This window comes from Juglans microcarpa x Juglans regia, chromosome 3S (assembly GCF_004785595.1).
Source record: "Juglans microcarpa x Juglans regia isolate MS1-56 chromosome 3S, Jm3101_v1.0, whole genome shotgun sequence".
Classification (NCBI taxonomy): Eukaryota; Viridiplantae; Streptophyta; class Magnoliopsida; order Fagales; family Juglandaceae; genus Juglans; species Juglans microcarpa x Juglans regia.
The window spans coordinates 307128-446669 of record NC_054599.1 but is presented as its reverse complement, the minus strand read 5'-3'; the positions used below and the strand labels follow the sequence as shown (position 1 = coordinate 446669).

At 37.6% G+C, this 139542-nt stretch overlaps 8 protein-coding genes, 1 non-coding gene and 2 pseudogenes across 18 annotated transcripts; 6 read left to right on the top strand and 5 right to left on the bottom strand.

Annotated features, from left to right (window-relative positions):
- Nucleotides 1–5768: 5768 nt before the first annotated feature.
- On the bottom strand, nucleotides 5769–17387 carry LOC121257648 (deSI-like protein At4g17486). Its single transcript, XM_041158771.1, has 5 exons — nucleotides 17229–17387; nucleotides 16889–17110; nucleotides 15754–16015; nucleotides 7065–7132; nucleotides 5769–6360 (listed from the first exon to the last, which is right to left on the bottom strand). The coding sequence occupies exons 2-5, from the start codon at nucleotides 17021–17023 to the stop codon at nucleotides 6076–6078; spliced, it is 750 nt and encodes a 249-aa protein (XP_041014705.1). The 5' UTR covers nucleotides 17024–17110; nucleotides 17229–17387; the 3' UTR covers nucleotides 5769–6075.
- Nucleotides 17388–44325: 26938 nt separating this feature from the next.
- Nucleotides 44326–48456, top strand: LOC121257072 (probable RNA-binding protein 18). 9 transcript variants are annotated; one of them, XM_041157941.1, is made up of 6 exons: nucleotides 44326–44434; nucleotides 44589–44595; nucleotides 45932–46024; nucleotides 47512–47585; nucleotides 47711–47837; nucleotides 47968–48456. In XM_041157941.1, the coding sequence occupies exons 3-6, from the start codon at nucleotides 46022–46024 to the stop codon at nucleotides 48274–48276; spliced, it is 513 nt and encodes a 170-aa protein (XP_041013875.1). In that variant the 5' UTR covers nucleotides 44326–44434; nucleotides 44589–44595; nucleotides 45932–46021; the 3' UTR covers nucleotides 48277–48456. The 9 variants fall into 9 exon arrangements, with proteins under 9 accessions (XP_041013875.1, XP_041013881.1, XP_041013874.1 ...); XM_041157947.1 differs by lacking the exon at nucleotides 47512–47585 and having other exon boundaries at nucleotides 44332–44434; XM_041157940.1 differs by having other exon boundaries at nucleotides 44332–44603.
- Nucleotides 48457–48830: 374 nt separating this feature from the next.
- Nucleotides 48831–52008, top strand: LOC121257810 (uncharacterized membrane protein YjcL-like). Its single transcript, XM_041159056.1, is given in 7 exon segments — nucleotides 48831–49239; nucleotides 50372–50508; nucleotides 50688–50814; nucleotides 50816–50841; nucleotides 51138–51379; nucleotides 51494–51654; nucleotides 51656–52008. Coding segments are annotated over 7 exon segments (1137 nt in total). The 5' UTR covers nucleotides 48831–48955; the 3' UTR covers nucleotides 51816–52008.
- Nucleotides 52009–52014: 6 nt separating this feature from the next.
- LOC121257070 (coproporphyrinogen-III oxidase 1, chloroplastic) lies at nucleotides 52015–59097 on the bottom strand. Its single transcript, XM_041157938.1, has 8 exons — nucleotides 58315–59097; nucleotides 58151–58226; nucleotides 56905–56999; nucleotides 53825–53908; nucleotides 52930–53017; nucleotides 52702–52826; nucleotides 52516–52614; nucleotides 52015–52393 (listed from the first exon to the last, which is right to left on the bottom strand). The coding sequence occupies exons 1-8, from the start codon at nucleotides 58924–58926 to the stop codon at nucleotides 52325–52327; spliced, it is 1248 nt and encodes a 415-aa protein (XP_041013872.1). The 5' UTR covers nucleotides 58927–59097; the 3' UTR covers nucleotides 52015–52324.
- A 16437-nt stretch (nucleotides 59098–75534) lies between these two features.
- On the top strand, nucleotides 75535–75673 carry LOC121258932. Its single transcript, XR_005939483.1, has one exon. It is a non-coding gene; the product is annotated as a small nucleolar RNA Z247 (small nucleolar RNA).
- Nucleotides 75674–81361: 5688 nt separating this feature from the next.
- Nucleotides 81362–84467, top strand: LOC121258013 (annotated as a pseudogene).
- Nucleotides 84468–85515: 1048 nt separating this feature from the next.
- Nucleotides 85516–87898, bottom strand: LOC121258017 (60S ribosomal protein L36-3-like). The gene is made up of 4 exons (XM_041159335.1): nucleotides 87751–87898; nucleotides 86634–86738; nucleotides 86000–86199; nucleotides 85516–85808 (listed from the first exon to the last, which is right to left on the bottom strand). Exons 2-4 carry the CDS (start codon nucleotides 86733–86735, stop codon nucleotides 85778–85780), a joined length of 333 nt encoding a protein of 110 aa, XP_041015269.1. The 5' UTR covers nucleotides 86736–86738; nucleotides 87751–87898; the 3' UTR covers nucleotides 85516–85777.
- A 2015-nt stretch (nucleotides 87899–89913) lies between these two features.
- Nucleotides 89914–90434, top strand: LOC121258016 (annotated as a pseudogene).
- A 17773-nt stretch (nucleotides 90435–108207) lies between these two features.
- On the top strand, nucleotides 108208–113431 carry LOC121258012. 2 transcript variants are annotated; one of them, XM_041159332.1, is made up of 5 exons: nucleotides 108214–109870; nucleotides 111448–111506; nucleotides 111788–111916; nucleotides 112275–112410; nucleotides 112967–113431. In XM_041159332.1, exons 1-5 carry the CDS (start codon nucleotides 109166–109168, stop codon nucleotides 113231–113233), a joined length of 1296 nt encoding a protein of 431 aa, XP_041015266.1. In that variant the 5' UTR covers nucleotides 108214–109165; the 3' UTR covers nucleotides 113234–113431. The 2 variants fall into 2 exon arrangements, with proteins under 2 accessions (XP_041015267.1, XP_041015266.1); XM_041159333.1 differs by lacking the exon at nucleotides 111788–111916 and having other exon boundaries at nucleotides 108208–109870.
- Nucleotides 113432–127529: 14098 nt separating this feature from the next.
- On the bottom strand, nucleotides 127530–129929 carry LOC121258015. The gene is made up of 2 exons (XM_041159334.1): nucleotides 128797–129929; nucleotides 127530–127813 (listed from the first exon to the last, which is right to left on the bottom strand). Exons 1-2 carry the CDS (start codon nucleotides 129351–129353, stop codon nucleotides 127663–127665), a joined length of 708 nt encoding a protein of 235 aa, XP_041015268.1. The 5' UTR covers nucleotides 129354–129929; the 3' UTR covers nucleotides 127530–127662.
- On the bottom strand, nucleotides 129435–131184 carry LOC121257808 (endoplasmic reticulum chaperone BiP-like). The gene is made up of 2 exons (XM_041159053.1): nucleotides 130746–131184; nucleotides 129435–129856 (listed from the first exon to the last, which is right to left on the bottom strand). The coding sequence occupies exons 1-2, from the start codon at nucleotides 131182–131184 to the stop codon at nucleotides 129435–129437; spliced, it is 861 nt and encodes a 286-aa protein (XP_041014987.1).
- Between the last annotated feature and the right edge of the window lie 8358 nt (nucleotides 131185–139542).

Below are 139542 nucleotides of genomic sequence, written 5' to 3'. Positions count from 1 at the left end.
TAACATGTGCAACGGCTTATATTGGATTTGAATTCGGAATTTCTGACTGATTATGCTCATAAAAAGCTTGAGAAGGTTCTACTCAGATTGAGAGAGTAATGAATCTTATTGCTACTTTATTTGTGTTTTCCTCAGATGCATCGTTATGACATTCCCAATTGGTAGTATTGTTGATTGTTTCCCCACTTAACAAAGATTTGCAAATCATTACATTTATGGATCTTAATTACACAACATATGTTTTAATTATAATGGGCTCGATTGGTGGTAATATAGTGTGTGTTTTCTTTTCAAATCTCCTTTTCTGGGGACAAATTCTTGGAAAAATCTAATCAATATCAAACACCATCATCCCAAGATTGCATTAGGGGATCCAAATTCAACTTCATAATGACTTGAAAAATCATGTAAAACCAAACAATGATAGCTATTGCCTATGGTTTCTCCATTAAAGCCACTACTAAAAGAAACTGCCACCCCCAAACCCTATAAAAAGAACATATGAATATTCTCTTGGCATCTCTAAATGGAAGTGTTAACATCTCATTTGACAGATTTAAAATGCCATCATCAATTTCTTCTTATTCTCTTGTTAACCGTACTTTGAGGAACAACCATGTGCATATGTGGGGATGCAGCTTTACTTAGAACATCAAATACACCAAGAAATCCAAACGAGCATTCTTTGGGTGTCCAAATTACAATACCGAGGTAAAAACAATCTTTATTACTAAGTTTCATGTGTTTGTATAAAATTTAGAATTGAACATACCAGTTGTTTGTTTATAATCAGGGATTACCATCCTGCAAGTATTTCAAATTGGCAGATAGTAGTGAAGACAGAGATAAAGAAATTTTGAAGATAGAAACTAAATTGTTAATGAAAGAGGAACAACTTCGAATAAGGGAGGAAGATATTGTGAAGAGGGAGTTGAAAGTGGAAGTCGGCCAAATCGATATTCAACAACAATAAACAGACATCCGGCATGAACGCATAATACTTCGAATGTATTTGATGATTTCCATATTAATTTCATTGTACTTTATACGATCACAATGAAAACTCCAATTAATGGAAACTTTGCATAAATGTAGTTTGAAAACTTTGTTGTATATAATCTCGAGCAACACCTCCCTCACTTTGTTGTAAGAGATTTAGTCTATGTGTATCCTAGTTTCTTGTGTATATCCTTGTTTTCTAAACTTAATATTGCATTTAAATTTCAAATATGAATTTGCACGTGTTTTTTTAAATTTTTTGTTAAAAGAGAAGTGTCATTCTTCTTCCATATTTTCTCACCAATTGCTTCTCTTGATTTTTTCAAAAGATGTAGGAAGAAGAGATTAAACATTACATGGACATAAAGGTCGATATAATTCAAGTTGTCCCTCTTTGCTGACAGCTTCATTGTAATCAATCATAAGGGCCTAGAAGCACAGTATGTAAGTTCTTGGTATATTCACTTTGACTGGTGCCATGATAGATATGTTTTACCTGAAGAATGTATAATTGCTACTAATTGACTCAATTTTTCAAAATAAATACGAACAAATCTTACAACATGGTTTTAGAGAACTCCATGATTCCATCCAATAATATACATGTTTTTTTTTTACAAACTAATAAGTTAGGTTTTCTTCAAAATTCAAATGCAATACACACACATAAATCACTGTCACACACATAAAAGCAATTGATTTATTTTCCGACCACAAAACCAAACATCACATATAAATTAACAAACGAAGTCCAAACGAAGAATGAACTCCAAAAAACCAAGTAGCTTTTTTGGACCAGTTCCAATGGCCCGATATTTTGCAGCCATTTCATCTGCCTTGAGAAGATCTTCCCCACATTCTCAGTCACTGCCCTCTTTTCTTTTGTTGCCTTGTCTCTCATAGATACTTTGATTTTCATTTTCTCCACATATTCAGCCTTCTTCGTCTCCAACTTTTCCTACTCACAATAGAAATGTGTTATGTCATTACAACATGAAGCAAGTTCATAATCATTGTTCGTAATCAGTATTAGGAAATCAATTGCCACTACGAGCACAACCCAACGTGACATATTTTAGAGTCTCATCCTCGCCCCTCTTACTTCTTTGCGTCATTACCCAAAAATCACATTGTTTTGCATATCTCTTATAGTAAGAAACCAACTTTTCTTTAGATTTGAACAACATCCCCAATTTGGGCTCCTCAATACTATCACCCCCATCAGTGTACACTGTATATTGTGTCCCGGGTTCATATTCATCTTTTTCTGAAATAGTGTTACACACAGAGGGCATAGACAAAGTCTCGGCCTTCCTTGATTTAGGTGTGACCACCTGAATTTCTTCGACATGGCTTGAGCTTGTAGAGTTTACCTCAATCAAATGTGTAATTAAAGAGTAAAATGGGGCCACAAGATGTCCTTGTAGTTTAGAACAATAAAAATCCATGTTTAAATCAGTCAATTTTGAATCAGTCAATTTTGAACGGTAGGAAATAAGTTTCAGACTTAAAAGAACGAACTGATCACCTGACTAGTCATGAGAGATGGGTTCGCATCAGTACGAGAGATAAAAGTTGATAACCACGCATATGGCATTGGCGCATGGAAACCATGCATATAATTTGAGAAATTCGGATAAAATGATGTGGATATCACCTAACATATAAATAAATAATTATAGTAATTCGAAAGAACAAAAATAAGTTTAGAGATAATAGAATAGTTAAATGAACTACAATTAATATTGGCTATACCTGCATGGGTGGATTGGTTGATGGAATTGTGGTCGGAGGTGTTAAGAAATCCGGGTACAATGGTCTTGGTATCACCTAACATATAAATCAAGATAGTAGTGCCAAAGACCACAAATAAATATAGAACTAATAGAATAGTTACTAATTCACAACTAATCACAATACCTGAGTTGCTGGATTGATTGATGGATTTGTTGTACGAGTTGTTGAGAATTGTGGAAAAATTGGTCTTGGGTTAAATTGTAGAATCATGATAATAAACCAAAACTTAAGTAATAAATGTAGACAATAAATGAAACTATTAAACTGAACTTCAAATACACTACTTCTACCTGGGTTGATGGATTTGTTGATAGATCTCTAGTTGGAGGTATTAATGGATATACGTGCTCTTTTCCTTTCTCCATCTAGAGAATATTATCAATATTTTAGAACAACAAAAATCATCTTATGTTGTATTAGTTCAAGCAATTTAACCATAAATGTCAACATAGTCCGGATGAATTTTAGACCATACATGCATAATGACATGAAATTATCCAAAAGACTATGATCACATGTCAAATTGTTCGGTACCGCTTAGTAGTCTTAAGACTGGTACAGTTTCTGTTACTGTCTCCAAATCCAGTACAATTTATTGACTTAAGCTGGAAAAATGAAGCTGCAAAGCAAATTTTAAATTTATATTGACGTACCCTCAAGCAACATTATATTTTTTTTAATGACTCACTGGCTCAACTTAGTTTATGCATGTGAACAGACCATGCTCTACAAAATGAACCACAGAAATATAGCCAGACAATGTACCAGAGAATGATCACAACATAAATATTACATCCACAAATATATAGCCAGACAGTTTATACCATGTACAATTAACAGTTTCTGTGGTATCTGAAAATTTAGTTCTCAATATAAAGACTACATCCACAAAGAAAGAAAAATAAGATGGAAACAACATATATGCAAGTAGCATCCACATCATATACTTTCAATGGTTTTCGATCTGAAATTCTCTTGGTCAAACAAATCATATTCCTCAGTCATTGATAACCAAGTTGTTGGACAATACTCAACACTATTACCACAAAATGAGACAAGGGTACGTGATAACTCTAACTTTGGTTTCAGCAATATTTTTACCTTAAATTTGCTTATTATAATATCTTTTATTTTTTATTTTAAAAAAATGAGGCTATAGGGGAAGAATATGAGCACCTAATATATTTAGAAACCTTCTACATCCACCGAGACAAATGGGAAGGAAGAAGTTAGAATCAAATATACAGTTGTCCACTACAATAAAAGATGGATTGGAAATGGAGGACCTTTTGTCTTTCCATTAAATATGAAGGTGAGAGATTAACTTGACTTTGACATCCAACAAATTCAAGAGGAAACGAGAAAAGTGAGAGAGAAGCAGAAACCAAAAACTTTTTTTCTCCCTGTAATTTGAACATATACGTAATTATAGATGGACAATGACTTTCGTGTCGAATGCAGGTGGATGAATGATGAACGAGAGGCACGACGAGTTTCCCGTCGATTGTAGGGGATGGAGATTTGGGGGTAGGTTTTAGTTTCCGTCGAGGGCAGAAAATGGGAGAGATTTGGGAGTAGTCTTTTCAAGATGACGACTTTCCCGTCGACTGCAGGCGGAGGAATGAGAGGCATGACGACTTTCCCATCGATTGCAGGTGGAGGAATGAGAGGCATGACAACTTTTCCGTCGATTGCAAGGGGTGGAGAATTGGGGAGAGGTTTCCGTTTCCGTCAATGGTAGAAAATGAGAGATTTGGGAGGTACTCGTCCTTTTGTGTTTTTCAAAATTTGTTTTTTAAATAGCCGTTGAGACAGGTGTGCGCAAGAGTGGACAAAAAGGACTATCTATAGAAAAACCATAAATTTATAGTTGTTGTGAATGAAGCAATCTGGATTTCTCCTGCTATCTTGGTAACTGAGCCCATTTCACATGCCACATCACCACAAGAAATTTTTTTTTTTTTGGCCTTTTCTCGAGATAGATGCCATTAACACGATCAATTCTTTTATGTTCTATGTTGATTTATTGCAACTATTCTTCTCTTTGGGCGAATTCAAGCATGTAAATCAATATTCTCTAATCAACCATAAAAATAAACTGTTGTTTGATATATATTATCAACATTGACACTGGTCACCCCTATCGTTTTAAATTGCACCATTCATTCATGGTTGAAGTTAAAAAAATAAAAAAGTGGTGTGTGGGATGATGAAAAAGTTGTGTTTTAGTAATAAGTAGTGAAGATGTTAGATGCAATTGTAAGGCCTCCAAATTTTATGCAATCTTAAAAATAAATAAAAAAAAAAAAAAAAAAAGTAAGATTGACTATGTGAGCTCCAGGCTGCACGGCATTCTAGGATTGTAAATTTTTTTTTTTTTTTTTTTTCCAATTTCAACCATGAATGAATGGTGCAATTTAAAACCATAGGTGTGACCAGTGTCAATGTTGATAATATATACCAAACAGCGGTTTATTTTTATGGTTGATTAGAGAATATTGATGTACATGCTTGAATCGCTCACACAAGATAAGAAAAAAAAAAAAAAAAGAGAGGAATTTTCTTTTGGTGATGTGGCATGTGAAATGGGCTCCGTTACCAAGATAGCAAGAGAAATTCAGCATGCTTCATTCACAACAACTATAAATTTACGATGGCCCTCACTGTCATGGAGTGTGATATATAATCGAAGCGCAATCTTCATGTTCTATATATCTAGAACTAGATTGTGATTTGCAGTTTGCTTCGAGTTTTCCTGGTTTATGCCTAAACCTTAAATGGTCCGACAGGCTGCCCGAGGACAATGCCTCCAAGTTCACTTGCACACTAACGCATTCATTTTTTTTAATGTACTTATGCTGCTGTAAGCAAGAGTAAATGAAATATATTTCTTCTTACTGGCCTCAAACTGCTCATCGGACTCGCATTCCCACCATGGTTTTCATTCAGCTCCATGTACATCTTAGGCACCGTAAAGACATGATTCCATAATAGCCTATAGTTCCCAGAGGCTGCAAACCAAAAGTGCAAGTTTTCCAAATATTGAATCCAACACAATGTACATTGATGGGATGCACACGACACAAGTGAGAAGGGGTTGTTCTCGATCACTATAAGACGGATAATGTGTAAAATGTGCTTCAGTTCTTTGGGGGCATATATGATTGGAAGAATCTAATCGATCAACAAATGGTAATGTTACATTGTACAAAACGAATAACATGTCAACCGCCTTTGCATGGTTTCAATGGCACACAGGGAGATTTTGGAATATACCATTCACATATCATGCCATGGCTGTGAGTTGTGCCGTAGAGGTGGCCCAGCACCCTGTTGCTGTGGCTGCCGACCTCCATCCACATCCTGATTCTCAATTTCTGAGCTACTAGATGGTTTTGCACCAGTAGTAATGAGGTTTTTAAACCAAGTAGCTTGAAATCTCGGAGTGCCTCTGTTTGAATTCCCAATGGACTCGGAAGAACCTGTGGCGTTGTTAGCAACACCTGCCAGGAAACGGTATGCCACTTTGCTTGCTGACACTATCTCTGTCTTAGCTTGCCTGAACTGCAATAACCACCGCAATATTATCACTTTTATTTTTCCCCTTAAACAGAAATAATCATATCATTTACCCTAATCCACCACTTAATCTTGGCCAAAGCCCAGGTTTAATTGCATGAAAGACAGCCTAAAAAGAAGGCATGGGTTTCAACTAAAACAAAACTATAAAGTTCAATGTTTTCTTATAAAAAGCAATCCACATAACCTTGTCATACAGAAGTAGGACCATTACACCATATCGGGTAGTGCTTGGTAGGACATGCACCAAAAACCTAAGCTGCACTAAGAAGAAGTTCTAGGCAATTTCAAACCAAGTACATTCCCAATGAGAGATATCTGCTTAACATTTTCCATGACAATGTTACTGTGGGCATCTTGACATTTAAACGTCTAACCAGCCAATTTTTAAAGAACGGAAATTAAATTTTAGAACACCTCAGCGCAGTAAGAACCAACTAGAAAGCCGAGGAATATTTGAATGGAATCAAGTAATGTACTGAGGGCATGCATTGATGGATGCAGAGAAAGCTAAGCCAGATAACTCAGGCTGTCATGCATACAAATGGCTTATTAGCGTGAAAACATAATGTGATTATAAAGAACCAATAGCATTTTAAAAAAATATCTCATCAATCAGATAAAAGATTGCATGGGAAGTCATTACTCCAGCAGGCTTTTACAATCATACATTCAAAATAGCTTCTCACCCGTATAGCTGTATTTCCTGCAACTTCCATGGCAGTGTCACCAGCGTTGGCAAAACGATTAACCCAACCTGTTGGAAAAGCTATAAGGATATGCACTCCAGAGTAGATTTGCAGAAGTAATCAGTGCTTTGAAATACAAAAGCGCACAGAAAAAATCCACTATGGCCATAACCCTATATCCAACTAAGTTCTCTTTCAAAGATATTATTCACCTTCTCACCCTTCCTCCTCCCCCCCCCCCCCCCAAAAAAAAAAAAAAAAACCCTCATCCCTTCACACAGAGAGAGAGAGAGATTCTATAGAATTTTAGAATGCAAATTCGAGTAAATATTCCAATCTTTTATGGAAATTAAAGCAAAAAATACAAGGCACGACATGCTAATATATTCAAGTATATATTCTATAAATGGAAAGATATGGAGATTCTTCAATCTCATATTAAGCATGTTTATCATCATGCATTCCCGATAATCTTGAACCATAATTTAAAATAATCAAAATCATATAGTTTTATTGTTTGAATTAAGTTATATGATGGCTGCTTGGTTTTAGTATTGTTTACCTCATTAATGTCGATTTGTTATGGTAGGCAAGTACAAAAACTTGTCAAAATGAGCATAATACAAGAGAAATTATATTTGCAGTCCTAAGGTGTGCATTTAGATTAGAGTGATTATGGGTTTCCCAAAACATTTAGTCATAGAATCAAAAAGTGTTTGTTTTGTCAAAGGATGGAAGCTCCATGTTTATCACTGAGAGAAGCTGGAAGGTAGTGAAGGAGATGAGGCTGGGGATGACAACGGTGCAATGGTTCGCCAAAACACTGAGGGGCTGTCTGAACGGTGAAAAAAAGGATTATTTCACTGCAGCAAGGGAGGGGAACAGAAGCTTCATTGCGCAGAGGTGTTCAAATGCCCGCAATCGCTACATGGCTTTAGTGGAGTACGGTGGTGGTGGTGGTGGTGGTGGTGGCAGACGTAGCTTTATATTTATACCAAAAGAGAGGGAGGGTCAGGGATGGAGGAGGATGGTGGTTGTGGGAGTTTGCAAAAGAGGTGGGAAATAAGGGTCGTCATAGAGGTGGGGTATTTTTAAAGCCATTGGCGGCGGTGAATCAACGTCAAACTCGGTCATACAGGGAGGCCTTGGTGCAGACAGTGGCGTCGGTGCAATCCTATGAGCGGAACAAAGTGTGGAGAAATGGGTGCTATGGTAGCAAATAGAGGAGACACCATAAGACACAGCAACGACTATAGGACTGAAGAATTTCCTCATGTAGTTGGTACAAGTACTCAGTGGAAAGGAGGTGGTGGCAAGCACCATGTGCAGAGAATGGTGTGCATAGAACATTCTTGGACGTAAAATCTCATCTGATCACACTGCATGAGAAAATGGACTCCTTAATACGGTGCTCTAAGGAAAATTATGACATGGGCCTGGGCTTCGAGGCAAAGGGTCCTAATCAGTCAAGAGTTAATAAAATGGGCTTGGAGGAAAGTGGATCCTTAGGGCCGTTGAAAGCTGACGGGCAGTTGAAGGGTGGACAAAGAATGGGCCACTCATTTAGGCCTCGGCCCATGGGGCAAAACAGAGCAAAGAGAAGATCGAGACCCAGCCCGTGGGGAGAAGTAAAGGGGTTGGTGATGTAGGGCCTTCCACCGGCAGAAACCGATAGACTTGCGACGGGCTAACTCGACAAAGGCTCCGATGGTGCAGTCGAAGGTGGAGTTGATGGGAGCTGAACCAAAAATGGTTTCTGACATTCCCTCACCACGAAGTGTTGGATCTCCGGCACAGCATGGACAGACAACATCGCTGATGGGTTTTTAGGTAGATTATCATGAGTGTTGTGTACAAACAACGCCGATAGAGGGTTTTCAGGTGGCACCCTCGCCAGCGAAGGGTTTTCAGCAGGAGGAGGGGGCCCAAGTGCTGTGTACAGAGGCTAGGAGTGATGGGGGTGTCGATGTACGGCCCTCACAGATGCTAGTGCCTACGCAAGGCTTCTTTTAGGAGGATTGTAGGTCTCCCTTTATTGAGGAGCAGATGGGGATGTCGATGGAGTCATAGTGGGCAAGTAGGGACAAGATTGACATGGTAGGGAGCCCACACCCCTAAACTATTTGTTACCAGGTCAGGTTAGAGCTTCTAATTGGGTTTTACATAAGGTATCAAAAATCGAAGCTGGACGCAATCAGATTAAGAAATCAAGATAAACCAATAATAATAAAAAAAAAACAGCGAGAACTAAAGAGATTAACACGGTCTATCAACTACAAGGGCAACTCAAGCAGAGAAAGATCCAAAGGGAGGGGCTAGCACTCTCTTTATGAAGCCCAAGAATGTATCTTCGAATGTTCGAGGGCTTAATGAGGCTAATGAGCGACTTCGGATAAAAAAACTTGCTTTGTGGGTGGAAGGTGGACATTGTGTGCTAGCAGGAAACCAAATTGACAGTCATTTCAAGAAGTATTGTTTGAAGCTTATGGAGCTGTCCATATGTGCATTGGGCTTAACTTGCATCAGTGGGGGCTTCAGGAGGAGTATTAGTTATGTGAGACAGAAGGGTGGTAGAGAAAATGGAGGAGTACATCGGAGAGTACATAGTGACATGCTCCTTTAAGAGTGTAGAAGATAATTTCATGTGGGCCTTTGCTAGTATATATGGGCCAAACTTGGACTGAGATAGAAGATTGTTATGGGATGAATTAGCTAGAGTTCATAGCTGGTGGGACCTGCCATGGTGCATTGGTGGAGACTTCAATGTTATAAGAAAGTAGGTTGCAGCCAACAATGATGAAATTCTTGGAGTGTATTTTCGATCTGGGATTGGTGGATATTCCTCTTATGGGAGGAACATACAAGTGGTCTTACAACCAAATGTGGTCTCGATTGGACAGATCCTTAGGAATGCTTGGGAAATGAGATGATATGAGAATTTTGTGAATGGTAGTAAGATGGTTTGTGAATAGTAGTGAGATTGTTTGAGTTAAGTATTTATAGAGTTTTGGGAAATGAGAGAAAAAGTTGAATAAGAAATATTATAAAGTTAAAATATTGTTAAAATATAATATTTTAATATTACTTTTGTTTTGGGATTTGACAAAATTGAATTGTTTTTATTTTTTATTTGGAAGTTTAGGAAAGTTGTAATGATTGGTTTGAAAAGCTTGTAGCGATTAGTTTGAAAGTGTTTATATTTGAATGTTGTTTGGGAAATAAATGAGATGGGATGAAATGAAACATGTTTCCAAACATCACCTTAGTCTCCTCGGAGTGGGAAATGAACTATTTGAAACTATGTCAAAAGAGACTTCCTCGCTTCTATTATGATCATTTCTCTATCTTGCTAGATTGTGGTGGTATTTAAGGAGGGACTTGGTATTTTAAATTCGAAAATGTTACTAAAAACAAAAGGTTTTGTCGAGAGGGTCAAGTAATTGTGGTCCTCATATCAGATTCACGACGCCCCTAAAAGCTTTGAAAAAAAAATTAAAGCTTTGAATGCCCAATCCTTCGGTGATATAGGCGAACCTAAGAAGTCCGTGTTGGCAAAGCTAGAGTAGTTAGAGTGGGTGCAGGAGGGTTGGGTTCTTTCTATGGAAGAATTCTCTAGGAAGACTAAGTTAATTTCAGAATTAGTGAGGGTTACCTTATTGGAGGAGATCTCCTGGTGCCAAAAATCATGAACATTGTGGTTGAAAGAAGGAGATCAAAACACGAAGTTTTTCCCTAGAGTGGCCAATTCCCATTGGAGAACTAATACCATTGAGATGCTAAACATAGATGGTGCTGTTTGCACAGAGGCCCCTATGATTCAAGAACATATTGCTGGTTTCTTTGAGCATTTGCTTACAGAACAAGTGGGGTGGAGGCCGAAGCTTGATGGACTACCCTTTGAGTCCATCAAGCAGTAGCATGTTTCTTGGCTGGGGAGGCCCTTCGAGGAGACAGAGGTTCATGGTGTGGTGAGGAGGATGGTCAAAGACAAAGCACTTGGTCCAGACGGATTTTCTATGGGATTTTTTCAATCATGTTGGGATGTGGTGAAGGAAGACCTAATGAAGGTGTTTCAGGAACTTTTTTTGGTTGGAAAATTTGAGAAAAACCTCAACGCCACTTTTATTTTGCTTATTCCCAAGAAGATCAGGGCATTGGAGGTGGACTATCGGCCCATTAGTCTTGTAAATGGGGTGTGTAAGATTATTTACAAGGTACTTGTCAATCCCCTTGGGGAGGTTTTGGGGCGGATCATACAAAACCCCAAAACACATTTGTAAGGAGTAGACAAATTTTGGACTCAGTTCTCATTACCAATGAATGCCTAGATAGTAGATTAAAATCTGACAATTTGGATATCTTATGTAAGTTGGATATGTAAAAGGCCTACGATCAAGTAAATTGGGAGTTCTTACTTTACTTGCTTGAGAGATGTAACTTTGGAGAGAGATGGAGCTCATGGATCAGGTAGTGCATATCAATGGCGAAGTTCTCTGTTTTGGTGAATAGCAGTCTGGTGGGTTTCTTCAATAGCTCCCATGGTTTAAGATAGGGGGATCCTTTGTCCCCACTCCCGTTTGTCATTGTCATGGAGGCGCTAAGTAAAATGATCTCGGCCTTGGTTAACCGTGACTGGTTTTTCAGTCAGTGATACTCTTAGGTATCGTTTGGATAGTGAGTTGAAATGAGATGGGTTGAAATGAAAATTGAATAAAATTATGTTAGAATATTATTTTTTTTTAATATTATTATTGTTTTGAAAATTGAAAAAGTTGAATTGTTTATTATATTTTATGTGAAATTTTAGGAAAATTATAATGATGAGATAAGATGAAAAACTTTCACTATCCAAACGAGGCCTTAACATTTCTCACTTATTGTTTGCAGATAATACTCTAATATTTTGTGAGGCAGAACAAAGCCAGATTTAGGCACTGAGGGCACTTCTACTATGTTTTGAGGTTGTATCTGGCTTGAAATGAAAAGTGAACTTAGCCAAGTCAGAATTGGTTCCAGTTGGTAACACTTGCAACATCCGGCAACTGGCTAGCACTCTTGGATGTAAGGTTTCCTCTCTTCCCATGAATTATCTTGGTCTTCCTCTAGGGGCCGCCTCAAGGGCTATACCTATCTAGGATACAGTAATTGAGAAGATGGAACATAGATTGACAAGGTGGAAGAGATTGTACTTGTCGAAAGGTGGCAGGATCACCTTAATCAAGAGCACTCTGTCAAATTTATCAACTTACTTTTTATCGTTATTCCCAATTCCAATGAGTGTGGCGACCTATATTGAAAAATTTTATCGCGATTTCCTTTGGAGTAGTCTAGGGGATGAATTTCAATTCCACCTGATTAAGTGGAGATAAGGTATGCTCCCCAATTTCTTCTAGTGTGTTGGGTATTAGAAATATGAGGGTTTTCAATTGGGCCCTTCTTGGGAAATGGTCGTGGCGATACAATAAGGAACCGGAAGCTTTATGGAAGTCGGTGATTAATTGTAAGTATGGGGGTATGTGGGGGAGGTGGAGCACTAGGGAGGTACAAGGGGCTTCTGGAGTGGGAGTTTGGAAGCATATTAGACAAGGATGGGGGTTTTTGCTTGTCACACTAGACTTGTGCTAGGAGATGGTTCAAGAATAAAACTCTAGTACGGCTTATGGTGTGGAGATAACGCCCTCAAGGACTCATTTCCTTCTATCTTCAATATTGAAGGTGAGAAAGAAGCTTCAGTGGCAGAACTCATGGAGATATCTGGTGACTAGTCCAATGGAATGTGAGCTTTACTAGGGCAGCCCAAGATTGGGAAGTTGACAGCTTTGAAGATTTCTTTAGACTCTCATACTCCATAAAACCGAGCCCTCAAAGATTTGACACATGGTGGGTACCCGCAAGTAAAGGGATATTCTCGGTTTACTCTTTCTATAAGTCTCTCACACAATTGCCGAACGATCACTTTCCATGGAGAACGATATGGAGAAATAAAGCGCCTCCCAAAGTGGCTTTTTTGCTTGGACAACTTCTCTGGGTAAGATTTTGACGACGGATAACTGATGAAAATGCAAGATGATTATAGAAGACTGGTGTTGTATGTGCAAAAACAGTGGTGAGACTGTGGATCATCTTCTCCTGCATTGTGAGGTTGCTAGAGCATTATAGGAAGATGTATTCAAACAGTTAGAGCTAGCCTAGGTTATGCCTTCTATAGTGGTTGAGTTTTTGGCCAGTTGGAAAAATCTAGGCTATATTCCACAAATTACAGCTATGTGGAAGATGGATCCTATTTTTATTATGTGGAGCATATGGCAGGAACGTAATGACCGGATGTTTGAGGACAAGCAGCGCTCATTAGAGGAGCTTAGATTATTTTTTGTTAGAGCTTTGTTTTTATGGGCAAAAGCTGTTGATTTCAATGGCTTTGATTTTTATGATTTTCTTGTTTCCACTTCTTCCTAGATAAGTGTTACCTCTTGTATACCATTTTGTGTACTTGGGCTATGTCTATTCTTATTAATACAATCGTTTACTTATTAAAAAAAGGTGTGCAAGGCTGCAAGCCCCATGCACTCCTTTTGAAAAAATATAGGTAAATCTAGGACCTACAAGAAAAATATTTTTTTTAATGATGGACCCCACTTTTTTTCAAATGGAGTGTGCGGAGATTGCACACCCTATGACTGTATCTAGCATTACTTAGGGACTAAAAAACTTTCCATAAACAAAACTAAAGAAAAAGAAACCTCCAACAAGTGCCGGTCTGCTGCCCCTTATGAAATGCTATTAGGGTTTATCTAACTCTTTATAAACAAAATAAAGCAGCCATAAAAGTTCACCCTAAAGACTTTGCTAGTTTAATACTTCGCATTAAAACGGTTAATTTTTTAAGCTTATGGGTTGTAATGATTTGGTATGTTGGTTGAGTTTCTTATTTAAGATTGCTGAAGTGTTCAGTTTACAGGATGTTGAATCTTGGTGCTATAATATGAATATTATGTAACATTCTATCCTCCACCAGAAGAGGGTGTTACACACCATTGGGTAACTCTTTAGCCAATAAGATAGCAAAAATTACTCCAACAGGTGAGACCATGAGACTGCTTCCTTCTATAATCTGAAGCAGTTGCCAAAAATTTCTTCTAGACTTAATAAACTTGACAAATATGGTATGCCATAGCTTCGTTGGCCCAAGTAGCTTTCTATATTGTTTTATACTTTGTTTCAGTGTCATTTGCTTTGCTTTCTCTACTTTTATCTTGGAACGACTAGTTGTTATATAACCTTACAACAAGATCTTATTGCTAGTAAACACAATATTTCTTCGTAAAAAATAAGGATTTTAATAAAATTCTAAGGTACAGTCTATTTATGAACACAAAAAAAAAATGGAGATATAAAATCCTCCAACATAAAAGTCTTCAGACCACAGCAAAACATGGACACAGAACAACACAAACAATACCGCGTGAGAAAATGAATGGACTGAATGAAATTATTGCAAAGCATGGGAACTAAATAAATGTTTTGTGCTTAATTCAAGAAAGCCTCATTCTCGTTGCCGAGGCTGCCTACAAGAGTCCTGTTCAAGAAGCCCATCCTATGGGCCAATATAGATAACCAACTGGGCAATGACACTGCATAAAAATACGAAGAGAGATTCATGAATTTCCTTCTCAGGAACAGAGAACGACACCTAACTCTATTGAAATTACAATTTCTTCCCCATTTACAAATTATATATTCAATTTTGATCCAGGGCTGTTCTTCCAAATCTAGTTAATCTTGTACCATGAAACAGGAATTGCAGAAGGAAAATTTTACATGCCACACTATCATCGCATCTTATCCCATGATTATGAGGTGGCAAGGCCCTCCAACCTTTGAATATTTTTTTTCAATTATCCAATGGTGATGAAAAGTGTCACATTTACAAAGAGAGGAAAGTGGGATAATGGTGCAGTATATAGCATTACTCATTGCAAAAACCTATTTGGTAAGAGAAGTTTAAACAAAGTTATAATACTGTCAACCCTTACCCACTTTTCTTCCTCTGAGAATGCATCTATAGTAAGGTTGACTGTCTGATTTGATTAATTTTGTTTTCTTGTAAACCAAGAACTCGTGGATGGGTATTCTAGGAATAAAAATTATTTTGTGTATTTCCGTAACATATCTATCAACAGTAGTATATGCGGGGTAGAAATAGATAATCTCCATTCCTTAAACCATGGAGGCGTTTTTGGGGACCAATTTGATGTGATAAACAAAGAGTTCTCAAGAAGGGTATCACATTTACAGCCTCAACACCAAATATGCCCATGTCAAGAAGAATTTCTCATTCACAATGGTCAAAAGATATGCAATCTACATCCCTCCTCCTCCGTATGCTAACTAAGACCCAGCAAAGAGTTAAACAAGGAGCATATCAATATATTAAGTCACCAGATGAAAGTAGGTCATCAAAACACACTTTCTTCATCTTCTCTTTTATTGACAGATTTGATTCCACCATAACCTGGCTATTCAGCATTTGCATTCTAAAGGAGTAAGAAAATTGCTTCAAATATGTCAAAGGAGCAGTAGATACAAGTCCAACAAACTACTAATAACCAAAACCTAAAGTATCACAGCATAAACATTCAAGCTCAAGAACAGCTAGTATATACATCATGAACCTAGATTACATTTTTACCTGGAAGTTTTGGCACTCCAAGTCTCTCGCAGAACTCATCACAGAAGTGATTACAGTTTTTTGACAACAAGTCATATGAACTCCCAGGCCACTCTCTACTAAGTTCCCTTAAGATCTGATTTACCTTGAAGATTGAAAAGCTTGTTTGTCCAAGAACAATGCATTCACGATAAGTGTACATTGGATTCTTCCCAGAAGGGCAACTGAAAACACCAGTTCCTTGTTCGCAGAAACCAAATGACCATTCGTCCTCTCCATAAACCTGTTATATACATATAGCATAAAAAATCCAATTACCTCTACAAGCGCTCTAGTGATCATAACTAATAAACACAACCCAAAGCTTAATATGGTAAAAATACATAGGGGATAACATATACCCAATGAAAGCATGTTCCAATAATTCTAAAAAGGGAAAGGAATAAAAAAGCGTAAGGTGAAACATTTTCACAAGAGAAAAAGAGTGTCGATGCCAATGAAATGTGGAAATACAACATCTCGGAGATATTAACATAGCATAACCTGATGTAGGCCATATGTAAGGGCCTTCAAAGATACCTTCACAATCAAATAAAGGCGTACAACTGCATTTCTTTACTCAAATGCAAGTTTTTTTTTTTTTTTTGGGTTCATCAGTGAGACTATTTTGAAGCAAGTATTTCGACCGAAAAGCACTGGAGGATTTTTGAGAACGTGTTTATGGGTTTGAGTAGCTCGAGGTTATTTTGCGTAGCCACTGGCCTCGTCTCTCTACCTTTCTTTCTATGATTTAAAAATTGGCTCCTCATTTGGGTGGTATACCCCCACCCCACAAAAAAATTTCATCAATAGGGTTGTAAAACCCAAATCTTATGGCTTAGATCGCTGCTAAATCAATCAATCTACATAGATCTTACGACGCTATAGGCACATAAAGAGATAAATGGAATTATGGGTTTTAGCAAATGCCAACAAAATAAAATATGCTCCAGCAATATTTCCCCCAAAAGTAAAATTTTCAAGAACCCAAATGAAACCCCAAGAGCTTAATCTGTCGTCACGGCACTAAATGACATACCAACCGACAAATGCATGCATACATATATATGGAGAGAGAGAGCGAGAGAGAGAGAGAGAGAGAGAGAGAGAGAGAGACCTGGACAGCGCTGTGGAAAATACCACCGAGGCCAATACCGTCTTTGAAGATCTTGTTGATGTGAAGAATGGTGTTATTGGTCTTGTCCGATCCACTATTAGTGACGTCGTATATGTGCACTATCACCTCCGTCATCTCTTTCTTCTTCTTCTTCTTCTTCTTCTTCACGAAGACCCCGTCCTCTATCTGTCTCTATCTCTCGCTAAACACAGTTGAGATTGCCTGGCTAAAGAAAGAGGGAATTCATTTTCAAGAATGGGAAAGCGCCTATTTCCTGTCTCGCCTCCGTAAAAAGTTGCAATCTTTTAAATGAAAAAAAGAAAAAGGCAATATTGTGGACCTCCTCCTCAACTTTTCCTCCTCGCCTCTCTATGTCTGCTGCTAGCCTGCTATTCCCTTTTTCCTGAGATGCCTCCTCCCCTTGGATTTCTTTTCTTTCTAATACATAGCACAAAAGGAAGAAACTTGAGAGAGAGAGAGAGAGTTTACCTATTATTAGATTTTTAAACTTAAATGAATTCAAGAATTTTTTTTTTTTTTTTTTCATTTGGAATTATAAAACAATGAAATATCATTAATAATTACATAAAGAACGGCTCACGTAAAAACCACCGATTTTAAATTCAAAAGAAAAATTTTATTTATTATTTTATTATTTTTATTTTTTGTGTATGATTTAGAAATGAAGAGTAGAATAATTCAATTTAAAATATTTAAAAAATAAATATATTATGTAAACCCAAAATTGCATATAATTAACAAAAAAAAAAATAGAAAAGCAAGGCGAAAAACAGAAGCAAACCCCGCTCTTGCTTGGGAGTTGATTGAGTGGATAAGAGGTGGCCCTACATAGTCTTGCAATCCATCATGGAGGGGGTGACAGACGCAACATTATAGCCCATGAATAAATTTTTGCAACCTCTTCATACTCTATACTCTATATTTTTTTTTAATTTTTTTTTTCTTTTATCAAATATTTATTATATAAATAATGAATAAAAAATTTGAAATAATTTTAAAAAAATAAACTAAAAAAAAATTAAAAATTTAAAAATTTAAAAAAATATGGAATGTGAAGTGTGAAGTGTGGAGTGTGGTAGAAGTTATGTAGCAAAACTCATAACCCATAACTACAATTTGAGAGAAATAAATGAATGAATGTTGTTTTAGAAAAATAAAAAATGTATAATAATACACCTATGGAGATTAAAAAATAAAAAAGAAATAAAATGGGCAATTGTGAAGCCTTGTAGTTGTAGGTTGACATGATATCCAACATAAATAAATTAATAGAACTATTTGAAAGTTTTTACACCGCACATCATCATGTGACATAATTTAATTTGTAAGATTTAAATTTTAAAATTTATCTTTCAAATCAAATTATAACATATATTTTAAATAAAATCTCAAAAAGAAAGAAAGAGTTGGATGAAAAATAAGCTATTGTAGTTGATAGGATCTCATATGTAGTAGAATAATATACAAGGCTGCTACGCATAGGATAGATCAAAAAGAAAGAGCTGCTAAAATTGTTTGTCACATGAGACTTTCCTCACTCAATTATATTAAGATAAGAATATTAAGATGAGAGTCAGGACGAGTCCTAAGGGAAGCAGTTATACTATGATCTCCTACATTCCACTAGTTAGTAGTAAGTATAGTTACTCTAGCTAGATCTAATTCCTTCTTGTGTTTGTCCTTACTCTCTTTTTTCTTACTAACTAGTTGAACTTCGATTTCCACAAGATCCTTCCACTCTCTCTCTAGAGTCTATTCACACAGCCTAATGATAACCCACTCCTCAATGGAGTTCCTGTTCACCCCAAAAAAATTAACCAAACTCCAAATCTCACAACACAAACGAATTTGGATTCTCTGATCTCGCAAACTAAAGCATTCTCTTGGAAAGACCTCAAGCTTGAACTTGAAGTGAAAGAAGCAAAAAGAAAACATCGAAGCTTGCATTAGTAGGGCGTCTAGTTGCTGCATGCCCATTGAATAGTCATCCATGCAAACATCAAAGCCACATGGGATTTGATACAGAAATTCCTAATTGAAAACCTGGAAGCTAACTTATTTCTATTTACCTTACAATCCTCACAAGACAAGCAACGAATCATCAACTGAGCCCCATGAAATTTCAAATGACACTTGCTAATTCTCAAGTCATGGTCACCCAGCTCCACTCTATTGAACCATCAAACTTTCTACAGCTCCACTCTATTGAACCATCAAACTTTCTACATACAGACTCATGGCCTCCCACTGGACCACATAACACAAGAAAATGTTATACATACTGGGATGGTCTTGGATAACCTAATTGAGGTTGAAAAAGACTCTAAATTCAGAATTACATGTAGGAAATTCATCAGGATCAAAGTGGAAATTGATATCACTTTTCCATTGCAACAAGGTTTCACTCTTCCTAGAGACTACAACATTGATACGTGGGCGGCATTCAAATATGAAAGATTGTCGCTTGTGATAGATTGGGTCACTTTCAAATATTCTACACATCCCTCAAACCAATCCTGACTGATCTACCATATGGACCATGGATACGAGCTAAAAATCCCAACGTGAATCACTCTTAAGCAATCCTACCCATAACCCCTTAATCCCAAGCCAAGAAATAGAACTACACCCATCCCCCACCATCTCTTGGCCCCCACAAATATCATAGATCAAACCTGATCCAAAGGGGAAAGGGATACATGTAGAAGGAATAATTGAAACCCAAAGGGAGAGCAATGCAACCTCAATGCAATTGGAAAGCCCACACCTCAGTAGGCTATCAACACATTTTTTGGCAATCTGAGGCAAATATCTACAGTGGCATAGCTTCAATCATCTTGACATTAACCTGACGGTTCCAACCACACCCAAAACGAACAGAGAATAAATAAATTATTTCACTATTAATGCAATCCCATCATCATCATCATCAACTAAGACAAGATTGCAACTCCCATCATTAGGGGAAATTATACCCACAATGGAGACAACTCACGGCTATAGGCTTTAATAAAAGCAGAGCGTCTAGAGGGATCCCACCCTTCAATAGCAGAGAGTCAGAAGAAGAAAGCCCTTTACTACTCTTAGTGGAGACAACTCCAGTCAGCAATGCAAGGCTTCAATGCACAGCAGATCAAACATAAGGCCTACCAATACTTGGCCCTTTAGAGTAAGTCCATCTACCCCCTCTCTCATTTTATATTGCAATGCTCATTTAGGAATGATCAAGTCCAGTTAGCCTCAAGTACTAAATCAAGTAGCCCAAAAATCACAAGTATGCTGATCAATATAACACCCACTATTGAGCTCCCCACCAGTGCAGATAGCCCAACAGGAGTGACAGAACCCCCCCCCCCTCCCCCTCCCCCCAAAAAAAAAAAAAAACTCTTGACAAAGTCAAAAACAACCATTGAAGAAAAAATCACACAAAAATAAACCTTTGTGTGGAGAAAAACCAGAGCCTCCCAAACTCAACCCCGACAACTCAAATATGGCCATTATGGTTTTGGAATTGAAAATTGACTCTGTGGGGAAAATAAAGAAATACAGAGAACAATCAAGGGCCACCTCAGATCCCACTCACCCTTGTTTAGAAAACCCAAAAAAGCTGAAGAGGCAAGCTAAAAAATGTCTCCCCCAATTATATGAAGACATTGGTTTGGAATTGTAAGGGACTAACCCGACCCAAAACAATAAGATCTCTAGGGGCCAAAATTAGGAAATATAATCTGGACATTATATTTATGTTGAAAACCATGGTGCCTGCAGAACATACCTTAGCTATTATAAATAGTATTAACTTCCACCATTTTGTAATTTTTCGACCTCAGGAAACAAAGGAGGCCTTCTGCTTGATTAGTGACTGGGTATAGATATTGAATTGGTCAATATAAATATGAATGTTATCTCTATTTTAATCTACTCTGATCCTCCATATCACCCATGGCTAATTACTTATGTTTATGCCCCGACACAATGGAACTTCAAAGCAAATTTTTGGAAATACAGAGATTCTATAATCAAGCCTTTTCTAGAAACATGGTGTTGCATTGGCGATTTCAATGACTTACTAAACAAATCAAAAAGATTTGGAGGGCGTCCTCTAGAAACCACCTTGAAAGGAGGATTGAAAGATTTAATGGAAAGACAAGGATTAATTGGCATTGGATACATAGGCTCATCCTTTATGAGACAGATAATAGATAAGGTAGAGCACTCATCCGAGAGAGACTTAATCGATGTATTGTAAATCAACAATGGAGGCTGCTTTTCCCTGACGCCACTCTCCAACATCTTCTTACCTCCTCGGCTTCGGATCGTTATCATCTACTATTGAACACAATAGCTCAACAAAGTCAGCCTTATTCTTTTAAATTTGAAAATTTCTAGATCCATGAACCTCTCAATCAAATGATAATCCAAGAAGCGTGGAACAAACAATTCAGAGGAACCCCAATTTACATTCTATGCAAAAAAAAAAAAAAAATCAAGGCCACCAAATATGCTATTAAACATTGGAACAAAGTCCATTTTAAAAAAAAAATCCAGGTTAACATTCAAAAAAAGAGAAAGTGAAATCATTGAAATACAATTTCTCACCACGTCTCTACAAAATTAGATAAGGGAACAACAACTTCAACACTACCTCCAGAAGGAACTGAAAATTGAAGAAGTCTTATGGCGTCAAAAATCCCAAATCTCATGGTTGACAACCACGAATCTCAACACTAGATTCTATCTTTATCAACAACTATCAAATGACGAAGGAATGCAATCGACTCCATTAAATCAGGCCCAGGTAATTGGTCGATGGACCAATCTTTAATTAAGTCTACTTTTAATGATTAATTCCAGACTATTTATGCCACCTCAAATCCAAATGCTCCAAAACTTCTTGAAAATCTTTTTGAAAGACAAATCTCAGATCAAGATAATGAATTTCTTAGTGCTCTACCCAATGAAGAAGAAATTTTTGCAACACTAAAAACAATCTCAAACCAAAAAGCCCAAGTCCAGACAGAATGACTGCTCTTTTTTACAGACACTATTGGCATATTATTAAGAGTGAAGTCATTAAAGCAGTGCAAAATTTCTTTCAAAGCGGTAAACTACTAAAACAAATGAACCACACAAATATTGTACTCATTCCAAAAATTCCCAACCCTAGTCAACCCCAGCATTATTGCCCAATTAGCATGACAAATGTCATCTACAAAATCATCACTAAAATCCTAACAAATCATCTCAAATTCACCCTTCCCCACATCATCTCCCCACTTCAAACGACTTTTGTTACTAGTAGAAACATGAAAGAAAACACGATGATTGCCCACGATATCGCAATAAAGTTTGATATAGAAAAGACTTTTAATTATATAGAAAGGAAATTCTTGTTCAAAATGATGGAAGTTCTAGGGTACAACACCATTTGGATAAACCTTACAAGAGAATATATAACAACATCTTTCTCCATCATCATTAATGGAACCCCAAGAGGTTCCTTTAAAACTCAAAATGGACTCAGACAAGGCGACCACATCTCGCCTTTCATATTCACCTTACGCACGAACGTGTTATCTAGGTTAGAATAGCCAAATTAGAAGCTCAATAAAAGTTTGAGGGTATTCAATTAAGCAGAAATAGTCCTCCAATCTCTCATCTATTATTTGCAAATGACCTCATAGCTTTTGGGACAGCAAATGAACAAAGTGTCAAAGTCATAGTTGAGAATCTTGGGAAATACATGGAATGGTTGGGACCGAAAATCAATCTCAATAAATCTTCTATTTTCATCACGAGGAACACCAATTCCACGACCAAAGCATCGATTATTCAAATACTATCATACAAGCCACCCACGTCCATAATGAAGTATTTCGGTCTTCCAACCTATTTCACAAGAGTAAAAAAGGAGAGCTTTCAAGATTTAATAGAAAAAATCAACAATAAATTAGAAGGTTGGAAATTGATATTACTTTTACAAGCAGGAAAAACAATGCTAATCATAATGGTTGCAAGCATGATTCCAACATATCAAATGCAAACTTTCATGCTACCTAAATTAGTGTGCAAGTTGCTGAATACTAGTTTCAAAAATTTCTGGTAGGGTTTCTCTAAAGAAAAAAAAAAATCAAATTATGTCTTTGAAATCATCGAAATCTATATGTTAGCCAAAAAAATCAGGTGGATTGGGTCTCAGATTAATGGAGAACATGAATTTAGCACTACTAGCAAAAACTAGATGGAAATTGAGTCAAGCAAGCAATGGGCTATGGCATGAGATTCTATAAAAAAAAAAAACCTTAACTCAATAGACTTCTTGAGTGCAACTCCAAAATCATCGGACTCATGGCTATGGAAGGTAATCCCAAAGGTGAGGGAATTGATTTCAAAAGACAAATACTATCAAATTTTCAATGGATTAACAGTAAATGCTTGGATAGAACCTTGGATCCCAACTATGGAAACTTTCAAGCCAAAGCCTATTCAACACATGAATGAGGTACACAGTCTTTTAAAAGTTTCTGACATCTTTACAAATAATCTTCGTTCCTGGAACGTAGATAAAATGCTAAAACTATATGACAAGATAGCATTGCACAAATTCAAGATATTTATCTTCTCAAAATAGCCAAAGAAATGACTTGGTGATTTGGCACCCAAATCAGAATGGAAAATTTACAGTCAAAACCGCTTACCTCATAGCGGCTAATGATTCAGGTATCACCTTTCTCCAAAATTTCTCAATTTCCAACTTCAAAAAATTCTGGAAGTTGAAAATCCATGATCGACACAAGTTGTTACTCTAGAAAATAATATGGGATATTCTTCCTACCAAGGCAAGGTTGAGCAATTTCATCACAAATTTGCAACATGAAAATTGTCCTATGTGGAACGAGGAAGAAGAAACATTGCTTCATCTATTCGTTCAATGTCCGGTTGTGCGCATAATATGGCAACAAAATAGCTGACCATTGAACATTGCTTTACTGTCAATCAATTCAATGATTGATTGGATACAACTGGAAATCAATCCAATTCTTGTACTAGGTCTAACAGCATCAGAGTTACATCCATTTTAAAGCTTTACAATGGTAGCAATGGACTTTATATGAAGACAAAAATTAAATTGTTCACAATCACTCAATCTTGTCACTGAGGAAGGCAACAATCCAATTAGAAAGAAGTACCAAGATTATAAACAAGCATGGAAACAAAATGCAAAAACTCATCAAAATCTAAGCTGGGCCTCCCCATCGTCAAATCAATGGAGTTTCTCACTTAACACAGCAGTAAGAAACTATTTCTCCACCTCTTCAATAGCTCTTTTGGCAACATAAATGGCAAGTCAACTTCAAAAAAGGTCATCAGTTCTGGAAGGTGACGCCCAAATTGGTATAGATGCTATAACAAATGAAACTCCTCACCTTTGTGGCAAATAACTCCAATCATAGACGACATTTATCAAAATCTTCATCCTCAAGAAAATTGGAGGGTAACCAAAATATACCGGTCACAAAACTGGTGTAACGTTCGTCCTTGTGGTGAGACTTTTTAGAAAATGATTTTAGAAAGGACGACGAGAATTACAGTTCGATTTAAAACTTTTTACTTTCATACCCAGGGCGCAAGACTTTACGTTATAAAATAAAACGTGCTTTGAGTATAAAAGAGGTTTACAGAGAAAAATATCAAATTTAAAATAAAAATGACTCATACATTTAAAACTCTCATGCCTAGACTTTCGTGCTCTTCCCCCTAGGCTGTGTTTGTCCTGACGCGTTCTACTCATTTAGTTCTTAACGGGGGCAAGGCATATATAAAAACTAAAATGAATCGAATACTTCCTAAACATTACTTCATACCGTAAAGATATATCAACATAGGATTTCAATCATGCATTCATCACTAATACGTGCATACATATAAGACAATAAGCATACATTTATTTTGAAAATGTCACTAGGTAGAGATTTTATTAAAAAGAACGGTTTTCTTTTCATAAAACATTTCTCCCGCCAGTGCCTTCATTTCTTAAAGAGTCCGAAGACTTGTGCATTCTCTTATCACTTTCCATCGATCGTTACACACTATTACACCCCGTGTGCTGGGGTTAGCAGATCTTCATTTGGACTCTGATTCCGCCCGTGGCCGCAGGTTGGGAATCCATCAATCTGGGGGCAGTACTGGATGCACTACTTACCCGATATTGCAATATGCCCATTCATTGGTACCCTCATGCATTTATTCGTTCATCATGGCCGTTACGTATTTTCATACATCATAGCATTCATTCATTCAATCATTTTTTACATTACTTCATTACTCAATTCATTCATGGAAAAGCATCATTAAAAAGCATAAGCATAAACTTAAACATCACATCATCAAGGCATCATTGGAACCATTAGTCCATGACATCCATAAAACATCAGTTCATATGGACATTTTAAAACATTTTCTTCGCATCACTTAAAGTATCAGTACATAAAAGCATGAGGCATAAGCCTCACGTTTTCATTTTAAAAAGGCTACATCCAATATCTACTATGTATAGTCATCCATCACATGCGTACAATTACATACTTGGGTTGCATAAAAATGGGCTGCCAAGAATGGTCATTACGTACATATACTTGAAGAGTTATACTTAACATGCTTTCAGAAAACGTAATTCATTTTGTAATGCATCATAAAGGAAAAAAATTTCTTTTCATTTCGTTCGCATCTTTAGAAAACTTTAGAAGCGTATGAACATAATACTTACTTGGTCTCCATGCTATTCTCATACCATGTAGCCCATTCACGTGTGTGTCAAATGGCAACCAACCTACATGCATACACATAACTTTATCGTCATTCTTTATCTAGTACGTAAGCAATTAAACTAAAAATAGAACTACACTTCACTTGGGACACTCTCCTTCTATCCCTAGACTCTTAGATGTCCCTTACTATGCTAAAACCTTCGAGGATCCTCTTACGGTCACTACCTCTTCCAAACTCAACGTCCTACTTTGAGTATTTATCCACTAGAGTGAACCCTATAATTCACCTTAGGGTTAAGACACTAAGACATTCATCTTATTCTTCTTATTAACATCATCCCGATGCATGACTCAGACTGACTAAGTCACACATCCCAATTTTAGACAATACACACGTCACTTCCTACACTTGAGCCTATGCTTCCTCATCATCATCATCATCATCCTTACATGACTCTAAGCCAACTCTGAGACTCAAACATCGTGCACCTATGCTTAGGATAGATTACCCATTACATATAGTAAATTCGTGCAGCACATGTGTCTAACCAGATTACATTTATACCCTACTTCCTTTTAACACCTAAGAGCAACATATAATCCACTAATGCCTGCTTCTGTAAACAAGCTCCATATTCCGATACCAACTTTCTCTTAAATTCAAATAGCATGACTCTTCAGGCTACTCGCCCAACTACATAGCTCATCCCAACACTTAACACGACAAGACTCAATTCACAATTACACCTTACGTCACGTCACGTAGTTCGAGACTACTCCCAAGCTATACTGTCATGTCACCTAGCATCCCGAAACGTCACTTCTACGCCAACTCCTTACTCATCACAAGTACGGTTCCTCACGTACTCTTGCCACATCGTGACATCCCGTCACATTCCCGCTATGTCACTCTTACACCATTCCGTCACTTCCCACATACAACAGCCATAACACTGCTACACGGTGACACCCGTCACTAGGATTACTCGTCACATCATAGCTATTCTAGGACACTGTTTCATAGTTCCTAACACTTCACACGTATACCCAGACATAACACGGCTACTTAGTAACACTAGTCACTAGGACTACCGATCACATCACAACTACTTTGAGACACTGTTTCACAATTCTCGACACTACTCATCACGCCCTACGCTCCTCAACTACACAACCATCCATATCTTCACAACACGCCACACAGTGCATCACTACACCACATGGAGTACACTCCACGTGTACTCCTTTCATATTACACTACGCCACATCACCACTATGGCACATATGCCATACGGTGCATCACTTCACCACATGAAGTATACTCCACATGTACTCCATTCACAACACACTACGTCACACGGCGCATCACTCCACCATATGAAGTACACTCCACGTGTACTCTCTTTACAATACACTATACCACATCACCACTACGACACACACGCCATACGGTGCATCACTTCACTACATGGAGTACACTCCACATGTAGTCCCTTCATAACACACTACACCACGCACTACTACGATGCATGCCACATGGTGCATTACTTCACCACACGGAGTACACTCCTCGTGTACTCATTCCTATCCACACTACGTCATGAGAGTACACTCCATGCGTACTCTTCCCATCCACACTACGCCACTAGAGTACACTCCACGTGTACTTTTCCATCCACACAACCCACGAGTACACTCCACGTGTGCTCTTTCCATCCACACTATGTCAGGACTACACTCCACGTGTACTCTTCCCATCCACACTACGCCACGAGAGTACACTCCACGTGTACTCTTTCCATCCACACTACGCCACAAGTACACTCCATGTCTATTCTTTCCATCCACACTACACCATGAGAGTACACTTGACGTGTACTCTTTCCATCCACACTACACCACAAGAGTACACTCCACGTGTACTCTTCCCAATCCACACCATGCTACATTACCACTACAACATATACTTCCAACCACACTTCACAGCACAGTCTATAACACGACTACACAGCACATTTCCCAACTATGCCCAACACTTTACGTACACAGCCACACTTCACATCATTACACTAACCAACAAACTCCACAATACAACAAACTCCAAAAATACCAACAACATAGTCTACAATCCAACCAACCAACTAACATAATAATGAGGGTAAAGGGAAAGAGAGTTATACCATCATTGGGATAACCCCTACGTTGCTCGTTGCCTGGCACGACCAGTGGCGCCACAAGCCATTAGCTTGGGTGGTGACCATTGTCATGGTCACTGTCATGATCTTACAATGACACTATCTTGGGGACCGGATCTAGGGTTCTAGCGGGTTGATCTAGGTTGTGCGAGGGTGGCCGACAAGATGGGAAGATCATAGGTGGCTAAGGAAGGGCCATACGTGGCAGCTAAAGCCATGTACGGTAGTGGTTAGCCACGTACAGTGGTTGTTTTGGGCATTTGGGAGTTGTTTGGGTGTTGGGCTAGCTTATTAGGCGTTGGGTTGAGGTCCTAGGGTGGTGACCTCGTGGTGGTGTCAAGGTGGCACACGACGGAGACACGGTCGCTTATGGAGAAGCTTGGGCCATGGGTCTCAACTATGGAAATGAAGAGTGGAAGCTAAGGGAGGCATGGCTGAGCATGGAGGGCTTGAGGGAGGTACGGTGGAGCTGGTGGTGGCAATGGTGGCTGGAAGGCAGCGGATCTAGGTTAAATGGGTGGAGAAACCCATGAGAGAGTGAGGGAGTGTGTTGGGGCTAAGGGGCTTGGCTCGACATGGGGAGGCTAGGGGAGGTCGCCGATGAGAGCGGACGCTGATGATGGTGGTGTAGAGGCGTGGAGGTGGCTAACGACCTCGCTAAGGGGAGAAACCTATGGGTTTCGTGCGTGGGTATAGGGAAGAGCTATGGGCTTCAGGTTAAGGGGAGGAGGAAGGAGGTGGTCATGGCGACGTTGTGGTGGTGCTTGATGGGGTTGGAACCTGGAGACGGTGGCGCATGGTGGCTAGATGGGTAAAGAATCCGTCTGGGTAAACTCATTTTAGGAAAGAAAGGTAGAAGGTTGCCATGAGGGGCTGGGTTTAGTGGGGTGGTCGCCGATGATGGATGGAGGTGTGTTGGTGGCCAGCGGCGTGGCTGCGATGACGACATGGGGCTGAGCGAACTGAGAGAGGGAATCGGGTGAGGAAGAAGGGCTGCTGCTTGCATGAGATGAACGAGAGAGGAGAGAGAGGGAAAGAGAAAACTGAGGAGGAAAGCTAGGGGCTAGGGTTTTAATCCTAACCTTTTACCTTGTGGTCTTCAAAATGATTTAACGGTGGGTTTTAAATACTAATTTGACAATGTATAAACACTAACTTAACTGAAAACATTGAGAGAAATTAAAATAGAATATAATTTAAACTAAACTTTAGTTTATAAAATATAATCTTACATCATTCATTAAATTATGAAGTTTTGCTAATTACTATTAAGAGAATAAAACCATATAATTAATTAGAATTTTCAACATAATTTAAATCTCATAATATTTAAATAACTGAAATCATTTAAATCAAAAGATTTTCTACAATTATAATATTTTTGGAGCTTTTCAAAAATATTATAATTGTTTTACTTAAAATCAGGTTTGGTTTAATAATACTGAAAATACCCCATATGAATATTTCCAGGACATTTAAAATATTCGAGGGATTTAAAACACTGGGCGTACTTTAAAAATCAACGCTAACATTAAAAACACACCATCGGGATTGGACACTCAAAACGTGACTTGTGACCATTAGTGAGAAAAAGGAGGGGAACTGTTACATCCTTCCCTCCTTATAATAAATTTTGTCTTCATAATTTACTCAACATTAGAGAGAAGGAGTGGGATGTTACATCCTTCCCTCCTTATAAAAAATTTCGTTCTCAAAATTTGCTTAGAGAGAAGAATGAGTAGGATGTTACAATTGGTGCGCACACTCTGTGGCACAATGGGTAGCGACTAATTTACTTTTTGGTTGCATACCCCTTGATAGCATTATTTTATTAGATGTATCTTATATATGGACTGTGAAAAAAAACCCACCTTTAACTTTATGTATTCTATAATTTAGTTTTCAATATAATGCATGCTTGGTGAAAAAAAAAAGAAAAAAAAAAAAAAACTAGATGGTAATGTTCCTAAGGATGCAACCCATATATAGATAGCAGCTCTTTTACACTTAATGCTAACATACGTTACTTTATTTGCTCATTCCATTGTGTTTAAGTGGTTAGATGTGAAAAGTCTAAGCCATTCTTGGTTGTAATGATTCGAGCGAGTTATTTATCAACCAAGTGGAAAGGAAAAATAATTTCATTCCTTTCATAAATGGAGGTTGTTTTCATTATTGATTATAACTTCATTTTCAAGAAAAGCATACAAATGGTAGGATCCCTCTACACCTTTTTATCTTTTAGAAATCTTTCAAGCACCTTAAAATGAAAGTTAAAATCTCATAGTCATTAGTCTATAAAGATACGTTATCAAGTGTTCTGTTTTACTTTTGCATTGAAGTCAAAATGAATTCTCGATGCATGCATCTCAATTTAAGAAAAGAGATGGCTAATATATATATATTAGTATGGGCACAACTTGCAATGCATGTGTGCCCAGTTGGAAAATATAAAATAATAAAATTGGTAATAAATGATAAATGAGAAGCTGAGTAAAAAAATTCAAACAAACTTAAAACAGGTCATGAATTTACAGAAGTTAAAGTAAACCTAATAAAAAATTAACAGAAGTCATAGATTTATACAAGTCAGTATTTTATTTAGAGATATAATTACAATACAGGAAAGTTTGATAACAAGATATTTCAAAACTTTATGTCGTTGTTTCACCGACATGGTTGATGGAGAGAACGTTTAGTTTGTTTTAATGCAGTTGTCCAAGTTGATTTATTTATGCACCAAGATAGATGATCTATTCCTTTTCTGAAACTTTGGTTGTAATATTTTGAAGATATGATAGATGGTCTTGTATGAAATAATGAAAAAAATATAAATATATGAATATAAACTTTTTTTTAAGTTTACATTTTTGTTGTGTTTTTTAAGTGTTTAGACACTTTATATAATAAAGTTGAAATATTAAATATATGATCTGTAATATGTTTGAATTGTGTATTTTATTATAAATGTAAATATATTTTCCTCTAATCAAAATAATAAATCATTCAAAAGCTGTATGATTCGCATGACTGCATTTATTATTTAATGAATATTGTTGTTATGGAATGAATTATTTTTATTCTACTTACCTATCAATCATATATATCTCAAGGGTTTCTAGTGCATTAATTAAGAAGTATAATTTATTTATAGCTTTGTTTTCATATCATTTATACATTTTAAATTAATTTGCATGTAATATTTTATATTGTTGTTAAAGAGAATGTATATATTATTAAATGGTTATATTATAATATAACTAATGTCAAAGGTTTTATTGAGTAATTGATTTACCTTGCCTATATGTTTTATGAGATCAACGGTTATACAACCCATTATTTCTTCTGCTGTTGATCCAAAAACAATAGTTGATATATGTCCATTACTATCATCTACTTCCACATAGGCTTGACAACTAAAATTAATAAAATGATTATTATTAGTTAGTATTAATACTTAGTATGTTTTAATTATAATGTGATAATTTATAATTTAAAATTACAAACTAAGATATTTATCATGGTTGTGAAGTACACATGTTCTTACAATTATAGTATAAGAATTTCTTGTTGTACTCATATCCAGTTCTTTTATTGCAGTTGGCACATGACATGTAGTAAAAGATCTGATGTAAATCAACTATGAAAAATGTTGCTCTAACCCAGAATCTTGGTTTCTGCATTAAGAAGAAAAAGAAAATTGTATAAGATGCTTGTTAAAAGTAAATATTTTTGAAATTCAATATTATCCGAATGTAAGAGTAAAAGAAATTTAAATATAAAACAAACAATTTGGTTTTGAGAAATAAAATTATACTATTATAAAACTTAAATTTTAAATACTTGAAAATAAATTTCATAGAAGGAAATTTATAGAAAACAATAACTATAATATATGTAAAACCCAAGGGTCTATTAACGTCTAATTTTGATATTTCGCAAGTAAATTTTGTGATGTTCGCTTTGATGATTTATCAACAACTATCATCTTTATTTTTCAATTCTTTGTAGCCAGAATGAAGTCTCATTTTTAGCTTATTAACAAATGAAAAGAGAAAAAATACTGGTACACTTATTTTAAAATTTATGCTACTATTATAAGAAACAATACAATAGACAAATAATAACAACATTAAAAGAAAATTAATTGTTTAGAAAAAAAATTTATTGAATTCAGTTACTTACATAAGATTATAATGACTTTGTTAATGTTAACAACTCTCTATACACAATATTCTTTGTATAATTTTTTTCACAATCACCAATTGTGGTCAGTATTATAAGAATTTTCACTAAAACAACAGTTTTTGTTCTTCATAATGCGACATATAACTACCAATGAGAAAATAATGGTTGAGGCAAATATAATCCAACAAAATCTAATATTTGCCCTTGTGATTTATTTATTGTCATTACAAAACTTAATCCGACAGAGAATTGTATTCTTTTAAATGGAAATCCATTACTTTCATTTGTATCTAGCAAGAATGAAATTCTAGGTATAAAAACCATTTTGCCACTCTAATGACCAACTAAATTTTTTGCATTAATGACATTACGACTAATTTTTTTGAAAGATTTATATTTTATAAACATATGGAAGGATTTATATTTCATGACCAACTGAATTTTTTGTATCAATGACATTACGGTTACAACAAATCAACTGTGTGTCATTGCATAAACCTTCTTAAGGATTTATATTTTGAAGTGACATGATGAAATAGTTTTTCTTTAGCAATAATTCATGTGGTGGAAGTATGTTTGGTGTTAAAGTATTTAAAAAATATTGCATAATGCCTTGTTCAGATGCGTCAACTATTTCATTAACGTTGTAATATCGCATCATTTCACCGGGAAATCTTTGAATGAGCATGACGTTTATTTCATCAAGTGATTGATTTTTTGGTTTTAATACAGCACGATTTGTCATTTGGATCAAATTCTCTGAATAATCACAAATATCTCTTAAAACAACATCTACTAAAAATTTAATATCGCTCTTGTAAGGAATAAGCATCTTTTGAAAATTTTGATATTTTCATCAACAGTAATTCGTGTTATACCATTGCCAACTTGAATTAAATAATGCCATAAATAAGGATCTAATCTGGCTCTTATATTTTCTATTTATTTGATATTATTCAAAGTAAGCCATAAGTAAGAGGAAGCTAAATTTGCATCAATTTGTTCTTGTCTTATGCTTTTATGAATCACAGGTAAAACTTGACGAAAATACCCATAAAAAAAATAACTTTGCCACCAAATGGGAAATCTGTATGATTTATATCTCACAACATCATATCTAATGCTTATATAGATTATTTTGTAGGCATAGATGTTTCATCTTATATAATCAATCTCGCAACACGTAATAGTTTAGCAAGAGCTTCTTGTTTGCTAACATTACATATGCTATTTTTGTCCACATTAAATGAAATTTTAAATCGTGAATGTGTTGTTCGACCTCTAGGTAAAATAGATGCAGCAATACCAGATGATGCAGTTGTGAGTACTATTAATTTTTTGATCTGATTTCAACAAGAAGTGCTTTATATAGAAAAGTTTTTTCTATTATCTGAGAGCAAATTTTGGAGGATTAAATCATATGTATGCATTTGGATTTAGAAGTTTTGATGCCGAAAGATCTTCTTCTGGAATTTTGACAGTTAATTCATCATCAATTTCTTTATATGCAAATTGGTGATCATGAGAAGAAAAATCAGTGGAAACAAAATGATACATATTTATGTTTTTTCCATCGATTCAAGTGTAGAAGAAATGCTTTGTAAGACTATTTTTTGAATAGTTGTTGTATTTGTTGATTGAAAATTAGTAGACATTTTCTTTCTAAATCGTTTCCAAAGTTCTTTTGAGTTTGTAGGATTCAATATACTAAAATTGTTGTAAACAAATGCTTTAAGTTGCTTGGTATTTGATACCAATAAGCTTCTTGTAAATAATCTTCTAAACTACCATCTTTGTTCAATAAACTATGTATATTAGCTACCTCACGATATGTTGGTACGACAACATTATTAACCGCTTTCAAATAGTGAAATGATATAGGTCCTATGATGTGATTTAGTAATATTCGTTAGTAATATTTTTTATCTTCAAATGGTTTGTAGTAAAAATTTGGCCTATAATACTTTTCTTTTCTTGAAGTCCAAATCTTTTGTTGTTGATTTCAAAAAGATTTTCGAGAAATTCTCTGTACAATAGATTCTGTGCGTTTTGATCAACTTGATTTACTAAAAAAAATTCAATTCGAATCGATTTTGTTGAGAATTCTAAATTTAAAACATTGTTTAAGTTTTCATGTGTACGGAAAGCTACCAAATGTTGATCTTCAAGATGGAGATGCAGATTGTAAACTGATGGATGCATTTCATTAAATGTGAAACTATATATTCTTCACATGGTTTCAGATGGAGTAATCTATCTACCTTATTGAAATTGTTGATTATCTGCTAATTAAATTGAATGCAACACGATCATATCTTTTGTAAATATATTTGTAGAGATATTTAACAGCCTTAATTGTATAACAAATCTCTAAATTGATGTGACAATTGAATTTGAAAAGAAGATATAGATTATATGGTACAACTCAACGATTATCTAAATATTTTCCTCTAATTTTGGCAGTTACTTCATCATCAGAACGTCTATATAATGAGAAATAATCAATCCCAACAGTCGTGTTAAATGTAAATTCTTAGGGATATTGATTCTTGCAACTACAATTTTTAGTCATACATATATTAGTTGGATTCAATATTCTACAATGACTATATATCATATGTTTAACAACAGTTTTATATAAATACAAATTTTTGTTCTTACTGGGTATTTCTGCTGAAACAATTTCATCAAAAGATTCGGAAGCGTAAATTCTCCAATCTTTTTGTAGTATAATTAAGAAATAAGCATGTGGGAGGCCGCTTTTCTGATGCTCAATTGTATGGACATATACTACAACTTCACAAAAAAAATCTGATTTAAACAAGCCATCTTTTAGATCTTCTAATTTTGCTCTAAAGATGTGTGTAATTAGATCATGATGATTTTGAACTTCTTCCTATGTATTCAATTAATCTAAGATCTCTTTCCAACTTGGATTGCATGTCATGGTTAAAAAAATATTAGGTTTCCCAAAACATTGAACTAATACCATCGCTTGCATATATTTTTTGCACATATCTCTCGGGCCTCCAATCAAAGATAATACGTTTTCTAACTTTTGAGGCATTAGTTTGTCCAATTGTAATACTATCGACAATACCCTTATATACCTCTGATCTAATTTCTTGTTGTTTTGAACAGAAGTAATCAAATCTTGATGTCTCAATTTTAATATACATATCAACCACACACTGTTGTAACAAACGACAAGATAATTACAAAATAGATCTGTTCTCTTTCTTAATTTGTGACTTGAAACAATAATATTCACGATACGAAATTGTTGATTTCTTCTTTTTTTTCTTTCAAGACTACAAAAATTATGGGAAAAAAAAAAGTTAGAAACATTAAGATATGAAAGTTGAAAAGAAGGAAGTTAGAACATTAAAATTTATTTTGACTTTATTCCTCTCTTGTAACTAATTTATTTGCATTGTTTTACTATTAGAGATGAGCTGATGTTAATGTTTTAGCATTTACTAATATTGTTCCTTTGTTCACCCTATCTATCCCTTGATGCCAACTCAAATCGTCGAAAGGAAATAATAATAGATATTAAAGTGGATCGTAACAACTAAAATAATATTAAACAATATAACTTCAACTTGTGGCTAAAAATAACAATATTTTGACCTTTTTGTTCTTCAAAATTATCAGTTTTAGTCCAAATAACAACAACTTGTGACACCGATAGAGTGTTATAAACATGTTGATATAGACCAATGTCTTATCTTATATGAATAATATGATTTTCCAAATTTGGAACGTCGCTCAAATTTCGAAAAAAAAAACCACAGTATAAATTAACATCGAGTATAACCTTCAGTGGATCAATAAATAGATATATTTAATCTTCTGAATCATTAACACAATTCTCTAATTAGTGTTCAGTATCATAAAAATATAACTGCAAATACGAACGATGTCCATCTTTAAGGAGTAAATCATCAATGTAATGATAGATTTGTCCTTGAGCTCTAAACGTGTAAACTCCTTTGTTTCTTCTACATAAATTTTTATCAAACATAACTCCAAACAATGTAAAAGTAAATTTATTATTGTATGTGCGCACATATGTAAGAAATTTTTTGGATTCACTTGAATCAGAATTAAACAATTGATAAAGTTGGTCAGGAATATGATTGAGAATCAACAAGATTGTTCCATCAGCACAACAGAAACTGTTTGGTTCATGATAAAATCTTTTTACTCCATAATGTCTATACGATAGCACTAATGGTAAATAATCTGCCTCAAGTGGTACAGTCTGTAATCCTTGCCTAAAATGAATGAATATTTCATGTTGCTTTCCTATGACAAAAGAAGCAAAGATGAAATAATTGAGAAAAAATTTGAGACAAATTACTTTTTCTAACAAAATATCTAATAAAAAAATATGAATGGATGGAAGTTTTTATAAAGTTTTTCTTTACCCCAAGCAAATTATGATGCCATTTTTTTAAAATTGGATTACTCTGCATTAAGATAATCAACCTATCGAAGAGATTTTTAGAATACTAAAAAAAATGAGAATAAAATATTATGGAAACGTTTCATAATGAGAAATCATAATGAATAAATCAAATCGTTCAATACTAAGGTATATGCAGTTATACTGTGAAAATATAAATCTCTTTTATGAAGTGTTGAACTTTCAGCAATACTGTTGGAAACAACGTGTTATTCTCAAGATATCAAATACATCATTATGGATGTTACTTTCAGAGAAATTACTATTCAAAGAAGACCTAATTTATCTTATACAAAGAATTTCATTGTCCTTTGAATCATGAGGCAAACCAAATTGAGATTGTTCGACTCTTGAGATTTTATTACTTCGAGGTATTTTCGATTCATCATATCCCTATCTACTTTTTTAGCGCATTTCTTCATTTCTTTCCTCTGATTGAGCAGCATACAAAGTTTTTTTTTTTTGTTTTTTTTTGCGGCTCTTTTTTCAGATTCTTCAAAATCTATTTATGAAAGAAATTAGATAAAAGAATAAAAGAAAGAGGGTTGGTGATATTTAAGTGTATTTATTAATTTAGTCATGTGGTTTTACCGCTTGCCATAAAGTTATCGAAGACTATAAATTTCGCGTCAATTTGAGAGAACGATATACAAAAGAGACTAGTTAGAGCTAACTATGAATTGTGCCAAACGGAAGAAGTGAAACATAAGAGACAATTTAAACATAACAAACATATAAGTACATATGGATATACATGAAAACATAGTAGATAAACAATGTTACAAGCATCTATATCAAAAGCACAACAAATAACATTTAATATGAAAGAAATTCATAGAGAAAACATCAAATCAACTAATATAAGGTCAAATAATATCTAAATAAAACCTTAGATTCACAAATAAAAAATACAAAATTATTATAATGAATAGGTACAAATTCATATGCTTTTATAAAGAAATGATTCCTTTTTTTCATTTGTTAAATAAATGCAAAAGAAATTTCCTAAATATTGATATCTTTTTCAAACAAGAGATATTATAAAGGTACAATGACGACAATCATCATTAACAAATAAATAGAATAAAAAGTTTACAAATAAAAAAAAAAGAACATACCAGAAAGTAGACGACAAACAAAAGAACGGTGGAAGTGAAGAAAACTAACAAGAAGTACAATGAGAAAGAGTGAACCAACAGTAAAAACAACGGACTTGATAGGAAAAACACATTAAAAAAATACCACATGATAATTGTATATTTACATTTATTAAATAGCACTATATTTAGAACAATAAGAGATTTAATAAATATGCAGATCTATTTAAAGTATTAAGAAATTATAATTTCTACCTTGAAGGAAATTTTTAATTATACTAACAAACCAATTATTGTTAATTTTAACAGTTATAGTTGAATGTGTATGTTCTATGTTTGTTATTTTCATAACAAATATATAATTTGTTAATTTTAAAATTACAAACTACAATATAAAGTATTAAATAATTTAATCATATAGTTATAATATAAAATCTCATACTTTACAATTAAAAAAATATAAAAAAATTTATAGTACATTAGAAGTTGAATTCTACTCAAATAATGTTATTAATTTCAGGTTATTTTCGAAACTATTCAATTTATCCAAAAATGAAAGAAATATAACAATTATATAACTAACTACAGATTTATACTAAAATATAACAATTCAATTTAATATTTACAGAACTCAAAATTAAAGGAAATAAAATGCTGCACAACATTAAAATTTAATTTCTCAAGATTTTTTTTTTATTAGAAATTTATAAAGAGTTGGTATTAATTTGGAAGAAAATAAGAAAAGACTATAGGCCAATTGTTAAGCCCAAACCGATTTGTAGCATCATCTATTTTTCACAAAAATCCAAAACACAAGCCCAACCCTCCCTCTTTAATTTTAGACGGAAAGCCTAGCCCTTCGCCCCTCCTTCCCCCACTTTCACACGACATCATTTCACCCAACATTCACTAAGGCTCATTTGCATTCAAAACTCATCTCAACTAATCTCATCTCATCATTACAACTTTCTCAAATTCTCACACAAAATATAATAAACAATTCAACTTTTTTAAATTCCAAAATACCTTTCCCAAATTTCTACACAAAATATAATAAATAATCAACTTTTATTCTATAATTCACAAATCATTACAACCTATCTCAACTAATTTCTGAATCCAAACCATTCAAATCTGAAAGTTTTGTTTATTTTTACATATAAGAAGGGATGAATTGAGATAAAAATTGATAATTAAATAAAATATTATTAAAATATATTTTTTAATATTATTTTTATTTTAAAATTTAGAAAAATTAAATTATTTATTTTATTTTATATAAAATTTTAAAAAATTTATAATAATGAAATAAAACGAAACAAGAGAGAATGATTGTACAAACTAAATACAAAATTTTATTTCTCCCCTCTCTCTCTCTCTTCCCCTCTGCGTCGACAACCTCACCATTTCTAAAAAATATCTCCCTTTCTCTCTCCGATTGCTAGGGTTTCAGACCAAGGGGGCAATAGAAGCAGAAGGAGATAAGGAGCTTTGAGAAGATTGAAAAAGAATGAAAAAGATGCTTTTATATTTAGGGTTTGTAAGGGTAGTTTTGTCCATTGTTTATTAAGAAATGTTAAGTTAGTCATTTGTTGTTTATTTATTTTTGTTGTGTAGAACCAGGTCATAAGCATAGTGGAGTGGTGGGCCAAGTGGGCTGGTAAGTAGCTAAGCAGTTGAGTCATAGGCTAGCATTTGAGCCTTATTTATGTCTTCAGTTATTTTACATCAATGATCATCAGAATAGTTTTTCAGAAAACTCTTGTGGAGGTTGTGGCTCCTCGAAAGCCATTTATTGGGTCTACTTTTGCACTTTCTTTGTATCAGGTTGTGTTTCAGTGGTATCAGAGCTGCATTCCTATGCCATGGTTGAAGGTACCCGCCATTCTATGTTGACTGAAGTTGTAGCTGCCTTAAAAGGGGAATCAGCAAACTTGCGAGAAAAACAAGAAACACAAAAACAAATGCTGGATGTAGTGCTGCAGTAGTTGAACAACCTTGTAGCCAGTTATGAACAACTAGCGGTAATGGTTGGACATCAGAAATCAGGAGAAGGACCCTCAAACAGACAGGTTAGTAACAATCTATTATTTGAAGGGAGAGGGGGTATTCATGCTAGATCCATTAGGATTGAATTTCCAAAGTTTGATGGTATTAAACCAATGGAACGGGTACTAAAAGCAGATCAATTTTTTTGCATAGTTTAGCACACCAGAGGACGAAAAAATACAAATTGTATTTTTTCACATGGAGGGGAAAGCTCTGTCATATTTTTGTTGGTTAAGGGATTCATGTCCAATCCATGGTTGGGAAGATTTTGTGGTTGCATTGAAGGTGCAGTTTGGGCCCTCTGCTTATGAGGATCCAATTGGGGCTTTTACCAAATTGAGACAGGTGGGAACTGTGGAGGAGTACCAAACCCAATTTGAGGCATTATCTAATAGGATAAAAGGCCCCATTGAGGAGTTTAGAATTAGCACCTTTATCAGTGGTCTAAGGGAAGATTTAAAAATCATGATAACAATGTTTAAACCCAACTCCCTTTCAGCCACCTTTGGTTTGGCCAAATTGCAAGAGGAAGAAGTAAACATGAGGAGTCACGGAACAACACCAAGACACTTACCCCCAATACCATCTATAACCCAAAACCCATTACTTCAGCACTTGTCTTTAGACTACCCCCACCTTTACCCAAACAAGAACCAAGAATTCCATCAAACCCCACCTACCCTCCTCGCAGAAATACCTTTCCTATTAAAAGAATTATCCAAGCCCAAATGGAGGAAAGGAGGAGTAGAGGTTTATGCTATTACTGTGACGACAAGTACCACATAGGTCACAAATGTAGTAAGCCAAAATTGTTCTTGTTGGAAGGGTTAGAAATGGAGGAGGAGGAACAAGAGAAAGAGGAAGGAAGGTTAGCTGTTATCCAGATGGAGGAAAATCCAGCCGAAGGGAAGGAAGTAGGGGAGTTATTATAGATTTCTTTGCATGCATTAGCTGGGTCTATTTCCCCAAAAACTATGAGGGTAGAAGGTAGTATCAACCATAAAAAAATTCTGATTTTAATAGACACAGAAAGTACACACAGTTTCATGGATTCAAATGTAGCAAGGAAATCACTACTATCAGTGGAAAGCAGCCAACTGGCAATAAAAGTGGCTAATGGTGATAGCCTTCCTTGCCAAGGTTACTGTAGGGCAGTCCCACTCCAAGTACAACACTTACAATTTAAGGCTCTTTTGTATGTCTTAACTTTGGGTGGATGTGATGTTGTGTTAGGGGTGGATTGATTAAGAAAATTGGGGCCTATTTTGTGGAATTTTTTTGACCTTACCATGCAATTTACTCTCAAGAGGGTGGAATCTAAGTTACAAGAGATTCAACCTTCAAGAGAGGTGTTGGAAGTGGAGGAGCAGAACCTAAAGCTAAAAAAGGAGACACTCAGGGGAATCTGGATCCAAATGTTGGGAAAGGAAGAATTTTAAGGAAGAAACAGAATCGGAGATACAACAGGTGGTGAAGAATTTTAAGGTGGTCTTCTCAGAACCACATGGGTTGCCTCCACCTAGAAGCCATGATCACAAGATTTAGCTTCAGGAGGGTTCTAAGCCAGCAAGCTTAAGGCCATATAGGTACCTCTACTACCAGAAAACTGAGATTGAAAAGTTAGTTGCTAAAATGCTCAACAGTGGGATTATAAGGAGAAGTCAGAGCCCCTATTCCTCTCCTGTTTTGCTAGTGAGGAAATGTGATGGGAGCTGGAGAATGTGTGTGGAATACAGGGCATTAAACTAGGATACCATCAAAGATAAGTATCCCATACCTAACATAGATGAATTGTTGGATGAGCTTTATGAAGCAGAATTCTTTTCTAAACTGGATCTACGTTCTGGTTATCACCAAATCAGAATGTACCCAAGGGATATACACAAAACTGCTTTTAGGACCTATGAGGGTCACTACGAGTTCTTGGTGATGCATTTTGGCCTCACCAATGCTCCCTCAACTTTTCAAGGGTTAATGAATGAGATTTTCAGACCTTATCTACAGAAATTCGTGTTAGTATTCTTTGATGATATTCTGATCTACAACAAGATACAGGACCATTTACAACACTTGAGCACTGTTTTGGAGATTCTGCAGTCTCACCAATTTTATGCTAAGGCAAATAAATGCACATTTGGAAGCAGGGAAGTGGAGTATTTGGGGCATCTTATTTCTAAAGAAGGAGTGAAGGCATATCCACAGAAAATTACAGCTATGCAAGGATGGCCAGTTCCCTCTAATCTAAACGCCTTAAGAGGTTTTTTAGGTCTAACTGGTTATTATTGTAGGTTTGTGCAGGGTTATGGCATGATAGTAGCACCACTCACAACCTTGCTCAGAAAGAATTCCTTTCATTGGAATGGCAAAGCTCTACAAGCCTTTTATCAACTTAAGCAAGCCATGGATTCATATCAACTTAAGCAAGCCATGGTGAATCCGCCAGTTTTAAAGGTACCAGATTTTACTAAACAGTTCATTATTGAGTGTGATGTGTCGGGAGAAGGGCTAGGAGCTGTACTTATGCAGGAGGGGCAACCCATAGCTTATCTAAGTCAAGCTTTTAAAGGGAAGAGCCTGAACCTCTCCATTTACGAGAAAGAATTGTTGGCACTAGTTATGGCAGTGAGGAAATGGAGGCATTACTTGTTGGGACAATCCTTCAAGGTCTGTACTGACCAACCGGCCTTGAAACACTTACTGGAGTAGAGGATAGGGACCTCAGCTCAGCAAAAATGGGTCTCTAAGTTGTTAGGGTACGTTTTCAGGGTGGAATACAAAAGTGGGAAGATAAACACTGTGGCAGATGCACTATCAAGACTACCAACCATAGATAACCCAAACACTTCACCAATTCCACCAAGCCCCAGTCAATCCAACCAAACCAACCAGAAACCAACCCAATCAAGAAATGAACCAACCATACAGGCCATAAGTATGTTGCAAGCCAAGTGGATAGATGAATTAAAGAAGACTTACCCCCAAGACCCTAGTTGCAAGAGCTCTTATGCAACTATCATTAGGGGGCCTTGGACTCTTCTCACTACCAACTCCGAAATGACCTCCTCTTTTACAAGGGGAGACTTCATCTAGGAACATTGGTACCCTTCCAGCAGCAAATCCTGCAACAGTGTCATAGCAGTCCATTAAGGGCCACACAGGGGTATTCAAAACCTATTCAAGGGTAAAAAAGGAGTTTTATTGGCCTAGCATGAGAAGGGATGTCAAGATCTTCATCAAGGAGTGTGACACATGTCAGAGGAACAAAGTTGAAACACTTCACCCTGCAAGACTGCTACAACCCCTTCCAATACCAGAGAGAAATTGGGAGGATCTAAGTATGGATTTTGTGGAAGGATTACCACCATCAGAAGGGTACACCGTAGTAATGGTAGTAGTGGATAGGTTGAGCAAATATGCTCATTTCCTACCCTTGCACCACCCTTACACGGCTTTGAAGGTGGCTAGAATATTCATGGAAAATGTGTTCAAACTACACGGACTGCCTCAAACTATAGTCAGTGATAGGGACCTAGTATTTACAAGTCAGTTTTGGTCAGAATTATTCAGGTTATGTGGAATAGAGTTACTGTTGAGCTCAGCTTACCACTCTCAGACGAATGGTCAGACTGAGGTGGTCAACAAAAGCCTGGAGTGCTATCTCAGGTGTTTCACAAGTGACAGACCGAAAGACTGGAAAAAGTGGCTAGCCCTAGCCGAGTTCACATATAACACTTCAACCCATTGTTCTACCCAGATAAGCCCCTTCGAAACCGTAGATGGGTTACCTCCACCCAGATTGTTGCCCTATGAACCAGGCGCAACCAGAGTACAGGCTGTGGAAGAAGAGTTAAAAGGGCGTGACTTCATGAATAAGTTAGTTAAAGAAAACCTCCAAGAAGCACAAGTCCGCATGAAGCGGTATGCCGATACCAAAAGAACCAACAGAGAATACCAAGAAGGAGATTGGGTGTACTTACAACTGAGACCTTATCGACAGATGTCAATGGCCCTTAGAAGAAACCTCAAGCTATCGCCCAGATTTTGTGCGCCATATCGCATCCTCCGCCGTGTAGGCAAGGTTGCATATCGCCTCGATCTGCCCCAAGGAGCACAAATACATCCAATGTTCCATGTTTCATGCCTTAAACCAAAACTTGGGACCCATATACAACCCCACTCACAGCTGCCGCAGGTGACATCAGATGGTGCCCTAATGCCGGAACCTGAGGCCATCCTGGAGCAAAGGTTGAAAAAGAAAGGGCAACGCTCAGGGGTCGAGGTTCTCACTCACTGGAAAGGAACAACTGTTGAAGATGCAACTTGGGAAGATCTCGAGAGCTTGAAGAAAATGTTCCCAAATCTTGAGGGCAAGATCTTCTGAAGAGGGAAGCATTGCTAGGGTTTCAGACCAAGGGGGCGAGAGAAGCAGAAGGAGATAAGGAGCTTCGAGAAGATTGAAGAAGAATGAAAGAGATGCTTTTATATTTGGGGTTTGTAAGGATAGTTTTGTCTATTGCTTATTTTTGTATTCAATTATTTTACATCTAATCATCAGAATAGTTTTTCAAAAAACTCTTGTGGAGGTTGTGGCTCCTCGAAAGCCATTTACTGGGTCTACTTTTGCACTTTCTTCGTATCAGGTTGTGTTTCACCGTTACCGAACAACGCTGCCTCTTCTCTCCCCGTGTCGCCGTCTCGCAGAGGTTCCACCAACAACAGCCGCCACACTCTTTCTCTCTCCGTCTGGTAAATCCTCTGTTCCGCCTCCCTTTCGTTCTCTCTCTCCCTCAGTCGGTCCCAATCTCTCCTCCCTTCTCTCTGTTCCATCAAGTTTTCACCACGAATAACGCAACCCTCCAGAAAATCACACAAAACAGTGTGTGGTCTCAACATAACTGAGGAAAACGTCAGCCGTCGGGTCTGGGTGTAAGGATCTCTGAGATCTCCCCACTCTCTGTTTCTGTAATCGTCTGAGGGATTTTTTGTTTTCTTGTTTTGATGTACACATGTATTAAAGATTGTTTTTTTTAATTTGGTTTGGTTTCGTGTATATGGGTATGATTTTCTTACTCAACTTGTAGAAATTTCAACATCTTACAGATTGTGTTTGGGTATGATTTTGTCTCATGCATATGCATATAATCTATACCCACCCTCTGTTTGTGAAATCGTCGGAAGATTTTTTTTTTTTTTGGATCTAGACATCTATTACAGATTGTGTTTGGATTTAGTTTGGTTTCATGTATATGGGTATGATTTTGTTAGTGAACTTGTACAAATTGTAACAGATTGTGTTTCGGTTTGATTTTGTCTCATGCATATGCGTATGATCTATTTAGTAAAAATTCAGACATCTTCGACTGAGAGAAGAAGAGAAAAACCATGCCCATGAGAAAGCCCAGTGGGGGTGAGGGGGTGGGCTGGCCCCAGCGGGTCCCGCCCCGCTGCTTATATATATATATTTATAAATATGTTATTTTTTTACTATATAAATACAATAATACTTAATACTTTTTAGTTTGTACAAGTTACAATGTAGGCTAATGTGACTTTTATATAGAAGGCCAAAGCGGACTCTTGTATTGCCTTGGCCTCCTATATAAATGCTCCATTAGGCTACATTAGCTTACATATTATATGCACTAACAAATTGAAAAATTATGTTATTAGTTTTTAAATTATGGCCATATTTAAAAATTTAAATGTACAATATAATTTATGTGATAATTTGGGTCCAAAAATGTGTTTTTGGTCACTTTTCGGTCTAAAAATAATTTTTGGGCCCAGTGGGCCATGGGCACTATTGGAGAGGGTGGGTGGATGAGGGGTCCACCCCTGCCCCCACATCCCGGGGGCGGGGAAGGGTCAACCCCGCCCCTGCATGGGCGGGTAGAACCCCTAAAAAATAGTTACCTCGTTTTCATAATCTGGTCTCCATTACCATAAATTTGTGGATGTGGCCGAATAGCCATTTTTCTCAAGCACTTGTAACCCATAGCAGAGGAGATCATATTCTGCTATTTAATGTATCGAATGCAGTTAGGTTTGCCATTTCAAGAATAGTGCATATGTATGCTTTAATGATGTCTTTGCTGTTGGGTACTAGGATTTAGTTATTAGATATGTTGAGCTGAAAATAAGTTTTTTTTTTTTTTTTTTCTCTTATTAATGTTATCCGAGAATGTAGTCTTTGAGCATGATTTGAAGTGTCTGAAAAAATTGAACTCTATCACGTTTTATTTGTTTACATGCAGGTGCATGCAAACAGCTATATCTAATATTTCGGAGGTTTCATTTGCTTGTGGACTATATCTCCCATTGACATAATATTGCTTCTGGGTCTCATGGTAGGTTCAAAAGTCCTTACTATATTTGAAATTGGAAGTTGTCTTTATTGTAAATCTGAAGATTCTGAACCACTTTTCTGATTGGATTCTTTTTTTGATATTTTCATCATGAGTTCTTTTCCATGAGAATTGGATGTTGATGCATGTTTTTGCTGGTTTATCTTCTGTTTTTCCTTTCGAAGCACCCTTTTTTGGCTGGTGCACTGATCTGCATTGGCCGGTAGCTAGTGTTTCACTGACTGAAGTAGTCACTCTTAAAGCTAAATGTAACACCCCAATCCCAGATTGGGAACAGGAATAACCCACATCAAATGGGTTAGTTCTAAAGGTAGTCATGGGTGCTAAGTCTCACATTGCTACTTATTAGGTGAAACTAGGGGGTGCTAAGTCTCACATTGCTACTTATTAGGTGAAACTAGGCTTTATAATTGATTCTAGGGAAGATTTATATTGAGTAATTTTTTTACATATTATAGTGTATATTGGTCACTTTTCCTAGGTCATTACTCTAATTGTTCTCTTGTTGTGTTTGTATCTGAGCATCACCCCCAAAAAATGATCCATCAATATTTATTGATTATATCCTTGTATGTCGATATAAGGCCAAGTGCTTCCTGTGCTCCCAGGTAATTGCTAAATTTTTGTTAGGCATTTTTTGTAAATATATTACAGATGCTGAAACTTAATGTGGTGAACTTCATTGAATAATCTCAAAGTTTTCTTGTATAGATCTCAAAGGTTGGGCATTGCTAGTGGGGTTTAGATTATATACTTGAAGCCTCGTGTTTATAGGGTGCTTATGCATTATCCAGTTAGGTACAAGATGTCTTTGAAAATCAAGAGAGAACAATGGAGGAGCTGAAAGTTTTTTTCTTTAAAACATTGTTTTCTTGGGTGGGGGCTATTGTTTGTAATGGACTCAATGTCCATGACTTTCTTCTTTCAGTTGTACATTATGGATAGGTATTTCTCATGTATACTTCCTGTGTACTTGGGATTTGCCTATTATTATGAATAAAACTTCTTGATTACTTATTTAAAAAAAAAGGTACAAGATGTTTTCAACATATTTGTGGAACTCTGTTGTTATGAACTTAACTGCAGTAATCTTGTCTGGGTTTTAAACTGAAACTTTATGATGCAAAGAAACAGTTCTTTCACTTGATTTACTTTGAAGTAAAATTACTTATTTGAATCCAGCAAAGGCTCAATATGGTTGTCATATGCAAGCTTAATGCATGTGGGTATAGGTTCACCAGGTGTTTCATATCTAACTTGATTTAGGTCACTGATGTCTTGCTCAAATAACTCTTCCTCCAGAAACATGAGATGGAGAGTGAGGTATTAGGCTCGAGGCCCATTGGATCCTAGTCTAACCTATGAGTTGAAATAATAATAATAATAATATTAATAATGACAAATAATATAATAAGATGATCTATCATTGCGTTATGGACTTTTAAACGAGGTGTAATGAATCGATGCAGGATCCTAATGGTTTTATTGACGAGAAGTGTGAAAGCAGACTTTACATTGGTAACCTTGATTTGAGAGTAACAGAGTAAGATTTTTTTTAAAAAAAAAAAAAAGAGCTTAAGAGTTCTTTGTTGCACCATTTCTTTGGACGGAGAATTTAGGTTCTCTATCTGCTCTTATTATTATTTTTTTTTTAACTTTAATCTTCAGGGCTGCTCTGATTAAGATGTTCTCTCCCTTTGGGAAGATTGTATCTGAAGATTTCCTGTGGCATACTCGTGGCCCAAAACGCGGAGCACCAAGGGGTTTTGCTTTCGTCCAGTATAGTACGAAAGAGGTAAGTTGATTGATTTTGATAGTTTTATCTTTTATTTTTGACAAGTAAAACAGAAATGGGCATATTCGGATAACGGGATGATTTTATTTTCAAGCACGTATTGATTTCCACCATTAAAGTGAGGATGCAGGAAGCTAAATTGGCCAAGGAGAAGATGCATGGGAAATTAGCTTGTGGCCGCCCATTGGTTGTCCGACTGGCTAGTGAGAAATACTTGGTGGAAACAGCTGAGAAGTCTTCCAAAGGAATGGGTGAGTCAAACAAGCCAAGTCTTTCTGGTAGTAATTCAGGACAAATGAGTCGTGGGGCTAAAATAGCTGCAATCAGGAATAAATTAAAAGCTTTGGAGGAGGAGGAGAGCTCAGGTGGAAAGAAGCAGAAGCTGGGGGAAAGCATATCCTGCAGTGAAAAGCTGGATCTCCCCTCTGGCAACAGATAATTGGGAATTATAATTAGGAGCCGGAAATTTATCAAAGTGAGAGTTCTGCGAAACCTCACTACCCAGTCACGGAACCTAGTGAGGCATTAGCATGATCGATTTGCTGAAATGGAAATGATTTCATGTCATAGTAATACTGTATAATGGTGACATTATCAATGCAATGCTTTTTTGTATCAATTTTGACTAAAAAAGCAATGGTGAAACGCATGGCATGTTTGTGGCCTTATACGAAAGATGAAGGAAGTTTTAGTTAGAAGTTGTCGATCAACTGGCACAAGACTTCTTATCTTTTAAGGTTTGCTTTTCAGAGTACCAGAAAAGATTTGATCCCTCCCGTATTTGCAACAATTCTTGCGAAAGTAGTATCATCTCATTAAACCACCGAAAATGGATCATCCAACTCAGCTCTTGCATGATGATATCTCGCCGCCCCTGTAAATTGTTAAAATTTCGTATCACCCACGTTTATATTTTGCAAGAGATGAATCGGGCAATTCCCAACGTATTTGACGAGGTATGATTAACATTTGTTACGAATGCTCAATTGAACACTACACAAAAACTCCGTGCATGTGTTGTGTCAGACCGCTTGCTCATTTTTATACACACCAGTGTCAGCTCAAGCTTTCTCACACATGCACTCCCGCTCCCTCGCTGGTGAAGACAGAGACAGCTGATGGCGACAAAGGTTCTCTCTTTCCGCAATCCACACTCTAACTTCAGACGGTCACATATGTCTTTCCGCCAAATCACAACCTCGAACTCAACGACCACCTCACTACCTTGTGATACATCATCATTCACTTCTTATAGAGCCCAAACCTTTCTATCTCCTCCTTTAAAACCTTGTTCGATTCGCACTGTAACGGCTGGGTCCCACTCCAATCTACCTCTCATTTCTCCTAATGACCACTGGGGTACCTGGACCGCTCTCTTTGCCACCGGCGCTTTCGGTTTATGGTAAAGCCCCCTTTCACTCTTCTGTCTCATAATTTTATGCTCTATTTGGTTGACGAGGAAAGTTAAAGAAAAGTCTAGTAAATGGGGCTAGTTAGGTTGTTTTGTTTTGACTCCCTGAAAATGGAACACCTGGCTAATTATGGTTATGGGAACCTTTTAGTTCTTGTTGGGCCAGAAAATGAAGTCCCAGATCCCAAGTTTGGTTTTTCAGACAATTTTTCATTACCCACCATGAGGAAAGCTTCTTGGAAAAGAAATAAAAGGCTATGAACGTTTGCTTTTGAAAAAATTAAAGAGAAGGAAAAGTGTTTTTTTTTTTTTTTTTTGTTAAAAAAAAAAAATCCGGTTGCAAATAAGAGAATTTTGTAACTTTCAGCTTTTCTCTACAATAGCTATGGATAACTTATGGTTTATAAGGAATCAGATCACTCACAACATTGCAAGCCATACAGTTGACTACTTCATAAAAAAAACTCTGGATCTATATAGAGAGCATGACAGAGCCTGGGAACTGAAGTCCATAGAATCAAACCAAAGTTGGAGTCCTCCTAATCCAAGGATACTTTTTCTATTACCTTTGATGTGGCAGTTAGAAATGAGAGGAGCACTTCAATAGCAGTATGCAGAAATTGTCTTGGCACATTACAATTTGTTGTAGCACACTACAATTGGAGTGCTGATCCAAACATAGGGGAAGCAATGGCTGCCTTCATAGGGGTACAAGAAGCTCATACAAGGAAGATTAACAAAGTTGTTCTTAAGGAGACTCTCTAAATACAATCAATTCCATCAATAATCCTCATAAGGCCATAAACTGGGAAACTGAAGGGATTTCTAGAGACACTCGGTTTCTGCTCAAAGATGCAACTATGATCTGTCGAAAGTCTCCTTCTGAAACCCATGTTTCACTTTTTGTGGCCAAATCATATCTCTCTTTATCGACCTGTTGGTTGGTCTATGCACATTTCTTTCTCCGTGATTGTAGAGAACCGTGACACTTATGAGTTGGGCAATATACTAATATCTGTAGATTAATCATTCATTACACTCAACTATGCTATGCTTTAGTTTTATTTATTTACATTCTGTGCTTTGGAGTCTTGACATGATCTTTTTTTTTTTTTTTTTTTTCTTGTTATCCTTTTTTTTGTATTGCAGTTGCAACAACAATTGGAACAGCAGTAGCATATGTGTTGGTGCCAATGCGATCACCTGGTCAGGATAGTTGGAAAATAGCAGCTGCACTCATGGGCAGACACATTGGTGGTGGTAATTTGCTTTCAAATTTCTTGAGCTACAGAAATATTAAAAACCATTGTTGACACCGTCCTAAATACTCACGAGATATATCTATTTGGTTGTGGTATTTTCGTGCTATACATATACTTTATAATTCCCTGTCATGAGTAACACTTCCTTTGTTTTTGTTCTTTTGATATGTCGTGTAGCTGTCAATTACGTTGCCATTTCTGAAGCCCTTGGTGTTTCTCCATCAGTTTTAGCTGCTGGATTAGCTGCAGATAATGTTATTTGTGCTGCATATTTTACGACATTGTTTGCATTAGCTTCTAAAATACCCCGAGACTTCCAAGTCGACCAATGGTGAGCAAAATTATGAACTGTAAATTAGATGGCGATTCTGTCATATGATGGTAGAGTTGTTGGTTCATCTCCCTTATATTTTATACATGTGCTTTCTCTTCTTGTAAGAACTTGGTGACTGTGAGGTTGTGGGTTTGAAACTCATTGGGTACATGTGCAACTAATCTATAAAAAGGGGAAATACAAGGATTTCATATTCTGTTCTCGCTTCTAATAATGGCAGTAGCAGGTGAATGTAAATTATGTAATTGTATCACCATAACAATGACATGTAATGAAAGGTAGAACTTTGGCAGATGCTGCAACAGAGGTGGAATCCGAGTCTGGCAACAAACTGCCTGTGCTACAAATGGCTACGGCGCTTGCTGCATCATTTGTCATCTGTAAGACTGGCACTTATATCACAAAGTATTTTCGAATCCAAGGGGGCAGCCTCCCAGCCATAACAGCGATTGTTGTTATTCTAGCCACGGCACTTCCAAAACAGTTTGGTTATCTTGCACCACCCGGTGAGGCTATGGCTTTGTTACTCATGCAGGTCAGTTTATGAATTTAGTTTGGTTTTCAGCATTCTGAACAGATTTTATATCTCTATTGGCTAAGCACCTAGCTTTTGCCCTGTTCATAAGTAACATGTTTTTGTTCATTTGAGAAACAGGTATTTTTTACTGTGATTGGTGCTAGTGGGAGTATATGGAATGTCATAAACACGGCACCGAGTATTTTTATGTTTTCTCTAGTCCAAATAGCAGTTCATCTTGCCGTGATCATTGGATTAGGAAAGCTATTTCGCTTTGATTTAAGGTTGTTACTTTGATGCCAACGTTGGAGGTCCTACGACTGCGTGCGGAATGGCCACGGCAAAAGGTTGGAGTTCTTTGGTTGTTCCTGGCATTCTAGCTGGCATTTTTGGAATTGCCATTGCAACTTTTCTTGGCATTGCATTTGGGGTGACAGTTTTAAAATTGATGTAAACTTAAAAACTTCTTTTGTATAATATGTAACCAATATTGTAAACTCCATTATATGCAGCAAGTGAAACCCACCGTTTAAGAGCTCATATTGCAATTGAGTCATTCTTCCTCATGATTACTAATGATGGTGCTTGCTGATGAACTGTTCTTATTCATATACACAAGCACAATAATTTCACTTACCAAATGCTTATAAAAATTTTAAAGCTGAAGTTTATATCTCCTTTGATATCAACATAGGATTACAGAATTTATGCAATCACTAGCAATTTCTAAACCCTGTCGCCTTAACATTTATTCACTAGAAGATTTTCTTTCCTTCCTTACAAAAAGGCCATACTCATATAGTATATGATTTACATCTACATCACCTTTTACTTCTAGTGAATTATATCTGGTCACGGATATTGGGCCCTAACTCCTATCAGAGCAAAAACGAAACATTGATTGAAACGAGAACAGAGAAGGAAAAGGAAGGTAGGGAGAGAGATACATTCTTTTAAATAATGTTAGATCCATTCCCTTGGATTGATGCAGGCGTCTAATAGTTTCCATTCTTCGCTTCCCTCTTCCGGTTGCTGCACACATCGGACAACAAAAGCATCCTCCCATTATGAGCATATAACATTTGCTTACCCGTAGCATCATATATAAAACCTCATCCAAATTTTAAAAAGAGATCTTGGAGAAAAAAACTTACATGGTCATATTCCCACCGAGCAGTTAGAGGGAGAGAAACAAGAATACTCTCAATTCGACCTCCTGTCTTCAGTCCAAATGTGGTTCCCCGATCATAAACCTTCATAGATAATGAGAGAGGTTAGGAAGGCCTCATTAAGAAAAAAAATGTTACACATGTCTAACATCTTGAGGGCCAATGTTATACCAAATTGAATTCTACATAGCGCCCCCTTCGCAATTGCTGCCATGCCTTGTGCTGGTCTGTGAATGGCATATCCTTCCTTTTCTGTATGATTGGTATGTAAGCAGGAACCACAGAATTTGCACATTCTACAAGTCAACAATAGATGTGAGCATGAAGGGGATTGATCTGCACAAAACTAAAGATAAACCCACATAATGAGACATCAATTCAAAATTCTCAAGTAATTACCTGTGGCAAAGGAAAGAAGCATCTCTTGATCATAGTCATTTAGATCATCAAAAAATATTCCACCCAGTCCCCGTCTCTCACCACGGTGCTGCTAAAGCAGTTCTTTGTAAGTAAATTAAGTTTTATGCAATCCCAAAAATGGTGAAATCCAAGTATACAAGGAGTATAACTTTTTTTTATAAGTAATCATACAGGGAGTATGATTGGGCAAGTTGACAGATCCAGTTTAGTCAGAAATTGTGAGATTTCTTTCTGAATCCATGCGTATGATAATAAGATCTACCTAATACTATAGGCTTTGATAATGATGGACAACGGAACTCCATATATTAATGATGTGCCTATATTCCTATCCCGCATGTTTCATCCGGGCAAACACAATATATGAATGTATTTACTGATCAGCTGTTCAATGCACAAACAACATCAAAAAATCCATTCGATATATCGGAGTCCTACCGTCTTTTTTTTTTTCTTTCTGTAAGTAGTCCTACCAAGTTGTTTCTTGAACACTTCTCAATTCTCTACTTCGAGTGCCCCAAAGGTAGCATGTTAGCCCTTGTTGTTTTACCAAAAGGTTGGCCCAAAATGGTCTCATTCTTCCATGCAATCAAGATATATATAGGGGAAAACAATCCATATACTTGGCTAGGTCAGATCCTCAAGAGCAAAATGTCAGGATTGCATTGTGTCCGACTTGTGGCCATATAACACATTTAAATTCCAGACGTCACACAAAGACTGAGATGCCAATCCAATTTGTTAACATGAGTTCAAGAACATGTTTTGCTAGTAATGAGATGTTAGCAATATTTAAAATAAGAATTATAAAAACTCAATCATCACCAGCACCATTTTTAAGATATAGAGGTCAAATGCTTTAGAAAGAAAATACCTTGATATAGAAATAATCATCACACCACTTCTTAAATCGAGCATAGAAGGTAGGATCAAATTTGTCGCAAGTACTTTTCTGAGCCTGCAGAAATATGCAAATAAGCATATGCCCAAATCCATTGATGTCTTATCATAAAAAAAACATAACTTCTAGAGCTTCTAAGAATTTCTTGAAGATACAAATTAAACAATACATGCAATTCTTCTTAAGAAATTCTTAAAAGAAGTTCTATCCACATTGAAGTGGATAGACACTTCATAAAAGAAAAGTTGGATAGTGGATTAATTTGTACCCCATATGTGTCAACTAATGGCCAACTCGCAGATGTACTCACAAAAGGGCTTAGCAGTGCAGCATTCCAAGGACTTATCTTCAAGCTGGGAATGAAGGATGTATATTCACCAGCTTGAGGGGGAGTGTTGGAAAATAGATAATTGATTCCCTCAATCTTTGGTATATTAGGAAACCTATATATTTGTATCTTTGACTTTCCTAGGATTAGGGGATAACCATTAAGGAACCCCACTGATATAGAAATCTGTTTTAGGAAGGAAAGTTTCCTATTTTATTTCCTTGTAATTAGCTCTGTAAATCAGCCATGTAATAGTACATATAGTCTGTGTAAAGGCTACAATTAAAATAATACGATTGATTCATTTTTCCCACATGGTATCAAAGCTTTAGGCTCTTTTCTGGGATTCTTGGCCTTCATTGCCGTGAATCAATGTCTGAAATCAAAGTATCCAATACTATGGCACAATCTGAGGACGCCCTTTCACATCGGTCATCCGATGACCTGTAAAACATTCAGGCAGCATATAGGCTGAATGGAAAGACCTATTTGAAGTGGTCCCAATTTATTCAAACCTATTTGAAGGGAAAGAGAAAGCTTAGCCATCTCCTAGGGACTAGACCAAAGGAAGGAGATCCACGGTATGATGCGTGGGATGAAGCAGATTCCATGATTATGTCATGGTTATGGAATTCGATGAACCCAAAGATTAGCAACACTTGTATGTTTTTATCCATAGCTAAAGAAATCTGGGATGCGATTCGACAGACATACTTGAAGGCCCGTGATGCAGCTCAAGTATATGAGATCAAGGTCAAGACCAGTGCAACTAGACAAGGAAGTAAAACTGTAACCGAATATGCCAACTTGCTGAAAAATCTGTGGCAGGAACTTGATCATTACCGGTGCATAGAGACTAAATGTGCATCAGATGCTGCCATCTTAAAAAGTTTTATTGAAAAGGATCGAGTCTACGACTTCCTCGCAGGACTCAACGTAGAATTCGATTAGTTCAGGGTCCAAATTCTCGGCAAAGAAGAGGTACCATCTCTCAATGAAACTATCTCTCTGATTCGTGCTGAGGAAAGTCGCAGGGGAGTTATGCTGGAACCCCAAGTTCTGGAAGGTTCAACCATGGTGACTAAAACAGAATAGCAACCAATACAAGAGAACATGAAGAGAGATCCATTGAGAAACTCGGGACGAGATAACAAAGATGCCCTCTGGTGCACTTATTGCAAGAAACCACGACATACTAAACAAAATTGTTGGAAGCTGAATGGTAAACAACCAAGCAAAGAATGGGGTTATCAAGGAGGATCGCAGAGGAATCCAAACCAGGCCTACTTCACCACGACTCAACCCACAAATCAGCAACATCAAGAAAATTCCCAAAATCTGGTTGAGCTCAATAAGGAAGAGATTGAGAAATTCAGGGGACTTTTGGGATCATTGGAGAAGCCTACTGGTGCATGTTCTCTTGCACTCTCAGGCGAGTTCTCTATTTCTCAAGAATTAAATGTCTCAGATGAACCTATTAGGAATCTATGGGTTATTGACTCAGGAGCCACAGATCATATGACTCACTCTTCATTACATTTTAACACTTATACCCCATGTCAAAACAATCGAAAAATAGCCATTGCCGATGGTCCTCTCACTACAGTAGCTGGTCTAGGGGATATCCGTGTCAATCCATCTCTTATCCTAAAAAATGTTCTTCATGTCCCCAAATTATCCACCAACCTAGTATCCATCCAAAAACTAACTCAAGATATTAACTGCAATGTGGTTTTCTATCCCTCTTACTGTGTATTTCAGGACCGAGATTCGGGGAAGAGGATTGGACTTGCTAGGGAGAAGGACGGGCTCTATTATCTTGAGAAATCAGGCATATCAAATATTGTCAGGAATAAATTATCTTTGTCACTGTTATCATCATCCAATAGAGACACCATTTGGCTTCATCATTTTAGACTAGGGCACCCATCATTTGGAGTTTTAAAAACTATGTTTCCTTCATTGTTTAAAGGGCTGAATTCTGAACCTTTTTCCTGTGATGTATATGAGTTTGCGAAACATAAATGTGTACCCTTTCCGATAAATAATGAGAGAAGTTCAGTTCCATTTGCTTTGATTCATAGTGACATATGGGGACCCTCCACAGTCCCAAATGTTTCAGGTTGACGATGGTTTGTCTCTTTTATCGATGATTGCACTAGAGTCTCTTGGATCTTTCTCCTCAAAACCAAATCTGATGTAAGCAAAGTGCTCCCAAATTTTCATAACATGGTTCAATCTTTGGTATATTAGGAAACCTATATATTTGTATCTTTGACTTTCCTAGGATTAGGGGATAACCATTAAGAAATCCCACTGATATAGAAATTTGTTTTACGAAGGAAAGTTTCCTATTTTATTTCCTTGTAATTAGCTCTGAAAATCAGCCATGTAATAGTACATATAGTCTGTGTAAAGGCTACAATTAAAATAATACGATTGATTCATTTTTCCCACACTTACTATAAATCAAGAGGTGATACACCGATACATCTTCAGGCAAACGATGGATTTTTAATATGCAAAATTCCAAAGGTTCAAACATAACTAACTACTTTTCTCACATAAAGAAAAAGTAAATTCTCATTTGCAATTCATTCCAAATAGACTAACTATTCAATTTTTTTTAATCTACACATTTCTAAAGAAAATGGTTTGTTTTATGAATGCTGCCCAATAGTTCAAACAAGGGAATGAATTAAGGTCAAACGTTTTAATCAAATACCAAATGGAAATGCTTCACATCCTCCTCAAAAATGTAGGCAGGAGTCAAATCGGTTCCGCCACCAAACCACCACTGTCTTGGTGCTCCGGGGGCATCTACAAGAAGTCACAGTGAAGTATCAATAATCAATACAAGGTATCGTGATACTAATAATGAACACTCATGGCTAGTGAGACAAACATGTATGCCCGTTTTCAGATATACGGGAGGAAAGACGAAGAGGGTGGGTTACACTCCCCCAATGTTTGGGGAAATGCCAGGGAATTTTTTATTTCAAAAAACTACACTTTGCCTCCTGAGGTTTGAGATCCATATAACAAATGTTCCCCTTCTAACATTCACGTGCCATTAAAATTTTAGGAAAAAATTCATTTTTCATACTGAATTACCAAACAAAGTAACTTCGGGTAATGATTATGAACTAGAAATAAAACTAAAACTAACAACCCCAGGTGGTTTGCATAATTTACCCATAAAAATATCTTACAGGATAAATTTGCGGATGCTAGTTAGCGCACTTTTTCAAGTAACTCAGTCAACTGACATCAGAATTAAAGTGTTCAATTTGTTTCATGCACATGAGTCCGATCTAGAAATCCCTCTCTCTGAGCAAAGCCCAAAAAGAGAGATCGAGTTTCCCATCAACAAGTTGGTATAACCTGAAGACAAAGATAACACAACCTCGTGCAAGAAATAACCACAGAGAATAATTCAAAGCAGAGAATACTGATTTATTGACCTCCATCTTGTATCTCCACAAAGTGATCTGACAATCTGTAGTTGAAGTTAATGTAAATCATAATGCCTACAAACTCAAAAAAATATATTTCTTCCTTGATTTCAGGAGAAAAACAGCTAAAGCAGGCTCTATATTACTTTCATCTTCTCATATATATAAACTGCTTGTACTTTCTTCTTTCCAAAGGAGAAAATTTCCCTCCGAAGTTCTCATTGCTTCTGTCTGTTTTTGCCCTCTTAGGATAAATATTCAAGTTGAAATCGAGGTAATTCAGTCTAATAGTCCCGAATGAAACATACAAAACTAAGCCGACGAGTATAAATGGTATAAAAGGTTATGCTAACAAGGAAGAAGATATAATCGCGGGGCTGACAGTAGTAGGTTCAGACAGAAACATGTACTAGCAAACTCTATGCAAAATGCAGGTGAGTAGCATGGTTTATTCCGAACATGAAAGAGCACGAGCGATTCAAGAAAATACATTTCCATTTGGGAAGTAAGGTTCACCTTTGGGAGCGTCAGTCTCGAAATACCGATAGTTAAAATGCAATGTTGGGGCAAATGGATTCTTCGGATGTAAAACCTGAAGAAAAATTCAAACATTTTCGTATATAGACAAATGGATCAGGAAGGAGCATCAATTAGAAAGGCAACAGATATATATGTAGTACAGAGCTAATTCCGGCGGCGAAGAAGGGAACGGGACCCGGCTTGATCTGATCATCAGCGGCGGCCTTAGCGGCACGATAAGCTTCGGGAGGCATGACCCCGTAGACAACGGAGACATTAACCCCGGCCTTTTCCCAAACTGCGCCGTCTTGTAGAACCCTGCTGATGCCGCCGCCGCCGCCAGGCCTCGACCAGACGTCCTCCTTGAAGTGGGCACCTCCGTCAACTGCTTCGATGGCTTCGCAGACGGTGTCCTGTGCGTCCCTAATCATCTTCTCAAAGCGGGCCCGCACGGAAGATGAAGAAGAAGAGAGGGCGGTGAGAACATCGTCAGATTCGCGGAGGAAAGTGCTAGGGCGGTGGGTCTCTGGGGTTTCCTTCTCAATAGAGATGGCAGAAGGAATCATGAGAGAGGGCTTATCAGAATTAAACGAAAAGGAAGGGAACCGTAGGAGGGTTCTTCTAGTACTAGTTAGATGTGCTACGGGCAAAAGGTGGGATTTTGATTTAGCTTTTGCCCAAGTGGGTGATGATGAGGAGGTGAGAGGGGAAAGAGTGAAAGGAGAGTAAGAGGAAGATGAGTAGGCGGCAATGGCAGTTGTTGCAGGTGACATCGCTCTTCCCTGGTTTGGCTTTGGTTTTTTTTTTTTTTTGGAAGGTTTTTTATTTCGACTCTCCCTAATCTCTACTCATCGGCAAACTGCTACAGATGTACTAACACGGCGATGAGGATGAAGCTTCGGTCTTAGATTGTTGAGAGAGAGAGAGAGAGAGAGGGTGACTCTAAAATACGATAAGCCCTTCGAAACAATAGGATAATACCGTGGGTCCCCACAAAAAAAGAAAAAGAAAAAAACAACAGAGTATAAAAACAGCACTCCAATACCGTTCGAAGATGGAAGTTTCAAATCCATTAACGCCACTCTTAACCCAAACTTTTATTACCAACAGCCACGCCCATTGTATCCCTTCCCTTTCAAATAATCATAATAGTTTAATTAATAGAAAAATTTATTTATTATTTTTTTTGTGATATTAAACAATAAATTTATAAGTAAAATAAAATAAATAATTTTTAATTATTTAATACTACATCAATCATGACAAAAAGATGATAAAAATTAAGATGATAAATAACATTACTCTTTTTTAAATTTTTACATAAAATATAATAAATAATTTAAAATTAAAATTTTTTAAAAAAATAATAATATTAAATAATAATATTTTATTAAATTTTAACTTTACTTTTATTCCAATATATTTCATCTCAACTTACGAGTCACACCTTAGGGCAAAAAGTCTTGCTCGGCAGACATGAGACATGTGATGTGGTGTTTCACCCGGAATGGATCACTGCAGGATTGAGTCAAAGTAGGGGTCCGAAAGTCCAATGGGTCGGTTCAACAAGCCTAAAAGGTCCAAGGAACGAGCACATTTTGAAATTAAAATAGTCCCGAGAAAACAATGAGGCCCAACCCACGTTCCAACTTCCAAGCACGCTAAATTGATTCTCTCGATGAATGACATGGTACATATTTTTACACGATTTAATTGGTAGGAGAATTTAATTTTAAACTTTTCTTATTAATCAAATCATATCATCTTAACAATATAGAGAGTATACCTTTCATACCGACTTGTAAGTAGCATTATTTAATGAAGTTAAGCTACAAAAGAAAGAATTATAAGTCGTGGAGATCAGTTAATGAAGTTCATAATGAGGCTGAGCCATGTATTTAGAGGCCTAAGGCTGCCTTTATCACGAACAACATAACTGAAGTCAAACGATATATATCATGAAAAAATGCACTTGAAGTTGCATGGATTGCACTTCTAAGTTCTATCCATCTATCAGAGATGTATGTTGTATGGTGGCAATCAGCTCGTACACCGAACAAACCTCAACTGCCTTACAAACTGAACAAACCCACTTTTCATATATATATTGGAGACATGATCGGGTAGTGAAAATTGTCCAATAGACTGAATAAATCGCCTTTCATACATTAGATACATATGGTTGTGGAGTTACAACGTTCCATAATGGTGATGAACTGGACATACCTTTTACTTGATACCAAAGGTATGGCTACGTGCACAATGACCATAGGCTTGCAGACCAAAATAACAGACCTCTTATATATTCATAGAGAATGTGCAGATGCAATCAGCCCCGCTCATTGATAAACGTCTTGCTCATAAAATATGTACCATGTCATTCATCCAAGTGAAGGTTTTGGCCATCCCTTGATTCTATATATAATAAAAATAAATCAAGACATTAATTAGGCTGTGATGGGTTGAATGGTAATTATATCATGATCAAAATAAGTGGTTCGGCTATATATAAAGAGAAATCAAACTTGATTTTCAAATTAAGAATATACTGTGATTAATTAGTTGAACAAAATAAGCAGTTCAATTGCACAAAAGAATTACATTCAATTTGTAACTCAAGAATATAGGAGGAGTTGAACGACTCATGCTTCCGGCCAGTCAAATAAATGAAGTCAAACTGGGTGTGGGGTCCCCTTAGTACTTTCGCTCCAAAAGCCATCTCTCTCTCTCTCTCTCTCTCTACGTATGAGTTCTTCTACACTTAAGCCGCTACAGTACCCAACACCACACACTGCCGACGTGGAATTTTTTTTTTTTTTCCTTTGATGCTACAGTAAAACGCACGCGTTTTACAGACTCAATCCGACTTTTTCCCCCAAATGCTTCATTTCGAAATTGCCTCCCTCGGTCTCGCCCCTGCTCCTCCCGCTCGGTTCCTCCGCATCTTCCATCGTCGTCCACGTGCAGCCTGCCATCGTCCGCGTGCAGCCTGCCATCGTCCACGTGCAACGTGCCGTCTGCCGTCAGCCGTCCTGCTTCCTCCGTCTGCATTGTCCTATTCCCGCGAGGTTTTTGTTGTAATGCGCGATTTACTGGTGCAGTGAACATAATCCGCTTAAATGTGAAAGTAGTTGCAGCCTGCCGTCGTCCGCGTGCAGCCTGCCATCGTCCACGTGCAACGTGCCGTCTGCCGTCAGCCGTCCTGCTTCTGCCGTCTGCGTTGTCCTGTTCCCACGATGTTTTTGTTGTAATGCGCGATTTACTGGTGCAATGAACATAATCCTCTTAAATGTGAAAGTAGTTTGTATTATTAATTCTTTGGGTGTTGTTTAGACGATGAACTTGGTCTAATTCATGCTGTCCCGATTTCATTCCCATTTTACTGGTTTAAACATGTGGAGTTGGAGGCTAGACCATGTAAAACACTGCATTCCTGTAAGACTAGGAATGGCGAAGAAAAGATCCGAAAGAATTACAAAAATGGCAATAAATATCTTGGATGTTATATTGTGAAGTCAGTTTTGTTTTCATAACCTGCAAAATGTTGACAAAGGAAAAAAGGTCAGAACCTGCAAAATGTTGAGAAAGGAACTACTTCGGTTCCCTTCAAAATGTTGAGAAACCAACACTGCGATTTTGGTGGGCGCGGGTCGAGAAATCGCCTATGGATTGCGATTTTGGTGGGTTACGGACAGAGGGAAGGAAGTGAGGGAGACGGGGAGGGAACTCTATGAAGGGACGAAGGCTTGGTGGGTGCGGGTCGTTTCACACAGAGAAGCTAAAGGAAGCTGAGGGAGACGGGAGGATTGAAGCTGAGGGAGACGGTGACGAAGGCTTGGTGGGTGCGGTCAGAGAGAGCGCGATTTCACAGAGAGGGAAGTGAGGGAAACTGAGGGAGACGGGATGAACGGGAGGAATGAAAGGTTCGGAAGTGTAGGAAGTGTAAAACCGTGACGTGGCGACCAGACCGGGTTCGCCACGTCACAGTGTGTGGTGTTGGTTCGTTAAACCGGCTTAGGAATAGATTTATTGCTCTATGTATATATATACATATTTTTGAACCAGCGACTCCCTTTCTACTAGGAAAAAGGCCAAGCCATCTTTGCCCACCAAAGACTGAGATATCCGAAAGGGTTTTGGGGTGTATCAATTTTATACTATTAGATGGAGGGGCGCCCACGTGGGGCTGACCCCCTCCTGCTTGTAACGCATGGCTTAAAGCCATGCGTTACTGCCGTTACATAATATAATTGAAGGCTGGCCTCATGCAGAGGAGGACTATATATAGTCCTCTCCAATTGTGTTTTTGATGATCTGAAAAATAGAAAAAAATACTCTCTCTCTTTTTGTTCTCTCTTGAAAAAATTACTTAGGCTGTGGATTGATTAAGTGTTACTCTAGTTCCATACTACGTAGTACACTTTCGCCACTAAAGGAAAACGCTTGGAGTTTATCAATCTGGAAAAACTTGTGGAGCGATTCTTTAAGTTGAGCTTGAGGTACTTTTCTGCTGTGCATTCTAACATTGGTATCAGAGCTATTTTTTTTAAATTGCTTCCAGTTTATAATATTTTCTCGCATATGCTTGAGATTTGTATTGTGTTTTTTTTATCCTCTCTTTTTAATCTGTCTTAAAAAAAAAAAAAAATGTTGCGCACCAGGTGGTGTTGCGAGCACCAACGCAGTGGTGCTGCGCGCACCACCGCAAGGCGCTGCTCGCACCACAGTGAAGCAGCACGCACCATTGCGGTGCTGCGCGCACCAGCGCGGTGCTGCGCATGCGAGCACCAACGCAGTGGTGCTGCGCGCACCACCGCAAGGCGCTGCTCGCACCACAGTGAAGCAGCACGCACCATTGCGGTGCAGCGAGCACCAGCGCGGTGCTGCGCGCACCAGAGAGGTGCTGCGCGCACCACGGAGGTGCAGCGGCGTGCTGCTGTGGAGCGGCTACTGTTCACGTGAACAGTAGCCGATGGAGGAAGAAGATGACCCTTAGGTCATTTGACTTCCATGGGCTTGGGCCGTGAGGCCCAGCTCAAACGTTTTTTTCTTTTTTTTTCTTTGATGACTCGGGCTGGGCTTGGCCCAATTTGATTTTGGGCCATTCGGCCCTTCAGTGTTTAATAATAATAATAATAAAAAAAAAAAAAAGAGGGGATGAAATTTGCATGTCTTAATATATGCTAAGATATATTGTTATATTACATGTGTTTTTTTTATGTTTTAGATTAAATTTGATCACATGTGAATATAGTTATATTCATGCTATATTTTTTTTCCATTATTTTAAATTACATGTGATCTTTTATTTAATTTGTTATAATACATGTGATTACATGTATATGTGAATTGAACATGTGGATATGTGATTATTTTTATCATCTATGAATGTTAGGCTTGAATGTTTATACATTAGTCTTTATTGATAAAAGAGAAAAAATTCCCACTAAGTAGTCTTAGTTAGAATTGTCAGTGTAAATGATAGACTGAAAAAAAAATTGCAGTGACCCCAGTAAGAACTATAAATGCACTGTATAGCCAAAAGACCACAGTGACCCCAGTAAGAACTGTAAATGCACTGATGGAACAAGAAAAATGGACTGTAATGGTCTTATATGAACCATCTTTGTAGACTGGCCCAACAGGTTACTGTGGTTGGAGTAGCTGTCCTTGTAGACTGGCCCAAAAGGTTACTACAATTTTAGTAGGTTATGTCTTTACATGTGACTAGGACTTGATGACTACTTAAGATAGTGGGAGTATGGTTGAGAATTATGATTAATTCTCCCATATTTTTTTTGAATTTGCGCGGGAATTAGGTTAAAAATTTAATAATTGGATATTGTGGCACAAGAGATGATTCTGAAACCTAGCGATTTTTCGATCTTGCGACATGTCTAAATTATTTTTTTTCTAACTTGGATAGACGCGGCAGATTTCTTAGGTGTGTGTGTAATATCCCTTCTTTGCGTATTGTAGTGAAATGGCATCCAAGAGTATAGTTGCCGATTTAAACAAAGGGGAGAAATTGGATGGGGAGAACTACGACATTTGGCATCGCAAGATCCAATATGTTTTAGATGAGCAAGAGGTCTTGGAGGCCTTATCTCACTCCCTTACTGAGCCCGGGGAAGGGACCTCGGAACAACACAAAATAGATCAACTAGCGGGCTAAGAAAAGTCGGTGCGCGCGCATAATAATGTTAAGCAGCATGCACAATGATCTAATGTGTGAGTTCGAGATCTATGACACTGCCCAAAGCATGTGGGAGGCTTTGAAGTTGAAGTTTGGTGGAACTTCAGCCACTAGGTTGCGTGGGTTAACCATGAGGTTTGACTCCTATAAGATGCGCTCTGACCACACGATGAAGCAGCATCTTAGGGCTATGTCAACCATGATTCGCGAACTTAAGTCGGCAGGAAACAACCTGACTGATGAACAGCAAGTCCAGGCAGTGATAAGATCACTACCGAATTCTTGGGAGAATATGAGCCAGAATCTGACGCATAACGAGAATATCAAAGACTTTGATGATGTCTCGCGTCACTTGGAATTGGAGGCTGAGCGCCTAGAGGCTGCCAAGCCCAATCACACGGCCTATGTGGCTGATTCTGGTTCGCGTAAGGCATCAAGGTCTAACCACAAGAAGTCTAAGAATGGAGTAGCTGCTGGACAAATTAAGAAGGTGTCAGGAACTTCTCAGCGCAGCAAGAGGGGCAAGCGCGGGAAGAACAAGTCGAAATTAGAGTGCTTCAACTGTGGAAAGAATGGCCACTTCGCTCGTGACTGCACTGAGCCGAAGAATGTACACTCTGACTTTTCTCGCATTGTTTTTGTAACTAGCCATGTGATGGTTGCTCACTCCTATCCTGTGTGGACTGTTGATTCAGGAGCGACCGAACACATAGCGCGAGATAGAGTTGGATTTGTTGAGTATCGCCGGATTCCAGCTAGGAGTCGTGATATCAAGGTGGGGAATGGAGCTAGCGTTGAGGTACTGGGACTTGGTACCTACAAGCTGGACTTGCGGGGTGGCCGCACTCTTTTCCTTCACAATGTGCTATACGCTCCCGAGATCCGACGAAACTTACTTTCTGTAGTCACTCTATTAAGACTTGGTTTTCGTATTATTTTTTAAAACAATTATGTTTCCTTTTATTTGGGCCATGTGTTTTATGGCAATGCTTTTCTACAAGACGGTTTTATGATATTGAATTTAGATTATTCAAATATAAATGAGTCAATTGCTTTTCTTTCTACATCTGATAATTTGGATTCATATAAATGGCATGCTAGGCTTGGCCATATAGGGCAAGATAGAATGACTAGGTTAGCTAGAGAAGGCCTTATAGGCAATCTCGCTAAGGTCATCTTACCCACATGTGAACATTGTCTAATGGGAAAAGCTAAGAGAAAACCGTTTGGAAAAGCTACAAGGGCATCTTTTCCACTGCAATTAGTTCACTCAGATATCTATGGTCCAATGAATGTGAGGGCAAGACACGGAGGTGTCTACTTCATCACATTTATAGATGATTTTTCACATTACGGTCATGTATACTTAATCTCTCATAAGTCTGAAGCATTAGAATGCTTTAGGCGATATCTAAGAATGGTTGAGAATCAGTTAGACAAGAGTTTAAAAGCTCTAAGAACTGACCGAGGACGAGAATATCTCTCTGGGCAATTTAAAAGGCTCTGTGATGAAAAAGGAATCAAAAGACAGTTGACGATGCCGAATACACCCCAGCAAAATGGCGTGGCGGAAAGGAGAAATCGAACACTGCTTGAGATGGTCAGGTCAATGATGACGCAAGCAAACCTACCAATTTCTTTTTGGGGGGATGCACTTTTGACTGCTGCTTGCATTCTTAACCGAGTGCCCTCCAAATCAGTAACTTCCACCCCATATGAACTATGGACCGGCGAGAAACCCAATTTGAGTAACTTGCGGCCATGGGGTTCAACGGGTTTTGTTCACAATCTTTCTCATAAGTATGGGAAGTTAGGCCCTAGAGGAAAGAAGTGTATCTTTATAAGGTACTCAGAACACTCTAAAGGGTATGTATTAATAGGTGAACAATCTGATGGAAGTGTGACTGAGATTGAGTCACGAGATGTGGATTTTATTGAAGATGAGTTTCCAAGTAGAGGTGAGGTTGATAGGAGTTTAGAACTTCATGAGATTGTAGAACAAGAGGAAAGTGCTCCAAGGAATTTAGTTGAGAATGAGGAAGAAATTCTTCAAGCTCCTACAAATTATTTGAATCCGAGTGGGAGCACATCACTTGTCAATCAATCACAACAACCTCAGCCGCGTAGAAGCACAGGCGAAAGTATTCCCCGACGTCGTTTTGAGATTGAAGGGGAAGCTTTTATAGTAGCTCCGCATGATGATGACGAGCCTAGGACGATTTATGAGGCTCTCTCATCTTCTACAAAAGATGAGTGGATGAAAGCTCTTAATGATGAGATTGAGTCTATGAAGATTAACCAGGTCTGGGATCTGGTTGATCTACCAAAAGGACGTAAGACTATTGGGAACAAATGGGTTCTTAAGGTCAAACGCAAGTCGGATGGATCAATAGATAAGTACAAAGCTCGCTTGAAATCTACTCACTAAGCCAACTGCATGGCATATGTCAGGCCGAGTACACATCATTGCGTACATCAGACTACCCACAGCATTAGCATAAGGGACACGAGTCATCTTTTCCTTTTCTTTTTGAGTCTTAGGACACAACACTTTAGACAAGTTCTCGCTTCTTGCAACAGGGGTGTCAATGGGTTTACATTCATTCATTAGGAAGTGCTCGAGGAATTTCTTTATATAAGTCTGTTGTGACAAACACAAAAGTCTCTTTGAGCGATCTCTATAGATTTTAACTCCCAGAATGTATTCTGCCTCACCCATATCCTTCATCTCAAAATTGAAGGATAACCACTCTTTTGTGGCGACTATCATCCCTTTATCATTTCCAGCTAGTAGTATGTCGTCAACATACAATGACAACATAATGAAACTCTTCTTGGACCTTTTGACATAGACACAATGGTCCTTTGTGATCATCGTAAACCCATTCGAGAGAATGGCTCGATGAAATCTGAGGTACCATTGTTTAGATGATTGCTTTATGCCATATATAGATCATTTGAGCTTGCACACTTTGCGCTCTTGACCTTTGACCACAAAACCCGTTGGTTGATCCATATAGATCTCCTCATCTAGTTCTCCATTGAGAAATGCTATCTTAACGTCCATTTGGTAGAGTTCCAAATCCATATTTGCTACTATAGCTAGAATCAAGCGAATTGAGACAAACCTCACCACTGGTGAAAAAGTTTCCTCATAGTCTATACCCTCCTGTTGGGTATATCCTTTCGCCACTAAGCGAGTTTTATACTTATCTATTGATCCATCCGACTTGCGTTTGACCTTAAGAACCCATTTGTTCCCAATAGTCTTACGCCCTGTCGGTAGATCAACCAGATCCCAGACCTGGTTTGTCTTCATAGACTTAATCTCATCATTAAGAGCTTTCATCTACTCTTCTTTAGTAGAAGATGAGAGAGCTTCATGAATCGTCCTAGGCTCATCATCATCATGCCGAGCTACCATAAAAGCTTCCCCTTCAATCTCAAAATGACGACGGGGAATCCTTTCAAGTGTGCTTCTACGCGGCTGAGGTTGTTGTGATTGATTGACAAGTGATATGCTCCCACTCGGATTCAAATCCTTTTTATAATTTGTAAGAGCTTGAAGAATTTCTTCCTCATTCTCAACTAAATTCCTTGGAGCACTTTCTGCTTGTTCCACAATCTCATGAAGTTCTAAACTCCTATCAACCTCACCTCTACTTAGAAACTCATCTTCAATGAAATCCACATCTCGTGACTCAATCTCAGTCACACACCCATCAGATTGTTCACCTATTAACACATACCCTTTAGAGTGTTCTGAGTACCTTATAAAGATAAACTTTTTCCCTCTAGGGCCTAACTTCCCCTACTTATGAGAAAGATCATGAACAAAATCCGTTGAACTCCATGGCCGTAAGTTACTCAAACTGGGTTTCTCGCCAGTCCATAGTTCATATGGGGTGGAAGTTACTGATTTGGAAGGCACTCGGTTAAGAATGTAGGCAGCAGTCAAAAGTGCATCCCCCCAAAAAGAAATTGGTAGGTTTGCTTGCGCCATCATTGACCTGACCATCTCAAGCAGTGTTCGATTTCTCCTTTCCGCCACACCATTTTGCTGCGGCGTACTTGGCATCGTCAACTGTCTTTTGATTCATTTTTCATCACAGAGCCTTTTAAATTGCTCAGAGAGATATTCTCGTCCTCGGTCAGTTCTTAGAGTTTTTAAACTCTTGTCTAACTGATTCTCAACCATTCTTAAATATCGCCTAAAGCATTCCAATGCTTCAGATTTGTGAGAGATTAAGTAGACATGACCGTAACGTGAAAAATCATCTATAAATGTGATGAAGTAGATACCTCCGTGTCTTGCCCTCACACTCATTAGACCACAGATGTCAGAGTGGACTAATTGCAATGGAAAAGATGCCCTAGTGGCTTTTCCAAACGGTTTTCTCTTAGCTTTTCCCATTAGACAATGTTCACATGTGGGCAAGATGACCTTAATGAGATTGCCTATAAGGCCTTCTCTAGCTAACCTAGTCATTCTATCTTGCCCTATATGGCCAAGCCTAGCATGCCATTTATATGAATCCAAATTATCAGATGTAGAAAGAAAAGCAATTGACTCATTTATATTTGAATAATCTAAATTCAATATCATAAAACCGTCTTGTAGAAAAGCATTACCACATTATCTATGGATCTCTCTGTAAGCCTCAACAATAGGAAATATTACTTCACTTCCATCACGAGACTCCGGGCCGGTCTTCATAGAATCAATCTCCTGATCTCCTCCACGCTGTTAAAGAAGACAGTAGCCCGTAGGCCCAACTCTTCATTCACATTGTTTGTGATCGACCAATGGAATAAATAGGAATGGAAGAAAGAGATTGGTTGGTGTTGGCTTATCTAACCTTTACGCCTTGTACCTTCAGGGCTTGGGCTCCTAGCGGATGCTCGTTCGGGTTTCTGGAAGAGCTCTTTGGCTACCGCTTTCTAGTTGTTGGAGGTTTGTTTGCTTTAGAGTACTTAAATCAGAGAGAGACTGCGAGCCCTCTGACTTTGTTTTTGATCACACTTTTTTCTGGTTCAACGTTTTTGGTTTACCCTGAAAATCTTGTACTAAGGAAGTTGCAATCAAGATTTATTCTACTTTCCTTTCATGGTATGCCGTGGAAGTTAAAGAGAGGGAAAGTGATCAATCTAGGTTCCTTTGTATTAAAGCATAAATGAAAGTTCTTAAACCCACTCGTTGCACAGTTATCGTTAATGAGGAAATGGGGGTCGCTAGCACGTTTGGATAAGATAGGGCTATCCTATCATCCGCCTTCCTCAGATGACACCTCCTCCCGTTTGTGCCAGATAGCTCTACCAGAAGGGCTTGCAGATCGGCATTGTCGCTCTTAACTTCCTTGTAAGCTTCCTCATAAGTCCTCAGCTTGCTTTCGACCTTCTGATATTCTCTAGCTGGAGGAAGTTTTGTTGAGCCTGCACTTTTTAAAAAATGAATTTCTTCTACGGAAACTTGCAAGGAGTTCTTTTTTCTTTCTTACTCGCTTAGTCGAGATAAGGCCTCCAAGACCTCTTGCTCATCTAAGATATATTGGATCTTGCGATGCCAAATGTCGTAGTTCTCCCCATCCAATTTCTCCCATTTGTTTAAATCGGCAACTATACTCTTGGATGTCATTTCACTACAATATGCAAAGAAAGGATATTACACACACACCTAAGAAATCTGCCGCGTCCATCCAAGCAAGAAAATGAATAATTTGGACATGTCGCAAGATCGAAAAATCGCTAGGCTTCAGAATCATCTCTTGCGCCACAATATCCAATTATTAAATTTTTAACCTAATTCCCGCGCAAATTTAAAAAATATGGGAGATTTTAATCATCATAAATCTCAACCATACTACCACTATCTTAAGTAGTCATCTAGTACTAGTCACATCTAAAGACATAATCTACTAAAATCGCAGTAACCTTTTGGGCTAGTCTGCAAGGACAGCTACTTCAACCACAGCAACCTGTTGGGCCAGTCTACAAAGATGGTTCATATAAGACCATTACAGTCCATTTTTCTCGTTCCATCAGTGCATTTACAATTCTTACTGGGGTCACTGTGGTCATTTGGCTATACAGTGCATTTACAGTTCTTACTGGGGTCATTGTAATTTTTTCAGCCTATCAGTTACACTGACAATTCTAACTAAGACTACTTAGTGGGAACTTTTCTATTTTATCATACTATTGTATAAACATTCTAGCCTAACATTCATAGATGATAAAATAATCACATATCCACATGTTCAATACACATATACATGTAATCACATTTAATCTAAACAATAAAAGATCACATGTAATATTAACATAATGGAATAAAAAAAATAGCATGAATATAACCATATATTCACATGTAATCATATTTAATTTAAAACATTAAATAAAAGATCACATGTAATATAACAATATATCTAAGCATATATTAAATCATGCAAAAAAAAAAAAAATGGGTTCACATAAGATCGGGGTTTTTTTTTTCTTTTTTTTTAAAAACACAGAAGGGCCAAATGGCCCGGCCCAGCCCAGCCAAAAAAAAAAAAAAAAAACACAAGCCCAGCCCGTGTAAAGACTTGTTTTCTTCAACCTTTAGAATCGGTACTGTTCATGTGAACAGTACCGAGAAAAACACAGTGGCTTGAAGCCACCGTGACAGTGCGCCGTCCGTCCTTGGGCTGGACGGCAGAGCACTCACCGAAGTGCTCTGAATGCCGTGGGCTGCTCCACACGGTGCGCGCGGCACCATGCGGTGCGCGCTGCATCACGCGTTGCGTGCGGCACCTGCTGGGTGAAAGCCATACCCGCCGGGTGCTTGCGGCACCGCTGGGTGCGCGCGGCACCCCCCAGGTGGGTGCGGCACCTCCGTGGTGCGCGCTACACTGCGGTGGTGCGCGCGGCACCTCACTGGTGCGCGCTGCACCGCAATGGTGCACGCTGCACCACGGTGGTGAGCGCAGCACCACCGCGTTGGTGCTTGCAGCGCCTTGGGCTGCTTCACCTGGGGGCAAATCTTTTTCTTTTTTTTTTAAATAGAAAAAAAATCATACAAATCTCAAGCATATGCGAGAAAAACAATATAAACTGGAAGCAATTCAAAAAAATGGCTCTGATACCAATGTTAGAATGCACAGCGGAAAAGTACCTCAAACTCAGCTTAAAGAATTGGTCCACAATTTTTTCCAGATTGATAAACTCCAAGCGTTTCCTCTTAGTGGCGAAAGTGTACTACGTAGTATGGAACTAGAGTAACACTTAACAAATCCACAGCCTAAGTATTTTATCAACAAAAAGAGATAGAGTCTTTTTCTACTTTTCAGATGGTGCCAAAAACACAATTGAGAAGGACTTTATATAGTCCTCCTATGCACAGCTGGCCTTAAAGGACAGCCTTCAATTGGATGGAAACGGCAGTAACGCATGGCATTAAGCCATGCATTACATGCGTTACAAGTAACGCATGGCTTAAAGCCATGCGTTACAAGTAACAGCAGGAGGGTCAGCCCCACGTGGGCGCCCCTCCATCTAACATCATTACCTCCCAATTCCTAGCCTCTGTCTAATCTCTCAGGTATCTCTCCCTTCCCTCCATCTCCTTCTCCTTGGATAATTAACACCAGAGCCACATGATATCATCGATATACTCTCTTTCTTTGCTTACCAATATTACTTCTCTTACTTCCACTACTATAAAAGCTTTCCAATGGTGATTCCGTTCCAATCACTCACATTGGGACTGCACGCCTTTCTCCTTTCTTAATCCTTACTAATGTTTTATGTGTCCCTTCTTTTCATTTTAATTTGATGTCTGCTAGCAAACTCACTATGGCATATTCTTATTAGTTAATATGTCTCTTCTTTTTGTTTTATTCAGACCTCCCCTCATGGAGAACGATTGGCTTGGGTGAACAACGTGCTAGCCTCTACCACTTGATCATGCCTTATCCATCACCTATGTGATCAGCTGCAACTTCTATCTCCTTGGCTTATAACACCGTCACTTAGGCCATCTTTCATTTTCCTATTTAGCTATGTTAAATAAAGATATACTGTTTAGTCCATTCTCAAAACTTGATCATTGTAATGTTTGCCCTTTTGCTAAACAACATTGGTTGCCTTTTCCAACCATTCACATTTCTACAACTTCTTTTAAATTATTACATTGTGACATTTGGGACCCTTGGCCACTCTTTCTCACGATGGTTCACAATATTTTCTAACTATTGTCAATTATTCTCGTTTTACTTGGATATATTTTATGCGACGTAAATCACAAATACAGTCTCTTTTAATGGCTTTTATCAAACTCATTCAAACAAATCCTAAGTAACAATGGGCTTGAATTTGACATGCACTCTCTCTTTGCATAAAATGGTATCATTCACTAGTGTGGTTACGTCACCACACCTCAACAAAATGGTGAGGTTGAATGTAAACATCAACAACTTCTCAATGTTGCTCGTACCCTGCATTTTCAGGCCAATTTACCCATTGCCTTTTTGGGTTTGTGTTCTAATTGCTACTTATCTCATTAATCGCATCCCCACTTCCATTTTAGGCGGTCGATCACCTTATGAAATCCTCTATAACCACAACCCTCTTATAATCACCTTAGAGTCTTTGGCTACCTTTGTTATGTCTCCACTCTATCTCATAACCACAACAAATTTGACACTCATGCACGTGCATGTGTCTTCCTCAATTACCCATATGCCATTGAAGGATATAAAGCTTTGAATTTACATATCCAAAAGCTTCTTATATCCAGAGAAGTTGTGTTTCGGGAATAAATTCTTTTTTCTTTATTCACAGGTCCTCTTCTACTCACACTCATACTCCCATCAAAACTCCTTTGGTTTTGCTAGCTTCCTTCTCTTTTTAGGACTCTCCTATTTCCTCGCCTCTTGCTACCTCAACACCCCATTATACGACTCCTAGTATGAGTCAATGTACTCATTCCCGATGCCCACCAAATCATCTTGTTGAATACCATTTTCAACACATTCACCATCGAACAACACTTTTTCATGCAGGCTAGCTCCTCTTTTTCAGGTACTCATCATCATCTTTTTTCTTGTTTATTTTACAATAATTCATCTTCTATTCAATGATCTTTTTCTCTAACTATTGAACCTAGATCCTTTCAAGAGGCTATGAAACACCGGTATTTGCATGAAGCCATAGCTTTGGAAATCAAGACTTTGAAAGACAACAATACATGGATTGTGCAACCCTTATATTCTCACAAGAAAGAAATTGGTTGTCAGTAGGTCTATAAAATCAAACACAAATATGATGTGATTATTGATAGTACAAGGCTCGTTTAGTTACCAAGGGACACACAACAACAAAGAATAGATTACAATGAGACATTTTCACCTGTTGTAAATCTAGTCACCGTTCCTTACCTACTTGCCACTGCAGTAAGTTAGAACTAGTATTTAAGTCAACTTGACGTTAACTATACTTTCCTCCATAGCGAGCCCCTTGTGGAAGTTTACGTGACGCTTCCTCTCGGTTTTGAAGGTAAGGGGGAGAACAATGTTTGTTTTCTTAACAAATCTCTTTATGATTTGAAGCAAGTTTCTTGACAATGGTTTTCAAAGTTTTCAAACACCTTACTCCAACATGGTTTGCATCAATCCAAAGCTAATTATTCCTTATTCACTAGGCATGTTGGATCTCCTTTCATTACCTTATTAGTTTATGTTGATATTGTGATAGATGGAAATGACATTTCTAGATGTTAATATTTTGTTAACAAATTTTCTCAACAGCCAGTTCAAGTTAAAAGACCTTGGTAATTTTAAATTTTTCCTTGGCATTGAAGTAGCCGACTCTAAATATGTGATCTCTTTGTGTCAGCGAAAGTACACATTGAAAATTCTCTACGATTCTGGATTGTTTGTTCTCGTCCTTCCAATTTTCCCACATAATAAAATTTGAAGCTTAACAATATGATGGCTCATTACTCGTTGATCCAAGCCTCTACAAACGACTTATTGGTCATCTTCTTTATTTAACCATTAAACGTTTGGATCTCGCATACTTAATTTAAGTTTTGAGCAAGTACATGAGCAGCCTTTAGCAACCCCATTGAAATATTGCTCATCGTGTGCCTCATTACCTCAAACACAATCTTGGCCAAGGTATATTTTTCCAATAGAGAACTCCTTGACTATACATGCCTTTATGATTCTGACAAGGGACATTGCATGGATACACACCGCTCTGTTACATGTTATTCTATTTTCTTGGGTAATTCTCCCATTTCATAAAAGCAAAAGAAACAAGTCACGGTTTCATGTTTCTCAGCTAAAGCTAAATAATGTGTTATGACAACAACAGTTTGTGAAACCACATGGCTCATCTCCATTCTGCATGACCTCTTCATTGTTCATGATAAGGATAAAGCTAAAGCAAATCAATATATAGATAAACTCTAGTTTATGAAAAACTGTTATTCATATTTATCTTGTATAATTATCTCAATCTCATTGTACTTATCTAATGTAATCGATATAGTCTGTGAATACAACAGTGCCTCCCACAAATATCTCATGAGGGATTTCCTTAACCTTGTGTAAAACTTATCTCTTATCTTGGTATCCAGAGCTACCATAAAAACCAACGTCTATCCTCACCACATCTTCTTCCAGGAACACTTCTTCTCAAGCCTTTTCCCATGACATCTCCTCCACAATTTCCAATTTTTCTCCTGTTAATCTCCATTCTATTGTCACCATAAAACTGAATAAAGATAACTATTTGCTTTGGAAAACACAAATTGCACCCTATTTGCGAGGACAACAACTTTATAGCTATGTGAATGGAACTGTCATGTGTCCTCCACAATTAATAACATATGTTATCCCACCTGCAACCACACCCACCTGATCCCTAACCCTGCATATGATCTTTGGTTTTAACAAGATCAAGTCATTCTTAGCATGTTGATGTCTTCTCTGTTTGAAGATGTTCTTGCTCATGTCGTTAGTTGCTCCACTTCTCGGGAAGTCTGGTCTGCTCTTGAGAGGATGTTTTCCTCTACATCTCAAGCCCATATTCTCACTATACGGTCTTAGTTATCTAGCCTAAATAAAGGTAGTTCCTCTGTTGTAGATTATTTTTCAGTGGGTTAAACCCCTTTTTTGATGTTTTTGCTGTTGTTGGTCACCCGCTTCATGAGATTGATATTATCTTATATCTTCTTGCTGGTTTGGATTCTAGTTATGATCTGTTGGTTGCTTCCATCACCACTTGAGTTGATCCTTTATCTTTGGAGAATATCAACAGTCACATGCTTAGTTTTTAGCTTCGGCTGGCTGCTCATACAACATCTATTGATGTTGCTGTCAGTTTTGTTAATGTGGCTACTCACAAGGACAATTCTTCAAGTCGTGGTGGCAATTGTTATCAACAGTGCTCTCACAGCTCTTAGTTGAAATCGCTAGTTAGAGGGAGGGATTGTAGATCTTAAACCAAGAGAAAATGAATAGAAATTGTACTTGTATTTCAATAACATCAAACACTGAGTGATTCGAGGCAACCCATAACCTCCACAAGTCTGACTACGTTCATACAAGATTCAAAATACCCTCTCTCCTCTCTTCCTTGCACTAAGCACTGTATTCCCCTTCTAACATACTGGAATACAAATGACTGAATTGACCCTCGAACCCACTTAACATCTTTTACCTAAACGCAGAGTTTTAATAAAAGGAAAACTACATTGTTTAATAAACTACTACTAAGCTGCGCTGTTTTAAGGCTTACAATACGACCGTGTTTTTATGCTTATTAAACTACGTCGTTTCTTCTAACAATAAAGTCTTCCCCCACAATTCCCTTCTTCATTTCTTCTTCTCATTCTCTCTCTTCTCAGCCAAAGATCCCAACTTTGCTTTCCTCTTCCCCGTTTCCATCTCTGAGGTCTTTGACAATCTTCCCTCCTTACAAGACCTTGCCTAGATGGTATGGGGATAGGTTTTACAACTTCCACAAACTTTTCCAATTATTATCCTCCAAAGGACTCCGATCCACTTGATAAGAACCTCGGTCACAAATTGGTGGCCTTGCTGCTTGAGGCAGCAGTCCAGCACAACTTCTAGCAAGACTTTCCCCTTCATTAGTTGGAGGCAGTGAGGGTAAGGATTCGATAGGTTCCCCTAGCTTCCTTTTTATACATGATACATGAAAAATCGGGTGGATCTTGGAGGTGGGTGGAAGATCGAGACAGTAGGCCACAGATCCGAGCCTCTAGATCACCTGGAAGGGTCTATAGAAGAGTGACGCAAGCTTCACATTGTGGCACATGGCCACCGTCTTCTGGTGGTATGGCTAGAGGCAAAGGTAAACCCAATCGCCTATCTGAAATTCCCTCTTTGTTCTGTTTCGGTCTGTGTATGTTTTCATCCTGCTTTGTATAGTCTTGAGATTGTCCTTCACAAGGCTCAAAATGGACATACTTAGTAAACTTGTCCACGACCACATAGATGATAATAGAAACCCTTGGAATTTGGTAAATCCTTTATGAAGTCTATAGAAATGTCCACCCAAGCTTGCTGAGGTATGGGTAGAGGCTGTAGCAGCCCTGCTAGGGGTAGAGTCCCATACATCGTGGCTTGGCAAATGTCATATTCCCTCACTCACTTCTTTATGTCTTTCTTCATGCTCTTCCATATTAAGTCCCTTTTTACTCTTTGGTAAGTCTTGAGATAGCCTGAGTGCCCTCCTATGGGATCTAAGTGTATATATAATATATTGGAGGACCTTCCCCTTAAAGCTTGAATCAGGTACCACCATTAACCTTTCTTTCTTTAAGAGTAGCCCTTGCTGCAAGGTGACCTTAGGAACCTTTGAGTTAGCCTTAATCTTGTCGAGCAACTCTGTGAATTTAGGAGAAATCTAGTAGCTCATCTTAAGTTCCCTAACCCAATCAAGAGTAGGAAAGGTGATCTAAGCCAACACCCCTTGTACATCATTTTCCTCATCCTCCTTCATTGAAAGAGCATTTGCCACCATGTTTTCCCTGCCCTTTTGTATTCAATCTTGAACTCATACCTCATTAGTTTTGTCAACCACTTTTGTTATGCTTCAATCCCAGCTCGTTGTTCTAATAAAAACTTAATGGCTTGTAGATTTGTTTTAATCATAAATGACTGCCCTAAAAGGTAAGGAAGCAATTTCTACACAATTGCAACTAGGGCTAACAATTTCCCTTCATAGGTGGAGAGGAGTAAGGCCTTCCCTTTCAACATCTTGCTCAAAAATACTTTAGGTTGTCCTGATTGCATTACGACTGCATCAATCCTTTCCCACTAGCATCACACTTAATAACAAAGGGGGATGTAAATTCTAGTAGTTTGAGTGTTGGTGGTTGAGTAACAGCCTCTTTTAGGGTAATGAAGGCCTGATCTGCTTCTGAGCTCCATGGAAAAGCATGCTTTCTGAGAAGATTGGTGAGGGAGTAGCATGCAGTTCATAATTCCTTATAAATTTTTGGCAGTAACCTGTCAAATCTAAGAACCCCCTTAAAGCCTTAAGTTTCTTAGGGGTAGGCCACTCAAAAGTTGATTTTATCTTGACTGGGTCTACCTTAACCCCTTGGGCAGAAATGATGTGTACAAGGTAGTTCACTTCTTTTACCCAAAACCTACATTTAGTCAACTTTGCATACAATTTATGGTGTTGCAGTTAGCTTCTGCACCTGTTTGAGGTGGTCTAAGTGCTCCCCCCAACTCTTGCTATATACTAAAATGTCATAAAAAAAGACCAGAACACATCTCCTCAAAAGTGGCATAAACACCTCATTCATTAGACCTTGGAAGTGGAGAGCATTAGTCAGCCCAAAAGGCATCACTAAGAACATATAGTGCCCCTCATGAGTTTGAAATACGGTCTTTTCTATGTCTTCAGAAACCACCCAAATCTGATGGTATCCGGATCGAAGATCAAATTTAGAATACACCACTGCACCACATAACTTATCCAACAACTCATCTATCATAGGGGTGGGAAACTTATCCTTGACTGTCACATGATTCAATGCCCGGTAGTCTACATATAACCTCCAGCTCCCATCTGCCTTGCGCACTAATAGCATAGGCGAGGAGAAAGGACTGGAGTTAGGCCTGATCACCCTATTCTTTAGCAAATTTGCCACTATGTTTTCAATTTCTGACTTTTGGTAATAAGGGTATTGGTATGGCCTTGTGGAAATGGGCTAGGTACCTCTTTTAACACAATTTATGATCGTGGGCTCTAGGTGGGGGTAGCCATTGGGGTTCCTAAAAACCCCTTTGAAGAAACTTAGCAACTTCACCAATTTGACATTGTCAGCTGCACTTTCCTTAACCATTTCCTCAATGTAAATATGCAAGAACAGCCCATTACCCTTGGCTATAGATGTTAAAATAGCATTGCTACTGCCCTCAAAAGTGAGCTACTTAAGTTTGAGCCCCTTGAGTTTCATGGATAGCTTGGAAAAATCTAAGGTAATGGGACCCAAGGTTTCCAACCAATTTACCCCTAACACTATGTCACATCCCCCCAACTTGAGGATGTAAAGAGTGGTAAAACTGTTTATCGTGTACTTTGAGATTGACAGCATCACAGAGGCCTTCACTTTGAATTACAACATTATTGGCCACCTTCACAGCTAGCATCTTTGACTCATCCATCACAAACCTTGTTCTTTGTGCCACATAGGGGTCTAGGAAGCTGTGTGTGCTCCCCGATTCCACCAAAATGACTACCTATTCACCCCCAATCTGCCCCGGCAGCCTTATCATATTGGGACATGGAGTCCCAGCTATGACATTTAGAGAAATCTCAAGTTCCCCTTCTTCTATATCCCTTCCATCTCCATCTTCACACTGTTGGACCTCCCTAGTAACTACTTATTTTTCTTCCCCTGGCTCTTCCCATCCTTATAATAAGTAGATCTTGGGGCTTTTACATATGTGGGAGGGGTTCCACTTCTCATCACAATGGTAGCATAGCCTCTTTTTTCGTTTTTCATCTATTTGAGTTGAGGTTACTTTCCTTGCAGGCACAAAGGGCTTTTGCTATTTGTTCCCCCAACGCTAGAAGATGGCACATGAGGTGAGTTGACAGGTGCAGACAAGGTAAACTTATCTCCCTTAATTTAAGACTCTTTTTGGTAGCGGCTATGTATTCTTCTTGTATTTTAGCAATCCAAAGGCTGCATTCAAACTTACTGGGTTTAGCATATACACAATGGCAAGCAAATCTCATCCTTTAAGCTGCTAAGGAAGTAGTTGAGTTTGTGCACATCAGAGAGTCCCTTGAGCATGTTGGAAAGAGCTTTGAACTGTGCCTTGTAGGATGATACAGTGGTGGTTTGCTTCAATCTGGTTAAGGCTTCCATGGGATCGTCGTAAGCCATAGGGCCGAATCTAACTTTGAGGGCTCGATTGAAAGTCTCCCAGTTGGTGAAATGGTCATTGTCCCATGCATCTTGATACCAGATAAGTGTTTCTCCTTGCATATGGTAGGAGGTCATTAGTAAACAATGTGTTGGTTGTTTTTTATGGAACTCAAAATATTGATTAGTTTTAAATAACCACCCAGATAAGTTTTCTCCTTCAAAATAAGGAAATTCTAATTTAACTCCCCTATAAATGTTCTTCTAGGGTCCTGGACTTCAAGATCTCATGTTAGGTGATTCTCACCTTTAGCCATTTGGCTCTGGTTTTCGCATAGTGTGCCCATCATGTTTGTTAATTGCTCCATGCGATCTTTGAGATCTTGAATTAATTCTGCTTAGGCAATTGACTTTGCATGGTCTCTTGGTGTTGCTTAGATCTGGTGCCTTAAGCCATGAGGATCACGTGTTCTGGGATACCACTTGTTAGAGCTCTTAGTTGAAATTGAAGTAGAGGGAATGATTGTAGATCCGAAACCAAGAGAAGATGGATAGAAATTGTATTTATATTTCAATAACATCAAACATTGGGTGATTCGAGGCAACTCAAAACCTCCACAAGTCTGATGACGTTCATACAAGATTCAGAATATCTTCTCCCCTCTCTTCCCTGCACTAAGTTCTATATTCCCCTTCTAACATATTGAAATACAAATGATTGAATTGACCCTCTAACCCACTTAACATCTTCAATCTAAACGTAGAGTTTTAATAAAAGGAAAACTAAATCTTTTAGTAAACTACTACTAAGCTGGACCGTTTTAAGGCTTACAATACAATTGCATTTTTATACTATTGAAGTGCATCGTTTCCTCTGATGATAAGTCTCTCTCTTCTCCCCCCCCCCCCACCCACGCACCCACCCACGCACCCACCCGACTCTCCATTCTCTCTCTCTAAGAAAAACGCTCTCCCTTCTCTCTAAACCTTCACTACATATCCGGCTAGAGAGGGTGGGAGCTTCAGCTCCCTTCCCCCTCCCTCCCTCTCTACCACCTCTCTCCCCCTCTATGCAGTGTTTCTTTTAGTGTTTTTTGTGTTATTTTTTTTTTTGTATTTTTTCCTGTCAAATAAGGGAGAGTTACAGATCTGGAACCTCTAGCGACCATAGACCTGCACGTGCCCCTCCACTATGTTGAGTGTTTTCCCATTGTATTTTATTTCGTGTCCTGTATTTAGTTTTTAAAAAAATAAAAATCTAAAAAATAGTGCCTTCAGACCTTAGTCCAAATGGAGTGGTCCCCCTCCGCTAAGGCAGTGCCTACTGCTTATGGTGGGGTTGGTGCACCCTATCCCGCTTAATCGAGTATGAGATTTTGTCACCTGGTTACTAGTAATTCTATTGTGAATAGAGTTGTGTTATCTCTTAGACTTAGGTCTTTAGAGATCTGCCGTTTGAACTAGACTATTTCAATTACGGAAGTGTGCTGGAAAGCTATTAACATTTGTAATTGATTTTTTTTAAATCAACTTTGTATGTTCCCTTTTTTTAATGGAATTTGGTCCATCCATTAAAAACAAAAAAAGAAGAGAAAAAAAAAAAAAAAAAAAAAAAAAAAAAGGTCTATCCCACGATTCCCTTCGTCATTTCTTCTTCCCGTTCTGTGTCTTCTCCATGCCAAAGATAGCTTTGCTTTCCTCTTCCCCGTTGCCATCTCTGAGGTCTTTGACACTCACCGATCGACTACCTCTTAGTAGTGAAACGTATATAGCGTAAGTCTCATACTTCTTTCTTTTTGTCACTATTCATTTTTAGGGCTTTGTCTGGAGATGGTATATTCCTCTTAGATTCCAGTTTAATCCAGTTTAATCCCTGGGTGAATTGCGGATATAACTCTTCTTCTTCCCTCTCTCTCTCTCTCTCTTGCAATCGCGTTTGTGGATTTGAATTGCGCTAAACGTCAGTTGCGTTATTTGTTATTAGGCATCGGTTACTTGGAAAAGGATGGTTCTGGGATTGAATTTTTTACCATAGAATTTACAGTTTAGGTAACACTGGTTATTTTATCATCTTTCTCTACTTTGATGGAAATCGGGGAGCAGTGCTTCTAGTCATTACAGTCTAATTAGAGGTAGAAATGCAGCAGAAATGTAATTAATTTATTACTGAGCGAGTTTATCTTAATAGGATGGAGGAGGCAGTGATTAATTATAGTTACCTCGTTTTTTCATAACGTGGATGAGGTTGAATAGCCATTTCCTCAAGCACTTGAAAAACTCTTTTATTTTTATGTACCAAATGCTATTAGCTATCAAAAAAAGAAAAAAATTGTACCATACTGTTAGCTTTTCTCTTTCATCTACTCCATGGCAGAATGGTGCATTTGTATGCTTAATTATGTCTTTACTGTTGGGTTGTTGGATTTAGTCATGAGATAATGTTGAGCCGAATTTTTTTTTTTTTTTTGGTTATCTGAAAATGTAGTGTTTGAGCATGATTTGAGGTTTTTGAAGGAACCCTTACTGTCATGTATAGTTTGTTACGAGCAGGTGTATGCAAACTGATATCTAAGTTTTGGGAGGTTTCATCTTAAGCATTAGATCTTAAACAAGTGGTAAATTTTAACTTATGTTTTAAATTATGTTTTAAATCAACGACTAGGTGATAAATTTAATAATTTAATGTTTACATTGTAAAATGATGGTAGTTGGGGAATAAAAGTTCGGTTTTCCAAAAAAGAATAAGAAACTTAGGCCCCGTTTGGGAATTGATGTGATAATAGGGTTATGATTTGTACTGCCTTTGTTGGAACAGGTTCCACGAGAAGAGCTTTGTCCTGCTGCCTTATTCAGAACAGCTTTCGCAAGTAGAGCCTTGTTGTACTGCAGTGTTTTAATATCCATTGATTTTGTACGGCTGTTTCTTGTCTTCATTTCATCACCATCCCCTCTATTCTCTCTCTGGTTAATTTTGGTGAGTTTCAATGGAAGAACGTGGCGAGCCAATGATGAGAGTGCAAGCCTTAGCTGAAGCCGGTGTATCACAGGTCCCACCTCCATACATCCAGCTCCCTCACAACCGGCCTCAACTCAAATTCAATACATCCTCCACCTCCAATAACAATCAAAGTAATAGTATTCCTCCTATCATTGATCTATTCAATTTTGAGCCCAGCTGTCGGGACCTAGTCCGGGAGTCGATTGGGCGGGCTTGCAGGGAATGGGGGGCCTTCCATGTCACCAGCCATGGTATCCCCACCAGCCTGCTGGACCACGTCAAGACTGCTGGCCTTTCATTCTTCAAGCATTGTCCCATACCCGACAAGCTCAAGTACTCTTGCAACCCAAGCTCTTTTGCCTCTGAGGGCTATGGTTCCCGAATGCTCTTGCTAGGCAAAGATGACCCACATAATGAAGGCAACGTTGTCTTGGATTGGAGAGACTACTTCGACCACCACACTTTCCCTCTCTCTCGGCGCAATCCCTCTCGCTGGCCCCACTTCCCTCTTGATTACAGAGAAATTGTGACCATGTATGCCGACCAAATGATGATGCTGGCTCAGAAGTTAATGGGCTTGATATCTGAGAGCTTAGGCTTGAGATCATCGCACATAGAGGATGCTGTTGGTGAACTGTACCAGAACATTACCATCAGCTATTACCCTCCCTGCCCTCAGCCGGAACTCACCCTGGGTCTCCAATCCCATTCCGATATGGGCGCCATCACTCTTCTCATTCAAGATGATGTTGGAGGCCTTCAAATTCTCAACCATAACCAATGGGTCACCGTTCCCCCCTCTCTAATGCCATTCTTGTCATCCTCGCCGATCAAACTGAGGTATCTATCATTTTTTGTCTATTCATGAAAATCCTCTGATTATGATACCTTTGGACTACAGTCCATAGGATCGTGATATCTGGGTAGAAATAGATACAAAAATAGAAAAATTAAATTTCTTATATAATGTTTTAGGTTCAAATTAAATCTACTGTTGCTTTGGTGTACATGGAGTTATTTCCAATTTATTGACTGAGCATTTGGATTTCTCTCTCTTCATTTCAATCTGCTTATGAGTTTTCTTAATTTGTCAGCTTATGGATAGTGTCGCTTTGCATATGTGTACTTTGCTTTGTTTTTTTTATTTGCTACACAATCCTTTCGTCAAGAAATATGTCGTCTCCTTCATCTTGATAACATCACCTGAAAATATGATTACCTTTCTTCAGTAAGGCTGTAGATTAAAATGCTCACCTGTAAATTGCTTTTAGTGATTTGTATCATCCAGAAAAACTGGAAATGCATCACGTTATGTGTACTTTGCGGTGCAGATTATGACCAATGGACAGTATAGGAGTGCTCAACATCGGGCCATAACTAATGCTACTCAATCTCGGCTCTCAGTAGCCACATTTCATGACCCTGCCAAGGCAGCGAAAATATCACCTGCTTCTGAGCTTGTTGAGGAATCTTCTCCCCAATACCGGGAAGTTGTTTATGGAGATTATGTATCATCATGGTACACGAAGGGCCCTGATGGAAAACGCAATATCGATTCCCTCCTGCTCAACTGATAGGACTGGAAAAATTAAAGAAAATAGCATTACCCACCCCTTTGTTTTTGCAAGTTTCATTCTTTTGGTTTAGTGGAACCGTAATAACTGTCGTCAGTCTTTTGTTTTGGGGAATAAGAAATTAAATAAAATAGTTTAAACTGTAAGCATTGCTTGCGGAATTATATTGCCTTGTACTGCCATTCGAACTGTGGTGGGATGTAAAAATAGCAGCAGCATTAATGGCTAATTGAACCGAGCCAGCATTTCCCGTCTCGGCTGGTCTTCTACGTAGTCGTTACAAGGAGCATTAGCCACAAGGACTTATTCTGGAGTTTGACCTGCCGATCAAGAATTACTTGGGAGTTCCTAATTACCATACTCAACCGCTTTTTGACGTCCATGTCATGCATTTAGCGTATCCAATAGAGAGCCTCCTCGGATTTTGGCTAGGAAAATGTCGCTTTATTTCGGAAGATTGTTCGCACCTCTCTTGTTCTTATCACAGATTAAGACTAGACTATCCACCGGGTTAGACACGGACCAAAACTGACAAGAACTACGAGTGAGCTTATAATAAACCTTTCAAGCAAAAACCCCCATGTACCACAATGCCAATGGCAAACCGGAAAGGTTTGAGTTGAGAGATTTGGTGATGCCGAAGCCTGGAGGTATACCTAAAGTCTCTAACCACAAGTCAAGCGAGGGCAAGCTCAGACCGAATTAGGAGGATCAAGCTAAGCCTAACAGGAATCTATTTCCTTGAAACTTTAGATGGGAAATGTTCCCCACCCATGGGCTTGGGTGAATTGAAAATGTAGCACAGTATATCCAAGTGCTCACATGCATTCATGACAATACATTCAAGTGTATCAGTATTCATGCAATCTGATCGCCATTCAAGAAATTTGGGCGCAAATGCATATTCGAGCAGAAGACCAGCTTGGTCCTGGCACGATTCAGAAATGGCAAAAATGTGCATACCAAGAAGAGCAACACAGGCATAACCGATGAGCCAACGCGAGATATGAGATGTCCGCTTTGTCTTGCACTCTAGGCACATCATTTTGCATGATAAGACTCAGAATATGAAAAATAAATGTTTTGAGGATAAGCCTATTTAGGATTAGGCATATGAATCATAGTCCAAGAAAAGACGGAGATACCAAATATCAACCAGATTAAGATGATTTCAAACTTGCAAGAAGGCAACACTCATATATGACTATTGTAAGGACATTCTTTAGCATAAACCATCAAGGCATACATGCATTAAAGATAAGCTTAAAAACCATTACTCGATCGCTATGTCCAAGCAAAAGGTCAGTCACACCTGAATTCTAGAAAAATAATATACTCCCATAAAGTGCTTCAAAGTTCCATGTCTGAAGTGCTTCAAAGTTCCATGTCTTGATTAAACTTCGATAACAAAAATACTCAAAACTGTGTCGGAATGAAAATATTGCATGGGGTTATGAGATCACTTCTTCTTTTCTCCAGCTCCACCAGACCTACAAGCAAAATTCCAAACGGAAAATAAGAGATTGACTGAAACTCCATCTCTAAACAATTAGCCTTTCCTTCAAGAAGCTACACAATTTAGCATGTACTTCTCAACAAAATTATCATGGTAGAAAATTGAACTCAATTAAAGGCATTTTCTTGTTAATACTTCTAGTAGAGATTTTCCAGAAGAATTTACCTCATCTTGCGGAGAACACCAGACATTTCCTCACGCTTCTTCTTTGCCCTCTTATGAGTGCCAAGCTTTCTTTTAGCAACTTTCAGTGCACGCTTGTCCTTTCCAACTTTAAGTAGCTCAGTGATCCTCTTCTCATATGGTGCAAATCCAGCAACTTCCCTGATCAAGTTCCTCACAAAGTGGACTCTCTTACTTGTTTTCTGAATGTATTAAGGAACAATCGGAGAGCGAGAGACAGAGTACCATCAGATTTATTTTAAAAAGTAACATAAATTTCATTAAAAAGCACAAAAGGCACAATCCAAGTACACGGGATGCAAACCAAAAAGACACCTATCTAGCAAGCAAAAGTGATACATGAGAGTACCATCAGATTGTGCCATGGAAAGAATTTTGAAAATGAAAACTTAGATTATGGTGAAACAACGTAACTCTAGTCGTGGAATATCAAACCACAAACCACAAACCATCACCACCACAATGGCAAACACTATTGGAATAACTTTGGGAGGCCGCTGAATAACACTATTAAAAGTATTCTTCTTGCTCTAACGCAGTTTTTCTGTTTAACAACTTCCTAATGTATAACATGGCAGAATATTATAAAAACATTCATGGTACAGAATTAACTCACTCCTTTCCGATCTGAGGGACGTGGAGCCAATTCTTTCTTGGTCACAATATGACCTTTATTCAAGCCCACAAAGAGGCCAGTATTTGGCTGTTTAGGAGCCATCACCTGTGTAGAAAATCACACATCAGTCGATGTTATTCTGCTTGATCACACATGCACTATCCGTGCTAAACCAGGCAAGCAATATGCACATATTTAGAACTGGAGATAGTAAAATAGTTACCAAAAAAAAAAAACATTCTTGATGCAAATCACATATAATCTTTAACTAACAATACCGAGATGTATTATCAAAACAAAAACGTTGGAACCTTGAATTCCATATAGATCTCAGCACAAAAAAGCAGAAACACAGATTTAAAAAAGAATAAAGAGGTCAGTGTTTGGCCGTTTAGGAGCCATCACCTGCGTAGAAAATCACAAATCAGTCAATGTTAATCAATCACACACGCACTATCCGTGCTAAACCAGGCAAGCAACATGCACATATTTAGAACCGGGGATAGTAAAATAGTTACAAAAAAATCATTCTTGAAGTAAATCACATATAATCTTTAACTACCAATACCGAGATGTATTATCAAAACAAAAACGTTGGAACCTTGAATTCCATATAGATCTCGGCACAAAAAAACAGAAACACAGATTTAAAAAAGAATTAAGTATACCAAACAATAAATCACATAGAATTTCAGATAAACTTTAAGAAAACCGCTTTCAGAATAATGAAGGGACGATTTATCTTTGAAACAAACCTAAGCAACAAAGAAGCAGGCTCGCATACTCAAAAACAGTAACAATGTGCAAACAGGATTTCATATGAGCAAATAAACTCAACCTCAACATATTTAGATAAATAATATATGTAGACCCCTCAAACGAAAAGCCAAACTTCAGCTAAACAAATCTGGATATCTAGGACTTTGTCTAGAGGATAAGAAATGAATGAAAGAGATAAAAATACGTAAAAATCAAAGATTCTAACTTTCTTAGCAGCCAATATAAGAATTATGTCGATTATATTTTCGGAATTATATGTTGAGGAAAGCTGTGTGTGTGTGTGTGTGTGTGTGTGTGTGTGTGGGTGTGGAGAGAGAGAGAGAGAACGCTTCGTTACCTTAAGCTTCAACGTCTAAGGCGGCGGGTGTGAGAAAGTTAGAAACGGAGATTAGGTTTCGGTTTGTGAGGGGTTTTATAGCTCCGGGCCTGGGGGAGAAGGAAAATGGGCAAAACAGGAAGGGTAATTTGGTCAATCACAAAGACATGCAATTCTCTTAGAAGTTAGAACCAATGCGAATCGGCCGGAGTCAAGAATTGACTGAAATTGACAAAGAACCAGTTGGCCGGCCGTATAAAAAAAAAAAATGATATCAGCCAGTTCAGTTTCAGTCTAAATCAAATCTAAATCGTTGAACTGGCCAATTTTATATATAATATATATATATATATATATATTATATATACGTATATAAAACGACGTCGTTTTAATTATAAGTTTTAAAACCAAAATTAGGTGAAACGATGCTGTTTGACTTAATCTAAACAACGTCGTTTCATCTAATTTTAATAAACTTCTCATTCTTCTTCTTCTTCTTTCCTCGTCTTCTTCATCCCTCAACTTCTTCCTTTGCAACTGCAACTTCATAGCCCGCCACTCACCTCCTATTTCATAGTGACACCAACAGCAGACCAACAAACCGCATCGACTCACGTCGACACCAAAGATACAAGTTTTCTCCCCCCTAATCGGTCGGTGCGACATTGGATTTGGACCGAAACCGCACCAAATACGTCGGTTTTATGCCCTACTTTTACATAACATTTGGCTATCCATCAATGCATCATGTATTTACACTAAAAATAAATTTCAATTTTGCATAACTATCTTTTATTTTGTATAGTGAATAAGTTAATCATTTTCTTCTAAACAATAAAATGTGAATTTGTTAGACCACATGGATATTGAGCAAAGTCTCAATCTTAATTAAAACAGAACATGGCATAAAAGGGCAATTTTATACCCTCAAATAAAAGGTTAACACTTTTAATTTTTTGTTGATGATTAAAATGTATTCCACCAAAGATCAAGTCAAAACTTTATTAACAAATTTAATAATCAAAATAATTGTATTGCAACCCCAAGGATTGTTCAGGCGTTTATGGCATAAAGGATGGTTCTAACTAGAGGTGTAATCGATTCGATTCGGTCCAATTTGGTTCAAGAGGAGTCATGGGTTGAAAATTTCGGTCCATTTATTTTGTCGGACCGAACCGTTAGCTATTGGTCCAATTGGTCCATTCGATCCATGAACATTTTTTTCATTGTCTATATATGGTTAATGAAATTAAGTGATCTATTTAACATTTTATTTATAGTTAATGAATATTAAATAATTTTATTGTATATATGGTCAATAGTGATCCATTTGAGGAAAATTACATAATTAACTTATACAACTACTATATAAAATAATATATTATATATATAATATTTAAAAATATATAAATTTGGTCGGTCTCGGTTCGGTCCAAAAAAACACACCCAAGACCGACCAATAAGACTATCGGTCTGGTCCGGTCCGGACCGAACAATTCTGTCCAATCCTCTTGCAGCCCTAGTTCTAACTATCCTAGAATGGCCATAACCATTTGGGTGGTCCATGACAGTTCTTTTTATATGCGGGTGAGTTCGTGCATGACCAGGGGCACGAATTTGATTTATTAGAATGCCATGTCATCACTTATTAAAAAAGAAGAAGAAAACAGAAAACCACGAAGAAGAGAACCTAGCTCTTGTGAGACCCAATCGTTCTTCTGTATCCTCCCTCTTCAGTGTGCAAAACGAGACCCAATTGTACTGTTTGGGGTTCCTTCTGCCAATCAGACTGGTATCGTCACTTTTATTGTCTATGAGCATCAAGAAGACGATGTTCCTCTCCAGTATGAGCTCCCTAATCGTCAAATCTGAACATTTGCTGCACTCCAAGGAAGAAGACGAGGTAGGCAATGTTGCTATCTACTCTCACTCTTATTTTCGCCTAAAGAACTAGTAGCTCTGTGTTCTTGTTATTCTTCAAAAATATCAGGTTCTCATGGTGTCTTTTTCTTATTTATTTATTTATTTATTTTTATAAAGATTGAGATACCCAATGATATGTAAGATATGTAACATGTAATTTACAAGATTGAGATACCGACCAAAAACTTGTAATTGTTTGTTACGCACTTGTAGTTTGATCTTCTGGGCAAACTTGTAATTTTTTGTTACACACTAGCTTTATTTTCTTCTACGTTTATCATGTCATTTCCCATTAATTCCTTATGGCTCCCAAAGCCGAGAAGAAACCCACCTAGAAGAAGCCCACTGAGGAGAAGAAATCGACGGTTGCGAAGAAGTCTCCAACCGAGAAGAATCCAAGGCCGGAAAGAAGCTCCTTAAGAAAGGTGCAGTTGGCGCCTCAGACAAGAAGAAGAAGCGAACCTACAAGAGTGTCAAGACCTACAAGATCTAAATCTTCAAGGTGCTTAAACAGGTCCACCCGATATCGAGATCTCTAGCAAGGCCATGGGGGATCTGAACAACTTCATTAATGAAATCTTTGAGAAGCTCGTTTAGGAGGCTTCTCGGCTCGCGAGGTACAACAAGAAGGCCACCATTACCTCTCGGGAGATCCAGACCGCGGTGCACCTCGTGCTACCCTGTGAACTCTCCAAGCACGCTGTTTTTGAGGGGACCAAGGTGGTCACCAAGTTTACTAGATCTTAGACATAGGTGGTGCCAGTTGATGGACTTGCTGGTTTTTTGTGCAAAAGTTGGATCAGGAGATCAAAACGCATTGCATCACTCAGGTGTCTTCCACCCACCGTTTCATTTGGCATTCCTTTTTCTCACGCCCATATTAGAATGCACCATTTCATTTTTTAGCTGGCATGCCAATGGGATTCGTCCCAGAGTTCGTCTACCAAAATGACTGCATATAAAGTTTTTTGGTCCATGAACACCCTTCTTCTGGGTGGTCAACCCAAGTGTGGGGTGGTTCACAGCTACCTCACACTAGAGTGGATGGATTTATCTTGACCTACCAGGACGAGACCACCCCACCTAGTTCGAGGTAGTGTTAAATCTGGTTTGACCCAATGTTAATGAATTTTTAGCTGTCATTTAATGGATTTTGTGATTATTCTAAACGTTTTTTTGGGTGGCTTGAAATATTATCAAAGTAGTGATTGGAGATGGTTTTCAAGAGAATTAAGTTTACAGATTCTAGGAATTTATGCTTTATAATTTAGGGTGAAGCTCTCAGCCGATCGGGTGTGTATCATTCTTTTACACTTGCAAATGGGGAGCTGCCATATAGGAATTGCAGCAAAATAGAGTTTACACCCGCATGCATGTGATTACTTTTTTTTTTGTTTTTTTGTTTCTGTGATCTCTTCCCCCTCTCTCCCCCCCCCCACCCCGCGCCTACTCCCTCTATTTCTCTTTCTCTCTCTCTCCAAACAAATAATCTATCATTCGAAACCCCCTCCCTCTCCTCCGATTGTTCCCCCCTCAACCTCAAGGAGGACATCATCGAGAGATGTGTGGACGCTGATAGATCTGTGGCCATCGCCAAGAGCTACACTTCCGTCTTCAATCGCGAACATTTAGCTCTCTTCGAGGCTAAAACTTAGCCTTTTTTACTCTGATTTTGTTGCCTTTTAATTTCTGTTTGGTTGCTGAAAAAATGTGGGAGGGATTTCTGTTTGGTTGCTGAGAAAATGTGGGGTCGATTTCTATTTGAGTTTTATGTGGTGCCTCCCTTTATATTAGTTTGAGTTTGATAAAGGTTGTTTGAGTTTAACATGCTGTTTGAGTTAGATTTTTGTTGAGAAAAGGCTGGTAGTGGCGCCTCCCCTTAAATTAGTTTGAGTTTGATAAAGGCCCCTTTTTGCCCAAGAAACTCCAAATTACTGTTTCGCTCTTTTGCTTTTTGGTTTTTCATAAAAAAGTATTTGATGTGAATTTTTGGCTTGTAAAATTATATACATCTATAATTAATGACCTATTTGCATGTAACTCAGTTGAAACTTATTGCAGTTTTGATTGCAATCTTGCGAGGTACCTATTTGGCCATTGTGGACATATTTCTAGAGTTAGTCTTCTCCTTGGAGGTAAGTCTTCTGTTGTTAACTTGCAAAAACCTACCTTGTTGGATTAATGATGAAAAATTTAGTGTAGTTCAACTTTCCTACTTCAACCTAACAAAAATTTGTGGAATGACAGAAAAACTTTCGGAAAATATTTCTCTCATTGCTTCTAGTTTGAATAAGGAGTCATAGTTTTCTATCAAAATGTATTCAGGTCTTTACATTTGAATATTAATAGGAATATTACTTAGTTAGAGGAGGTTCATATCTATCATGATTTTTATCTACAATGTGGCTCAACCTGAGTCACCTTGAATGTGAATAATATTTAATGGAATGTACATATATCCCACGGTGTGAACTGCACTGTATTATGTTTTATAATTATGTAAGAATGTTTCTTGTATGAGCATTTAATTTGATGACATATTTTTTTTTTCTTCGGGAATATGGGAGAACCAAGCTCAACTATATTATCTCTAGACTCGGCCACTGTCAACTACATTTGACATGTATGAATACTATGCTTATCTTACGAAATTCAATGGTTAGACTTTTTATTTAGTTGGCTCTTTTTATCTCACAAATGTTTTTTTCGTTTGCAAGAATATGCAAGACCTGACCATGTCACAAAATGAAGACTTTCGGAGCATCGTTGAATTTTCATATGTCACAAGATCATTAATTGGAACTTGACTCTCATTAAATATTTTTGGAACATTAAATTTATCACTATGGGAAACTAGAACACTCGGTTTTGTAGCCAAAAATTGGAACATTCAGTTTTTCACTATGGTGTATTATATTGTTCCTTGGTTTTAAACTTGATATTTTTGGCTGGATTTGCAAATGATCTGGTTTTAAACTATTTTTGGTTGGCTGAATAGTTTGTGTTTGGAATGGTTTTACTCATTTGAAGTTTGGATTTGTTTAGAGCATTCACATTCGTTTTTCTATAATATTCTTTAAAATTTATCTAGAAATCACACTTCCTATAAATTTTTCCTGAATTTTACTTATCATTAAAAAACCTCATACATCTCATACATCTCATTCTCTATCCTTTTTCTATTATATTAAAATAATAATTTTCTAGTATTTTTTTATTAGTTTTTTCTCTTACTTCTATTTCCATTCTTAACTACTAATTTTTTTGTCTTTTTCTTCTCATTTTCAAATATCACATTTTACTAATTTTGTAAACACTTACACGATTTCTTTTCTCTGGTACAATAATAGTTTTCAAACTATTAAGGTATTACAAATAATAATTTTTTTTGAATATGTGTATTTTCCAATGCGATAGTATTTTTTAATATGATTTAGTCAGCATACATAACGGTAATATTTAATTTGCATTTGTCTAAGGGTAACATTTTTTGTCCTTTTATAAAATGGTAATATTTTTTTCCCCTTTCACATCTTCTTCGCGTGACGATGATAACATTTTTTGTATTTTTTTCAACGGTAACATTTTTTTGTCATTTCTCCAACGATAACATTTTTTTGTCTTTGCTCCAATAATAACCTTTTTTATCCTTTCTCCAACGGTAACATTTTTTGTCTACCCTCCAACAGTAACATTATTTGTCCTATATGTAATGGTAACTTTTTTTTTCTATATAAATAGGCCTTTTGTTCCATTCACATTTTCAGGAACCCAAGTATGATTTCATCTTAAAGAAAAATTTGTCATTCCGACCTCATCTTCCACTCCCTTCATTAAATGGCTCGTTCATTCTTTGGCAAATTGCTGCTTAACTTATCATCTAAAGATGAGTTTGATATTGTTCTTAATGACGATGACGGATCAGCATCGAGGCATCGTGGCAATTGCCAACGTCGTAAGTATATTCGGCATGATCATATTCAAGGGCACGAACGGCTATTTCGCGACTATTTTGCAGAAGCACCAGTATATCTCTCGAATATATTTCAAATGAAATTTCATACGAGTCGTCTACTATTTCTTCGTATTCAACATGAGGTAGAGGCTTATGAGCCATACTTCATACAAAGAAGAGATAATATTGGAAGACTAGATTTATTTTTTATGTAAAAGATAATTGTTGCACTTAGAATGCTCGCGTATGAAATCACTGGTAATTTTATGGATGAGTACATATGGATTGGGAAAAACACCACAATGGAGAGCCTAAAAAAAATTTGTGAATAAAATCATAAATGTTTTTTCCAATAAATATTGCAGTCTCCAAATGTCAATGATATCGCTCGATTGCTGGCGGATGGTAAACAATGTGGATTCCCAGGGATGCTTGGAAACATTGATTGCATGCATTAGAAGTGAAAAAAATTGTTCCGCTGCCTGAAAAGGTATATACTCCGTCCACAGTCCTGAACCAACTATTATTTTAGAAGTGATTGCTTCATATGATATTTGGATATGACATGTATTTTTTGGTATGCTCAGTTCACATAACGATATCAATGTGTTAGAGATATATTTTATTTTCACGAAACTTGCCCAAGGGCGTGTTCCTCCAATAAATTTATCAAAAGTGGTCAATATTTGTAAAAACGATTCCATCTCTATAAGGGAATAAGAAGTAAAATTTTGTAGTAGCACAATAATCAGTAAGAAAGGAGGTAGAGCGTTCATTTGGGGTCCTTCAACAACGATTTGCAATCGTTTGTGGACCTTCATGAATGTTCAGGATGAAAGAGCTAACAAATATAATGAAAGTATATGTTATTTTACATAACATGATCATCGAAGATGAGAATGATGATAATCAGAGTTTGAACTTCAAGTATGATTAAGTTGATGATGATATTCTAGAACTATCGCACAATCCTACAACCGAACTTATGGACTTCATTCAACGTCATCATGAAATTAGAGACAGCTTGGCACATTATTAGGTCCAAGTAGATTTAATTGAACTTCAATGGCAATTTTATTCCCAACAATAGACTAGCAGCAATCCATTATATTTTATCTTCTGATTAGTAGTGACTATATATTCTTGTTTTTTCAATTTCCATTCCCTTAAATATGTTTTCTTCAAGAACATGCAAATTATTGTTGTAATATGTTCATTATCTGTAATAGTTTAAGCAGTTGTAATGCCGAATTTATTAATAGATTTTATCTATGCACAAATTCATTGTTAACATCTTTAAGCTTTTAGAACAAATACCACTAAAGGTACAAAGTATAACATACATACATCTAAGTATTTAATAATAATAGCCAACCTCAATCTCAAACTCACTGATTAATGTTGTCAAAATTATACAAATTCTACTTTGCCTTAAAAACAAACAAATTACATAAAGAAACAAAGTCAGTTTTGTTCAGCATTGCATCTCGCCATGATTTCCTTTTGATGTTGCTGGAAATATATCTACTGTAGTCCAGGCAAGGTACTCACATCGATCAACATGATTAGCTCATTTCTCTCCAACCGGTCTCTCATCCGTTTCCATCCGCGCAAATTCCAGTTTCTCGGCTTCCAACCTCAGTCTCTCGTCTTTTTTGTCAGATTTTATTTCCCTCTCTTTCTCGATCACATTACATCTTCCCGGCTTAAGCCTAAAAAACTCTTTCTCTTGAGTGTGTGACTCCTCCAGAAGAGTATAATTTAGCTTGCTTAGCCCAACAATCTCCTCTGCTGGCCTGCCTTGGGTTTTACGTTTTGCTTTCTCAGCTTCCCTTCACATTAGCCTCTCCAATTCAATGGCATCATTGTCTAGAACATTCTTGGCCTCGATATCACAAACTAAATCTACAGTAGCAATTGAGGTACGAGTCGGGGTTGGGGACATTGTCTACCTTCGCTTTGGACCGTCCTTTGTGCAACTCTGAATCCATTTGGGTTGGTTCTTCAACAGGTAACAATAATGCTCGAATTGAAAGGAGGTTTTCTCTAGCAATTGGTTCATGACATTCGCTTTCTCAAACTTGCAATTAAAGTATAAAAGGGAAAAATTAATGACCAAAGATAAAAAGGAAACATAACTTATAAAAAAACAAATGCCAAAAGCATATAAAAATGGATGGTTATACCTTGTCTTACTTAGTCATGTCATTTTGATTCAACCATTTGTCTTGGGCCAGTTTAGCACAAAATTTGTTGGTTGCCTTCTGAATGGCTGACCATCGATATATTAAGGACTCAACACTCCATTCAGTTGTACTTTCTTTATACTCACTAAAGTATTGACTAATTTTTTCTCAAAGTTAGGCGTGTTTTTTATCCATTCCCTAAACGGCATCAACTCTACCTTTTAGCCATGCTGAGACAAGTAACTCGTCTTCTTCGAGAGTGAAGTTCGAACCCTTGCTGATTTTCTTAAGGAGAGAGGCTGTACTTGGGGTGAGGGTGGAGAGTCATTAAAAGTCATAAGAGATTGTTAACTTTGACCACCATAAGTGTGGTCAGTTTAAGGGTCCTGACTGAGGAGGTTGGTGAAGTACATATATCCATGGTCTGTGAATCCATCTCATAGAAATTGTAGACATATAATAGTTGGTAGAGATGTTAGACACTTAAGAACAATAGCGACATGATTTTGCTAGCCGGCTTGGGAACCGAATGGTAACATATAGGAAATTTGGCACCCTCGAATGACTGCAACAACGGGTTGCCACTCCTTATTGGTCGTTCGAGTTACCATGCCGTGGAGATATATGCCAAATTTCCTGTGTCCCCACGAGACTTTGTCATCATCACAGTCGAGGGGGTTAGAGAAGGAAGGTCCAACTACAAGAATGCTCTAATCCAACAAAACAAACTAAGCGACATTACTAAATCACAACATAACACGCAGAAATATAATTTACAAAATCCAAACAATATTGAGCAGTATACAAATGAATAGACCATAAAAGCATAAATGAGTGAGCAATATATGGATTAAAACAAAATGTTCTAAAGGAAAAAATAAAATAAGTCATCCACATTGGCAATTAATAACATGTCTGCCAAGTTTCTTCAATTTCCAAAATCTAAACAGAATGAGATCAACATGCAAATATCACAAGGCTTTGTCAAAACAAAAATGAGATAAGCAATATATGAGTTAAAAAGTGACAAAATCCAATATAGTCTCATAAATGAGAGGCGAATAGATTAATTAGAGACAGCTCTACAAGACCACATGCTGCTAAGAGTTAGGACTTAATAATCCAACAAGACTTAACTCCATGGAATCGCATGCATTTGTGTGGATGGTGTTGTTGAATGAATATTGTCTATCTCACTGATAACACTAAATACAAACTAAATAGGCACTAAATTTTTCATGCTTTGATGGCTTATAGAACTGGAATCATTCACAATAGCAATTCAGAGAAGGAAAATTACCATTGGCTAGAAAGTATGGGTAATCCTGGATGATAAAATACTTTTATTCATCCTCAGCCACATAAGTCAATATGTCTAGATTAAGTAGCATGATTCACCAATGATGACATTTAAAATATGCCTACATCTTTTTGTTGGTATGACTAAAGATGATACAATCAAGAATAAAAAAAAAAAAACATTATTCAAATACGATAAATTACAAGCACTTTCCCCTACAGAATCTCAATACAATATTTGTGCTTATAGACAAAATAAAAGAATGAAAGAAACAAAATAGAAGATTGAAAGAAAGTGAGGGAACTATATAAAAATTGTAGTGGCTCAAAATTGGCATCTCCAGCTAAAGGAAACAATAAAAATTGTAGTGGCTCAAATCTTTTTCATACATGATTGCTAGTACTAACAAGGATCCAACTCAGAACATGGTATCTCCAACTACCAAAGTAACGATGTCCCGAAATATTTCAAGTGAAAATGAAAGCATGAAAAATAATGCAAACAAAGATAATGAATGCAAAGATAGTGAAATCAAATTAAAACCCTAGAGCAGCAAAATCACAAATATAAATGCAAAATCATAGCCTGCAAAATCACTTTCTACAAATGCAAAATCACAAACCCAAATGGCAAACCCTAAACAGATCGTTAGAGACCAACAATGTAAATCAGAGCCCCAATTTTGCAGAACAGAGAAGTTCGACTTGGTGCTATAGGTCTGACTTGCAGAACAAGAAAATTCAACTAAATCACAAGCCATGACAATGTGTAAATCAGACCTAAGAAAATCGAGTAAAGCACGACATCAGATGGATTTAAAAGGCTGTGGAATCTAAAAACAATGAAGCAATATAGGTGTATGCTAGGAAGAAGATGAATCGGCATAGAGCACCCCATTGCAAGAGAGAGAGAGAGAGAGAGTGTGTGTGTGTGTGTGTGTGTGTGTGTGTTTGGCGGTGTGCACGAGCCTTATCGGAGACGATGACCAGAGGGGCTGCTGGATGGGGAGGCAAACAATGGTCGGTAGCAAGGAGGTTGAGGAAGAGAGACGTTGCGTGGGATGAGAAACCGAAAGGGAGGATTGGGATGTACAGTGGTTCCCCATATATGGGGAGCCACTGTAGCATCCCCAAAACCAAACGCTAAAAATGGGGCCATATGGAGCATATATTTGGGAAAAATCCCAAATGTAAACCCTAAAATTTAGGGAAAATGAAGTTTTAAGGAATCGAATGGGAATGCTGTTAGATGGGTGAAAGGATTTGGCTGGAATGGTTTTACGCATTTGAAGTTTGGACTTCTAGACTTCTTGTGGATTTAGTTCTTGTAGATGTTTTTGCAGTGGTAGAGCTAATATCTAAAAAAATAGTGGAGATCAATAATAATAATATCATTATTATTTGGAGCTAACTTGACCTTTGTGAATTTGAAAGAAACTAATATTTATGGATTGGAGTTGAAGGGACATTAGCCAATCCTTGCCAATTATACCATCAATGGGGTTGGAGATGAAGGTATTGTTTTGGTGCTTCCAGGACCAACAAATGGCAAAGGGGAAGGTGGTCATGTTGGTGCAGTTGCAGATGGAGTGATAGTGACCATGGTTTTACCTAAATATCAACTTGCTTGGCTCAAAAGCAAGCTTCAAAGGGATTGGAATATCGTTTGAAGGGGAAACACACACACACACACACACACACACACACACACACACACACTTGTAATATATACTTGATTCGGTGATCCTTGGTATCGCCACAATCCATTAATTGGAATGTAAAATAGTCTTTTACAAAAAGATGCTACAACTACAACAACCCACATAGGTTGATTCGGAAAATAAATACAACTTCTCCTGATAAGCCAAGCACTTCTTAATGTAGAATTAAACAATTTATAGTATCATTGACTTTAAAAAATCTTAGACTAACTAATAACGCAATAAATAAAACCCCAACGCAATCAAGACGCTTTTGTACTTCTTCTTCATTGATTGGAATTTTGCGTGTTCTATTCTTGCAAAACCTATTTGAAAAATCCACAATATTTTTTAACCTTATAATATGGACAATTTAAAAATCGCCGATCAAAATTTGTTAGGTTGCCCGACATCCGTAGTTTTGAGGGAATGCCACAATAACATAGTGATATTTGTCCTGAGATCACTTCATCTTCTAATCTCATAAACCGTAAACTAGATATGGGTCTCCTTCACTACTTTCCATATTACTACAAAGAATATAAAAACAGGCAGATATATCGATCATCCATTACATTAGTAACAAACAAGCTAGCTAGCTAGAATTGAATGATAGAATTTAGGAGTTGAGCGAAATGGTTCAGGAGGGTAGTGTTTACTACTGTGTATATATAAATAAACATGCACGTTCACTTCATGCACAACGGTTTTTTTTTCCCACTGCCCCGGCTAGTGCAAAACCTCCTACCATCCCCAGGTTCAAGTGTCAACCACCATGAATCGTGGTCCTCTCTCATGTACTGGAATTGGTGTTAGCTAGTGAAGCCCCACGTCGCACTCCCTCCTCCACAGACCATGCCAACCCAAATTGCAAACTGCTACTTCACACACACACACACACTCATATATATATATATATATATATATATATATATATATATATATCCATGCATTGTGCATAATGGTTCCGAGCTCTCTCCTGCACGATGGAAGCCACTAGTCTAGAGCAACTACAAGGAACGTCAACCCCTCCATGTGTGTCGCCAACAACCACCCTTAGTCTGCATGTCCCTTCCCCACGTCTCCACATCCAGGAAAAGGCCAAGAGCAAGCTATCCAGTGCCGCCTATGAGAATTTTTTGTAAACCACCACACTTTGAGAGGTGGAGATATATTTTTATTTATAGAGTACATTCACGTATGACTATACATGAGAATGGAAATAAAGCACAAAAGGAAATAAATCATACAATGAATAATACATCTCTACAATCATGGGTCAAATACTACAAAATGGAGAGGATGGCTGAATATGAAGAGAGGATTCTGGAGTATCCTCACCACCCCCCCTTGGGGTGGTGGGGGGGAAGCTAAGCGTGGGATTTGCGCATATGCAAAGCTTGGAACCAAAAAGAAGAAAGAGTGACCCGGAGACACTTTTGTGAAAACATCAGCAATTTGGAAGGAATAGGAAACATGTTGAGTGTGTATAATGTCGACAACCATGAGTTCACGAAGGAAATGATAATCCAAATCAATGTGCTTCGAGCGCTTGTGAGAGACCGGATTAGAGCTGAGGAATATGGCACTCCTGTTATCGCAAAGTATAAGCGATGGAACAGGGGTAGTGACACGTAGATGACAAAGGAGATGTTACAACCAAAGAACCTCAGCAGTAATGGCGACAAGAGCACGATACTCAGATTCACAGCTGGACCGAGAGACAGTGGGTTGTTTCTTTGCACTCCAAGAGACAAGATTATCACCAAGGTAGATGGAATAACCTGATGTGGAGCGGCGAGTATCCGAGCAACCAGCCCAATCAGCATCGGAATAAGCAGTAATAGTGGTAGAAGCAGAGCCTGTAAATGTGAGACCAAAGTGGAGAGTGCCTTTGACATAATGAAGAATGCGCTTGATAGCCTAAAAATGACTAAGGAAGAGGCTATTTGAAGCAAAGGTGACCTCAAGACCCAAAAAGTAGTTGAGAGATCCAAATATTTTTGAAAAATATCATAACTCTCAGCCAGCAGAACCAAATCGTGGAAGGGAGGCAGCGAGGAGAGAGCTAGCTGCGTGGAGGAGAAGCTGGCAAAATCGGTGCCAAGGCCACAGAGAAACCAATGGGATTTATCAACTTCATCCACGAGACGTCCAATGGCCATCAACTTATCACAAAGGGATTTGAAATCTCAGGAAAACTTAGCAACAGACCGAGACCCTTTCTTCACCAGCTTCAACTCGTCTTTGAGACAGATCTCACGAGTCTTAGATCTGTGACTGAAAACAAGCTCAAGGGCGAGCCTAACGTCACGGGAGGTGGTGAGGCCAACTGCAGCAGCCGTGGCTTCTTCAAAGAGGGAAGAGAGGATGAGGCTCAGGATGCGCTGATGTTTAGCTTTCCATTCCAGAAGGTTGGGGTTTGCAGTTGAAGAACCTTCCATGGTGGCAACAGGCTTTGGTAGGGAGCCATCGACAAAACCAAGACAGTTTTGATAGTCAAGGAAAGGGATAAGCTTGCTCTTCCAAAGCAAGTTATTTGTGGCAAAAAGTTTAATGGTAAAGATGTGAACCATGGTATTGAAAGAGAGAGGCTCGGTAGCCATGAAGGGAGGGGAAAGAATAGACCAAAAAAGAAGAAGATGTTAATCCAGAGAACCTTCTGATACCATGAGAATGTCTTGTAAACCACCACACTTTGAGAGGTGGAGATATATTTTTATTTATAGAGGAGTACATACACGTATGGTTATACATGAGAATGGAAATAAAGCACACAAGGAAATAAATCATATAATGAATAATACATCTCTGCAATCATGGGTCAAATACTACAAACATGGATGGCTGAATATCAGGAGAGGATTATGGAGTATCCTCAACAGCCTAATACAAAGCCTCCTCACTACCACCACCACCACCACCACCACCACCACCCTTGCAGAAATCGTAAGCCAACCACTTGAACCACCTCCCCATAGCCCACAGTCTCTGTCACATCCCGCAGGATCGCTACACCAAAGCACGACTTCTCTTTCCCCTACGGAACCTCAATGTTAAGCAGCTTTTGTCGAAGCTGTTGCAAGCAAAGCGGACCAACGCCAACAACCAACCTACACCGCCAAAAAACCCACGCTCAGCCATGACAAGGTCACCATCATCACTTCCTTTCTTCTACCCATAGGCACCACGCGTGATCCACTAGTGCACCATCGCAACCAAGTCTTCCTCCACGTTTCCAACCCACACTGCAAGCTCTGCTTTTATACAACAAAAATAGAGTAGCTCTTCTATTAATTGACTTCTCGACAAGCTGCCCAACCACTTGCCGCCCGTTCACCGTAGCCCAGTTGAGAGACACGGCCACCATGTCTGCCATTGCACCATCCTGTCGCATTTTTTTTGTCTGCTCTTGGTAAGTTATCGCATGGTCCCTCCTTGGTAGTTCATCTGAAGCTTATAGTTCCTAGCTTTTGATCTCTACCCACATATTATATATTTTGACATAAATGCCCTTAATACTACGTGTAGCTTCTAATGAAAGATTAGTCTTTTTAATATTAATTACATCTCTACCCTTTTTATTTGTAAGTCATGACAAATTGGGGTTATTTGATTCACATGGGTCTTGGTTGGATGTTGGGTCTGATTTTAATTGTTACAAAACACCACTATAATATCGTGTGTTAGGTTAGGCGTAATTTTTAAATAGACTTGTGTTGAATAGGGATTATGTTGAGCAAATATTATGTTGGAGATATGTTCAATGGGGGCTTAGTTTTAATTGAGTAGATACGATAGTCATGCACTTTATGTTACAGAAATAATTTAGAATTAGTTAGAGAAATTAATTGAATACCGATTAATTTAAGAAGTTATGATACTTCAGGGTTAAGAGAATTTTATATTGTTTTAGGAAAAATAGGTTATTTTAGTATTTCAGGTTTAAATATCAAAATAAGTGTTCAATTGAAAATTTACAGAAGTTACGTGATTATTTTATAGATCATGATTGATATTCCCTGTTGTGAGAAAATTCAGATAAATTAAAAAGTCCAAGTAAACGGGGTTCCTATATTAGACTTTACATAAAAGAAATGAAATGAGATTGATTTTGAAAAATATGCATGTTTTGTTATGAAAAGAAATTTGAAACAATCTTAGTTATTTGTTCTGTATTACTTATGAAATCTGTATGAAAGATAAAAGTATTTTTGTTATGGCTGGTGTAGACATAAGCAAATTTTTTAAATTCTATTTTTGAACTATGCAAAAAGAGTAAATATGAAATTTTAAAATTTGTGCATGTGATGTGAAAATGTTTTGAATCTGTTTCCTTTGACATGACTTTCTAATTTGGTATTTGATTTTGTTTCTGTTCTATTCCTTTAAGGTCCTGTCAAGAGTATAATAGTGGTATACGGTGCTTCCACGGGTATAATAAAAGTATATAACCCTACTATGGGGGTTAAACATTGTGTTGCCCTCAACCCCCACGTGTTAATTTTGTGGAGTTCGTGACACCGGGATGATAACCACACGGATCACGCACCCCAAAGACCAGTGCTCAGAGTGTGTACAATATTCAATACATGTACAAAATAATATTCGCAGCGGAGAAATAAAAAGGGTCTTTCTTTATTAAGTACCAGAATTGTTCAAAAACAATAAAATATTATTACAAGATTTATACAGTCATCCGACAGATAATTAAAGACAAGAAATAACATAAGGGAAACAAATCTCATAACGCTGATCAACATATCAGCAACTCAAACCTCTGGCAGAGCTAATCCCTAGGGTTCATACTCGGGCTCTGCGTCAGACTCTACAATACCATAAGACGGAACCGTAGGGTAAAACACCACAATAAAACTATGACATCTCAGCAAGTAATTAATCAAAACAATATTCAAGAGATTTAAAACATTTTAATATAATCATATGTCCCCATACGGACAAATATGCAGAAAAACAAACCACATTCTTTTTCCCAAAAATACACTATTAATATTCACGCAAAAAATTCCATTTTTGGCACAATCATAATCATTATTATAAAATTACGCATGCACCACGGTCTCCCCTATGGACCGTCCGCACACCCTGGCTCTCATTGTCACATCACGGGTAACGTCCGTGTATGAGACTTCGTAACGAGCAATGCCCAGTTCCGCTCCTAGTGCGTACATGGCTATGCATCCTCTAACGTTGCCAGCCAAAAGGTCACTGAATCGGTACGAGAGCGTTGTCGTCTCGTTCATTCCCGTCGTCGCCCTGTGACAACTCAGGGGACGTCACATCAGTCTCTGTTACGCTCCCAAGTGACCAGAGGAGCTCCACCGAGATAATGTCCCATCTCGGCTTGGGGTCGTGATACACACGCTCCCACATATTCAGTCTCAATTCCAAACAGATAACGTGGCTTCACAACACAATTTATTAAAGATAATAAATATGCGTTTCAACAGTTATTGGAATACATATTAAATATCTCATTTACAAATTCACAATAATTACAAAAATACAGTTTACAACCAACCACACGTGTAAACCCGTCCTCCAATCCAGCTCAAGGCCCAACATCAACACCAACTATAATTTTTCCCAACACTTCAACGGCCCAATGCCCAATTTCAACAAACCAACAATTTATAAATAACTGTCAATTACAATGTCAATTTAAATCACTTGAGTCGTGTTTGAAAATTACATACACACGAAGATGGAAATTTCTGAAAGATCGCTCGAAAGGGGTGTTGTTGAAGGTGGCGGCACAACGACGGCAACAGTGATTTCAAGAATAAAGCAATGGCTTTTCTAGTGGGTTTTCTCTCAAAGGAATTCGATCTATGAAAAAGGATGAAAAACTCAACTCACGGCAAGTACCAACAATTCACCAAAATAAAAACCGATTGAAATTCCATAAATTTAGAACAAAATAGAGCACGACAAAACTTCAAGCTCTCGGATTCACCAACAAGATTACAAAACATAACTCAAAACATCAAGAGATGAAAATAGTTTAGACAAGAGAGGAAGGAAGAGGAACTCGGAAGAATTTAACTTGAGGAACCCATGGACTATAAATAGACCTAATATGGTGGTTTGAGGAGCTGTGTGTCGCACGGGTAGAAGATGAGCAAAAACGGCAGCACAAGCCCTGGAGGAGAGGAAGGCTAAGGTGCGGATGTGTGGCACGGTAGCTGGACAGCGCATCACAGAATGCACCACCAGTCAACATGGAGCTGCTCATGGAAAAGGTGGAAGGTGGTGGTAGCCGTGAGGAGCGGCAGCTCGATAGCAAGGCTTTGAAGTCTCCACCGAACAACACGGAGCTTCCATGAGGTGGAGGAAGGAGGTGGTGACTCACGGCAGCAAGAAGAAAGAGTAGAATCTGGAAAAAGGTAGAAGAAAGGAGAAGAAAAGAAGAAGAAGGAGAAAGAAGAAGTCGCACGGTGCAAGGAGAAAAAGTTTGAAACCCTAAGGGATTCACACGAAAACGGTGCCGTTTGGATCAATAAGGGCTAGGTTACAAGCTTCTGCACGGGCTGGGCCAAAACCGAACGGGCTGGGTTGACTAAAATCACACGGGTTGGGCCTAATTAAAACTCACAGGCTGGTTTTATTTAAAACACACACAGCCCAACAAAAATAAAAACACTACAAATTAAAAAGTCCACCCGAAAATCCACCAAATTAAACATAAAGAAAATAAATAAATAACACAACTAAAATAAAACAAATACATTTAAATAAAAACTAGGGATTTAAAACACATGAAAATTAGGAATCTCACAAACATGGTCTCTGTTCTGATGTGATGCTCTGATATGATATGGAGATGATGTATCAGATTATGATATGTCAAAGAACTTTTGAACAAGGATATTTCTGAAAGTTTCACTTTAATATTTTAATGACATGTTTTGATTCTGCACTATGAAAGTAAATGTTTTGTTTTGTATTCTGAATTATGTAAATGCTCATATTTACATACTAGTATATGTTCTCTACTTACTGAGTTGTTAATAACTCATCCCTTATCTCAACAATATTTTTCAGATGATTTGAATGTTTCAATTGAGAATCAAGATTATGGAGGATGAACGAGATTATTTAAGTATAGTAGATTAAGTACAAAAAGTTATTGGAGAATGTTATTCGATAAATTTGTCGTAATCTGATGACGTGATATGTTGAGAGGTTAACATTTATATTAAAACTTTGTAGTGTTTTAGTCAATCATTTTGGAATAGTTGGTTTAAAACAATGAGATCTATGTGAAATTAAAAAGTAACTCTACGACTCATTCGAGACAGTGGCATTACAGACAGAACTTGGTGGGCGATGAAACTGGTCTGGCACCGATGATGAAACTGGTTTGACAAATAGCAAAGGATTGTTGGACGACGGAATGAACAAAGATGATAATGAAATCTTGGAATTATTGGATGTGATAGTATTATGTTCATTTGTGTAGAATTGCTGAGGTGACAAGGGTTGTTAGACGCCCAATATCAACCAAACCGTTCCAAAGAGGAGCTGATTAAGATATAAGTGAGCCAATGAGTCAGAATGATCATTCTGCATCAAACAAATTCGACGGATGGGCCATTAGGGCTTGTTGCAAAACCCCAGTTTACTACGTGGCTAATCCAAGTACTTTTTTTTAGAAATAAACTCTACAATGTTGAATATTTGATAGAGGGTGGCCCTACTATCGCGGCTAGGGCTCTCGATCGTGCATTTTATCTTTTTTTTTTTTTCATACATTATTCTAACATTTTTAAATATATTTTTTAAAACAAAAATCATAACTTTATTAAAAAAATAATTTCTTAATCATTAAGTGCAAAAGAAAATCGAGCCCCAGCGGGAGTATCAACATTTCTCATTGATAGATAACGTGAATTCTGACATTAAACAGTAACCATTCATTATATTTATATTTTTCAAAATTGTCAGTAAAGATGAAGATAAAAAAAAAATTATAAAATATCTTAAATCCTTTGGTCTAGAACATAACTGTTCTTAGATATTATTAGATTACTTTATTATTATTTATAAATTATTTAATACTATTTACGCATCATATTGTATTTTATTAATATTTTAATTTTATAATATTTTTATTCAATTTTTTTCTCTCTTTTTTTAAAATTTCATAAAAATTTAATTCTAACAATTTTATTATTATTTACAAATAATTTCACTACTATTTATAGATTATCTCATCTCATTTTACTATCTAAATCAGACTTAAAAGTATCTCAAATAATCTGTAAATAATAATAAGAATAATAATAATAATAAATAATTTAAGAATAATAATAAAATAGCAAAAGAATATCATTCCCAAAATAACCTTAATCAATTCCAATTTTAAGTTTTCAGAGCACTCCCATCCGGATTCATATACTATCAAATTCTGTAAATTTTAATAAAAAATCTTAACTTTTTGGCAAAAATCCCTCTCAATCTGGTTGCCTATTTTAGGAAAAGTGTTTAGAATTTAAATAGTGACTCCTTAAATATGGGGAGATACTGGTCATTCCTAAATTATTTTTTATAAATATTTTATTCTAATTTATAAAATAAATTATTCTTCTAATCATCTACACATTCTCTCATGTTCATAATTGTCATGGTTGAAATTTGAAAAAGAATGTAAACATTAAAATATGATTTTTTATAATTATTATTGTTACCAAAACATCGATTTTAAAAATATGAGAGATAAGTAGTTTAATGGGTACAACAAATAATTAAATTAATGGGTACAAAAATAATTAAATTATTAAAAAAAAAGTGAAAAAAATAAGTTAAAAATTTTCTTCTATTCTTCTCCAAAAAAAAAAAAAAATGTTAAAAATGTACAAAAAAATGAATAGAAAAAATATTATTTTAATAGAATAAAAAAAGAAAAAAAAATTTAAATAAACTTTGAGAAAAAAATTTGGGTTGAGTGAGGTCTCATTTAAATTTAAAAATAAGATAAGATGGATTGAAATAATTTATAAATAATAATAAAATTTGTTAAGTAAAATTTATGAAAATAATAGATAACAGAAAAATTATTGATATAAACTCATCAATACAAACATGCTGTTAATTTTTCAGACAAATAATATGAGTCTTTGACAGTCAGACTGTCAGAGAAGCACGTGGGTAACGTGGCATTGGTGGTTGGAACATCCACACATGCTTCTTCGTAAAACAAAATTGCCTCTTTAACTCGAAGAAATTTACACTTCCACCATTACCAATCAAAGCCAATCATGAATCCTTCGCATATAATGGTCTGTTGGAATCAAAATGTTTTCTTCAACGTCCATCTCTGAATTGATAAAACGCCGAATGGGGTTTGACTTGCAGGTATACCCTCCTCTCTCCTTCTCTCTCTCACCGTAAGTCACAGTTTTCACTTTCCTGTGTTTTCCTGGAAGTGTATATATTTTTTCTTGTGATGCTTTCGCGTTTCCATATTCTTGATCACTGCTGGTATATTCACTTGTTGGATAATTTATGATCATCAATAGCTGAAGGTTCTTCGGTGCATATGAAAATCCTAACCATAGAGTTACAATTCAGTTGATGTGCAAAGCAACAGTTTATCGGTCTCCATAACTTGCCTTTCTTTGTCAAATTTTGATCTTGGTCCATCTGAGATTATTGGAGTCTTAACTCCTCGTACTCTTTGCTCAATTGTCCGTATTGTTTCTGTTGTTCCCATTTGGTGATTTTCTGTTGTTGTGGATCAAAATACATTCTTTTCTGATTTCCATCTCTCTCTCTCTCTCTCTCTCTCTCTCTCGACCCATGGCCTGAAACTCGAAACAAGTATCCAAGCCACAAGCCACAAAGGTCCAAACGGAGCTAGTTTTTCTGAAAATCATCTAAAATTTTTAGACCGAAGCTCCGCTTGTTATAGCGATCTCTCGTGATCCTTTTTGTTAATAGGAGTTTCGTAGGAGTTTTAAAGGTTCAGGTTGTAATTTTATGGGCCGTTAAAGTGTTGGATTTTTTTTTGTGTCCTTGGTGAAAGTCTGTGTCTTAGTGTTGATAAAATTTTTCCAAGTTCTGATACTCAAATAGCTTTGCTGTCACAGTAATAATCCCATCATTGGATTTTGCGCATGAACATTTTTTGCAAATCGAGTTTACTTGATTTGAGTCCCACATGGTATCCCCCTCTATACTTGAATCTTAGTTACAAATATATGCACTCATACTATTGAAGAATCTGCTAATTTAGTGCCAAGTTGATTTCCGATTGATCCCTTTCACAAGAATATTGTTGCCCTACTTTGCTCTTGCCTACAAAACTCATTCTTTGAATCTATCCTAGCCTGCTCAAAGTGTGGACCTAAATGTCAATTATATGTGGCCTCCCTCTCCTTGAGTGTGTTTATTGTCTCGCATGCGCCCGCTGGGCTTGGAAACGATGTCTCCACACTGCAGGACATGATAGTGAGACTTGGGGCATTGCCTCAGCTGAAGAATTTGAACCTGTCCCTCGCCTTTGTCGCTACATTCTTGCTGTATATGAAGATGATCTAAGGCACCCCCTTTGGGAACCTCCAGGTGGGTATGGAATTAACCCAGATTGGGTAAAACTGAAAAAAACTTATGAAGATACCCAAGGACGGGCTCCTCCCTATATACTATATCTCGATCATAGTCACTCTGATATAGTTCTTGCCATTAGGGGTTTAAACTTGGCAAAGGAGAGTGACTATGCTGTTCTCTTGGATAATAAGCTGGGAAAGAGGAAGTTTGATAGTGGCTATGTTCACAATGGGCTATTGAATGCCGCTAAATGGGTCTTGGAGGCAGAGTGTGAGGTGTTGAAGGACTTGGTGGAAAAGTATCCAAACTATACTTTAACTTTGACAGGGCATTCCCTTGGATCAGGTGTTGCAGCATTGCTGGCGATGGTGGTGGTTCAGAATCAGGATAAATTGGGACACATTGAAAGGAAGAGGATTAGGTGCTATGCTATTGCGCCTGCCAGATGTATGTCACTGAATGTAGCAGTCAGATATGCAGATGTCATCAATTCTGTTGTGCTACAGGCAAGTTTGTATTCTTGTTTGCTGTATTTGTTTAAAAAAGAGGACTTCTTCAAATAATTTGCATCTTAGATTTGTTTGTTCACTTTTATGTTCTATCTGAGTTCCGTGCTATATAAAATTTAAAGCGTTCTACCATTTCAATCTTCCTGGTGGATTGCATGGGTTTGTTGGTGAAGGTGGTGATAGTGGACTCGTAGTCTAATTTGAAAAAGTAAAAAAGAAGGATTTCTTGAAAGTTCTTGTTTATCACAGAAGTGTTCTGAACTTTTTCCACGTTTCTATGTTTCAATAATATTGTTCCCATTAAGAAGCCCCAGTGCCAAAATACTGCTCTAGCGTGAGTTTTCTTTTTTGTCCATGTTCTTTGTAAGGGAACTTGAACTTTTATTAGAGGAACAAGTATTAACTTTTGTAGAAGATTGGCTCGCTTTGATCATAAATATCAATTTGAATGAAAATAGACTTGAAGTATTTAACTTATCAATAAACATGAATTTAGGTTAATAACCACAATGAAAGAACTCCATAAGTCTGCTGTCTAATATTTGCTCATCAGGGAGTTTGGTTCTTATTATTGTGGGTTTCCATCAAAAGGACATTTTATGGGAGTATAATTCACAAATACAACAAAAGAATATGTAGTCTATGAACACATTACAATTCAGGCGTATAATGTTCAATTTAACAGAAGCTGATATGGTCCGATGACATGCATGATGAGCATTACTAGACTGATGGGGAAATTCCCACAGTTAAGGTGTAACCAATCATAGATGACCCTGACTAACGGTCTCTTTCATCTGTAACAGATCTGCCAACTGCCAGGTAAGGGGCGTATTCTGAAAGGGACTGGAGCGTTTTGATTGTCCCTTTCTAGTGTGGGGATCCTATGGATTGAATTTTATGCACCATGATAAAGGTGACATTTCTTTTTAGGGGAATCATACTCACTTATAAGACAGACATCTCATTTGAGAATGAAGCCCGCAATTCATTTGTGGAGATTATTAAGGATCTGTATTTGAGGAAATAGAGACTGAGTTCATCACATGGGTTGACACATGCTGTGACATAAAACAGCTAAAATGTGTCTTGAATTAGTGTGTAAAACTCATCGGACATATATATGTTATTGAGTTATGCTGTGCACTATACTATTCCACTGTGCTGATGCAGCATTGCCCTTTAACCCTCAAATTTTTTTCTTGAAACAACAAAAGCTGATCCAAGGGTTATGAGTACTGCCACATCAGCACAGTGAGATAAAAGTAGGATAGGGGTGTAGTACGTAGCATTTTCTATATATTTACATCCTAAATGAGTATTGAGGTAATATTGGATGCACTTATTACACAAGACTGCATGATTGAATGATATGTTCCCTTTCACAGTAATATTAAGAGTCTCAGTATTTTGTTTATAAAATATTTGGTTTTGAAGTTACCAAATGATTGAGAACAGTAAGTCTGTATCAAACAGTGTCTTTTGTTGAGATGAATGTAGTGAAAGTCTTCTACTTGGATGTGTCTGCAGATATACTTCAAATTTAATTCTGTTGACCTACATTCTTTTACCAGGATGACTTCTTACCACGGACAGCCACACCCTTGGAAGACATTTTCAAGTCACTTTTCTGGTAGAGTGTTGCTTTATTACCCTTGTCAATTGTTGCTTTTTACAGCTAATAGGCTCTTGAAGTTTGTGCCTACATTCTTTGCAAGGCAAGAAAATATTTCATTGTGCAAGCCGGATGCTCCATGACTTGTTTGTACTAAAGGTTATTTATTAGTTAATTTTTAATGCATTGATATCTCAGAATACAGTTTGAAGACACCAATAATGGTATATTCTTGTGAGTTTTCACATCCTGAGTGTTGATTTGATTTATAATGAAGCTGTTCTTTCTTTTATGAACAGTTTGCCATGCCTATTGTGCCTAAGATGCATGAGAGATACCTGTATACCTGAGGAAAAAATGCTCAAAGATCCAAGGAGGCTCTATGCACCTGGTCGCCTCTACCACATTGTTGAGAGAAAGCCTTTCAGGTGTTCTTTGACATAACAAGCATGGTTCTGTCAAATATTTGCAAAATCAAGTGAAATACTTTATATCGGAATTCCATATAATATAGGTTCTGGGTTTTGACTTTGGGCATATGTGCGCATCCCTTTTCATAGAGATGTAATATACTAATGTGGTTACCACTCTATGGTGAAAACTACGCAACCATCTCCATGTCCTAAAAACTTTTTGAAGCATGAGAGAAGGTCGAAACATTTTATGTCAGTGACTGATGTTTGAACTTTATAATTCAAGTAAATATATTAGTTAATTTTGAGGTGGGAGAAAGAAGGCAAACTTTGGCCATTTGGTGTTGATGCAGTCTAAGTATCTTGTTTGCAGGATGGGAAGGTTTCCTCCAGTTGTGAGGACAGCAGTACCAGTAGACGGGAGGTTTGAGCACATAGTTCTGTCTTGTAATGCCACTTCTGACCATGCTATCATTTGGATAGAGAGAGAAGCTCAAAGAGCGCTGGATGTAAGTTTTCAGATTTTGTTTTCTATTGGTAATAGTTGATAATAATGGTTAATGGTTGGGCCAGGTATTGGAAGTACGACTCCTTTTGTCTACTTTTTATCTATCTGTGAGTTAGGGAGAATCTGTTTGCAGAAAAAGAAAACGTTTAGAGTTCTTTTATCTTGTAAGCTGTGAGTTAGAGAGATTCTGTTTACAGAAAAAGAAAACGTTTAGAGTTCTTTTATCTTGTAAGCTGTGAGTTAGAGAGATTCTGTTTACAGAAAAAGAAAACGTTTAGAGGGGAGGGGCTGTTTGACACTTAGGATGTTTATCCAAATGGGAGATTAAACTTGAGTTAGTCACTAATAATAAGCTGAATTCTCAATTGTCAAACACACTTTTGTTTTGCTGGGGGCTGGAGAGGGGAAGGTGCGCTGGGGTGGCACAAGCATGAATGAAACTTTTGAGGCGATTCATTTTCTGTAATTTGATCTATACTTGCTCGGATGAAGATTGTAGTGGATGTTTTTCTGCTTTCAATGTCTCAACCTTGCCATTTTTCTCTCACTGACCTCAGTTAATGCTTGAGAAAGATCGGATCACAGAAATTCCAGCAAAGCAAAGAATGGAGCGGCAGAAGACTTTAGTTAAAGAACACACTGAAGAGTACAAAGCAGCACTACAAAGGGCTATTACACTGGATGTGCCACATGCTTATTCTCCTAAACAGTATGGAACTTTTGATGTGGTTGAGGAAGGAGAGCACTCAGAGTCAGACAGATCAATTGGTGAATCTTCTTTAGGTTCGTCTGAGAAGAGCAAGAAAAACGAAAGCTGGAATTAAATCATTGAGAGTCTCTTGGACAAGGAAGAGTCAGGTTACATTGTTCTCAAGAAATCTCATATGGATGATTGATGTTGGGACTTAAGTAATATATGAGAAAGAAGGCAAAGTTTGCGGTTGACCCCCATTCATTGATTGATTGTAACATTTTTTTTTCTCCATTGAGCTACTTATAAACAAAAAGACCATTTTCCCCCATTGAACTATAGTTGTGCCTACCTTTGTCCGTGCTAGGATAAAAACATGACCGAAATCAGTGAAAGTTCAAAAGCAAAAGAAATACCAAGACACGTGAATTGTTTCGATTGGAAACACCTGGACGTGGTGCTAGCCATTTACTCTTTAAACATGTGCCCGCCCCCCTTTCATTTAGCTTTTGGAAACTATCCAACATTGGAAGAATTCAATTCTGCATTGTAACAATTTCAGAGTATCAACCTCCTACTAAACGCAGAGAAGATACATGAACACAAATGTAAGGAAGAAGCTGAGCTTTGGGCAAGAAGGCCATCGCCAGCGTTTATTTCTTGTTATGTTGTTGGTTATTTTTTACTTTGGGTTTACAAATATTGGGCCTCGACCCTTAACATTTGAACCTTTTACTCTTAATTTTCTTAATGTCTAGTTAGGCCCAGAATGGGACGTCATTATGTAAGGAGCATTCCCTGCTCAGGGCAATCTATCGAAATGCATTAGAATTTTTTGGTTTCTTCTCTATTATTCTTCTTGCTAGAGAAGTAAGTGATTCTCAATGTATTTTTATCAAATATTTGAGGTGTGTTACAAATTGGTATTAGAGAGACATCGTTCTCAATCACTGGAAGAAATTCTTGCATCATTATACAAAATTAAGAAAATTAAGGAACTGGTTGAATAATCACAACAAACATAAGATTTTGCAGAAAATACGAGAATTTGTCACGGGTGCAGTGGGCAAGGCCTTGAAGAGGGAAGGGAAGAATTGAAGTACAGACTGGGTAGAAGAGGAATAACAGAATTAACAGCTTGAGAGTAACTGGAATAACGAAATGAAGTTTATTAGTGAAACGGTGCGTTTTGGTTTGTTGTAAGGAATAAGTAAAACGGCGCGTTTCATCTTTGTTGTAATCTTGTTTTGCGTTTAGCTTTTTGTAGTTTGCGTTTTGGGTATTAGAACATTGCATTGTTTCTACTTCACAACTGCTTCTATAAAAGCAGGAGGGCTCATGTAATTGGATTGGAGAATTAAGTGAGATCACTTTCTGGAGATTGAGAATCCCTTGAAGATTCTCTGCAAGATTCATATGGAATCTTGATCATTCTATCTGAGTTCTTGTGTTCATTAATTCCTCTTTCTTGTGTGATTCTAAGCGATTGGCAGTGAGGATCTAAATGATCCTTACAAGTGGTATCAATAGTAGACGATCTTGAGGAGGTGGTGATGGCGGATGGTACTAGTGCTGCCATGAAAGGTCAACAAGACAGTTATCAGAAACAACAAGAAATGGTTTAGAAGCAGTTGGAGAACCATCAGCAAGCCATCCATGGTATGGCAGAAAGGTTAGAACAATTTTCTGACATGTTGCGTTCCTTAGTTGAAACTGTTAATGAAAACTCTCGTCGTGATAGAGAGGTTTCCAATGAACTTAGAGGTCAGGAGGATAGGCCTGTGTTTCAGAGGAATTTTCAATTAGATTTTCCAAGATTTGCTGGTATTGATCCTGCGGGTTGGGTCTTTAAGGCCAACCAGTACTTTGATTTTTATCAAGTACATTTCCATAAAAAATTAATGGTGGCTTCATACCATATGGAAGGAGAAGCATTGGTGTGGTACCAAGATGCTTTGGAATCGGGGCAGTTCAATTCTTGGGAATCTTTAGTGGTAGCAATGCAAGTCAGGTTTGGACCATTTACTTATGATGATCCAATGGAAGCATTAACTAGACTTAAACAGACAACTTCTGTTAGTTTGTATAAATCTCAATTTGAAGTATTGTCAAATAGATTGAAAGGCTTGTCTGAAAAACATAAGTTGAGCTTCTTTGTTAGTGGATTGAAAGATGAGATAAGACTGGCTGTAAAGATGTTTAATCCACTAAATCTTGGAGCTGCTTTTGGTTTAGCCAAAATGCAGGAGGAGTATGTGTTGTCCTCGATGAAACCTTGGAGACAGATTGGGCATTATAGTGATAAGTCCCCTATTGACCATGGGGGTGATCTATCTATTAAATAACAGAAGAACATGGTTCCTGTAAGGAAAATTACTTCTGCTCAAATGGATGAAAAGAGGAAAAATGGCATTTGTTATCATTGTGATGACAAATGGAGTCCTAACCATATTTGCAAAACCTCAAAAGTGTATTTTTTACATGGGGAAACTAGTGTTGAGCATGAGGAGGTTGACAGTAGTGTAGGAGAATTGTTTACTACATCTGATGTAGAAGGGAAAAAGGGCAATGAAGAGCTTGAGGTCTCAACATGCTATCTCAGGTTGCATTAATAGTAATGCTATGAAGTTACTGGGGAAGATTGGTTCCATGTCTGTTGAAATTCTTGTAGATTCAGATTCCATTCATAATTTTCTGGATCCTTTGGTAGTAGAATCTGCGAAGTTGAAGGTGATAGAAGATGGTGGTTTGCAAGTTAGAGTGGCAAATGGAACTAAAATATTTAGTCAGGGTACTGGTGAAGAGATGATTAGTATTCAAGGTACTAAATTTAGAATTCCATTTCATGTCCTCACTCTTGGTGGCTGTGACATTGTGTTAGGAGTTCAATGGCTGAAGACATTAGGTCCCATTCAATGGGATTTCACAAATATGTCTATGCAGTTTGAAGTTAAGGGCAGGAAGTTGTCATTACATGGTATTAATTCTGATGTGACAGAATGGGAAGCTGGAGCTAATCTGTTGAAGTCTTCTTTTGTTAGAAAGAAAGGGTGGTTATTACAATTGGTGGCAGTGGAACCAAGGCTGGAAAAACTTGAGTTGCAAGTTGAAGTAGAGTAAGTGTTGCAAAAATTTGGATCAGTATTTGAGGAACCAGTGGGGTTGCCACCAGTTAGAGCCTTTGATCACTAGATCCTATTGAAGGAAGGCACTGCACCAATTTCAGTAAGACCTTATCGATATCCCCACTACCAGAAATCTAAGATAGAGAAGATTGTGCAAGACTTGTTGAAGAATGGGGTTGTAAGACCTAGTCAAAATCCATTTTCATCTCATGTTCTGCTTGTTAAAAAAGCTTATGGGACTTGGAGAATGTGTATAGATTATCGAGCACTCAATCAAGCAACTGTGAAAGACAAGTTCCCAATTCCAGTCATTGATGAGCTGCTTGATGAGCTTCATGGTGCAAAATTTTTTTCCAAGCTTGATCTCAGATCAGGCTATCATCAAATAAGGGTAAAAGAAAATGACATACCAAAAACTGCATTTAGAACTCATGAGGGCCACTATGAGTTCTTGGTAATGCCTTTTGGGCTTACTAATGCACCTGCCACCTTTCAGAGTTTGATGAACTATGTATTCAAGCCTTATCTTCGAAAATTTGTGTTAGTTTTTTTCCGATGATATCTTGATTTACAGCCATAACATGGTGCAACACTTTGCACACTTAAAAACAGTATTATCTGTTTTACAGCAGCAGTCCTTGTTTGCAAAAAGATCAAAATGCAAGTTTGCAATGACTGAAGTTGATTATCTCGGGCATATTATTTCTGGGGAGGGGGTAATGGCAGATCCAACAAAAATTTCGTCCATGCTTGATTGGCCTATACCAAATATAGTGAAGGCACTAAGAGGGTTTTTAGGCCTTACTGGTTACTATAGAAAGTTCATCAAAAGTTATGGATTGCTGCCCCATTAACATTGTTATTAAAAAAGAATTCTTTTGTGTGGTCTGTAGAAGCTGAAGAAGCCTTTAATCATTTGAAGGCTGCTGTTGCAAAGCCTTCTGTCTTGAAGTTGCCAGAATTTTCTAAAACATTTACAATTGAGTGTGATGCCTCGGGGGTGGGGCTAGGAGATGTGTTAATGTAGGATAACCAGCCAATTGCTTTTTTTAGCAAGGCTTTGAAGGGCAAGGCATTGTCCTTGTCAACTTATGAAAATGAGTTCTTAGCACTGGTGTGTGCAGTGGGCAAGTGGAGGTCATATCTGTTGGGTTAGACATTCAAGATCAAAACTGATCAACAGGCTCTGAAACATTTATTAGAGCAAAAGGTGGCTACTGAGGCTCAACACATGTGGACCTCAAAGCTCATAGGGTATGATTTTACTGTTGAGTATAAGAGAGGTAGAGACAACAAAGTTGCTGATGCACTTTCCAAGAAAGAGGAGGAAGAGTCGGCCACATTAGCTCTTATTTCATTTCCCACTCCTGTATGGTTAGAAGAGCTTAAGCAAAGTTATGCATTCTCTATTGATATTGCTAGTCTTTTGGCTGATTTACAGCAAGGGAAGCAAGTCTCTAAGGAATTTTCTCTTCAACAAGGTCTCATTTTCAGGAAAGAGAAATTGTTGTTAGTTCATTCTTCACCATTTCATCAAAAGGTGTTACAGCATATTCATCATAATCCTGAAGCAGGCCATCTTGGGTATCACAAAACTCTACAGAAGGCTAGATTGGATTTTTATTGGCAAGGAATGAGGAAGGACATAAGGAAGTTAGTAAGGGAGTGCCAAATCTGCTAGATGAATAAGCATGAGACTATTCTGCCAGCAAGGTTACTTCAACCCCTACCTATTCCTCAAAGTCCTTGGCTTGACATTGCCATGGATTTTATTGAGGGCCTTCCAAGTTCAGATGGTATGTCAGTCATTCTAACTGTCGTGGACAGGTTAACTAAATTTGGCCATTTCTTCCTAATGGCTCACCCTTATACAGCCAGTAAGGTGGCAGAGGTTTTCTTTAATGGTGTATTCAGACTCCATGGGTTACCTAAAACAATTGGGTCTAACAGAGATCTGGAAAGAGTTGTTCAAGATGCAAGGGACTACTTTGACTTATAGCCCAGCTTACCATCCTCAATCTGATGGTCAAGCTAAGGTACTAAATAAGTGTGTGGAGGGTTACTTACGGTCCTATGTGGGATCTAAGCCTAAGAGTTGGTGCACGTGGCTGCCAATGGAAGAATGGTGTTATAACACCACTGTACATTCCTCTACTAGTTTTTCACCATTCCAGGCTTTATATGGGTTTCCTGCTCCCAAGTTGTTGACATATGTTCCAGGCACTACTGCTAATCCAGCAGTGGATCAGCACTTGAAGTTGAGAGATGAGATATTGTCATTGTTAAAGCAAAATTTGAAGCAGGCTTAGGAAAGAATGATGTTGTTTGCTGATAAGAAAAGATCTGAGAGGGTGTTTGCAGCAGATGATTGGGTCTTTCTCAAGTTTCAACCTTATAGACAAAAGTCTGTAGCTATGAGACACAATATGAAGTTTGCTCCGAGATATTATGGCCCATTTCAGATCCTTGAGAGGATTGGGTTGGTAGCTTATAAGTTGAATCTGCCCTCTTCCTCAAAAATTCATCCTGTCTTCCATTTCTCCTGTTTAAAGAAGAAGCTCGGTGATCAGATTTTTCCATTGTTTACTTTGCCTCCAGTTGACAAAGAAGGTAGTGTACAGCCTGAATCAGAAGCAATTTTGGAGAGAAGGGTGAGGAAAGTTGGGAACCATGCCTCTACTGAAGTGCTTGTCAAATGGGTAAGGGTTGCCATTGAGGACAGTTCCTGGGAATTGCTTTAGGACCTTAAAGCTTCATATCCCCATTTGGTGGGCACAATTCTGTAATATGTCACGGGTGCCTTGTGGGCAAGGCCTTGAAGAGGTAGGGATTGTCACGAGTGCAGTGGGCAAGGCCTTGAAGAGGGAAGGGAAGAATTGAAGTAAAGACTGGGTAGAAGAGGAATAACAGAATTAACAGCTTGAGAGTAACTGAAATAACGAAATGAAGTTCATTAGTGAAATGGTGCGTTTTGGTTTGTTGTAAGGAATAAGTAAAACGGCGCATTTCATCTTTTTTGCAATCTTGTTTTGCGTTTAGCTTTTTGTAGTTTGCGTTTTGGGTATTAGAACATTGCATTGTTTCTGCTTCACGACTGCTTCTATAAAAGCAGGAGGGCTCATGTAATTGGATTGGAGAACTAAGTGAGATAATTTTCTGGAGGTTGAGAATCCCTCGAAGATTCTCTACAAGATTCATCATGGAATCCTGATCATTCTATCTGAGTTCTTGTGTTCATTAATTCCTCTTTCTTGTATGATTCTAAGCGATTGGCAGTGAGGATCTAAAGGATCCTTACAGAATTCGAGAACAATTGCAATGGAAGTTTAAGCTATTTGAAGCGGAATACGCTAGGGGCCAAACGCAATGAGATGGATTGATTTACACCCTCTAATAAATGTGTGACATGTACGGTTTCCAACAAATTTAGAATATAATTGCTTTAGGCAACAAATTCACCCGTATACGCTTCCCCTGATCTATGTCCCCCCTCTCTCTCCTCCGAAGGTCTGAATATCACTTCCCTCTCTCTCCGAACCTCTTCTTTTCATCCCTCCTCTAAACCCCCCCTCCAAGCCCTGGGATCTTTGTCAAGTTCTAGGGTTGGGGTTTGTTGTTCTGTAAGTAGTTGTTGTGGTGCATTTGTTGTTGTGGTTCTTGTTTAAATTTCCTAGTTGCTTATCGAATGTGCCTTTTTTTTTGTCTTTGGAGATACCATTAGCATGATTCATAATGTATATGTTTGATGAAAAGGATGAAAAGATGAAGTTATTTGATAAGTTGCCTTTTCTTCCAAGTTCCTTTGTGTGTGTGTGTGTGTGATAGAGAGAGAGAGAGAGAGAGAGAGAGAGAAATGAGAGATTTGATAAGTTGCATTTTTTTCGAGGTGCCTTTGAGATGAGAGAGAGAGAGAGAGGAAATGGGAGAGAGAGATTGGGAGAAAGGGAGAAGAGAGAAGAGAGGAGAGGAGAGGAGAGGAGAGCTCCGGAGAATGAGAGAGCACAGAGATAGAAGGAAAATGCTAGCCTCAACTCGCACCCATAAGGTGTATAATACAAATTCACCCCATGACCTATTTGAAATTTTCCCATCTAGAGCAAGAGGTTGGTGTGATGCTTGAATAAGAAGATGAAAAGGAGTAATGACTCAAGAACACCTTAGCTTGCTAGATCTCCAACAACAAGCACAACACGCCTCTCTCAGATCCCGGTTAGTAATGTCTCTTCTACTAGCAATGTCTTCCCTCTTCATGCCCAACCTCTGATTCCTAACCCTAGAATCTCTCATCACTTCCGGTGGCTTCGGTACTGCCAATGGATGCTTTCACCATTGTTTGGAAATCGTTTGATGCCAGAAAGACGTCAAAGGAGCCAAGTTTTGTATATATTGAGGATATAGATGTCAGAAAACTCCCAATTTGTAACAAACAGATTGTAATGAAAATATTGATAGTGAAAGATCCCACTTCGAGGGTGAGAAATCCTTCAGAAAATTAGGGAGAAAGTAAAGGAAAAAAAAATAGGTTTCTGTTACGTTATGTATGATTCTCTTAAAGCCCCTTGGCTCAGTACATATAGTGACGTTCTAACCAAGTCATAGGGCTATAAGTAATTTGGTTCGGACTAGCAAAACTAATCGGACCGGAACGAATTATGGACCGGTCGGTCTCGATCCCAATGTGGACCGATAACATTCGGTCTGGTCCCAGGATCTACAAATTTTAGATTGGACCAAACCGAATTGGATCGAATCACTATATATATTTTTTAATAATATTTTTAATAATTTAATATATTATTTTTATATAGTAATTATATAAGTTAATGATGAAATTTTCATCTAATTTATTATCATTGACCATATAAAATAATATATGCTATCAATTAATAATAAATCATAAATCATGTGATAATTTATGTCATTATATGTAAATAGTTAATACATCATACATTCATACATATTTTACTATTTACACTTAATTAAAATAATTAGGTAATTTTTTTTTAAATACATAAGTTGCAAGCAAGTATGAATACTCTATGTACAATGAAATTATTTGATATTCATTAACATTGACTCGAGCGTAGCTCGAGCGAAGTTTGTGTCTCACTTGAGCCCACTGTCGCGCGAGACTCGAGCAAACTTACGGGTTGAGCTTTGCTCGAGCCTACCTCAAGCAAACTCATGGTTAGAGCTTCACTCGAGAGTTAGGTCGAGCGACAGTCGAGCGAACTCACTGTTTCTCGATTTCTCAGCTACAAAACCAGTCTCCACCCCAACAATTAATAATTATGCCTACTAAAGAGTAAAATCTAAGTTAGTAAGTAGTAACTATCAACCTCATAAATATAATTATAGAAAAATATTTTTTTAATGAGTTAGTTACATAATCCACATTAATAATTTACTTAATTTTAATTTAGTAATTTAAATATTTTTTTATTAATTTATTTGAAAAAAAAAAAGATGAAAAAAATAATAAGATAATTAAGCTGGACCGAACCGATTTACACCTCTACCAAGTCATTCCTCACGTGGGCCTTGGGCTAAAAAAAAATACATTAAAATGACAAACTACAATGAAAAGGTTCCCAATGGGCTTAACCCCATTAAACTGCTACAACTAAAGTCCAATTAAAATAACATAAACCCAACATGTAATGAAAATATCGCAATAACATAGTGGCCTATGGCCATACGGCTGGATCTGTAAGAAAAGGGAAAATAAGGCAAGAGGAGGAAAACTTTTCTTCTATATTCTATTTAATGTGTGTTTTGTACAGGAAAACCAGAAATATATATACAGCAATTTGAGTTGTCTGCATCACATAATCAACTACCACTATCCTAACAAGAAAAATAACAGAGCTTATAGTTGGTGTACAGCGCAACAAGTAAAACAAAAATAGAAAGTGGAAAGAATATTCTAGACTAATTAGGTCCAGCGTTATGTAACTGATTTAGAGAAAGTGGACGACACCCATCTTTTGAATGAGCACGACTTGCAGCAGCAACAACAGTACTAGGAATGGTATGCTGCAATACCCCCCCCCCCCCCCCCCCCCCACAAGATGGAGAATAATAGTTCACTATTCCCATCTTGAGTAGGTGAGAGTGAATGAGAGTTGAAGGAAGGGCCTTAGTGAGAAGGTCAGCAACTTGTAGATGGGTGGGAACATGAGAAGTGGAGATGGAACCATCCATGATTTTATCTTGAATGAGATGACAATCCAATTCTATGTGTTTGGTGCGCTCGTGAAAAACTGGATTTGCAGCAATGTGGATGGCGGCCTGATTATCACAGAAAAGGTGGGCAGCTTGTAAATGAAGAACTTGAAGGTCAGTAAGAAGAAATTTGAGCCAAGTGATTTCAGCACATGTTGCAGCCATAAACCTGTACTCGGCTTCTGCAGAGGACCTTGAAGCCACTGTTTGCTTTTTGGATTTCCATGAAACCAGTGAGTTGCCAAGGAGAATGCAGTATCCTGTGACTGACCTCTGAGTGTCAGGGCAAGAAGCCCAGTTAGAGTCACAGTAGGCAACTAATTGCAAAGAAGAGTGAGCAGCAAGAAGGAGTCCTTGGCCAGGAGCAGCCTTAAGGTGCCTCAAAACCTTGTGAGCAGCAGCCATGTGAGTCGTGGTTGGCCTTGACATGAATTGACTGAGTGTGTGGACTGCAAAACTGAGATCAGGGCGAGTTATTTTCAAGTATAAAAGCCTTCCAACTAATCTGCGATAGGAAGAGGGGTCCTGCAACTCAAGACCAGAATCTTTGCTGAGCTTCAAATTTTGATCCATTGGAACCTTGACTGGTTTAGATCCCAAAGTGCCAGAGTCTGCAAGTATTTCTAAGGCATACTTGCACTGAGAAATATGAATTTTCTTGGAAGATCTGGCCACTTCAATGCCAAGAAAAAAATCGAAGAGGGCCCAGATCTTTGATCTTAAAATTGTCATTGAGAAAAATTTTGAGAGCAACTATAGAATCAAGAGAGTCGTAGCTACCAAAATATCGTCAACGTACACTAGAAGAGCTGTAAAAGAGCTATCAGTAGCTTTAATGAATAAACTATAATCTGCTTTGGATTGGGAAAAACCAAAATTTAACAAGCAAGCAGTAAGTTTGGCATACCACTGTCTTGATGCTTGTTTTAGTCCATAAAGACTCTTTTGTAGTTTGCAGACTTGGTGAGGACCACCTTTAGAATATCCTAGTGGCTTTTTCATAAAGATTTCTTCTTCCAAGTCACCATAGAGGAAGGCATTATTTACATCAAATTGATGTAAATGCCATCCATGAATGGCAGCTATAGATAAAAGACAGCGAACAGTCACCATTTTAGCCACTGGTGAGAATGTTTCAATGTAGTCAATCCCCTCTTGTTGGGTGTAACCCTTAGCCACCAATCGGGCCTTCAACCTTTCCACACTACTATTTGAGTTTCTTTTTACTTTATATACATACTTGCAGTCTATAGGTTCTTTACTAGGAGGAAGATCTAAAAGGATCCAAGTTTTGTTTTGTTCCAAAGCATCTAACTCAACATCCATGGCTTTACACCAATCGGGATCCTTGACTGCTTGGGAATAGGAGGTTGGCTCACAAACAGTAGAAAGAGACGAAGAAAAGGCTTGAAAAGTGGGAGAGAAATGCTCATAGGTCAAGTAGTTATGTAAAGGGAATAGACAAGTAGAAGGTGAAGGAGTTACCTGAGCCAAAAATTGTGATGTTAAGGCCAAAGCAGATTGTTGACAGTGGAAGTCTCGGAGGTAGATAGGTGCATTTCTGGTTCTGGTTGATCTGTGAAGATAAGGTGAAGAAACAGTAGATGTAGTTTCAGAAATGGGTGCAGATGGTATGGAAGGAGAAGTATATGAGGGTGGACAAGTGTTGTTTGTAGATGGCTCAACAGGTGAAACTAATGGAGTTGGAGAAGGATCAATGGCAGGTGTAGATGAAGTAGGAGAAAATGTAGAATAATCAAGTGAATCTGGTGTAGGTACAGTAAAAACAGGTGGAGGTTGGGAAATAACAGGTGGATGATTAGAGTGAGAAGTGTTAAGAAAAGGAAAAGAATTTTCATGAAAACTAACATCTCTAGAAACAAATGTAGTATGAGACTATAAGTCAAGTAGCTTATATCCCTTGACCCCGAAAGGATAGCCTAGGAAGATGCATTTTCTGCCTCTTGTATCAAATTTCTTAAGACCGTGGGACAAGGTAGTTACAAAACACAAGCATCCAAAAACTTTAAGATGATGGTATGTAGGTTAGTGGAAAATAAAATTTCATATGGGTTTTGTTGTCAAGAAGAGGGGTAGGAGTTCAATTAATAAGATAGACAGTTGTCAAAATGCAATCATTCCAAAAATGTAATGGTAATCCTAACTGAAAATATAATGCTCTTGCAACATTAAGAATGTGTTGATGTTTTCTCTCAACAATACCATTTTGTTGAGGTGTTTCAACATAAGAACTTTGTTGAATGATGCATTTTTTATTAAAAAATTCAACCATTTGAAACTCAGCCCCATTATCACTTCGAATAACTTTGATTTTGTTGTCAAATTGGGTTGCTGCCATATTATAAAATGATTCAATGCAAGTTCTGGTTTCTGATTTTGCATGCAGTAAATAAACCCAAGTTGTTCGTGAAAAATCATCTACAAGAGTCAGAAAATACTTGGTTCCATCATAGGCTGGTATTGAACATGGGCCCCAAATGTCAACATGTACTAAATAAAAAATGGAAGTAGACTTGTGATGGCTGATAGGAAAGGAATTTCTGTATTGCTTAGCAATAGGACAAACTGAACAAGGAGAAATTTTACTAACATTAATTGTCTTTTACATTTGAATCATCAATCAAAACCAATCTAGAATTTGAGGCATGACCAAGGCGACAATGCCAAAGGTTAGAACTATTACTACCAGACAGAAGTAGCAAAAGGTTTAAAGTTAAAGGGTATGGAAGATAAGGCTTCAGTAAAAGCATTTGGAGAGACAACCACTGGCAAGAGATGATACAGGTTGCCTTTGACTTCAGCCATCCCAATCGTTGTCCAGGTGGAAAGGTCCTGGATGAAACAGTGATTAGACATAAAAACCAAACAGTAGGTAAGTGATTCTGTTAATATTTTTACTGAAATCAAATTGAAACAAAAAGAAGGTACACATAAAGCATCTTTTAGTAGGATGTTATCAATGACTTGCACATTCCCTAGATGACTGACAGGAATAGAGGTTCTATTTGGGAGTTTAACAGAGTATGAAACCTTGGAGATATTTGAAGAAAATAATTTAGTACTACAAATCATATGATTTGTTGCACCAGAGTCTATGATCCAAGGTATATCAGTATGATTAATGGATTTATGCGCAAAAGATGGAAGGGCAAAAGGAATACCAGAGATTTTGGAGGCTTTTGGCTCAGTTGTGACAGGTTGATGAATAACTTGAGCATAGTTCACAGAAGGGCAAGCAGTCGAAGTATCCTTGCTTTGAAGTAAAGCCATAAGCTGCTGATATTGTGCTTTGGTGAAACTTACTTGGTTTTCATTAATTTCTTCCTGGTTAGAATCTGAAATTAGACTCACTTGATTAACATAGGATCCAACATTCTTCCCCTTGTAAAACTTGTGACCTGGAGGGTAACTGTGCAGTTTATAATATTTTTCAGCTATATGACCAGTTTGTTTATAATATGTATAGCTAGGCACTTGTGCATTTCCAACTTTAAAACGAGTCTCAAGGGAATGTCCATACACATGTATGCAACAGTGGGTACAATATGGTCTGTTTCTCTTGGTAGTAGCAGGTAATTTGGAATGGTTTTTGAAAGAATTATAGGATGTGTTGGTGGCTAAGGCCATAGACTCAGGGTTTGGGAAAGCAGATATGATCTGGTCGTGCTGTTCTTGCTGCTGTATAAGAGATAAAACCTTATTAACATAAGGAATTGGGTCTATCATCATAATCTGGTCTCTAACATTAGAGTACTTATCATTCAATCCCATGAGAAATTGAATTATGTTGTCCTTTTGATATCTAACATTCAGAATGGTAGTTGTCCACATGTGCAGGTAGGCATTGGATCATACACAACGAGTTCATCCCACAGGGTTTTGAGCTTACCATAATATATGCTCACAAGATCTTGTTCTTGTTGCAGACTTGCCAAGCTCATTTTTAACTGAAATATTCGAGGACCATTCTGCTGAGTGAAACGATCCCTGAGGTCATTCCAAATATCCTGAGCATCATTCACAAAAGCCATACTTGACTTCATCGTGGTGCTGATGAAGTTCTGAATCCAAGTCACAACCATGTCGTTGCATCGCTCCCATGCATTGAATAAGGGATCCTTAGATGAGGCAGGTTTGTAGAGGCTGCCATTAATAAAAGAGTTTATTCCTTGCTCTGAGGGCTCATTGCATGGCTCGGGACCAAGTCACATAGTTTTCTGATGTAAGAAGGTCAGTTACGAGTTTGATGGTGGTATTGTCTCCGCTATCAATTATGTATGGGCTGTTTGGATCACTGAAATTGAGGAAGGGGGAAGGGGTTTTTGTATCATTTTTGGTTTGTTCCATTGTATAAGAAGTAAAAGGAAATCAAGAGCAGGAAACGAACTTGGGCTCTTGATACCATGTAAGAAAAGGGAAAAGAAGGCAAGAGGAGGAAAACTTTTCTTCTGTATTCTATTCAATGTGTGTTTTGTAAAGGAAAACTAGAAATATATATACAACAATTTGAGCTGTCTACATCACAGAATCAGCTAACAAGAAAAATAACAGAACCAATAGTTGGTGTATAGCGCAACAAGTAAAACATAAATAGAAAGTGGAAACAATATTCTAGACTAATTAGGTCCAGCTTTATGTAACTGATTTAGAGAAAGTGGACGACACCCATCTTCTGAATGAGCAGGACTTGTAGCAGCAACAACAACACTGGGAATGGTATGCTGTAATAGGATCTCCCTTCACACCATCGAATTGTGACAAATCCTCCCTCTTCAGATCACCTTGCCCACAAGGTGCGGGTATGCTTCCTTGAGTTGGTCGTAGGGTTCTCACGTAGCTTCGTCTAAAATATATATCACTTCCCAAAGTACTATTAGTGCATCCTGGATGGATGAACCATCTTCTATGGTAGAGGGCTACTTTTCAAACAAATGCTGGACTACAGCAAGCAAGGGTACTAGAACTTCTTTTGCAATCTGCGCTAGCTGTGGTGGCACTGACTCCTTAACAATTTCAGAATTCAAAAAATACTGGAAAGGTCGAAGCAATGCATGAAGGTAAGGGGATTTATGGTGTTCCATTTACAACCTGTAGTATTGCTAAAAAGATTACTATTTTGAATAGCAGCCAGAAAATCAGGTACAAATTCAGGCCATGAATTATGCTTCTCGAACTCAGCAATAACAATGGCTCAAAACGCTTCAATCAAAACTTTTAAAAGTACTACTGATCCAACTTGAATCAAAGCTTGCATAAGTGGGTCCTTAAGCTCTTTACTGACTTTTGAGGACAATGTGTTTTCTTCATTGATATTTCGCCAAGCGAGACTCTTAGGATATGTGGTGGCAGCTAGGCCTGTGCAAAAACACAATAAGCCCGACCCACCCGACAAAACCGATCCGATCAGCCCGTATAAAATCAGATTAAAATTAGATGCGGGTTGGACATCCGCTTTTAAGCGGACGAAATCGATCAAACCGCAGCCTCCCCTCTCTTCTTTTTATCCAGAACAAACCCTAGCCCCTCTCTCTCTCTTTCTCTCTCCCTCTCTCTCCAGCACAAAGACGCTATGGACGAAACCCCTCTCTCTTCGAAAGGCTTTCTTGCAAACTGCAGTTCGCCTAATAAGAGATGCGAGTCTCGAAGCAGTTCAACCCATCAAAGTCCTGTGCGAACCGCGGTGACCTCCGCTGTTGCGGCTGCTTCTCCTTCTTAACATACGCCACCGGTGGTGGCTGTGACTATAAGTCTCCCTATTGTTTCTTGTTCACGTTGATGCTGGTGGCGGTGGTATCGTTGCAGCCCTTGGTGATGGAAGGGAAGGAAGCCCTCACCTTTTGGCCCAACAACTCCGCACACACGGCGTTGAAGGAAGTGAAGATCATACAGATGATAGAAATATTTTGTATCCCAAGAAATTTTCTCTCTCTCTCTCTTTGTTTGTTTCCCAAGAAATTTTTTTTCGATTTCTCTTTTATTTTTCTCCTGTCGGTAAAGTAAGAAGAAGACGCTGAAATGTTGAAACTGCACTTTGCATTTTTTATTTTTTGGGATGTTGATCTGAGATTGATAATTTGATATTGTGATAAGATCATACAGATGATAGAAATATTTTGTAAATCAATTCGGAAGTGAAGAACGCATATTTTTTTCTTCTTTTTTTTTTTTTTTTTGGCCCTCTGTGGTGAATGTCGGGTCATACGGGTTCGACCCAATCTTTCTTTGTTCGGGTTGAGTCGGGTCGGTTTGGCTCTTTGGATAAGAACAGTCAGGTCGGGTTGGGTCGGGCGCAAACCCGATTGTTTCAGGTCGGGTTGTAGCCCTAGTGGCAGCAACTCTTTTGCCATGATTTGACCCTCTTTCTGAGAATTTTATGCAAGATACATTTGATGACATTGCTAAGGAAGCTCTGACAGGTCTACAAATAGGCCCAGGGATTGTACCACAATCTGCTTGGCCATTTTTATTGAAAAGCCACACAAGATCTGGCATCCATTTCACCCCGTAATCACAATTTGGCCTTACTTTCCCAACCTCAGCACAACTCAAGGAGCCATTCAAACTGCCTATTAATAAAACATCGGTTTCAGTTTGACCCTTACGTGTATGAACATCTACGTGTATATGCTCCAAAGCACCATTACCAATCTTATCTGCCTCACTATACTTCCAAACCACATATTGTGATATTCGTATCCTTTGGAAATCCCCCTTGAATGGGATAAGATTATCATAAAATTCCCTAACCTGAAGCAAATTAGAAGCTCTTACACCAGTTCTCCTGTGTGGGCTTTTGGGCTGGTTCTTGAGCAGTAATAGAAGAAATATGAGAAGATCCAGGTATTGAACCTTTAATAGGGAATTAATGGTTCTTTTGTGCATGGTAATAAAATCTAGGAAAATCAAAATCTTCCTATTGTGGACTTTAACTGCAACGGTTGCTCCAACACACCTACTAAGCTTCTATGCTGCAATTTCACTGTCACGGCCATCAAGCCTCTCCCCATTAATCTCAATCAACTCATCTCCTTCATGAATGCCAGCACGAGCAGGTGGGCTACCCTCTATACAAGCCAAAACAAACCAGGGGCCAGTTCTTGGCTTAGCATTTATGAGAAGGCCAACTCCTTGCAAATTCACATCACTTCCACTTCTAAGACTTTGATATTCCTCTAGGCTGATAATCCGAGTAAATGGATCTCCAAGAGTAGAGAGCATTTCATTTATTTCTGTATACGCCACATGGGATGATCTCAAAAGAAACATTTCCAGTTGCAACCTTGAATACCAATATTGATGATTAAATGATGGGTCTATCAATGTATCTCGAATCAGACGCCAAGTCTCCACAAGTGTGCCTTGAACTGTATTCACCTTAAAGAAAACTAAAACCGATAATCCATCAACTCCACTAGTGAAAAAGCTTTGGTTCACACCACATTCTCCCCTTGGTTCATAGATAGGGGTGTAAAATGACCGAAAAAATGCATGGTCCGGTCCGGTCTAATAAGTAGAAGAATTTCGGTCTTCGGTCCGGTCCCGGGGTGGAGATTTCTCGGACCGGACCGACCGAATAAAAAATAAAAATAAAAATATTTTATATATATTATTTATATAATAATTGTACAATTAACAATATAAAATTTTAAATATGTTATTAATACTCGTTAATATTCTATAAATTAACAATATTTTATATATATCTTCATCTAACCTATCACTATTAACAATATAAAATTTTAAATATGTTATTAACACTTGTTAATATTCTATGAATTAACTAATATATAATATCAATTAGTTAATTATATAGTAATTATAGAAATTAATAATGTAATTTTTATCTAATTTATTATCATTGACTATATAAAATATTTTTTTATTGAGTTTATTACATAATATACATTAATAAATCACTTAATTTAATTTAGTATTTTAAATATTTTTTTATTAATTGATTTAAAAAAATAAAAAAAAAAAAGAAAAAAAATTAGGCAGGACCGATTGGACCAGACCGGACCAGTCCCTATGGGTATTCGGTCCGGACCATTTGCACCCCTAGATGAGAGTAACATCTTCAGCTTGAAAACTCAAATTTGATAACCGTCATTTTCTTCTAACCACACATCCAATAATTTGCTTGAGTTGGTTGCCTCTTAATACTGTATCCAAGCACTACATTTTTTGTTTGAACCTCAGGACTCCAAGAATTAAAATCTCGCACATGCATTTTATCGAACAAGTTAGGCCCAAAACAAGGACATCCATTCTCACCATCCTTCTTGTGCTTCCTCTTGAATTCCTGAACAAAATGGTTCACGCTCCTGCTATCAAAGTCTTCACCTCCCAAGTGGGTATCATCAGCTGTGGCTTTCACTTGAGAGACACCCTCTTCAATGGTGAGAAGAGAGATGTCAAATGTCCCATCACATGAGTCGAAGATGCGCACATTTGTTTCACCCAAACTGCTTGCCTCCTTTTCAAGCCCGTAAGCTATAGCCGCAGTAGTTGAGTCATTGATAATACGCATCACATTGAGGCTGAAATTGAAACCAATATCCTCTGTGGCTCGACACTGCGAGTTAATGAAGTAAGCAGGGACGGTGGCAACTTGCTGCAATTTGTTCTTGAGGCACCCTTGACTCTTAGCCAACGTCAAGTCCATCTCAGCCTTCACAATCCTCCTCTCCAAATTTCTGCATCCTAGCACCATTAGCTTATCTTTAGTTGTACAAACCTTGGGTCTCTAGAGGGCGTTCTTGTAAAGAAAATTAGTAAGCAATTTTCTGTTCTCTGCATCTTCCCACAACCTCGCATTGTAGGAACGTCGCCGCTGAGGAATAAGAGCCCGAAAGGTCATCTTGCGGGGAAACTTGATACTGTAGGTCAAACTGCGGAAAGAGAGGACGAAAGGCAAGGGTCTAGGGTGGAGGGTCGTGTCGGTGAGATCAAGAAACTAGAGGTGCTCCCTTAAAGTTAGTGATTATGATTTTTCTTACCATTCATTATTTATTATTCAATTATTATTTATTAAAAAATTATTTTTTTTATCAGTTATTATGTATCATCCTATACTTTATAAAAAAATAACCTATATTCTAAAAAAAAAAAAGTATCGTGAGAGTGAATAGGAGTAATGTATAGCAAAACCCAATAACCTGTTCATGTTGCAGTATCTCACAATAGAAAGATGTACGCTGCTTCTGAATGCACCGAAGTGATCGGTAAATGTCTCCTGTGTTACGTATATAATTTAGGTCTTGATGATTGTCTGGCAGAGAAATAGGTTAACTATAAATAGACTTAACGTGTATAGACACTTTACATGTTACAGAGAAATCAGCAAAAATTAGATGTTAAAATTACGCTGAAATATCTAGCAAACGTTGTAACTCTTTTCTGCAAATAATGAAAGAAACCTAATGGAAGAGCATTCAGACCAACATTGACATGGTATCAAAGCCTGCTACTCTGATTTCAGTTTCTGTAGTCTTAGGATAAATTTGGATGTTGAAGTGAGTTGAGTTGAGTTGAGATAATAAAATATTATTAGAATATTATTTTTTAATATTATTATTATTTTGAAATTTAAAAAAGTTAAATTATTTATTATATTTTATATTGGAATTTAAAAAAGTTATAATGATGAGTTGAGGTGAGTTGAGAGTAGTTCATGATCCAAATGAAGCCTTAATCTTTGGTGTGCGATTTCCATCGCTATTTGTGAGAATTTTGTGAGTTGGGCTCTTCAATTTCTGGGCAAATTTTCTTTCGGCAATAGCTTCTTGTGTTTGTTTCGGCACCTTCTACTTTCAGAGAAGTCTCTTGTGGCTTTGTGCGGTGATTTCGCCACTTTCTGAATTGATTGGTGCCTATCGCCACTTTCTGAGTTGCTTGTGGAGATTCTCGGTACTTTCTGAGTTGCTTTCTCAGAAAAGTGTTTTCTCATTCTCGACACTTTCTACGCTGAAATTCTGAGTTTTTTCTGCGTTGCTTCTCTGAGGTTGCATTTTGGTTGCTTTGGTTGCATCTCTGAGGTTGCATTTCGCGTGGGTTTATTTTGGGTTCTCGGCAGAAGTTTTTCCGTAGGCAGGTCATCTTGTGTGAGCCTCTTGCCGTGAGATTTTTATTTCCGTGGGCCATTTGTTTATTCTGATTTATTTTTGGGTTGGACAATATCATTTATTTCAAGTGAACAATAGCATTTCGTGGGCCATTTTTGGGTTGTCGTGGGCCATTGGTTTTGATACAAGGATTTGATAGTTCTGCTATTTGATTTTCGTGGGACATTTTGCCGTGGGATTTACTTTTGGGTTGGATTTACTGCTTCTTTGATAATGTCTATTTAGAATACTATTATTCGTTTTATTGGAAAGAATTTTCCTACATGAGAATTTCAGTTTAAGATATTTTTAAAAAGAAAAAAATTATCAAATCATATTGATAATTATGCTAAGGTTCCCACTGATGAAAAATAATTTGCTCAATGGGAGGTAAATGATGCTAAGGTAATCTCTTGGCTATTGGGGACGATTGAATCTCACCTTGTGACCAATCTTCGTTATTTTACTATGGCTTAAGCTATGTGGGATTATCTTCACTGTATTTACGATCAAGATCATAGTGCTCGAAAATTCCAATTATAATTGAAAATTAGTAATTATAGTCAAGGCAATTTACCTATCGCACAATTTTATTCCGGTTTTATTAACCTTTGGAACAAGTAATCTGCATTGCTCATGCTAAGCTTCCCACTATGGCCCTCGCGGCTCTTCAAACAGTTCATGTTGAGAGTCAATGCGATCAATTTTTAATGAAGCTTCGAACCGAATTTGAGCCCATTCGCGCTGATTTATTGAACCGTGATCTGGTTCCTTCTTTGGATATTTGTTTGGGAGATTTGTTGTGTGAAGAACATCGGTTACCACTCATATGAGAATGACTTCTGAAAAGGTCTTTTATGAGACTGTGAATGTAGCCTATGCAGCACAAGGGAGAGGGAGGAACAAGTTGCAGTGTTTCAGTTGCAAGGAATTTGGTCATATTGCTCGCAACTGTTCTAAGAAAATTTGTAACTACTGCAAGAAAGAGGGCCAAATCATCAAAGACTGTCGAATACGGCCTCAGAATCGCCAATCCCAAGCTTTTCAAGCTGTTGTTCAGTCCTTTGCTTTTTCTTCTGTGTCACCTACTGTAAGCTCTGATTCATCTATTCTCACACTAGCAATGGTCCAATAGATGATTGTGTTTGCTTTTACGGCCTTAGGCCTGCAAGGTATGAGTACTAACTCAACTTCTTGGATTGTTGATTCGGACGCTTCTAATCATATGACTGGTAATACGACGAGTCTCCATGGTGTTCGTAAGTATAAAGGCACGCAAAATATTCAAATCGTCGATGGCAGTACTCTTCCTATTACTGCTGTTGGTAATTTGGGCTCTTCATTTCGCGATGTTTTTGTCTCTCCTGGATTGTCTACCAATTCGATTTCTGTTGGACATTTGATAGATAATAATTGTGATGTTCACTTTTCTCGTAGTGGTTGTCTTGTGCTAGATTAGGTGTCGGGGACGGTGATCGCGAAGAGGCCTAAAGTAGAACGTTTATTTCCCTTACAGTTTTCTATTCCCAATGTTGTTTCTCTTGCTTGTACGGCTACTATCAATACTAATGAAGTCTAGCATAAGAAATTAGGTCATCCTAATTCTGGTGTCTTGACTCATCTTATGAAACATGGTCTTTTGGGCGATAAAGATTCATTTTCTTCTTCTCCTGTATCTTTTGATTGTGCTACTTGTCGTCTTGGTAAAAGTAAAACTTTACATTTTCCTGCGCATGATAGTCGTGCTTCTAACTGTTTTGAGATTGTGCATACTGACGTTTGGGGTGTGAATCCTATTATTTCTCATGGTCAGTATCGTTATTTTGAGACATTTATTGATGATTATAGTTGATTCACCTGGATATATTTTCTTCGTTCTAAAGCTAACGTATTTTCTGTCTTTCAAAAATTTGTTGCGCTTGTCGAGACACAGTTCAGTACTTGTATCAAAACTTTACGCTCCGACTCAAGGGGGAGTACATGTCTCATTCTTTTTAAACTTTTCTTCAGTAAAAGGGGATCATTTCCCAGCGTTCTTATCCTTATACTTCTCAACAAAATGGAGTCTCTGAGCGTAAGAATCGTCATCTCTTAGATGTCATTCGTACTTTGTTGATTGACTTTTTTGTACCTTCTAAGTTCTGGGTAGAGGCTTTATCTACTGTTGTCTATTAGATCAATCGTTTGCCTACTGCTACTCCAGATTATGATTCTCCCTATTTTCGATTATTTGGCATATCTCTTAAGTATCAATCCTTTCATACCTTTGGGTGTGTTTGTTTTGTTCATCTGCCACCTGTTGAGCATCACAAGCTTGCTGCACAGTCTGTAACATGTGCCTTTATAAGATATAGTCCTGCTCAGAAAAGATTTGTTTGTTATGATGCTCATGCAAATAAATCTCGAATATCACGAAATGTGATTTTCTTCGAAAATCAATATTTTTTTCAATCTCAGGTTATTTTTTATCCTCCTATTACTCTCCTTCCCGCTTTTGATGATGTGTCTTCTTCTATTAAGCGTTTTCAACCAGGTATGGTGTATCATCGACATCTTCCCCCTTCTTCAACGCCCCTTCCAGACACTAATCCATCATTTGATTCTGCAGTTCCTATACCTCGGCACTCCACCCGGGTTACACATCCACTGGATAGGTATGACTTTCCTCACATCTCGCTTACTGCCACTCTCGACACTATTTTTGTTCCTCACTCTTATACCCAGGCATCCACCCAAGCATGTTGGCAGCAAGCCATGCAAGAGGAAATCCAAGCTCTTCAAGACAATCACACTTGGGACCTTATAATTTGTCACTCTGATGTCAAACCTATTGGTTGTTAATGGGTGTACTTAGTCAAGTTTCAAGCTGATGGCTCACTGGACAGATATAAGGTCTGTCTCGTGGTTCTTGGGAACCGACATGAGTATGGTATTGATTATAAAGAAACATTTGCACATGTTGCCAAAATGACTACTATGCAGACTATCTTGGCACTTGCTGCATCGCAAGGGTGGTCTCTCCGGCAGATGGATGTGAATAATGTTTTTCTACACGGGGATTTGAAGGAATAAATCTATATGTCCCCACCTCCCGGCATGTTTGCTACACCCTCCTCAAAGGTTTGTCGGCTACGTCGGTCCTTGTATGGACTGAAACAGGCTCCGCGTGGGTTTGACAAATTTCGCTCTAACCTGCTTAATTTTCATTTTACTCAAAGTCAGTTTGATTCCTCTCTTTTTCTTCGCAAGACTTCTACAGGAATCGTATTGCTTCTCGTATATGTCGATGACATTGTGATTATTGGCTCAGATACTGAGTTAAGCAAGCAATTACAATAGCATCTCAAGGCCTCATTTCACATGAAAGATCTTGATCCCCTGCAGTACTTTCTTGGCCTTGAGGTACAGCTTACTCTAACTATAAGTCAATCAATTTATGCAGGCTCCCCGACATCTTCATTTAGCCGTTGTTCGCTGCATTCTCCGATATCTGAAGGGCACCTCTACACGTGGGTTGCTCTTTTTTAAAGAATCTTCCTTACAGTTGGTGGGGTATAGTGATGCTGATTGGGCCAGATGTGCAGATACTCGTTGCTCTGTTACCGACTGGTGCATGTTCTTAGGCAATGCACTCATTTCTTGGAAGAGTAAGAAGCAAGACAGAGTTTCCAAGTCCTCTACTGAGTCTGAGTATCGTGCTATGTCTTTCGCATGCTCTGAGATCACATGGCTTCGTGGGTTATTCGATGAACTTGGTTTTCCTTAGCTGCATCCCACTCCTCTTCATGTTGATAATACCAGTGCTATTCAGATCGCCGCTAATCTTGTCTTCCATGAGCGTACAAAACATATTGAAGTCAATTGACATTCCATACGTGAATCCTTTGACAAACATGTGATTACTCTTCCTCACATTTCTATTGAATGACAAACTGTAGACATATTCACTAAAGATCTTTCTCAGCACCGGCATCAGTTCTTAGTTGACAAATTGATGCTTCTTGATCCACCAGCATCAATTTGAGGGGGGATGTTACAAATATAATTTAGGTCTTTCTATAATTAAATATTATAGAAGAGAAATAGGCTAACTATAAATAGACTTAACGTGTATAGACACTTAACGTGTTATAGAGAAATCGGCAGAAATTAGGGGCTAAAATTACGCTGAAATATCTAGCAAACGTTGTAACTCTTTTCTGTAAATAATGAAAGAAACCTAATGGAAGAGGCATTCAGACCAACATTGACATCCTGTGTTGTGGACAAGGGAGTCTGAACAAGGACAATGCTAGGGTGCCTATCAAATATGCTCACCAAATATGCATATTAGTACAAATGATTTTTTTTTCCTTTTTCTTTAAGCATTTTTTAAAAATCCTTAACCATTAAGGAAAAAAAAAATACTAATAGTCGCTTAACCATTAAGAAAATATATAAAAATAAAAAATATATGAATGGACACATTTGGTGGGTATATTAGTCATACTATCATTTTCCGTATGAACAAAGGCTAGCTAGCTACCAGTAAAAGAGAAGAGAAAACTAGTCCCACGTTGATAAAAGGGTATGAGCGAGACCTGCTTCTTGGATAATGGACGAAAGGGAGTCGAAATGTTGCTGTGTGGGGGTAATGTCTGAGATTCACGTGCGCCTGTGGCAATGTAGATCGGGCTTCAAGCATCCACCAGAACAAGAGGAAAGTCGAGAGAAAAAGAGGGGACAAAAATGCAAAGGGTTTTAGTTGTTTTCTTGAGATCAAAATTCAAATGGCAAGAGCGCACCGGAGAGTTATTTTCTTCAGAGAGTATTGGGAGAGGGTGTAATGGCGGATAGATGTTCAATTCTTTAGAATATTTCGAAACGCAAGTTACATGTTTTTCGTGAACTAAAATACTTCTTCAATTTCAAGCATTCAGACACCTCACAAGAAGACTGCATTGAATAACATAAACCAAAACCAAGTTTGCAACAATGTAACTTAAAATAAAAGTTCCCCTCCACTAAATTATTAAAAGAAATTAAGGGAAGATCAGTACCAAGCCTAAGCGGGCTATGTTTCTTGAGAGAGTTTAAGAACTTCAAAGCTTCTAATGGAATTTGGCATTTCAAGCAGTCGCCCTTGTTTTTAGGCCCTAGATGGAGACCATTTTTTATTCTAGTGTACATTTTTTGGCAATTAGGGGAGTATGTTCTTAAACCTGCTTCTATTTAACATATAAATACATATCAATAAACTGGCAATCACAATTCCATTAAATATTTTTCTTCGACAAACCTTAGAATTTTATGGTTGAAATTACACATGAAGTCATTGATTAAACAGAGTAGACGGAAAAAATTTTCATTCATTTCTAGCAAGTATCAAGTATAAGAATGAAAAAGATGGAAGTTAAGTGAGAGATGTTTTCATTTTCTTTTTCCTTTTGCTTGGGGGAACACAGCATGCAATTTACCGAAAAGATTTTGATAATTCAAGCACAGAGAAAGAGAGTAGAGAACTTCATGCAACTAAGATGTTGGATAGAAATACCGGTGATTCAAGACAACTTTCCAAACAATTGATAACTGCAATCTATAAAAAGAGCAGGATAAACCCTAATAGCGTGGACGCTGCAATAACTTCCTGCCTTCGGATTTTAGGTCCTAATTTCACAGAGGGTCATAAACAGATGTACAACAGCCACCCCATTCAGGCCTCTATGAACTAGAGTAAAATTAAAAACACTAACACAACATGATTAGATGAAGATGATACCATGTGCAACTCAAATATAGTAAAAACAATAGCATGTTTTGGACGAAGACAATTCTGCAGTATATGTTCAATTGTTGTCAAGCAGTCTAACTCAGCAGCCAGGGAAGTGTGCTTAGAGGATAAGATACATTATTCACTGCCTAGATAAATGACATGGTACATTATTTGAAGATGTATAATGGTAAATTTGGCAAAGGATAAAATCACTTCGTTGATCAGGAAAATAAAACAACAACTTGGTCTGAGGTAGCCAAAGTCAGCTTACAATCTAGACTTTTAGACAATTTTAAGTTTGTACATGAAAATAAATCATGCTTAACTTTTAACAAGCCTGATTGAAGGAAAAAAACACCAAAATATTTACATTCAGCTCAAAAGCTAACTACAAACTTGCTATGATATAAGCTTTACTCTTGTATGCTGAGAGTATGAATCAACTGTAAAGCCAGAGTGATCGGTTATAAGCATAATCTGTCTCAATAGCAGCTTAACTTGAGTCAGGTAATTTTCCAGACTATTCTTTTACCTATCGAAGAAATATTTAGACTTACTTTTCTCGGACTATTCTTCTACTTTCTGAAAAAATATTTTTCAATGCATGTGATTTCAATCCATCTTATCTGACTCATTTCACTAATACCTTCAGTGTCCTATTTTTCATCAGGTCACTCAATGGTTTCAAATATGTTTGCCTACAATAATTTTTTTTTATAAGTAAGAAAGAAAATTTTATTAAAACGAATGAAATAGGAAGTATACAAAACAAAACACCTAAATGCATTCTAAGAAGCAGAAAATGACAACATAAATTGTTTGCCTGCAATCATAATCAATTTTCTCATTTTCTATCAATTATCAACCCAGTAAACCTGAAATCTAAATAATTTCGAGAAACAAAATTGGCAAAATTATGGCAAAACAAGTCCCCATGCATGCCTCCTAGCTAGGCAGCGACTAACTGGCTGGACTCTTAATACCTCAACACTCAATAGCGAATAATTGAGCAAAAAGAAACAAGCAAAGTGAGAACATGATTTAAGCAAGCATATCCATAGAGTATAATTGCAATCTAGATCCACAAGTGATGCAGAGACTACAAAAGGTGCGCCCTTCGTAAAAAAGTAATCAACCCAGTTTTACCAAGTGCAATTGTAAACAGAATTAAGCTAAGATTAACGTCTTATTCCCAGATAACCAACATTGAAAAGCA

What these genes read in the sequence shown, in the direction of transcription:
- LOC121257648 (XM_041158771.1), bottom strand. Translation starts at nt 17,023, where the DNA reads ATGACGGAGGTGATAGTGCACATATACGACGTCACTAATAGTGGATCG. An exon ending in TGGAGTGCCAAAACTTCCAG is followed by an intron (nt 7,133 to 15,753) that starts GTAAAAATGTAA and finishes CTTTTCCAACAG; the next exon opens with GTTGGGTTAATCGTTTTGCC. An exon ending in CAGGAAATACAGCTATACGG is followed by an intron (nt 6,361 to 7,064) that starts GTGAGAAGCTAT and finishes TGGTTATTGCAG; the next exon opens with TTCAGGCAAGCTAAGACAGA.
- LOC121257072 (XM_041157939.1), top strand. Translation starts at nt 47,506, where the DNA reads ATGCAGGATCCTAATGGTTTTATTGACGAGAAGTGTGAAAGCAGACTT. An exon ending in CTTGATTTGAGAGTAACAGA is followed by an intron (nt 47,586 to 47,710) that starts GTAAGATTTTTT and finishes TTTAATCTTCAG; the next exon opens with GGCTGCTCTGATTAAGATGT. An exon ending in TCCAGTATAGTACGAAAGAG is followed by an intron (nt 47,838 to 47,967) that starts GTAAGTTGATTG and finishes GTGAGGATGCAG; the next exon opens with GAAGCTAAATTGGCCAAGGA.
- LOC121257070 (XM_041157938.1), bottom strand. Translation starts at nt 58,926, where the DNA reads ATGTCACCTGCAACAACTGCCATTGCCGCCTACTCATCTTCCTCTTAC. An exon ending in CGAGACTGACGCTCCCAAAG is followed by an intron (nt 57,000 to 58,150) that starts GTGAACCTTACT and finishes GACTTCTTGTAG; the next exon opens with ATGCCCCCGGAGCACCAAGA. An exon ending in CTCGGTGGGAATATGACCAT is followed by an intron (nt 52,394 to 52,515) that starts GTAAGTTTTTTT and finishes CGATGTGTGCAG; the next exon opens with CAACCGGAAGAGGGAAGCGA.
- LOC121258017 (XM_041159335.1), bottom strand. Translation starts at nt 86,735, where the DNA reads ATGGCTCCTAAACAGCCAAATACTGGCCTCTTTGTGGGCTTGAATAAA. An exon ending in GTCCCTCAGATCGGAAAGGA is followed by an intron (nt 86,200 to 86,633) that starts GTGAGTTAATTC and finishes TAATACATTCAG; the next exon opens with AAAACAAGTAAGAGAGTCCA. An exon ending in GGTGTTCTCCGCAAGATGAG is followed by an intron (nt 85,809 to 85,999) that starts GTAAATTCTTCT and finishes TTTTGCTTGTAG; the next exon opens with GTCTGGTGGAGCTGGAGAAA.
- LOC121258012 (XM_041159332.1), top strand. Translation starts at nt 109,166, where the DNA reads ATGTCAATTATATGTGGCCTCCCTCTCCTTGAGTGTGTTTATTGTCTC. An exon ending in TCAATTCTGTTGTGCTACAG is followed by an intron (nt 109,871 to 111,447) that starts GCAAGTTTGTAT and finishes TTCTTTTACCAG; the next exon opens with GATGACTTCTTACCACGGAC. An exon ending in GTTGAGAGAAAGCCTTTCAG is followed by an intron (nt 111,917 to 112,274) that starts GTGTTCTTTGAC and finishes TCTTGTTTGCAG; the next exon opens with GATGGGAAGGTTTCCTCCAG.
- LOC121258015 (XM_041159334.1), bottom strand. Translation starts at nt 129,353, where the DNA reads ATGCACAAAAGAACCATTAATTCCCTATTAAAGGTTCAATACCTGGAT. An exon ending in GGCAAAAGAGTTGCTGCCAC is followed by an intron (nt 127,814 to 128,796) that starts TAGGGCTACAAC and finishes CCTAGCTGCCAC; the next exon opens with CACATATCCTAAGAGTCTCG.
- LOC121257808 (XM_041159053.1), bottom strand. Translation starts at nt 131,184, where the DNA reads ATGGTGCTAGGATGCAGAAATTTGGAGAGGAGGATTGTGAAGGCTGAG. An exon ending in GAGGAAGCACAAGAAGGATG is followed by an intron (nt 129,857 to 130,745) that starts GTGAGAATGGAT and finishes TATCGGTTTTAG; the next exon opens with TTTTCTTTAAGGTGAATACA.